At 44.2% G+C, this 143,173-nt stretch overlaps 6 protein-coding genes across 8 annotated transcripts in view; 2 read left to right on the top strand and 4 right to left on the bottom strand.

Moving 5' to 3' along the window:
* Positions 1–13,229: 13,229 nt before the first annotated feature.
* Positions 13,230–41,097, bottom strand: LOC144327934 (cytochrome P450 2J5-like). The gene is made up of 9 exons (XM_077929678.1): positions 40,930–41,097; positions 36,248–36,410; positions 32,681–32,830; positions 32,318–32,478; positions 31,153–31,329; positions 22,526–22,667; positions 21,274–21,461; positions 20,640–20,781; positions 13,230–15,104 (listed from the first exon to the last, which is right to left on the bottom strand). The coding sequence occupies exons 1-9, from the start codon at positions 41,095–41,097 to the stop codon at positions 14,917–14,919; spliced, it is 1,479 nt and encodes a 492-aa protein (XP_077785804.1). The 3' UTR covers positions 13,230–14,916.
* LOC144327933 (syncytin-B-like) lies at positions 15,509–17,529 on the bottom strand. The gene has a single exon (XM_077929677.1). It carries the CDS (start codon positions 17,340–17,342, stop codon positions 15,840–15,842), a length of 1,503 nt encoding a protein of 500 aa, XP_077785803.1. The 5' UTR covers positions 17,343–17,529; the 3' UTR covers positions 15,509–15,839.
* Positions 41,098–63,843: 22,746 nt separating the features above from the next.
* LOC114598072 (cytochrome P450 2J4-like) lies at positions 63,844–79,878 on the bottom strand. 3 transcript variants are annotated; one of them, XM_028731734.2, is made up of 9 exons: positions 79,690–79,878; positions 76,327–76,396; positions 74,817–74,966; positions 73,577–73,737; positions 71,221–71,397; positions 68,842–68,983; positions 66,742–66,929; positions 66,088–66,229; positions 63,844–65,458 (listed from the first exon to the last, which is right to left on the bottom strand). In XM_028731734.2, exons 1-9 carry the CDS (start codon positions 79,861–79,863, stop codon positions 65,268–65,270), a joined length of 1,395 nt encoding a protein of 464 aa, XP_028587567.2. In that variant the 5' UTR covers positions 79,864–79,878; the 3' UTR covers positions 63,844–65,267. The 3 variants fall into 3 exon arrangements, with proteins under 3 accessions (XP_028587567.2, XP_077785806.1, XP_077785805.1); XM_077929680.1 differs by lacking the exon at positions 79,690–79,878 and adding an exon at positions 77,253–77,363; XM_077929679.1 differs by lacking the exon at positions 79,690–79,878 and adding an exon at positions 77,153–77,350.
* A 12,542-nt stretch (positions 79,879–92,420) lies between these two features.
* LOC114598085 (cytochrome P450 2J6-like) lies at positions 92,421–114,632 on the top strand. Its single transcript, XM_028731747.2, has 9 exons — positions 92,421–93,423; positions 100,137–100,299; positions 102,741–102,890; positions 105,468–105,628; positions 106,159–106,332; positions 107,926–108,067; positions 110,292–110,479; positions 110,911–111,052; positions 112,942–114,632. The coding sequence occupies exons 1-9, from the start codon at positions 93,253–93,255 to the stop codon at positions 113,145–113,147; spliced, it is 1,497 nt and encodes a 498-aa protein (XP_028587580.2). The 5' UTR covers positions 92,421–93,252; the 3' UTR covers positions 113,148–114,632.
* Positions 114,633–123,790: 9,158 nt separating this feature from the next.
* Positions 123,791–134,717, top strand: LOC114598076 (cytochrome P450 2J2-like). Its single transcript, XM_028731736.2, has 8 exons — positions 123,791–124,077; positions 125,998–126,147; positions 126,352–126,512; positions 126,900–127,076; positions 128,188–128,329; positions 129,902–130,089; positions 130,638–130,779; positions 133,359–134,717. The coding sequence occupies exons 1-8, from the start codon at positions 123,915–123,917 to the stop codon at positions 133,544–133,546; spliced, it is 1,311 nt and encodes a 436-aa protein (XP_028587569.2). The 5' UTR covers positions 123,791–123,914; the 3' UTR covers positions 133,547–134,717.
* A 4,774-nt stretch (positions 134,718–139,491) lies between these two features.
* The window catches only part of LOC144327935 (cytochrome P450 2J4-like), a 16,372-nt gene continuing 12,690 nt past the window's right edge, over positions 139,492–143,173 (bottom strand). The window contains exon 9 of the mRNA XM_077929681.1: positions 139,492–139,890. Within this exon, the coding sequence (XP_077785807.1) occupies positions 139,703–139,890 (188 nt within the window). The 3' untranslated portion in view covers positions 139,492–139,702. The remainder of the gene's footprint in view (positions 139,891–143,173) is intronic.

Here is a 143,173-nt window from a genome sequence, read left to right on the forward strand (position 1 = left end):
ATTTACTGATTCTGCCTCTCCTGCTGGCCCCTCGTGCTCTATGGGCCTCACTGCCCCTCTGTTCCCTTGGGGCTCCTCTGCCCTTTCCTCCTCCTGGTTTTCTCCCGGGAATCGTCGCCGTATCTGGTCGCAGTGGCGGCGCCAGCATTGCCCCCCATCCGTTAGCACCTCATACGACACGGGGCCAGTGACCCTGGTGACTGTGGCGGGTACCCATGCCGGGCCTGCCCCAAAATTCTTTGCGTACACTGGGTCCTGAGCCTTGAAGGTCCGGGGGTTCTTGCCTTCCCCCACCACTACCTCATCCTGAGCTCTATCGGGGTGAAGGCGGTCCAATCTGATTGCAAGGCGCCGACCCATTAGTAGTTCAGCGGGGCTCCGGCCAGTCGTTGAGCTGGGAGTGCTGTGCTGTGCTAGAAGGAATGTGGCAAGGCGGTACTCCCAATCCCCTTGCGTCATGCGGCGAAGGGTGTCCTTGGTGGTCCGCACCATGCGTTCTGCTTGGCCATTGGTGGCAGGGTGGAATGGCGCTGAACGGATGTGGCGGATGGCGTTCTGCGCTGTGAAGGTTTGGAATTCTCCTGACGTGAATGCAGTCCCGTTGTCTGAGACGAGAGTGTCAGGGAGCCCGTGGGTTGCAAACAGCCTGCGTAGTACCCGGATGGCTGCGGACGTAGAAGTGGACGGTACCAGTGCGACTTCCAGCCATTTGGTGTAGGAGTCCACCACTATGAAGAATGTTTTCCCCTGAAAGGGGCCAGCAAAGTCCACATGCAGGCGTGACCATGGTGCTCGGGCGGACTCCCAGGACTGGACTGGGGCCCTTGGGGGATCTGGGCGGGATTCTTGGCAGGCCTGGCAGTGTTTGACCCAGGCCTCTATCTCTCCGCCGATCCCCGGCCACCACACATAACTCCTGGCAAGGGCCTTCATTCTTACTACCCCTGGGTGTGTCTCGTGTAGGGCTCTGAGGACCCTTTTGCGGAGGGGCTGGGGAACCACGACCCTGCTTCCTCATAATAGGCACCCCTTGTGGGCCGACAGTTCATGTTTGCGGGTTGTGTAGCCGGCGAATTCTGGCCCGGGGCTGCTGCTGGGCCATCCCCTCCACTCCCAGTCCAGGACCCGGGAGATGACCCTATCTTTCTTGGAATGGTGTGCAACTTCTTGTGCCTGAATGGGGCGGTCGGGAAGCAGCTCCAGGCTCATAACCTCTTGTGCAGGTGCTGGGTCGGGGCCTGTTTCCGGTAGTGGTAGCCTGCTGAGGGCGTCCGCATGGCCCATCGCCTTCCCCGGACGGTGAATCAGTGCATACTGGTAGCTGGCAAGGAAAATTGACCACCTGAGGACGCGAGGAGACAGCACTTGGGGGGTCTGCTTTTCAGGGGCAAACAAGCCAAGCAACGGCTTGTGGTCAGTCACCACGGTGAAGGGCCGCCCGTACAAGAAATCATGGAATTTTTTTACTCCCTTCACGATTGCCAGACCCTCCTTGTCGATTTGCGAGTAGTTCCGCTCGGTTGCGTTGAGTGTCTGGGAAAAGTATGCCACTGGTACCTCTCTTCCATCCGGGAGTTGGTGTCCCAGGACAGCGCCAATTCCATAGGGCGAGGCGTCGCATGCTAGCACCACCGGCAGCCTCTCGTCGAAGTGTGCCAAGACCGAGTTTGAGACAAGCAAGTCCTTGACTGCCTGGAATGCGGCCTCCTGGCGCTGGCCCCACACCCAAGGGGCCCGCTTGTCCAGGAGTCTGTGTAGGGGCTCCGCTACCGCCGCCTTGTGGGGAAGGAAGGAATGGTAAAAGTTCAATAGTCCCAAGAAGGCCTGAAGTTCAGTCTTGTTCTTGGGCGCTGGGGCATCACAAATGGCCCGTACCTTGTCCCCAGTTGGGTGGACCCCTTCTGCGTCCACCATAAATCCCAGAAAGTCCACCTGAGGCACTCCTAGTAGACATTTTTCCCGCTTCACCTTGAGACCCGCCGTCTGGAAACGGTGCAGAACGGTGCGGAGGCGGTCCTCAAACTCCTCTGGTGTGGGCCCAGCAATCAACACATCATCGAAGAAGGGGGTGACGCCAGGGATCCCTTTAAGTAGAGAGTCCATCAGATTCTGGAATATGCCTGGTGCCACGCTGACACCGAATTGCAGCCGCTTTACCCTGAATGCTCCTCTGTGCGTCACAATCGTCTGTGCCTCTGCTGTGGCCTCATCTACTGGCAGCTGTTGATATGCTTGGGCCAAGTCCAGCTTGCCAAAAAATTTCGACCCAGCCAGGGTGGCAAGAACATGGCTGACCACTGGCACTGGGTATGCATGGGCCGTGAGGGCCTTGTTTATGGTACATTTGTAGTCTGCGCAGATGCGGACCGAACCATTAGGCTTGACGGGTGTGACGATTGGGGTTTCCCAGGGGGCATTAGGCACTGGCTCCAGCACTCCTTGCTCCACGAGCCGGTCCAATTCCTTGTCTATGCGGGGTTTCAGGGCGAACGGGACCCGGCGGGCCTTGAGCCTGACCGGTCGTACTGCGGGGTCAAGCTGTAGAGCAATGGGGGGGCCCGTATACTGTCCCAATTTCCCATCGAAAACCCCCGGAAATTCCTTGCATATGGCGTCCACGTCCACTTCTAAGCTAGTGTTGTTCACCCCGGTGACGGCTAGCCCCAGTGGTCCAAACCATGCCAATCCCAGTAAGCTAATGTAGGGGCCCTTGACCACCAGCAAGTCCAGTTGCCGCGTCCGCCCTCGGTATTGCACCCTGAAGGTCCCCACCCCCATTGTGGGGACCTTACGTTTCTGGAAGTCCCAGAGGGTGAATGGGGCCGGCCTGAGTTTGGGACCCCCAGTAGGACACAGTTTCCTTAAGGTCCTTGCCGAGATTATGGATAGAGTTGAACCCGTGTCAAGCTCCATGCGGCATGGGGCCCCCTCTATCTGTACCTCTACATAAATTTTCTCTACGTTGGGGTGGGGCAACTGGTATACCTGGAAGTCCGTGAGCTCTGTCGAGTTGCCTTGGTGCGTTGGGGCCTGGGACCTGGGGCTCTTGGATTGGTCATCTGATGCCTGGCGTCGGGTGGGCTGAGCCCGACACACCCGGGCGATGTGCCCCGATTTTCTGCACTGCCTGCACTCTGCGTTGCGGAAACGGCAGGTCCTCCTCTCGTGACTTTCTCCACAGCTTGCGCAGTTCCGTCCTTCTCGTCGAGGCCGCTGTGGTGTGTGGGCTGCTTGAGTGCGCTGCTGTACTCGGTGCACCTCCTCCCTGTTGGATCCTGAGTCGTCGGTGATGTCTTCGTGGTGGACCCTCGGTTGGGATGGCTGGCTCGGCCGTGCCTCTTGCGTGGACCTCTCGGCAGCTTCCGTTGCCAGGGCCTCCTCCAGAGCGACCTGGAACGTTAGGTCCTTCTTAGCGTAGAGGCGTTGTTGAAGCTTCTCATCCTTCAGGCCACCGACGAGGCGGTCACGAAGCATGTTCTCCAGCTCTGAGAAGTTGCAGAACCGGGCGGCTTGGCGGAGAGAGGTCACAAACCCAGTTATGGTGTCCCCAGGGGCTTGCCGCTTTGCGTAGAAGGCATTTCGACGAGCCACCACTGAGGGCTGTGGCGAAAAGTGCCCCTTCAGCTGTTCCATTATTGTTTTGTATGGAACAGTAGCAACGTCTTCAGGCGCAAGGAGAGCCCGGGCGATTGCAAACGTCTCCTCTCCGCAGACGCTGAAGAATATCGCTCTCTTCTTGGCGTCTTCTTCGTCGGTGACCCCTTTGGCTTCTAGGAGGAAGGTGAAACGGGAGGCGTACGCTTCCCAGTCTCCAGATGCTGGGTTGAATGGTGAGAAGCTGTTGTCGGTTGCCATTCTGAGTTCCTTGTGTCCCGGAGCTGAAGCCTGGATACACGGTGCGAGGCAGCGGTGCGGCAGGTGGCGGTGCTGCGGTGCTGTGTGTGGCAGTCAGCTCAGCGGGATCCCATCCTCGTCGCCAGTGAAATATACTCAGAGTCGCAAAGTGATTTCATGCTCTTTATTCAGCTCATAGTGGTGAGGAGGAATGAATGAATGTCCCCTCAGTATCTGCTTTATATACATTATTTACACAATGGGCTGCACATGATTGGCTAATTCCGGAATTCTACTGTAAGCCAATCAGGTTGTGGATTCACTTCTATCTGGAGCATGATTGGGTAGTTCCTGCCAACCAATCATACTGCTGCATTGTTCTAGGACCAATCAGACTGCTGCATTCTGAAGCCTATTGTTCTAGGACCAATCAGACTGCTGCCTTTTGGATCCTATTGTTCTAGGACCAATCAGACTGCTGCAGTTTGGATCCTATTCAACTCAGTACATAACACCCCTCCCCTCTAAGTTCCAGTCCTGCCTGGGAGGTCGCATTCATAGTTCTTGAGGTACGCCGGCGGCCTACGTGTGTGTTGCGGCCTAGGGTGTTCCCTGGTCCGGGGTTCAGGTTCTGGCCCGTGTTCCAAGGATGCTGGCTGTGATGGGGCTGTTTGGTCTGGCGCAACCGGCTCGCTCAGTTGTGGTTCTGGTTCCGGTGTCCTTTCGGCCTCGCAGGTCCTCTCTGTATTTACTGATTCTGCCTCTCCTGCTGGCCCCTCGTGCTCTATGGGCCTCACTGCCCCTCTGTTCCCTTGGGGCTCCTCTGCCCTTTCCTCCTCCTGGTTTTCTCCCGGGAATCGTCGCCGTATCTGGTCGCAGTGGCGGCGCCAGCATTGCCCCCCATCCGTTAGCACCTCATACGACACGGGGCCAGTGACCCTGGTGACTGTGGCGGGTACCCATGCCGGGCCTGCCCCAAAATTCTTTGCGTACACTGGGTCCTGAGCCTTGAAGGTCCGGGGGTTCTTGCCTTCCCCCACCACTACCTCATCCTGAGCTCTATCGGGGTGAAGGCGGTCCAATCTGATTGCAAGGCGCCGACCCATTAGTAGTTCAGCGGGGCTCCGGCCAGTCGTTGAGCTGGGAGTGCTGTGCTGTGCTAGAAGGAATGTGGCAAGGCGGTACTCCCAATCCCCTTGCGTCATGCGGCGAAGGGTGTCCTTGGTGGTCCGCACCATGCGTTCTGCTTGGCCATTGGTGGCAGGGTGGAATGGCGCTGAACGGATGTGGCGGATGGCGTTCTGCGCTGTGAAGGTTTGGAATTCTCCTGACGTGAATGCAGTCCCGTTGTCTGAGACGAGAGTGTCAGGGAGCCCGTGGGTTGCAAACAGCCTGCGTAGTACCCGGATGGCTGCGGACGTAGAAGTGGACGGTACCAGTGCGACTTCCAGCCATTTGGTGTAGGAGTCCACCACTATGAAGAATGTTTTCCCCTGAAAGGGGCCAGCAAAGTCCACATGCAGGCGTGACCATGGTGCTCAGGCGGACTCCCAGGACTGGACTGGGGCCCTTGGGGGATCTGGGCGGGATTCTTGGCAGGCCTGGCAGTGTTTGACCCAGGCCTCTATCTCTCCGTCGATCCCCGGCCAACACACATAACTCCTGGCAAGGGCTTTCATTCTTACTACCCCTGGGTGTGTCTCGTGTAGGGCTGTGAGGACCCTTTTGCGGAGGGGCTGGGGAACAACGACCCTGCTTCCCCATAACAGGCACCCCTTGTGGGCTGACAGTTCATGTTTGCGGGTTGTGTAGCCGGCAAATTCTGGCCCGGGGCTGCTGCTGGGCCATCCCCTCCACACCCAGTCCAGGACCCGGGAGATGACCCTATCTTTCTTGGAATGGTGTGCGACTTCTTGTGCCTGAATGGGGCGGTCAGGAAGCAGCTCCAGGCTCATAACCTCTTGTGCAGGTGCTGGGTCGGGGCCTGTTTATGCTAGTGGTAGCCTATGGTAGTTTGGATCCTATTCAACTCAGTACATAACAGTTTCTAATCTTTCTGGTCATTTTTTGCCATTTTGGCGTAGTCCATCATTTTTATCAACCATTCCTCTCTGGTAAGGACTTTATCTTTTTTCCTTCTCAGAACCAAAAGTATCGGCGCTGCTGTCGTCGCATACATAGTCGTTTCTGCTCCTTTGGTATTTCTGCACCTTAGATTCCTAGTAAAAACGCTTCTGGGTTTTTTCACAAAGGTTATTTTCACAAAGGCATTGTAAACTTCATACAGGGAAGTTCCTTTGGCGAAAAATGGGACTCCACTGCGCCATCTGGTGTCATAGTGTTATAATGCATAGAAAGAGTTTTATCTTTACAAATGTAGCCTAGTCCCAGGAGAAAACTATTACTGTACTTCCCTTAATCTGGACACGATATATCTGCTGATGCAGCCTAGAACAGCATTAGCTTTTTTGTAATTGCATCACACTGCTGACTCATATTAAGCTTGTTGTCCACAGAAGACCTCAAGTGAAGGAGACAGTGTTGTTGCAGAGAGTTTCAGAAAAGCAAACTGTTTTACACCTTTATATTTTTTTCCAGCCCCAAAATTGTGAAACAGGAGACATGAGAATGTCTTGCCAGCTTTCTATACATGATAACGTGTTCAGGAGGAAGTTGCTTTGCAAATGTGCTTTGCAAACTGCAAGCAGCAAGTTTCATTCAGCCCAGGGCAAATTCATTTGCTCCATATCTTCACCGTTCCCTGGTCAAGAATCCAAGGAGTTTTCTTGGAACACCCCCAACCTTGAAATTTCTATCCCAGAGATTGAACAGGTAGTAATCACCAGTGATATGAGCTGAAAGAATAGCATTCTGGTAAAAGTTTAATGATCCACTTTTGCTGGAACACTTATCCAGATTGTGGACTCTTGTTCATTGAAGGCTTTCAGCAGAGATTGTTTGAGGAAGAAATGGGAATTTGCCTTCAATTATTATACTACTACCATTATACTACTACTCCCCGGGAGACATTTGAACTGTAACCGTGTATGTGCAAACAGAAGGGGAAACGACAGGCCGCCAGAGTTCCGGAGTACTGACCCAGAAACTGAATAGCTAGAGGAGGCCAACAACCTACCTCTTGAAAGACTGACTCCCGTGACTAAAGGATTAAAAGAGCAGCAGTTACTGCTCTCCTTGCGAAAAGCACTGAGACACCACTTAGTGTGCTTTGGCATGCAGTTTTTTGACTTCCCATTCTTCAAGAGCAGGGAATGTTTGGCTTACTAACAAAAGGCTTATCAAGTGAAGGTGTTGTAAGTGAAAATTCACAAGCCACATATTCAGAATTTTGAATTGGAAAATATCACCAATGAAAGTCCTTTGGGGGGGGGGAGTAAACATTTAATGAACTGTAAAAAAAAAAAGAGTAAAATTTAATGAACTAAACTTTGAGACTAAGTTGTGCCAGCAAGTTCAACAGACATGGATCAAGGGGTAAATCTGCAAAAAATATCTTTTACTGTGCTGAGTTGCTGGTTTCTGGGATGGACTTCAAAATCTTCTTGCCATTCTCTATCACCACCTGCTGGCCATGACTGAGCCCATAACCTTTGTTAGCTACTTGTGATTTTAACAAATGTCTTACACAAATAGGTGAAGATAAATCTTTACTTGTCAGGCTGGCAACAGTTAAACAACAAGCATTATTTACATATAAATTCATGAGTGCAATATGTTTCTGACATGACAGCTTATACTCTAAATTCCCTCTTCCCTCTGGCCCATCCAACTGAATACCTTCGAAATGGGAGACTGATTCTGAGCAGGGCATGAGGAAAGATGCAAAGAGTCTTTGCCTGCTTAAAATTCCAGGGTGGATTTCTAGCATTTCTGCTTAAAGGGTTGCAGGCCAAGATAGAAATATCTGCCCATCCTTATCCTGGAGAAGAGGAGACTGAGAGGAGATAGGAGAGCCATCTTCAAATATCTCCAGGGCTGTCACTTGGAAGAGGGAGCAAGCTTGATTTCTCCAGCTCTGAAGGACACAACCTGAACCCGTTGTGTTTGCTGTGATTTTCCATCTTGGTTGTGAAAAAAATAGCCCTTCCATTTGCACTTCTTCCATTCTTTTTCCAAGAAAAATTCCAGAGGTTTGATAGCTTTCCTCTCTAAATTCACTCCAAGTTGTGTGCAGAGTCCTTTCTCTCCCAACTCTAACTCTGCCAGCTTAGGATAATAATAATAATAATAATAATAATAATAATAATAATAATAATAATTTATTTATATCCTGCCCTCCCCAGCTGAAGCCAGGCTCAGAGCGGCTAACAACAGTAAAATGAAAAAACATTCTAAATTCATTTCATTATAAAATTAATTCACATTAGATTAATGGCAACAATTGGGCTAGAGTTCTGTGAGGATTGCCAAAGGAGGGAGTCAGGCTGTGCCCTGGCCAAAGGCCTGGTGGAACAGCTCTGTCTTGCAGGCCCTGCGGAAAGATGTCAAGTCCTGCAGGGCCGTAGTCTCTTGTGACAGAGTGTTCCACCAGATCGGAGCCACAGCTGAAAAAGCCCTGGCTCTGGTTGAGGCCAGCCTAACCTCTCTGTGACCTGGGACCTTCAAGATGTTTTTATTTGAAGACCGTAAGTTTCTCTGTGGGACATACCAGGAGAGGCGGTCCCGTAGGTACGAGGGTCCTAGGGCTTTAAAGGTTAAAACCAGCACCTTAAACCTAATCCTGTACTCCACCGGGAGCCAGTGCAGCTGGTATAGCACCGGGTGAATGTGATCTTGCAGCGAGGATCCCATAAGGAGTCTCGCCGCGGCATTCTGCACTCGCTGGAGTTCCTGGGTCAGTCTCAAGGGCAGCCCCACGTAGAGTGAGTTACAATAATCCAGTCTGGAAGTGACCGTCGTGTGGATCACAGTGGCTAGGTCAGGGCGAGAGAGGTAAGGAGCCAACTGCTTAGCTTGGCGGAGATGAAAAAATGCTGCCTTTGTTATAGCTGCAATCTGCGCCTCCATGGAAAGGGAGGTATCGAAGATTACACCCAAACTCTTAACGGACGGTGCTGGCACTAATTGTGTCCCCGAAAGAGATGGTAGTTGCCCCCCAATCCCATAGCGTCCCGACCCAGCCAAAGGACCTCTGTCTTTGAAGGATTTAACTTCAACCAGCTCCCACGTAACCATCCAGCCACAGCTTCCAAACATCTGATCAGTGTGTCTGGGGCCGAGTCAGGATGGCCATCCGTCAACAGATAGAGTTGGGTGTCATCAGCATACTGATGGCAGCCCAACCCAAAACTGGACAAGCTCGGGTGAGGGGGCGCATAAAGATGTTGAAAAGCAGCGGGGAGAGTATCGCACCCTGAGGCACTCCACACACCAAGGAGTGGCACGATGACAATTCCCCCCCAAGCGCCACCCTCTGTCCGACCAGAGAGAAATGAGCGCAGACATTGAAGGACTGTGCCCTGGATCCCCACGTCGGCAAGGCAGTGGTCCAGGAGTTCGTGATCGGCCATGTCAAAGGCTGCTGACAGGTCTAGAAGAATCAGCAGCCCCAACCCACCTCGATCCAGCTGCCTGCGGAGATCATCTGTTAGGGTGACCAGAGCTGCCTCGGTCGCATGACCAGCACGGAAGCCGGATTGGAATGGATCCAGAGCTGATGTATCATCTAGAAACCCATCAAGCTGTTCAGCAACCGCTCTCTCAATCACCTTACCCAGGAACGGAAGATTCGAAACTGGGCGGTAATTGGATAGATCTAGAGAATCTAATGATATTTTCTTTAAGAGCGGGCGCACTCCTGCCTTCTTCAGTTCCCCTTGGGAATGTCCCGGTGCCAAGGGACAAACTGATGATATCCCTAGGGGGGCCTGCACCTCATTTAGACACGCTCTAATCTGCCAGGACTGGCATGGATCAAGAGGACAGGTGGTGGGCTTTCCAGCTCGGAGGAGTCTGTCCACATCGGTTGGGGATATCCGGTCAAAGTGGTCCAATACTGGACCCGAGGACAGTCAAGGAGGCTCCAGTTCCGTTATTGTATCCAAATTGGCAGGGGGGTCACGGCAGAGCAACAGGACCTTCTCCGCAAAAAAGCTCGCAAATGCCTCACAACTGTGTGTCAAATTGTTATTTAAATTTGGCTATCCCTCGAGGGATGTTAAAGACCTAATTATACTAAATAATTGTGCCAGGCGAGAGCTAGCAGATGCAATGGAGGCCAAGAAGTAAGACTTCTTAGCGGCCTTCACTGCCATCTTGTAGGTTTTCATAAAAACCCTATAAGATGTTCTTGAGGCTCCGTCGCGGGCACCCTGCCATACTCGCTCTAGACGCCTAGGTCCCACTTCATTTTTCGGAGCTCCTCGGTAAACCAGGGAGCCCGGTTTCGACAGGGTCGCAGAGGGCGCTTAGGTGCAATCTCATCAATGGCTGCCAGGAGCTGGATATCCCAGCCCTCAACAAGCTCAGTCAATGAGTCGCCAGGGGGAGCAAGGTCCCGCAAGGCTTGGCGGAATCTATCAGGGTCCATCAGCCTCTGCAGGTGAGCCCAGATCAGCTCGCCACCTAAGCAGGGTGGGGGTGGAAAGTCAATCCTGGCTTTCAGAGCGTAGTTATCAGACCATGGCACCTTCATCGAAGGAGACATGATTACATCTATACCTACACCAAAATCAAATCTGGCGTGTGGCCTGCTTGATGTGTGGGGCCCGAAACAAACTGGGAGAGCCCTAGTGTCGCCATGGAAGACACCAGGTCCAGAGCCTATGAGGAGGGAGTGGCATCAGCATGGATGTTGAAGTCCCCCAATACCAATAGGTTAGGGAACTCCATGGCCCAGGCGGCCACTGCCTCCAGTAGGCCTGACAGGTTGGCTGCTAGTGCGCTAGGTGGCCGGTGCACCAGCCAGACAGCCAAGCTCTCCTCGGAGCCCCACACTAAGCCAACACATTCAATGCCGTGGATCGATGGCGATGGTAGAGCCCTGAAAGAACAATCTTCCCGGATTAATAATGCCACCCCTCCCCCCCTGCCCACAGTCCGCGAGTGGTGGAGGATAGAGAAACCTGGGGGCATCATCTCTCGTAAGGTAACTGTTTCCCCTTCGTGCACCCATGTTTCCGATACACAAGAGAGGTCGACCGCCTGCGAGGTAAAGAAATCTCGCAGGGTGGCGGTCTTGTTGCCTATAGACCTGGCATTGCACAGCACCAGTGATGGAGGTGAGTAATCCTTGCTCACCCTACCCTCGTCCCTCGGGATGGGGTGCAGATTGGAAAGGGTACGAGCATATCCGTATCTCGATCCCTTCGCCTATAACATCTGCCCCCACCGCCATACCTCCCTCGCCCCTCCACAGTAGCAATCCCAAGCCTCATACTAGCCTCCAATAGATGGCAATTGATGTTATTCTTTCCCAGCCTAGTTATTCTGTTTATAGTATCAACAACTCAATAACTCTAATTAGTCGAGTAGAACAAACCAGCTAAACATCAGCTACCTCTCTGATTGTATGAAACTATTATATTCTTTGTCAGCCTACTATTCTAATATTAAACAAACCAATTAATTAAATTAAAAAAATAAACCCCAAAACATTCCACAGCTAAACAGAACTGCCATATAACGTACATTAAGGGAAGAAAAAACACCTAAATAGCAGGAGAACAAAAATCAAACATCTAACAGTAAGCAAGCAAAACTTAAATATTATCATGGAACAATGAACTATAAAAAACTAAAACAAATGGCAAAGGAAGGGGGGAGGGGGGAAAGGAAAGAAAAGAAAAGAAAAAAGGTTCTTGTAGGAGACGAAGTTCTTGTAGCATCACGCGCCAGCTCGAGTCTACTCGAATGATCTCTGAATGATCTCTGAATCTGCCAACCTGAACAACCAGGCGACATCAGGGGATGGGCAAAGGAAGGCAGGGCAGGCTCAGTAAATGCCCTGTTTGATGTCAATGCCATGCCCGATGGTCTCAGGGGGCCCTCCTCTTGCTGTTGCGCTGGCACTTGTAGTGGCAGAGAAAGTGTTCCTCTTGGCATCAGGAGTCCTCTGGTTTCCCCCACAGCTGGTGTTCTCAGGGCCACAGGATGATACCTCTCCTCTGCTACAACCAGCTGCCAGCCCTGTGGCTTAAGAGTCTCTGGCGTCTTGAGGGTGGGACCCCCCTCTCTGGCTTCCCTAGGTGTCTTTCAATTGAGTCCTCTGCAGAGGAATATATCTTGACCCAGGCTCCATGCCGAGCACTCAACCAGTCTGTCTCAGTCCAGGAGCACCGCTGGCATGCAGGGCAGCCAGACCCACAGCTGGGAGGACAGAGCAGGCACACAGCACAGTTGGGCCCACAAGCCAAGAGGGCAGAGGCAAGCACAAGCGGAACACTCCTGCAACACAGTTTCACCTCCCTTAGTTCATTTAAAACGCCGAGTCAAAGCCTGAGTCAGAGTCAGTTCGGAAAAAGTTCAGAAGATTAATTAAATTGTTTAGAGTTATGAGTCCTTGAAATAGGCTGGGCGGCGGCTGTTAAGCTGTTCAACTTCGTTAGATCTAATTTACAGTGCCAACTTCACAAGTTGTCAGATATAAAACCCCAGGTTGCCAAACTTTTGATAAGAAGAGGGTTAAAAGATTAAAAAGTTTAAAAAGTTAAAAGGAGTAGGAGCCACCAACATCTAATTGATGTCTCTTCATCTCTTCATCGGTGGCTTCCTTCCACTCCTCCAACATCACAACACTGCCATTTGGCTGTTTCAGTCCTCTAGTCACCTTTTGTGAAGGACTTCTTCATTACACCATCTGTTGCCTCCAGCTCCACCATTTCATCCTTCTGTTCTGGCAATCCTTCATCTATATTGTTCTCCAAAGTCTCTTTGTCCTCTTTAATTCCACTTTCCATTTCATTCTTCTGTTTTCTTAGCTTTTGGGTGGTTGCTTCCGTACCCATCTCTGCTGTTTCTCCTTGTTAAAATGTTATATATACAAACACACATACACATACAAACACACCAATTGCTCAGTGTTCCTCCATCCCTCCATTATTCCTAAAGCCACAGTTATCTCAGTTTTCCACCATCTCCATTTTACTCAAACTTCTGCCATTGAAGGAAAGGCTAGTGGAAGTCAGGGGAACGTCTGTTTCAAACTTCTCCCCCTTCCATTCCTTAACTGTGATAAAGGATGTGAAGCCTTCAAATATTGCATAGTGCCTCCACACAATCTATTTCACTCCTGATACCTTGCGTGGTCTGCGTTCCGGGTTCCGGGTTCAATGTTGTGATTTAGAAGAGATATTTTATTAACACATGTACAGTATCCATCAAAGAAACTTAACATTCTTCAACTAGAGAAGCTGATAGCCTTGCTCTTAGGAGTTTACTCATCTTAAAGATACAATAACATAGCATGGGGGGTGTTAGAAGGGGGCTGTAGAAGAGGGAGAGAGGAGGAGGTGTGGGAATTTGTGTGTAAGGGAGATTTGAGAAAAGGAAGGGGAGGGGGAGGAGAAAAGGGAGCAAGAGTAAGAATGGGGATGCAAAGGAAAGTTGTCAAAAAGGAGGGAGTAAGGAGGCATTATAAGAAATCCAGTGCAAGCTGGATTTAGAAGAGGCAGAGGAACCAGAGACCAAATTGCAAACATGCGCTGGATTATGGAGAAAGCTAGAGAGTTCCAGAAAGACATCTATTTCTGCTTCATTGACTATGCAAAAGCCTTTGACTGTGTCGACCACAGCAAACTATGGCAAGTTCTTAAAGAAATGGGAGTGCCTGATCACCTCATCTGTCTCCTGAGAAATCTCTATGTGGGACAAGAAGCTACAGTCAGAACTGGATATGGAACAACTGACTGGTTCAAAATTGGGAAAGGAGTACGACAAGGCTGTATATTGCCCCCCTGCTTATTTAACTTATATGCAGAATTCATCATGCGAAAGGCTGGGCTGGATGAATCCCAAGCCGGAATTAAGATCGCCGGAAGAAATATCAACAACCTCAGATATGCAGATGACACAACCTTGATGGCAGAAAGTGAGGAGGAATTAAAGAACCTTTTAATGAGGGTGAAAGAGGAGAGCGCAAAATATGGTCTGAAGCTCAACATCAAAAAAACAAAGATCATGGCCACTGGTCCCATCACCTCCTGGCAAATAGAAGGGGAAGAAATGGAGGCAGTGAGAGATTTTATTTTCTTGGGCTCCATGATCACTGCAGATGGTGACAGCAGTCACGAAATTAAAAGACGCCTGCTCCTTGGGAGAAAGGCGATGGCAAATCTAGACAACATCTTAAAAAGTAGAGACATCACCTTACCAACAAAGGTCCATATAGTTAAAGCCATGGTTTTCCCAGTAGTGATGTATGGAAGTGAGAGTTGGACCATAAAGAAGGCTGATCGCTGAAGAATTGATGCTTTTGAATTATGGTGCTGGAGGAGACTCTTGAGAGTCCCATGGACTGCAAGAAGATCAAACGCATCCATTCTTAAGGAAATCAGACCTGAGTGCTCACTGGAAGGACAGATCGTGAAGTTGAGGCTCCAATACTTTGGCCACCTCATGAGAAGAGAAGACTCCCTGGAAAAGACCCTGATGTTGGGAAAGATGGAGGGCACAAGGAGAAGGGGACGACAGAGGATGAGATGGTTGGATAGTGTTCTCGAAGCTACAAACATGCGCCTGACCAAACTACGGGAGGCGGTGGAAGACAGGAGTGCCTGGCGTGCTCTGGTCCATGGGGTCACGAAGAGTCGGACACGACTAAACGACTAAACAACAACAAGGAGGCATTAGGAGAGGGATGAAGTTGAAAGCAGGGGCATGAAAGGACCTGAAGAAAAGGAGGAGATGGGGTGAAGGGGAAAACAGATGCAAAGCAGAGCTGCAGAAAATAAGAGAGAAGTGGCTTCAGAAATGGAGCTGCGAAGGTGAAAAGAGACCTCAGTAGCTGCATGGGATAAGATGGGAAGAGAAGGGGAAATGCTAGGGGGTTCATGTGTCAGGAGTGGCCAAGGGGTCACCGAGTGCAGGAAGCAGGGGTGCAGCCCCTAATATTTTTCTATTTTTTTATGTGTTGCAACGAGGAACAGCACAGAGTTTATATGGATGGGGATGTGCTATAATCCCTATTATAGCCTCTTGATTGAGCTCTTTGACTCCTTCTGGCAGCTGAAAACTGAATGCCCTCAGCAGGCTGGTCAGGAAGATGAATATTTCGATCTTTGCCATCTGCATTCCCAAACATATGCGAGCCCCTGAGGAGGAGACAAAAAGAAGGCAGTAAGTGGGCAGTAATTTACTCTCCCATGTGCATTGCTTTGTAGCTATAAGCATTTTGCATAACACTTTGGCAAAACAGACACAGTTAGGATAGGGAAAACATCAAGGCTGCTGTCACTTTCTAGCCTGGTCAGTGCTAACCTTCCTTTCTTCTTGTTATACTTATGTTTTGTTCTGTAATTTGAAATTCCCAATCTCATATCAAGGAAGATACATTCAGGAAGAGGATGGATTGAAGAAGAAGGGTCCTGTGGGAGGGGCAGGGCAGAGAGCATCTCCCAGGGCTAGAAGCCAGTGTAAGAGGGTCTAGCTCCCAGTGAGAACTGGGAGGGTGTCGAGTGCCAGCTCAACATCTGAAGAAATCAGTCTCACACCATGATGGGTTGAAGAAATATGGCTGCTCTAGGGCTACTGCAGCACAGCCTTTATTGTGTGAAGTCAGAAAGATACAAAATACAAGCAAAGCAATTTGTTCTCAGCCAGCAGATAAGGACCATCGCACTAGACCATGCGAGCATCAGGCCATGCTACGTTAACCAATCATTTGGGACAGCACGAGCTGTTCACGCGCTGTTCATGCTCCAAGGATGCTTCTAGCTATGAAATCACCCTGCAGTAATAAGAACTTTGCTCATGCTCTCATGTACAAGCAATCATTTTCCCACATGCCCTCTTTTCTTGTTTATATTATAAGAGGAAAAGAGGGACCATTAGTCCGAATCGTACACTTCATTGCCTAAGCATCTATACTTTGCAACATAAATTCCTCTTGTAACCCCTGTGGTGGGCCGTGGTCGGTACCACCATGCAGTGCATTGGGAAATCAAAGAGGGTATGCATTGAATACAACAACACACCATAATGAAGCCAGCAATACATGCAATTACGATCAATAATATTTTTCTTAACCATAATCCATTAGGAAACCAAGAAGACAACCACTCCCATGGATCAAAACCTTCAGGCGGATTCAAAGGATTATGGGCTATCATTTGTTCCATATAATCAATAGTAGCAGAGATATTGGTCGATTGATCAGTTATATACATACAACAATGAGAATGAATTAAGGCACAAATTCCACCTTTAGAGGCAAGGATTACATCTAAAGCATAACGATGTTGAAGAACTACATTTCTTATTTCTGACATTTCTTTGTTAATCATTTTTAAAGCCAAGATGGTGGAATTGAACAAATTTTCTGTCCAGTTTGCCAATTTATGCAGATCACGGTAATTCATGGCTACACCTAAAGAAGGCAGAAGAGACCTAGAGATGGCTGTCCCTGTATATTGAGAAATAGGTGATTGTACTTCCCTTCTGTTACGCAAACGGACCGCTGGGAGCTTATCTATTTTATACACCAAGGGTACTACTATACCTAACGTGCAGGTACCAGAAAAGGCAGAGGGGATTTCTTTGTAGGCATGTGTGCCACAAAATAACCATAAATCAGATTGAAGCAAACATGTAGTTCTGCTGCTCTTTCTCATCCAGTCCAACCAAACATAAAAGTCTCTACACACAGCTTGTTGTTCATAGGTCATGTAGGTTGTGACATTATTAATTAAGACCTTTGGCCTGCCACTCATGGTTGTAACATTAAGAAAACAAGAAGATCCATTAATGTACTCATATGTCCAATTACAATATGGATAATGACCTAAAATTTTTTTGCTATTATGATTAAAACGAAAACAATAAGGAGCTAATTCTACAAGCGATAAAAACACAGGAGGTAAACTTATGCGATTGTCCTTCATATTATTGCTAATCTTATATGAAGCATTTACAGGAATACCATGTAATAAAATGCCAGATCTTTTTGATTGAGGAGGAATATGCATACACATCCAACAATCAGAAAGATTAAGCATAGAAGCAAAATGATTAATGTCTCTAACGTAAGTATTGTTAGTCCAAATCTGATGATAAGGTTCAGGCCTCCTGGCCTTCTGCAAAAGAGCAACACGACGAAAGCGGCGTTTCACAAAGTTCACAGAGAGGCTCCACCCGTGCGAAGTAGAATTGTGGGGCCACTCAGGACGATGCCATACTGGTTGCTTGGGGGGGCAATAAGGATGAGAATGGTAAATTATTCCAATAGCTGTTTCCGAGCAACCTGCGTGATATTTCGTGGCTCGATTATTGGCATGTAAAAACCACAATTCAGAAGAAGCCACACAGCCATTTCTGCAGATACAGGAGCCCATTTGCTGTAAATAGGCCTCATGTACTGCTCCGTGCACTGCTGAGCCAAAAATCCAAGCCCAACGAAACGTGGTGACACAGATGGGATGGTCGCTATTGGGGGGCAAAACCCAAGCGATGCCGGTCTGGCGAGGGCATCCTTCAAAGCCAGGTTCATTTCCCAAACAAGAGGCGGCAAAACTGTAATGATAAGTGGTAGACACGGTAGCTTCCCAGGGGGAAGGGGGGCCAATGCGATAGGGTTGAAGATGGCCTTTCAACGTGCCAAGAAACACTAGAACGACTGTGGAAGGTGACTTTATCCAGGGCACATCAATATGGCGATGTCTCCAACTGCAATGCGGGTTGAGGTCAGGTGAGAGGTCATCACCGGCAAACAGCGTAAAATACGGTTTCAAGGCGCTGGTGTCTCCTTGGGTGAAGACGAGGCAACAGAAGAGCGCCAAGGTCGAACGCAAGAAATCAAAGAAGTTGGACCCTTCCACTGTGGATCTGGAAGCAACCTGTAAGACACTAGAGGGCGCTGCAATATTTCTTCCTTCCAGAAATGAAGTTCAGCAGGCGTAAAATTCCTGTTGCCAAATAACCAGGGTGACCAATATGTGATCTAAGATGTGCTTCATAAAATTGACAAGTCCTGGCCTGTATCAAAGATGGTGCACTTTGTGCTGGAGTGACATTGCTGTGCGGTAGATCTGCACTGCGCACGAAAATGATCCACTTCGCCACATCCAAAGCAGGTTTTATCCTTTGCAGGATTCTGGGACACGGTGGAGGACAGAGCCGTGGCTAGCAAGCGAGCTTTATGTATCTCAGTCCCCACCGATTGGCAGGCTTTAAGCATATCTGCAATGGCTATATTGGGAGTTGTCATCAAAGGGCGAAGTGCTTGCTTACAGTCCTCATTCGCATTATCAAACGCAAGCTGGCGTACTATCACTTCCTGGGCTGCTACGTCCAGAACTTGCCGTTTAAGGGTGTTATACAAGCGATCGACAAATTGTCTATAGGGCTCTGTAGGGCCTTGTCTGACGCTACCCCATCGGCCATCGCGCTCAGTTTTGTCATCAGGGACAGAGGCAAAAGCCTCTTGGGCAGCGGCCGTGGTGGCCTCCCAATATTGAGGATTGAGAGTTAGCTGTTGGGCAATAGTAAGAAAATTGCCTCCTCCCGTTAACCCATCGAGGACATCAGCTTGGGTTAGCATGACGGGGGCTGGGGGTGGGGCGGCACCAGCAGCGGCAGCAGCCAAAGCAGCCTGATGATTAGCCAATGCAACATTATTAAGATTATTCCGAATCCCATCAGCACGACGTTGGCAGGCCCAGTGCCAAGCTTGTAGAAACAGAATCATTTGATGAGGCTGCATTACAGTGCGGGCCAACAGCTTAACATCCTCTGGTATCAAATTTTGTTGAAAAATAGTGCCAAATAGGCCCAGGGTGTAAGGAGATTGCAAGCCATTGTCCTTGACAGAGGAATACAGTTCCTTTATGAATCTCAAATCAAACTGTTCGTGCCGGGCTGGGCCTCCCCCTGGCGCGGCAGGAGCAATCACAGGAAAGAGATTAGGAGTTGTACAATCAAAACCCAACAATGGGGCAGCGGCACGGAGAGATTCTTGGAGAGGAGTAGTAACGGGAGGCGCAGGAAGCGAAGAATGTGGAGAATGCAGGGGAGGGACAGGAGGAGCCGAAGGAAAAATGTCCGGCGGTTTAGGAGGTAGATCCGAGGCAGGCAAAGCGAGAGCCGGGAGGGCGGGCAAAGAAGCCGGTGCAGCAGCCAAAAGAATGTTTGAAGGAGTTAAGGACGACATAGCTTTGTAGACGTTACACCAGGCATGCAAAACCTTGACATCAATCTGAGGATGATTTTGAAAAAAGTGCCCAATTTTTTTCCAATCGTTTAACTCCCAATTTCCGTCCTGGGGGAACCAGGGGCAATGAGTGTCCAGGGCTTCTATAAGGGACTGAAGGTCAGCATCCCGAACAGCAAGGTTGTTACTGGCCAAAAGAAATTTAAGGTCATCAAAAAACTTTTTCTGTGGTGCAGAGAGAGACGTTCCCATGATTGCAAGAGCAGGGAGCACTTACCGGAGGGATCCTATAGAGGATGAGGAGGCGCCTTTTGCCCTGTCCGGGCAGAATAAGTGCTGATAAGTCCGTAACGTAGTCCAGAATCTCACACACGGTCCAAAAGAGACTGCCCCACAATGGCAAATGGAGCGGGAGCACTCACCCGGGATCCGAAGTGGATGAAAGACGCGTCTGGAGCCCTTCCCGGGCGGGGTGAGCGCTGAACGATGCGAAGCAACGTGAAATCCGAAGTCAGTCACACGGGGCACCAAATGTCGAGTGCCAGCTCAACATCTGAAGAAATCAGTCTCACACCATGATGGGTTGAAGAAATATGGCTGCTCTAGGGCTACTGCAGCACAGCCTTTATTGTGTGAAGTCAGAAAGATACAAAATACAAGCAAAGCAATTTGTTCTCAGCCAGCAGATAAGGACCATCGCACTAGACCATGCGAGCATCAGGCCATGCTACGTTAACCAATCATTTGGGACAGCACGAGCTGTTCACGCGCTGTTCATGCTCCAAGGATGCTTCTAGCTATGAAATCACCCTGCAGTAATAAGAACTTTGCTCATGCTCTCATGTACAAGCAATCATTTTCCCACAGGAGGGCTCACTTTTCTGTGTGCAGAATAAGGGTGAAGATTTTATTTTGATAGAGGACTCTGTAATTTCCTTTATTTCTTTTCTATTTTTTCTTTCCTAATCTTTTTTCTATTTTCCCTTTTAGATTAGTATGATTTTTATTGTGTCTTATGTATAAAGCTTTTTAATGCAACTTGATTTTAAAAAATGAAAAGAAAACTTTGGTCAACTGCCCAAATTAGCAATACAGAAAGGGGATAAGACCATGGAGCAAACTCTCCTGCCAGGTTTACTTCACCTTGGTAGGAACTAGCATTGCTGCCTGAAGAGACGTTGGGTGGCTTGCAGTGGTGATGTGTGACAGGGAACAGCACTATCCTGGTGCTGGCAGTGCTGCCTCTCTCAGGGACAGGGCAGGGGTGGCAAATGTTGGGAGGTGCAGATGGAGACCACATAAGTGTATGTGCATGTGTGGGTCCCAAGCCACCAACCTAGAGATCCCCTTAACTTGCCAGTGCTTTGCCCCATTCTGCTGACCAGCAGTGCCCACTCCCTCCTGAGCTGCTGCTGATGTCATTTCCTGGAAGCAGACCAGTAAGCACATCTACAGATCACAACGTAGCTTGGTCTGTGTTTACCTGCTCCAAATGGGAGATATTCTTCTCTGTTCACAAATTGTCCATCCTTGTCCAAGAAATGATTTGGGTTGAACTCTGCAGGTGTCTCCCATCGTGTTGGATCAAGAAGAACAGAGCGTAGATCAGGAAAAATAATAGTCCCCTGCAAATAAGAAACAAGTGACTTGGAATGCATTCACATCAATACTTTTTTTTATTGTCCCACACTATCCCAAGACTAATCATTGCAGAGACTGATCTGAATTATTATTATTATTATTATTATTATTATTATTATTATTATTATTATTATTATTATTATTATTATTTTGGTGGTGGCTTTGTAGTCATCACTGCAAAAACTTTCTGTACAGGCAGGAACACAAGAGGGCTTTCCGCCACCTCTTTTAAAATGAAAGCTCACAACCCAGGTGAGACCTCTGGATACTTCAGGCTCCTCCCCTGCCACAATTGCCCCATGGAATGGCACTTGCTGATGGTGAAACATGTCTGCAGATGGAGCTCCTGCTGTTGCCCTTCAGATTTTTGACTAGACAGGAAGTTCCTGTACGGCTGGCTGCATCTCTCAATATGAAGCCTTCTGCTGCTCTTTGCTCTTGGGCTACAGGAGTGCAGCTGTATCACACTGTTATACCTTGGGAATGAGAAAACCACGCAGCTTGAAATCCTTTGTACATTGCCTAGGGAACCCCAAAAAAGTGGCAAATTTAAAGCGCTGCATCTCATGAATCACAGCATTGGTGTAGGGCAGTTTCTTCTTATCTTGATAGCAGATTGAGTGAGCAGAACCTATGACATCTTCTATTTCCTTGTGCATTTTATCTGAAGAGAATGATGGAAACAGAAGTTTTATTGTGAATACTGCATTTTATTTCAGATGGACATTTAATTCCCTTGAACATATTCCATAAATCTCTGTGAAAGAGTCCCAGTTTCTTGCATATTTAGGTCACCTGGTCCTCCAAAGAGCTTGTCTGTGTACATGGTTCTTCCCCACTCTAGATCCCAGGTGTGAAACGGCTGAAAGTGAAGCTCATCGCAGTTGTTTCTGGTTACCAGATCTGGCTGGATTTGCTGAAGGGCTGGGATCAAAGGCTGTAATATATTCATTATCCACGCCCAGCCCTCAATATTTCCTACTTAGTTTCACTAATACTCATTTCCTCACCTGGTCTTTGTCTAGCGTCACTCATATAAAGGAAAAGGTAAAGGACCCCTGTATGGTTAAGTCCAATCAAAGGAGACTATGGGGTGCTTCGCTCATCTCGCTTTCAGGCCTCGGGAGCTGGTGTTTATCCACAGACAGCATTCAGGGTCATGTGGCCAGCATGACTAAACCACTTCTGGCACAACTGGACACTATGATGAGTGCCAGAGCACACAAAAATGCTGATTACCTTCCCACAGCAGCAATACCATGCTTCCCACCGCATGCACTACCATTACACTGGCATGCTTTCAAACTGCTACTTTGGCAGAAGCTGGGACAGAGCAACAGGAGCTCATCTGTCTTATGGATTCAAACTGCCAACCTTCTAATCAGCAATCCCTAGAGGCTCAGTGCTTTAGACCACAGTGCCACCCACATCCCTCATGTAATGGAGCATGGAGAGGCAGGACTGAGGCTCAGTCACTTATCTCACAGCAGGGGCATTCTTCTACATTTGCTGCATAAAGAAACTGCTAGCAGATTTGCATAACAAAACAGGCTGTGGTATGGTATCAAACTGGAGGGGGGAATGTGTTGATTCCTGCATTGCAGGGGGTTGTATTAGAAGACCCTTGGGGTCCCTTCCAACCCTACTATTGTAGGCTTCCTTATGAAACCTTTAAAGAACTATGCTCCACCCTAGTGGTCAAGAGAAGCCCTGGCTCTCCTCTCTCACCTTGGATATCTGGATGACTTGCCAGGAGGAGAAGTGCCCATTTCAGAGAACACGTAGTTGTGTCCGACCCTCCTACAAAGAGGTCCATAATGCACTGGGCCAAGTTTTCTTCATCACAGGTGGACTCTGGGTCATTCCTGCTCTGGTGTTGAAAATGGGGAAAGTGACATGTCATTTACATGCATTACATTCTGTCCTTCAGCACTTTATCTTCCTTCCCCCACTTATTACCATACCAGGGTGGCCACACATGCTTCATGAGAGGTGGGGTGTCCTCTTATAGTGCCTAAGGTGAAATGGGAAGCTGCTGCCACCCCCCTTACTGTTGCTGCCCTCACTCGCTGGATCATCACCATTTTCGTGGTGAGTGGGCTTGCACATTCCTATGACCCTTGTGAGTGAAGCCATTGGGAATCTCGTACTCCCAGCAGGGTCACCCAAGGCAGTAAGGTCAAAGGGGAGGAGCTAGACAAAGAATGACCCAAGAAGTCATCAACGGCAGAACAGGTGGGTGATAACAAGCGGTATGTTACAATAGCTGTAAAGGTGGACGAAGGCTGCAGCAGATAAGAATTTACCGGTTGCCATGACAACTCATGCCATCAGAACAGAGCCTTACTGCGAAGACTGTTCATTGGTCAGTGTGCACTGATCTACAGACATGAAACATATTCACGTACAGGGATCTTCCAAAAAACTTATCCCAAACCCAAACACCCAGAGTTCCATGGTGATCAGCATATGGTAACAGGGGCAGGATTGTGAAATCTGGAAGCCCTTAGTCATGAAACAGCACATGGGCAGTGGATACAGATTCAGTCATTCTGACTTAAGGAACAAGGCAGTTGAGCAGCTCGGCAGCTGTATCCATGACTGAGCAGCCCTTTTTAGGATCTACTCTGCTCACTCCAAAATGGGGGAGGGGCTAGAAAAGGTGCCCTAAACATAGTCTGCCTCTCTTTTTCCCTGACTGGATTACCACGCCCAGTGGGGTCACCACCCAGCGGTGGTAAAAGACAATTGAACTTTGGAACATGGAATATATGGACAGATATAACACAGATAATGAGCATCCTGAACTGCCATCATTGCAAGAGAGATGTGACGTTTTAACATCAATATTGCAGTGCTTCAAGAGACTCAAAGAGCAGGCAAGGGACAACTGAAGGAAGAAAAAGGAGGCTATACATTCTTCTGGAAAGGTATATTGGAACAAGAAGGTCAAATATATGAGGTAGGCTTCGCTATCAAAAACAATCTTGTAAAGCTCCTGTCAGAAGTCCTTACCAGACTTCTGGTAAACTCACCAAAAACCAACAGGCTACTATTACCAACACACTCGTTTGACAGAAAAATAAATTTCAAACTTCATGGAGGCATCCTCAGTTTAGTTTAAGAATATTTTGTTTTGGGTTTTCTGTTTTCTCAGTCCACATTTGAATGTCAGATAAACATCAATCCAAAAAATGCTCCAAAGCAAGACCCCACAATACACTTAAGTTTCCACTCCTTTACACTCACATTTCCTAGACATTTCTATATTTGCTTATGGATGGATGTCAACCCACTTGAGCAACTAAATTGTCTATGAGAAATATTTGGAGGGAACTCAATGCGATTTTCAACTGAGATTCAGAAAAAAAGATACACTCAGTTTTCGAACAGCTTAGTTCCCGAACAACTTGGAACTTGAATGCTGCAAACCTGGAAGTCAATGTTTCAGTTTACGAACTTTGCTTTGGAAGCTGAATGTGCTCCTGAGCTTCCATTTCCATTTGTTTTTGCTATTTTTTTTACGTTTTTGTTTGTGTGGCTTTTTCATTTTTGTGACTGTAGCTTGTTCTTCATTTTATGAATGATTGATTGATTGTGTGACTACGGAAATGGATAAAAACCCACCATCCAAACAATGACTATCATCAGCACAGGTAAGAAAGAATTTTAATTTTAATTGTTATCATCCACAATACTGTTTTATTTATTTTATAGTACAGTACAGTGATTACTGCTTTCATTTTATGGATCAATGGCGTCATTAGATAGAAAAAATCACGTTAAATTGCTGTTTTAGGGGTTGTTTATAAAAGTCTGGAATGGATTAATTCGTTTTCCATTACTTTCTATGGGAAAGCATGCCTCAGTTTTGGAAGACTTTGATTTTGGAACAGACGGACTTCCGGGTTAGCGCCATCGTCTAATGGCGGATTCCCTCTGAGTTCCGGAGGGAATCGGCTCAGTAGGAGACGGGTCCTGCCGTGGCGACGACGCAGGGACCCTCAGAAACCACAGGCGCTGAAGCCTGTGGACCTGGTGACTCGGCGGGCACCATTTGCGGGCCCCCCGACCCACGAAGGAGCCTTTTTAAAGGCTTCGGGACGGGGGACGGGGAGCGGCGTGGTGCTGAGAGTCGACTGCTTCTCCTACGGAGTGAAGCTGCATGCCATGGTTGGAGAGCGCTGACTTCTTCCTTTGAACAATTGGACTAAAAGTAACAACCCGTGAGTAGTACGGAAATCGGATTTACAAACGGATTTTTTTTTTCTTTGAATTAGGTACGATTGGGGAAGGCACAAAGAGGAAGTCCGTCTCCCCGCCTTGTAAACAACTTAAAGCCAGGACTAGATAACTAAGGTTGAGAGAACATCTTCTTCTTTATTGGATAAAAGTTATTAATTTCACGACTTGGCAGTATAAGTAATTGTGCTGGAGGATAAGAGTTAATTTTGAGGCTGAAGCGCCACCACCCCCGGGACCCGGGAGTGATCCGCAAGAGAGCCTGTTGAGGAGATATAGAGATTTTGACAGCTGTCAAACTAGCTGTCAAAGCTGGGGGGGGAAGAGAACTTTGTTTCTGTTGTCTTTGCTGGTTATATTTGTTATAACTTGGTTATAAATTGTTGAAAACATAGAAGAACTGAAACAAGTTAACTTGACTTTTGGATTGGAACTGGAAGGAATACTAAATAACCAGAATCCCTCTAGAGGGGGTTTAGGGACATTACAAGAATGGCTGCAGGTGGAAAAATACAGGCTGAATTGGATAGAGTGTTTTTTCTCTTGGGAAAGTTACAAGGCCAAAGTGAAGTTTTGGCTACAAATGTTACAACTCTGAATTCAACAGTAAACAAACTCACTGAATTTGATAAGGACTTGATTCAAGAAGTCCATGCAGCTGAACAAGAAAAGAAATCTGAGAACTTTGAGAGAGTGGAGAAAGAGACACATGCTATTCCGGAGGAAAGGGAAGGAGGAGCTGCAATGCTACAGATGACAAAGGAGAGCCAGAGGCCTGTTAAAATGGATACAAAGGAAAATAAGAACTGGATGATGAAAATCTGGTTTGAATGGGAGAATGAAGAATGGAGGGATCTCCTTATGTGGAGATCTGAAGACTTATGGATTACAAATTTGATCAAGGTGGCTGGAGCTTTTGGGACATTTGGACTTAAAAGGAGTAAGAAACAGGATTTGGGCCCCACTTTGAAATATGGAGGCTTGGCTGGAAGAAACATGGATCCTACTGGGTCGGAGCTTTTCCGAGATTTGTTGTTTAATATAAAGGACTATCAAAAAAACCGGCAGAGAGGAATGGAGAGAGAATTAAGAGCCTCGGACATGAGGTCTCCAGGCTGACAGCAGATAGACTGATGGACATTCGTTGGGGGATCGAAACCGGGAAAGGGGGGTGGGGTTTGGGAATCCAAAGGGTGTATAATGATATCTTGTTTTTGTTTTTTTGTATTTTGTTTTGTTATTAGTGTAAAAATGGGGAATCCGTGGAAGGGAATTGGGGTCGACCTTAGAAAAAGATTTTAAGAATGAGTATTGATGTATAAAGACTGATGTTTATAAGTTAAAATTGGTTATATAAAATGAACTAAATATAATAATGAACTAAATATAATAAGGTTAAAAATTGGGGACAAGAACTTGCTGAACTAACAATTGGAACTGGAATACAAGAAGGGGAGGTGTGGGGAAGTCAGGGAAATATGTTATTGAAAATAAGGATTGTAAATGCTGAGTGCTTTTAATTTTTTTCTTTTTTCTTTTTTCTTGACTTTTTGAAAATTTCAATAAATATCTTTTTTTTTAAAAAAAAATGATTTTGGAACAGACTTCTGGAATGGATTAAGTTTGAGAACCAAGGTACCACTGTACTGGTTTCCAGGCAAGGGATTAGTATTCACATATAACAGGGAATATAATGATTCCTTGAATGAGCTGCCTACAGTTTTGAAGCAGATACTCATTTGCATTCACATTTGTACATGAAAATATCTATCCTTTCCATTTTAGTAGATGCCTATGGAAAGATGTAGGGACGCGGGTGGCACTGTGGGTAAAACCTCAGCGCCTAGGACTTGCCGATTGCATGGTCGGCAGTTTGAATCCCCGCGGCGGGGTGTGCTCCCGTCGTTCGGTCCCAGCGCCTGCCAACCTAGCAGTTCGAAAGCACCCCCGGGTGCAATTAGATAAATAGGGACCGCTTACCAGCAGGAAGGTAAACGGCATTCCGTGTGCTGTGCTGGCTTGCCAGATGCAGCTTGTCACGCTGGCCACGTGACCCGGAAGTGTCTGCGGACAGCGCTGGCTCCCTGCCTATAGAGTGAGATGAGCACACTGTTATGAAAAAGGAGCAATGCAGCAGCGAGCTGCAGCTGGCTGGAAAGCCAGACAGGATGTTGATGTTTGGGACTGTACCGTGGGAATGAAGGGACAGTCTATTCACTGAACTGAGCACCGGATGTTAGCTCAGAGTGTCATCTGACCTGTACTGGAAGTACAGGGGTGGAGTCTCTCTCTCTGCTGTTGGTGTTAAGAGAGTGCAGACACGTTTCTCTGTACTGCTGGAAAAGACAGAAATAAAGACATGTAAATACATTTCTGTCTGTCTCTTTCCCCTCCCTGGGGATGGCAGGGAGGAGGGCAAGAGTGGTGTGTTCTTCTCACATTAGAGGAGGATCGCCGATAGAGGCCTCGCCTGTATCTTGCCGGGAGTCACTGACGGGGAGGTCAACAAGGAACTCAAGCCGGGTGCCTGGAGAGTGGCCAATTCCTCTGACAAGGCTTGAGATTCCGACAACTGGTAGCATTGCCGGTGGTTTTTAGATCCATGGAAATCTGCATGAGAGGTAGATGGATCATTCTTCATCCTCTGCACCAAGGGAAAGAAGATAACGTCAACGTGCAGCTAGAAGCTGAACAGATGGCTGGGCATCGAGACGAGGTGAATGCCAAGCAACGGAACCCCCAAAGGTATGCTGAATTTCAGGCTAAAAGAGTGAACGCAGATTGATTCATTCTCTGGTTCACGAAAGCTGCGTTTGGAAAAAACCAGCTCTGAAAGAGGAGGCTTGCATACCAGGAATTCTTGTGGTTGACAAAATTTCCTGTTCAAAGAGAGGTATGCACAGTTGCTAAGCAACGACCGTCAGTAAAGTGGAAAGTTACTGACAAAGGGGCTGGACTGTGAGGCTGGGCCTGAGAGAGGCGAAAAAAACAACGGAGTTGTTTTGGCTACAATCTCACGAGCTCTTGGAGGGGACTTTCCATAGCAGTCAGCGTTTAGCTGCCAGGTGCCAAGAGCGTAAACAGCCAGCTATTGGATTTTAGCAGGCTGGAGAGTGAGAGCTGAGGCTTGGATTCATAATGGATGCCAAGAAGGGGGGAGGCTTGCCTTACCCACCTCCCCTAACTAGAGACAGTTATTCATCATGGTCTGGATGGATGACTACCCCAGAAGGGGTGAGCCAAGATGATGCTGGCCAAGTTCCTAAGAGCTCATTGAAAGCTGAGGAGGGCTTTGACCCCAGATGGGGGAGTGAGGGAACTGTTGCTGTTGCTGTTCCTGTACAAGCTGCAATGGATGTTGCAGACAGGGGGAGGGAGGAACAGAGTTCTAATTCCCCCACTGATGTTGCTACTGGAGAGCATGCTGTAGCTTTGAACGTTGTCCGATGTTACAATTGTAGACAGACTGGGCATCTTCAGCGGAACTGTAAGAAGCCTCATCGGCAAAACAGAGCCAAGGAGAGTTCTGCAACGCCTGAAGCATCAGGCAAAAATCGTACCAAGTCTCAGGGGAAACCTGCAAAGGCTTTGATGTCGCTAAAAGCCACACCAGAAGTGGGGAACTCTTTTATTCTGGACACTGGAGCCACGGTCCACATGTCCCCACACAGAGGACTGTTTTCGACGTTTAAGAAGCAAAGCTTCACTGTGCAGCAGGCCAACGGCCAGTAGCTGGAAGCGACCGGGATTGGGACTGTGTATCTTGAGAGTTTGAACTTGACTATAGACAATGTGTACTTGGTTCCTGAGTTGAAGTTCAATCTGCTGAGTGTTTCGCAGATTGCAAAGAAAGGACTGAAATTGTCCTATGATGATGAAAGCTGCGAGATCTTCAAAGATGGAGAGTTGTATCTTTCTGCTAGAGAGAAAGATGGACTGTATTTGTTGACTTTTGATCAAAGTGATTACATGGAATGTAATTCATCTGTGTCTAACATGATCTCTCTTGCAGGTGTGACCAAGAAGGACGCCAGGAAGGTGACCAGGGTCGACAGAGCATTTCAGCGGGTGTATGCTGATGTGATTGGTCCTCTAGAACCATCTAGAGGCAATGCAAGATATTATCTTGTGTGTGTGGATCATTTCTCTCATTATGTCTGGGTTTTTATGATGGAGAAACCACAAGAAACCTTAGAAAGGTTTCAGGAGTTTTGTGACAAGGTTAAAAATATGCATGATGCTAACATTGATTGTCTTTTCGCAGATGAAAAGCCTGTTTTTCTTTTACAGGATTTTCAAGAGTTCCTGCAGAAGAAAGGGATAAGGCACAAGGTTGCTGTTTCAGCGGAAGCGTGGAACAGGGGTGTCTGTGTACGGGTGAACAAAGAATTGCAAAAGGGGATGCAAGCGCAATTGCTTAGTTCACATCTGCCACATGAGTTCTGGGCGGAGTCGATAATGTGTTATTGTTACCATTGGTTGAGAAAGGTTTCAAAAGAGTTGGGAAGTTCTCCTTTTGAGAAGCTGTTCCATAGAAAACCTTCTGTTGCCCATTTTAAGGTTTTTGGGTCTCATGTGAGGACAGAAGCTCCAGGTGGAGTAAAGAATGCCAGAGGCATTTTTGTGGGTTATGAAAAGGGTCTCTACAGAGTAATTTTGTCTGAATCTGGTCAGGTGATTCTCACAAAATTTCTAGAGAGTGCTCCTGAACAGGAGAGAGTAATTGTACACACATTTCCCACAGAGGACAATTCAGATGATGATGATGATTTTACTGATTACAGTGGTACTGATGATGACAGTGATAGCTCAAAGAGCTCAGTTGACACAGTCATTGAGAGGAAGTCTCACACAATGGATAGACCTTCACACGTGGAGGAAGAACCACTGTTTACCATTGGTACTGGTTCTCCTAAGAGTCCAGAGGCTGAACCAGTGAGCAGAGAGGATCAGCACCTCATGCGTAGGTCTGAGAGAGGTACAAAGGGTGTACCATCAAAGAGGTACTCAAAAGAATTTGCTAACTTAGCTGTTGCATGTGTTGCTGTTGTACACAACCGAGGACGGGTTAAAGCTGTGTCTAAGTCAGAGACAAAGACACAACGAAGAGTTGCTAGCCAAGGTAATGCAGATGCACTCATTACTTGGAAGCCAGACAACCAGAGAGGTACACTGTGGAAACCAGTGGCGGGGAGTTCCAAGGGTGGAACTGAAACAACAGGGGAGTGTTATATGTATAACAACTGTTTGTTTTCTTCTCTGGATCAAGCTTTGCTCGCAACACGCATTGATTCTTTTGGGGGAGGATGCCAGCTGCAGCTGGCTGGAAAGCCAGACAGGATGTTGATGTTTGGGACTGTACCGTGGGAACGAAGGGACAGTCTATTCACTGTACTGAGCACCGGATGTTAGCTCAGAGTGTCATCTGACCTGTACTGGAAGTACAGGGGTGGAGTCTCTCTCTCTGCTGTTGGTGTTAAGAGAGTGCAGACACGTTTCTCTGTACTGCTGGAAAAGACAGAAATAAAGGCATGTAAATACATTTCTGTCTGTCTCTTTCCCCTCCCTGGGGATGGCAGGGAGGAGGGCAAGAGTGGTGTGTTCTTCTCACGTTAGAGGAGGATTGCCGATAGAGGCCTCGCCTGTATCTTGCCGGGAGTCGCTGACGGGGAGGTCAACAAGGAACTCAAGCCGGGTGCCTGGAGAGTGGCCAATTCCTCTGACAAGGCTTGAGAACCCTAGAGTCTGGCAAGACTGGCCCGTACCGGCAGGGGTACCTTTACCTTTACCTTATGGAAGGATGTCAACTCACTTTAGCAATTAAAATGACTATGAGGGAATTGGGGGGGGGGGCGGAGAGAGATATTGGTGTCCTGGCAAGAGATTAGTATTCACTTATATTTATTTTTTTATTTTTTATTAAAGATTTCAACAAAACAATTAATCAAAAACATATCATCCTCATTCCCCCCTATTTTCCCCTCCCCAAAAAGAAAACCAGCCCTCCCACCCCCCACCCCCCGACTTCCCTCAGCTCCTCTCTCTGTTCACTCATAACATGGAATATAATGATTCCTTGGATGAGCAGCATTCGGTTTCAAGCAGATACTTACCTTCTCCATCTGAAGTAGATAGAAATCAATGAGATCCTGTGGCTCATACAGAGACTGATTCTCCTTATGCTTCTTTATCTCCTCCTTTGCAAATGAACGCATCATCTCCACGCAGGAGAAAGCCTTCTTGTGGGGCCCTGGGAGATGTTTCATGAGCCATGGGAGCATTTCATAAAGCTAAAGGAAAGATAGCAGAAATGCTGCCATTACCATGAGGAAGCTTGTTCAAACCATTTGTGCTTTGGAATTGCACTTATAAAACATGATCTGCATTATTCTTCAGGGCTAGCATATTAGTTTGAGTCTCACTAAGAAGAAGGAAGGTGTCTATAGCTTCTCTGGAATCCCACAATGATTGGATTCTCTGAATTATCCCTAGCTGAAAATGTGAAAGAAAATTATGGCTCAAAATATTTTTCCAGCTCCCCGGCATAATTTCAAAACTGGGCACAATCTCAGGACCTCTCCTGGAACAAGTTAGTGCCCGTTTGTGGTAGTTGGAGGTGGGTGGAGAATAGGGATGGGGGGGAATTCAAGTATGGTAAGTTTCATGAGTACTTTTTTTAAAAAAAACATATTAGGAATGGATGTAGAAATGTGGAGAACTGAACTTAAATTTGAGGAAAGGGTTTAGTTGATCATACAGAAGGGGGCTGCTTTCCTCAGCCTCCGATAGTGCTTGAGTTGCTGGTCTCTCTTTCATTAAAAAAAAATTCCAGCCAATTGGTGGCTGCAGGGGCCTCACCATGGATGCCACTGCTAGGTGGGTATAGAGTAGACACATTTAGTTTTCCATGATGGCAACAAAACTATGTAATTCCCTTCTTGAGAAGATTATTTTGTTCACCTCTGTTCCCTTTGGTGGGCTCTAGATGACCTGTTCTGAAGGTCATTTTTCCATTTTTATCTCATCTTCCCTCTAAAGAGTCTCCTGTGGTGGACAAAGTCTTCTTTTGTTGTTTTTTATGGGGGGTTTTGGTGTGTTTTTTATCTCAATGATAATCATGAGCAATGGATCAGGCTGTGAGATAGTAAGTGGCCCTTATCTCAGATCAATTTAAACCTGATCTCACTTCTCCAACCCTCTATCAGAATATTGATTAGTGGTATTAAAGCCCTTGGGAGGTATTAAAGCCCTTTGGCAGGAATGGAAATGACTACTCACAGCATAGCCAAAGCTACATATAAATTGTAGGATAAATTCTATGGCTTCTATCAGCTTCTGGAACCGTTCATCTTCAAGAGCAAACCGGTGCCCAAAAGCCACAGAACTTATCATGTTGGAGACTGAAGTAGCAATGGGCATGGAGGGGTCAAGTGGCTGTCCTGCAAAATAAAGTTATACTAATGTTAGCTCAGCTGGTCCAGTTCATACTGAGAGTGGGGTTTCATGGTGGCCAAGAGAAACTGCTGGGATCTCCATTAGGAACCAAGAGAAGCATATCACATTCCTTTCTAAAATGGACAGAGGTAGGACACAAATATATCTCCATATGCCAGCTCAGCACCATCACTGAGCATCACAAACCCTTTGAACGTGCAAAAGCCTCCACGAGGTGATGGGCCTCCTCTGCTACTTGCTGCTCCATGCCTTTCTTTTCCCGCCACAGCTTCCGCAGAGTGACTACAACAAAGCGTCTCTGTTGCCTCCAGGTGTGACCATTTGATAATGCAATACCTATGGAAAATCAGTGAGAAACAACAACAATCATACCTTGGGTTAAAGTCACTTCGGGTTAAATATTTTCAGGTTGCCTCTCACGGCGACCCGGAACTAACAGAACAGGTTACTTCAGGGTTTTGCCGCTCGCACATGCGCAGACGCTCAGAATGACGTCACAGGCATGCTCACTTTACAGTATCAGCAAAAAGTGAGATTTCTCGACAGCTCTACCGTTTTGATTTTTGAAGAGAAAACTGGTATCTGATACAGTGTGATGTCGACAAGTTTAGATCTTTCCATGGAAGGCCATCACGATCAAATTCCACTTCTCTCTATCAAGCTTCTGGTGATGCTATTGGGAAAAGAATAGAAGTGGTGGAAATGGAAGGAGCTTTTTTCTTTCTCTCTTGCTATATTAGGATGGAAAATCACTGCCTACAGGAAATGGGATCACAAGATATAAAACTGGGTGTAAAATAATGAATATACTACAAGTAAATAACTATGGGTTATTTTTTAATATTGTACAGTGGTACCTCAGGTTACATACACTTCAGGTTACATACGCTTCAGGGTACAGACTCCGCTAACCCAAAAATAGTGCTTCAGTTTAAGAACTTTGCTTCAGGATGAGAACAGAAATCATGCTCTGGCGGTGCGGCAGCAGCAGGAGGCCCCATTAGCTAAAGTGGTGCTTGAGGTTAAGAGCAGTTTCAGGTTAAGTACGGACAGGTTAAGAGGCTAATGTTGGGAGTAAATTAGCCTCCCGAATTAAATACTTAACCTGAGGTACCACTGTATATGACTACAGTGCAGAGATTCCTGTTCAAATAGAAATGAAGAATTTGTTTTTTATAAAAAAAAAATGGAGGAATGGTTGGAATTTTGGGGGAAATAAAGTCACCATACTGGAATGGAGGAGGACTATTGGGTACACACTTGAAGGTGATAGCCGGCTGGTGAAAGACCCTGTGTGAGAGGCAGAGAAGGAAAGATCTCCCAGGGTGGGAGACTGGGGGAAGAAAGGGAAGCACCCAGGTGAGAGCTGGGAGGGTCCACTCCATTCTGTGTGAGACAAGAGTTAAGATCTACCTTTGAGACAGGGCTTGGTGTTTCTTTCTCTCTTTTACTTTTTTTGTTTGTTTGCTTAGTTAGTGTTTCTGAAAAGTTTCAATAAAAAGTATGGAAAACCAAACAAACCCAATTCAGCCAATTTTTCGACACTGTTTTTAAGGATATAATGTGTGGTGTCAACCAGTTACTACTTCTACTGGTCCAGCTAGACAGGTTTGGGTTCTTTTACTGAGGGTGAATTCTGCACCATATTTTTGACAAGACGTAATGCATCAATGGTGGATATATTCTGCTTTGTTAATTCTTCTGCAACGCTGCCTGAACACTACTGCATTATTTCTATCTGGAGAAACTATATTGCAACGAAAGTGGGGCAAAAATAAGTTTGTGCATTTGTAGTTTTCAGCAGAAAGTTAAAGGATGTGACAGAATGGAAATGAAACTGTATGATCACCTCAAAATCTTTGCAGGCATAAATAGTATTGACAATGGAGTTGGATATAACCACCTTGAAAGTATTATGAGCACAAATCATTATGAATGTGCAATTAAAAAACGTTTTCTGGAGGAGCCCTTAGCACCAGTAATAAACTGTGGAGTTAGTGAAAGGAATTATTGGGCAGGCCAGCCCCACAGTAATTCACATTGTGTCTTTCAGAGTGAATGTCCCTGTTCTTTGGAACTGCATTCAGAATATGACTCTACACTTTCCCCAAAAAAAGGAAGACATTTTTCCCCCAACAAGCTTTCCCAGTCGTGTACAAAGGTCACTTCAATAGGTATAAACTTTTTATTGTTTTAACCTATATTTAGTTGTTGTTGGTTTTTGTACCATTTTAAAACCTTTTATAATAAATAATAATAATAATTTTTTATTTATACCCCACCCTTCCCAGTTCAGAAAACTGGACTCAGGGCGGCTAACAACAAATATAAAACACTTAATTGATGCAACAAAAAACAGCATAAAATACAGTATAAAACGTGAATAACAATAAATTCAGAATTCAAAAATCAATTTAGGGGGGAAATCCAGCCAATAAACATTAGATGATCACCAGGGCTAGCTGGCTAAATTAGTCCTATTTGGGCCAGAGAGGAGACCAGGGGAGAATTAGCTGTGGGATCCCAGAGCGGGTAGTCTTCATAAAAAGGGGAGGGGAGGGGAGGAAGGGGAATAAAAGACCAGGCTAAATTCAAATTTAGAGAGAAGACACTGGAGAAGAACTGGAGAAGACACTGATGCTGGGAAAGATGGAGGGCACAAGGAGAAGGGGGCGACAGAGGACAAGATGGTTGGATAGTGTTTTCGAGGTTACCAGCATGAGTTTGACCAAACTGCGGGAGGTAGTGGAGGACAGAGGTGCCTGGCGTGCTCTGGTCCATGGGGTCACGAAGAGTCGGACACGACTAAACGACTAAACAACAACAACAACAAATTCAAATTGAAAGCCAGGCAGAATAGCTCTGTCTTACAGGCATTCTTAAGGAAATCAGCCCTGAGTGCTCACTGGAAGGACAGATCGTGAAGCTGAGGCTCCAAGACTTTGGCCACCTTATGAGAAGAGAAGACTCCCTGGAAAAGACCCTGATGTTGGGAAAGATGGAGGGCACAAGGAGAAGGGGACGACAGAGGACGAGATGATTGTACAGTGTTCTTGAAGCTACCAGCATGAGTTTGACCAAACTGCGGGAGGCAGTGGAAGACAGGAGTGCCTGGCGTGCTCTGGTCCATGGGGTCACGAAGAGTTGGACATGACTAAACAACTAAACAACAACAACAACAACAACAACACAGGCCCTGCGGAAGGAAGTTAAATCCTGCAGGGCCCTGGTCTCATGGGACAGAGCATTCCACCAGGTCGGAGCCATCACTGAGAAGGCCCTGGCCCTGGTAGAGGATAATCTGACTTACTTAGGACCCGGGACTTCTAAACTATGATTATTCATAGTTTAAACTGTTTTTATATCTCTGTAAGTTGCCTTGAGACATACATGCAAGAAGCAATTCATAATGTGTAATGATGATAGTAACTACGTGATTGCAAAGTTCACATGTTATATTTGCCACATGAGTCCATGCCCAAAACATGTTGGAAGAGCTTGTTGGGAGAAGCAGTGTGTTGTGTTTCTTAGAGATGTCACAATCAATCAAATCTTCACATGTGCTGAAGCCAGGTTTTCATGGACCCAAACGAATGTGTCATTTGATAGCATTAGAACTAGCCACTCTGAATGACCTCAGCCCCTAGGTGTTGGCTCCTAGGTAATTCATTTCCCGTTGTGTGCAGCAGTAATAGAGAACGTTTGTTCTGTTTTTCTGGACAGCCCTTTAAATTCTTCTTCTTCAATACTTACCCTTCCCTTTTATCAGAGTCCTAAGGAAAGGAGTCTCTGGTCGCTCGTCTAATTCTTCAGAGTGGTCAATGAGCGCTTCTTTCACTGCTTGGAATCCAGACAGTACTACAATGGGTTGATGTCCTAACCACATGGTGTAAATATTTCCATGTTGCTTTCCCAGCTTCCATTTGGGTCAAAAGAGAAGAGAGGAATGATGTGTTCAAAAAACGCAGTTGGATATTTCAACTTAATACGAGAACGTCATCCTCCCTCACCTCTGCAGTTTCTCACTATGTGCAGTTCTCTTGCTAGCATCCTTTCCCCTCCTCCTCCTCCCCCTCCCCTTCCTTCCTTCCTTCCTTCCTTCCTTCCTCCCTCCCTCCCTCCCTCCCTCCCTCCCTCCCTCCCTCCCTCCCATAACTCCAACCCATTTGTTTTACTCCCTCCGAGCCATGTTGCCTCTGCCTAGGATCAGAGCAGCAGAGACACTTCATTGTAACCAGCCCTCCTGTGACAGACAAGAAGATGCACAAATCTTTGCCAGAAAATAATCTTGCCACAGTCTTTGTGTCTGCAGGAATGTGGAACCTGTAGCCCACCAGATGCTTTTGAACTAGAACTCCCAGCATCCCTGACTATTGGCCACAGTGGTTGGGGCAGATGGGCTTTGTAGTCCAAAACATCTGGAGGGTACCAGGTTGGCATAGGCTAGATTAGAGCCCTGGGTCAGCTTTCAGACCCACGGTGGGTTACAGCAGGAGCATCACCACCATGCAAATATATGGCAAGGAATTCAGATGATACATGTCTGGGCTAGAGATTATTACCAAATCCAATGTTTTAAAAGTTAATATGTTCATATCCGATGGTTGAGTAATTTTGTATTTTTTGAAGAGTTTTCGCTGAAAAAAGGCTCATAATTGTATTTACGAAACAAACACATAAACTAAACTATGGTCTGACAAAGAGTTAATGCTTGGGGAGGAGGCAATGGAAAGGTGCCTGTTCTGTTTGTCTCTTGTCTTCTCTGGTTACACGTGAGCTGCTGATGAGAAAGGCTGATGTGCTCCTACTTCATTGCCAGTTGAACTTGTTGCCCTTCCATCTGTTGGAAGGGGAGAAGTACACAGCATTCTAGGCCAGGGATGTCCAACAGGTAGATCGTGATCTACTAGAAGATCGCGGTGTGTCTGTGGTAGATCTTGGGGGGGCCCCGAACCCTCCTGAAAGCTCAAGACCTTTGGCCCCCTAAAAAAGCTCAACAAATTTGGTAGATCACTGCCAGTTTTTTTTTATAGTGGGAGTAGATCTCAGTCTCTTGAAAGTTGGACATACCTGTTCTAGGCCATGTTGCAGCATGCAGTAGAACAAAAGGAAGACAAGATCAAGAAGAGACTGTAATAAGCTGTTATATTAATTCAGCTTCTAGTGTTACACAATGTGTTTTGGAGATAAGTGCCCTTCAACCAGCAGCTATGAACGACACACATTAAAACTAATATAAAGGGCAAGATTCCGATTAATACTGAAAAGCACAAAACCATACAAAGTAGGATAATGGCAGCATGGGTAGCTATGTGAAATCAGGGGAAAACACAAGGCAACATAAAACGTATTTTCTATGGGTCAACTTGTAAGTGGTAGCAAAACTTCATTTCCCAGTGACAGTAGTTTCACAGCTTTCTAAATGACTCTCTGAAGCTGATTTCACAGCCCTGGCCTTGTAATCTTGGAGAGAGTATTACCTGGAGATTAGCACTTACTGTAAGCTTGCCATACATCAGGAAAATTCCTGACATGTCCTGACAGGAATCGGCAAAATGTCAGGAACACTGAGATGTATGGCAACCCAATGGAAAAAGCTCAACAATTTCCTAAAAAATGGCAACCCTAGTTTACCGCTGAGATACTTTAAGAAGATTTTGGTATTTTAGTTTATAATTTGTTTTTTATAAGTGCTTCTGGTTTGAGTGAAAAAGATTGAATAGGGCATGGAGGTTAGTGCCTGTTGAGAGGCTGTTGTGAATGAATGCTGTGGTCTGTCTTTTTTTTGTAATAATATTTTATTCTTTTTTCATATAGAAAGTTACATTTGTTAACCTTGGTAACCTCAAGGTAAGATTACTTGCAATGTGTTATACATAGGGCTGCCTCTGAAGACAGTTTGGAAACTTCAGCTAGTGCAGAATTCAGCAGCTAGGTTGCTCACTGGAACAAGAGCAGATTACATCGCTCCTGGTCTGGCTGCACCAGCTACCAATTAGATTCTGGGCCCAATTCAAAGTGCTGGTTTTGACCTAGGAAGCCTTAAACGACTCAGGACTGCAATACCTCAAGGACCGCCTCTTTCGGTATAATCTTACCCGGACCTGAAATCATCTTCTGAGGCCCTTCCTTGTGTTCCTCCTCCATAAGAGGTCCAGAGACAAGACAACACAAGAATGGGCCTTCTCTGCAGTGACTCCCCGTCTGTGGAATGCTCTCGCCAGGGAAGTTCACCTGGCAAAACCTTCCTTTTTAACTAGGCCTTTGGTTGATTTGATTGACATCCTATGCCCTTTTAAAATCTTATTTTTTTCTGTGGGGGCGTATTATTGGGTGGTTAATAATAACAACAACAACAACAACAACAACAACAACAACAACAATAATAATAATGTTCCAATTAACAAAACAATTGGAATATAGAAATTTTCCATATAGAAAGTTACATTTGTCACTCAACAATTATACAGTGGTACCTCGGGTTACACACACTTCAGGTTACATACGCTTCAGGTTACAGACTCTGCTAACCTAGAAATAGTACCTCGGGTTAAGAACTTTGCTTCAGGATGAGAACAGAAATCATGCTCTGGCGGCGCAGCAGCAGGAGGAGGCCCCATTAGCTAAAGTGGTGCTTCAGGTTAAGAACAGTTTCAGGGTAAGAACGGACAGGTTAAGAGGCTAATGTTGGGAGTAAATTAGCCTCCCGAGTTTTCCCAGGGGATGGGAAAATGCTGCCTCGTCCGCAGTTGCCAATGAACCACCCCCGAGTTCAAAAGAAGAAGGGGGTGGGGGCACTGGACGGAAAGCCCTCGAGTAAGTTTTTGGATCTCCTGGACGCTACTTCTGATTGCGATCCTAGTTGCATTGCTCAAGATAAATAATTGGAGAAGAGTAAATGCACATGTTTCGAGCGAAGGAAAGGGTATACTGATTGCTAATTAAATCGACCACTGAGAAGCTGAGTGACGGGTTGGACTGAACAGAAGACTACATCAAAGAATCACAACTATGTCGGTATGTTGAAACAGATCGGAAAGGGACTTTTCAGTTTCTCAATATGATTTACCTAACAACCCCTCCCCAAGAAGAACCGCCACATGACTGATAGCAAGTGAGATGGGAAAATAAACTGTGTGGAAATAAAATTATCAACTAAAGGCTCTGTTTTGCGGAAGATCTGGAAAGGTAACAAAAGGCTTTTGGATGACGCAGTTCTAATTGGGAACTGCCATTATGAGACAGACTTTGTTGTAAGATTTACAGTCAAAGGGGGAGGGAGCCAGTGTTCTGTTATCATATCTGAATTCTACGTTTGATTTGGCAAGAACTCCCCTGGAAAGGCTGATTTATGGAGCAACTGGTCTGGGAAAGTTAATGAGCAGACGCTTAGACTGTATTTTATGGGAACTGCTGAAATGGCGCCTGCCGTTTGAATCGGACTTTTGGATCAGCGTGAAAATCCACACAGGACTATGATAATGTTTGCTTCAACTCGCTTGTGGAGATAACTCAGAGGTTATTGAGAAGAAAAATGATAACAGCAAGAAGATTGGAAGATGGGATTTGTAAAGGATAACAACAAAGAGATGGAAAGATGGGACTTGTGAACATCAAAGCAGCAGAAATATGAGATGATTGGACCCTTTCTGAACTTGAAGCATGGGAACCCTCCAACAAAAAATTTAAATTCCGCTAAATATTTGGAGTTAATTATGTATTGGTATAATTTGGAATTAATGTGATATGATTGGTTTGTTAACTGGAAATTTAATAAAAATTCTTTTAAAAAAAAGAACCTCCGCAACAAATTAAGTACTTAACCCGAGGTACCACTATATTCCAATTCAACAAAACAAGTGATTTCCTACTCACCCAATATCAATGTTTATAACTTGAATTACATACTATTGCATTTTAAAGTTCCATCTTATCTAATTTGATCCTCTCTAACATGTTTCTTAATATATTCTTCTGTTTTCTTACAGTTTAAGCCGCACTGTGGTCTTTGCATATGGGAAATAACTTTTTATATAGACCGGAAAGGTTTTCTAATCTTCTTTAAAAGATTCTAAATTTGTATCTTTTATCAATTTTTGTCATCTCTACATATTCCAAGATTTTCATAAACCATTCTTTCTTTGAGGGTGTTCTCTCTTCCTTCCTCAGTTTAACAGTATACAATAAATATTTTTGATCTGTAGTTTTGAATGCGTATTTTCAACTTTTATATGGTTTTGTGCTTTGCAATATTAATAATAATACTATTTAAATTATTACTATCATTTGTATTGCTTACAGCTTCTGACAACGGAGGCTTACGCATTTACCATTTTAACCAATGCTATCGTTGAAGCTGAAATATCACAATTGTTGGGGAAAATAGATAAAACAATTGCTGGCATCAGACTGAGTTATTACTAAGCAATAAGTACCTGAATGAGAGTATTTTCATCAATCTTGAATCCAAACCTCCATATGGCTCCAATGAGAGGAAGCTGGAGAAGTCCTGGAGGATAATGCCTGTGTGACCAGAGCTGTTTCAGGTAGTGCAGAATCAGAAGAGCCACCAGCAGAGCAATCAAAACTGCCCATGCCTCCATCCTTCTCTTGCTGTCTCTTTCTCCTTAATTTTTTCTAGGTTGCCTGGTCAGGTTCAGCTCTCTTTCTCTAAGGAGTTTTTGCTTTCATCAAAGACATCAGCAGTATTGTCTGTTTTTATATGCTCAGTTATTAAAAACAAATAAGCAACAATGGGTGCAACACCATTTGTAAGTAGCCTTGGAATGTGATACAATCAAACACTAGTAGAATCAAATGCTATAATCATTTTAATATGTGTCACACAGGTGTGACAAAGTGTGCTTTATATCAGGCAGATTGAACTCCCAAGAGACTGTGATCTACTTCCAGTACCCCGAGAGTCATCTGGTATTTAATCTTTCCCTCTTATGGATTTGCTACTCCTTGTAACCTGTGCCTTGGGAAGGTACCAATCTGATGTAGGCATCAAAGCCTTCAGAAAGAACTCTGAGTTCAAGCTCTTATTAATCCAGCAATGAGGGCCAGGATAGTAAATGCATTACAATTGCGAAAGCCAACAAACTTCTACCTGCAGTTGAATCGAACCACAGTGCAGTACAATTGCTACTTCCACAGAGCACTTGCTAGTTGCAATCCATCAGGGGTGCCACTTGAATAAAATATGAGGAAGGGGGCAAGTGAGCCCCACCTCGCATAATCAATCACATAATGTGGCTCACGTCCACCATTAGAATGGCAATTGCCATGAAATTTGGGGGAACCAGGACCCCTCAAATATTTTAGAGGGGCACTGAAGGGACCTCAGCCCCTAGTTCTTCGCTCCTAGGTAGCCCATTTCCTGTTGAGTGCAACAATAATAGAGAACCTTTGTTCTGGACAACCCTTTAAATGTTTTCTCATAGTCATGAGGAAAGGAGTCTGTGGTCGCTCGTCTAATTCTTCAGATGGCTAGGCAGCACACCCCCAGAGATGCCTCCTGTTGCCATTCCACTGCCCAAGGCAGCTGTCGTGGGTGGACCGGCCCTGTGCTTCATAGCTGGTTATGATAAGAAACCCGCACACACTTTCCTGAATTTACAGTGGTAGCTGCTAGTGCTAGATTTCAGGTTCTGTGAGTTGGCATAGTAACACAATACTGGCATGAAGAGAGGGATCCAATGGAAACTCTGGCAGCAGATATTCAAAATGTGTGCTACGTATTTCACTGCCTAATGGTCACCATCATATAATATTCGAGCTCCTTTTTTCAAATCAGTCCCAAAGCATTCACCACATAATGGTCACAGGGCATTGTAAGCATGCATGAGAATGCCTTGCCCCAATTTGGACTACCTATTATCCTTCCTGTGCCTGTTCATACATATTTTGTGCATCCCAATTGCACACAAAACAGTTAGTAATAAGTAATAAGCATTATAAACATAATTATGTTTCTTCATAAAGACTGTTTCCTCGATTAAGGGTCATTCCTTGGTTTTTCACCAAATCATAGAATCATAGAATAGTAGAGTTGGAAGGGACCCTGAGGGTCATCTAGTCCAACCCCTGCAATGCGGGAATCTCAGCTAAAGCATCCATGACAGAAGGTCATCCATAGAATCGTAGAGTCAGCAGGACACACAAGAACTGGCAGAAAGCAGGACAACTAGGAGGATTGAAGCCCAGGCCATCTCCTGATTGTGTGGCACAGGAAGAATTGCCCATAAAGGCTGCTTGTGATTCAGGCCATGGAGGCTGCAGCTGCAAGCACCGAGGCAGCAGGCAGGCAGAGAGCACCAACCTCAGCCCATCATACTTCACTGGCCTGTGGTCCACCAGCTTATGAAAGCCATTTTGGAATGTTTAAATGCTTCCCCCAAGGGTCTGCTGGCAACCCCACACTGGATCCACACCATCCTGGAACATGGGAAATGTCACACTTCATGGGAACCACTGATCAGCACCAGATCTCAGACTAACTCTCTGCAGAGCCCTCCAGACCCGTCTCTGCCTGCTGCAAGCCGATCCTTCTGCTCCGCTTTTCCAGAACACTCAGGCCAGGCACCTGGCCAGACGGCCACTCCCCTGCCCTTCCCCATGGATGCACCCTGGGCTTATGAGCCATGGCCAGTCCCTCCACTCTGAATGGCCAGCAAGCTCTTGCTGCGGAATGGGCAGCTGGCTGCACATCTGGCGACCAAGCGGGTTCCAGAGAGCTGAGGCTCCCAGGCAGTCTGGCTACTGTGGTCTCTAGCCCTGTAAGGAACACAAAGGGGGGACATTTTTCTCCAAATGCTCATATTGAACACATTTGACTGAGAAACTCCCACACAGTGCAGGCCAAACCTCAACCACAAGGCAGCTCTTCCAAAGAGAGATGTGGCTGCTTTGGCACAGCTCCATTCAGTGTACAAAAGCCTGCTCTGAGTCAGAGCAACACTGAGAAGTCTACTGCTCGGATGCCCCCGGGGGAAGCTTCCCTGTGCCCCTTTGCCTGGTGCAGAACAGCCACACATCCAGGCATCTGCACAAGAGGTGGCCTGATGCCCAGTGCTCTGGCCCCTGGGACAAGTGGGGGGCTGCCAATTCATTGGGGCGGGCAGCAAGCTCTGTCTGCCAGAGCCCCATCAAGAAGTTGCTTGATTAGCCAACAAGGAGAAAAAAACCCGGGAAGTGTGCATCCCCTATCAACACCTTCAGCCTCAATCTGGTTCAGGGGTCAGCAAGGTTTATCTTGCCTGGGCCGGATCAGTCCCACGGAGATCCCTCCGTGGGCCAGATTGTGAGTGTGTGCACCTGTGATTTCCAGCACTGCAGAAGCGAGTCCCCGCACCATGCTGTGCCAGTTTAGCACAGCGCACGAGCAGGCAGCTCGGTTCGGGGGCGGCTTGTGGGCTGGTCAAACGACCTCTGCAGGCCGCATCCAGCCCATGGGCCTTAGGTTGCTGACCCCTGATCTAGTTACTATCAGAAACACATACCATAGAACAGTTGCCATCTTGAAGGCTGCCCTGCCCCACAAAATAAAGCCCTCCTATGTACCAGGCTGTGGATTACAAGCATAATGTGATGTGATGCGAAGTGTACTTGGGAAAAGCGCTGGACAAAAGCCTTGGGGAAAGCTGCAGGAGTCGGAATTGCCAGAGCTGGCAAGCTCATGGATGCTACAGTAAAGGGCAGGGTGGCCAAGGAGGAAGAACCAAAGGGACAGGAGGCAGGTGGCTTCCAGGAGCTACTCTTGTTATTTTCCCTCAGACCAGGAAAGTGGGGGAATTTGGATAAATGCTGCGGGAACATTATGGGCAGAGAACAGAACATGCTGCAGAAAGCAATGTGGTGGAAGAGGGGATCAGAAGGCAGGAATGAAGGGGTGGGCTGTGGGCAGGAATAATGCCAGCAAGTCCACCAGCCCACGAGGGAGACAGCCTGGCCGGAAGACTTGGCCTGGCACTCCATAGGCTGGTTTCACCAAAGCCTCTGGCTAAGGCAGCCTTTCCTGAATTACTCCACAGGTGAGGAGTCAAAGGGCTACTAGTTCCAAACACAGGCAAAGGGCATGAGCCCTCCACAGCAAAAGGGTCACTGATGTCAGACCTTCATAAAATGCCAACTGCAAGAGTCATTCACATATTTTAAAAGGGTGGCATCAGGGCAGTTATGAATAAACAAGTACAGTTTTGTAAAAAAACAAAAACCCTAATAATTTTATTTAAATTATATTCTTCAAATGATATTAAGCATCTCTAAAAATAACAAGTTTTGAAATTAAATCTGAACACGAGCATGTTAATGTCTATAATCACAGAACCATAGAGTTGGATGGGATCCCAAGGGCCATCTAGTCCAACCCCTTGCAGTGCAGGAATCTCAGCTAAAGCACCCATGACAGATGGCCACCTAACCTCTGCTTAAAAACCTCCAAGGAAGAGGAGTCCCCCACCTCCCAAGGGAGACCATTCCACTGCCAAACAGCTCCTACTGTCCCAGTTCTTTCTGGTGTTCACTTGAAATCGCCTTTCTTGTAACTTGAATCCATTGGCTCTGGTCCTCCCCTCCAGAACATTCAAAAATATAATCGTCGCACACCCCTTTTTTGAAAAGAATAATTGGCATAAAAATGTGACAATTATGGTGAAATATGGTACTTAACACTAAACATATTTAACCATTTGTTTGTCATCATGATAAGCATTGTTCAAAGAGGGAAGGATGAAAATATATTTTGGCCTTTCTAGTATGTGAAGATGGATGAGACAGGAATTTGAAGTCATACTCTAGTTTACGAGCATTTGTTTAGGATTTTCTGTTTTTTCAGTCCACATCTGAATGTCGGATGAACATCAATCCAAAATAATTTATGTACAGAAGGAATGCTCCAAAGCAAGACCCCTTAACACACTTAAGTTTCCAGTCCTTTAAGCTCACATTTCCTAGCCATTTCTATAGATGCTTATGGATGGATGTCAACCCACTTTAGCAACTAAATTGACTATGAGAAATATTTGGGGGAAACTCAATGCCATTTTCAACTGAGATTCAGGAAAAAAATATTGGTGTCCTTGGAAAAAGATGCTGGTTTCCAGGCAAGAGATTAGTATTCACTTATAACAGGGAATATAATGATTCCTTGGATGAGCAATATTCAGCTTCAAAGCAGATACTTACTTTCTCCATCTGAAGTCAATAGAAATCAATAAGATCCTGTGGATCATGCAGAGACTGATTCTCCTTATGCTTCTCTATCTCCTCCTTTGCATATGAAAGCATCATCTCCATGCAGGACAAGGCCTTCTTGTGGGGCCCTGGGAGATGTTTCATGAGCCATGGGAGAATTTCACAAAGCTAAATGAAAGATAGCAGAAATGCTGCCATTACCATGAGGAAGCTTGGTCACACTGTTTGTGCTTTGGATTAGCACTTTAAAAACATGATCTGCATTCTTCTTCAGGGCATATCGTGAGCAGTTATTTTCATTTCTCCTAAGCCAAACAGGTCCCCCTGAATACCACAAATCAGGGCCTTAATACCACAAATCAATATTTTGGAATCCATTAGGATAGAGGACAGAGGGTTGAAGAAGTGACATCAGGTTTAAATTGATTTGAGATAAGGGCCACTTACTATCTCTCCGCCTGCTCAATTTCTTATGATTATCATTAAGATAAAATAAAATAAAAAGCATGAGTAAGAAGACTTTGCCCACCACAGAGGACTCTTTGGAGGAACGATGGGATAAAAATGGAACAATGACCTTCAGAACAGGTCATCTAGAGCCCACCAAAGGGGACAGAGATGAGCAAAATAATCTTTTCACTAAGGGAATTACATACTTTTGTTGCCATCGTGAAAAACTAAATGTGTCTACTCTCTACTGACTTAGCAGTGGCAATGATGATGGTGCCTAAAGTGAGGTCTTCTTAATCCTTGTAAATCTGGTTCTTGGGATGGGTTGTGGGTGGAAAGTGCCTCTGACTCCACGTTAGAGTACCATCAGTGGAGAAGGACAAGGACAGTGCTTCTTAGAAACCGACTTAGAGCAGAAATATTAGTACTGTAATCACTCTCTGAAAGCAATGTATGATCCGAATTGCCTACATGCTGTGCTTACCCCAGTGGGTCTCTACATTTGGTTCTAGGTCATGGCATTCCCCCGGGTCCCAGTGAATTGTAGAGTTGGAAGGGACCCTGAGGGCCATCTAGTCCAACTCCCTCCAATGCTAGAATCTCAGCTAAAGACATCCATGACACATGGCCATCCAACTTCTGCTTAAACACCTCCAAGGAGGAGAGTCCACAATCTCCCAAGGGAGACCATTCCACTGTCAAAAAGCTCTTTCTGTCAGTAAGTTTTTCCATATGTTTCTTTCTGAATCTTCTTTTTTGTAACATGAAGCCATTGATTTGAGTCCTACCCTCCAGAGCAGGGCTGGATCTAGACACATCAAAGAAGCGATTCAGTTAAACACATTGTATTTTTAAAATTATTGTTCAATTTTACAATTAACATTCACATTCAAATAAAAGTCATAATCATAAACATATACGATTCTCTGAATCCTTGGACTTCCCTGGGCTGAGATTCCATGGATTCCATTCAACTGCATCATATAATCTTCTCCAGTTTTTCCTAAAATTCCATTCTTACCATAGTTCTTGTTACATTACAAGTGTTGTTACATTGCTGCCAGTGTTTTTAATTGTGTACAGTGTTCTCCAAGGGAACTTACAAATTTCCCCCATTCCTTATTAAAGTTATTCTTCTTGGTTTCTAATCTTTCTGGTCATTTTTTGCCATTTTGGCGTAGTCCATCATTTTTATCAACCATTCCTCTCTGGTAAGGACTTTATCTTTTTTCCTTCTCAGAACCAAAAGTATCGGCGCTGCTGTCGTCGCATACATAGTCGTTTCTGCTCCTTTGGTATTTCTGCACCTTAGATTCCTAGTAAAAACGCTTCTGGGTTTTTTCACAAAGGTTATTTTCACAAAGGCATTGTAAACTTCATACAGGGAAGTTCCTTTGGCGAAAAATGGGACTCCACTGCGCCATCTGGTGTCATAGTGTTATAATGCATAGAAAGAGTTTTATCTTTACAAATGTAGCCTAGTCCCAGGAGAAAACTATTACTTCCCTTAATCTGGACACGATATATCTGCTGATGCAGCCTAGAACAGCATTAGCTTTTTTGTAATTGCATCACACTGCTGACTCATATTAAGCTTGTTGTCCACAGAAGACCTCAAGTGAAGGAGACAGTGTTGTTGCAGAGAGTTTCAGAAAAGCAAACTGTTTTACACCTTTATATTTTTTTTCCAGCCCCAAAATTGTGAAACAGGAGACATGACAATGTCTTGCCAGCTTTCTGTACATGATAACTTGTTCAGGAGGAAGTTGCTTTGCAAATGTGCTTTGCAAACTGCAAGCAGCAAGTTTCATTCAGCCCAGGGCAAATTCATTTGCTCCATATCTTCACCGTTCCCTGGTCAAGAATCCAAGGAGTTTTCTTGGAACACCCCCAACCTTGAAATTTCTATCCCAGAGATTGAACAGGTAGTAATCACCAGTGATACGAGCTGAAAGAATAGCATTCTGGTAAAAGTTAAATGATCCACTTTTGCTGGAACACTTAACCAGATTGTGGACTCTTGTTCATTGAAGGCTTTCAGCAGAGATTGTTTGAGGAAGAAATGGGAATTTGCCTTCAATTATTATACTACTACCATTATACTACTACTCCCCGGGAGACATTTGAACTGTAACCGTGTATGTGCAAACAGAAGGGGAAACGACAGGCCGCCAGAGTTCCGGAGTACTGACCCAGAAACTGAATAGCTAGAGGAGGCCAACAACCTACCTCTTGAAAGACTGACTCCCGTGACTAAAGGATTAAAAGAGCAGCAGTTACTGCTCTCCTTGCGAAAAGCACTGAGACACCACTTAGTGTGCTTTGGCATGCAGTTTTTTGACTTCCCAGTCTTCAAGAGCAGGGAATGTTTGGCTTACTAACAAAAGGCTTATCAAGTGAAGGTGTTGTAAGTGAAAATTCACAAGCCACATATTCAGAATTTTGAATTGGAAAATATCACCAATGAAAGTCCTTTGGGGGGGGGGAGTAAACATTTAATGAACTGTAAAAAAAAGAGTAAAATTTAATGAACTAAACTTTGAGACTAAGTTGTGCCAGGAAGTTCAACAGACATGGATCAAGGGGTAAATCTGCAAAAAATATATTTTACTGTGCTGAGTTGCTGGTTTCTGGGATTGACTTCAAAATCTTCTTGCCATTCTCTATCACCACCTGCTGGCCATGACTGAGCCCATAACATTTTTTAACTATTTGTGATTTTAAAAAATGGCTTACACATATAGGTAAAGATAAATCTTAACTTGTCAGGCTGGCAACTGTTAAACAACAAGCATTATTTACATATAAATTCATGAGTGCAATATGTTTCTGACATGACAGCTTATACTCTAAATTCACTCTTCCCTCTGGCCCATCCAACTGAATACCTTCGAAATGATAGACTGATTCTGAGCAGGGCATGAGGAAAGATGCAAAGAGTCTTTGCATGCTTAAAATTCCAGGGTGGATTTCTAGCATTTCTGCTTAAAGGGTTGCAGGCCAAGATAGAAATATCTGCCCATCCTTATCCTGGAGAAGAGGAGACTGAGAGGAGATATCAGAGCCATCTTCAAATATCTCCAGGGCTGTCACTTGGAAGAGGGAGCAAGCTTGATTTCTGCAGCTCTGAAGGACACAACCTGAACCCGTTGTTTTTGCTGTGATTTTCCTTGTGAAAAAAATAGCCCTTCCATTTGCACTTCTTCCATTCTTTTTCCAAGAAAAATTCCAGAGGTTTGATATCTTTCCTCTCTAAATTCACTCCAAGTTGTGTGCAGACTCCTTTCTCTCCCAACTCTAACTCTGCCAGCTTAGGATAATAATAATAATAATAATAATAATAATAATAATAATAATAATAATAATAAATTTATTTATATCCCGCCCTCCCCAGCCGAAGCCGGGCTCAGAGCGGCTAACAACAGTAAAATGAAAAAACATTCTAAATTCATTTCATTATAAAATTAATTCAAATTAGATTAATGGCAACCATTGGGCTAGAGTTCTGTGAGGATTGCCAAAGGAGGGAGTCAGGCTGTGCCCTGGCCAAAGGCCTGGTGGAACAACTCTGTCTTGCAGGCCCTGCGGAAAGATGTCAAGTCCCGCAGGGCCCTAGTCTCTTGTGACAGAGCGTTCCACCAGATCGGAGCCACAGCCGAAAAAGCCCTGGCTCTGGTTGAAGCCAGCCTAACCTCTCTGTGGCCTGGGACCTTCAAGATGTTTTTGTTTGAAGACCGTAAGTTCTTCTGTGGGACATACCAGGAGAAGCGGTCCCGTAGGTACAAGAGTCCTAGGCCGTATAGGGCTTTGAAGGTTAAAACCAGCACCTTAAACCTAATCCTGTACTCCACCGGGAGCCAGTGCAGCTGGTATAGCACCAGGTGAATGTGATCTCGCAGCGAGGACCCCGTAAGGAGTCTCGCCGCGGCATTCTGCACTCTCTGGAGTTTCTGGGTCAGTCTCAAGGGCAGCCCCACGTAGAGTGATTTACAATAATCCAGTCTGGAGGTGACCGTCGCGTGGATCACAGTGGCTAGGTCAGGGCGAGAGAGATAAGGAGCCAACTGCTTAGCTTGGCGGAGATGAAAAAATGCCGCCTTTGTTATAGCTGCAATCTGCGCCTCCATGGAAAGGGAGGTGTCGAAGATTACACCCAAACTCTTAACGGACGGTGCTGGCACTAATTGTGTCCCCGAAAGAGATGGTAGTTGCCCCCCAATCCCATATCGTCCCGACCCAGCCAAAGGACCTCTGTCTTCGAAGGATTTAACTTCAACCGGCTCCCACGTAACCATCCAGCCACAGTTTCCAGACATCTGGTCAGTGTGTCTGGGGCCGAGTCAGGATGGCCATCCATCAACAGATAGAGTTGGGTGTCATCGGCATACTGATGGCAACCCAGCCCAAAACTCCAGACAAGCTGGGCGAGGGGGCGCATAAAGATGTTAAAAAGCATCAGGGAGAGAATCACACCCTGAGGCACTCCACACACCAAGGAGTGGCGCGATGACAATTCCCCCCAAGCGCCACCCTCTGTCCCCGACCAGAGAGAAACGAGCGCAGCCATTGAAGGACTGTGCCCTGGATCCCCATGTCGGCAAGTCGGTGGTCCAGGAGTTCGTGATCGACCATGTCAAAAGCTGCTGACAGGTCAAGAAGAATCAGCAGCCCCGACCCGCCTCGATCCAGCTGCCTGCGGAGATCATCTGTTAGGGCCACCAGAGCCGTCTTGGTCCCATGACCAGCGCGAAGCCGGACTGGAATGGATCGAGAGCCGATGTTTCATCCAGAAACCTACCAAGCTGTTCAGCAACCGCTCTCTCAATCACCTTACCCAGGAATGGAAGATTCGAAACCGGGCGGTAATTGGATAGGTCTAAGGGATCTAATGATGTTTTCTTTAAGAGCGGGCACACCACTGCCTCCTTCAGTTCCCCTGGGAATATCCCGGTGCCAAGGGACAAATTGATGATATCACCCAGGGGGGCCCGCACCTCATCTGGACACGCTCTAATCAGCCAAGACGGGCACGGGTCAAGAGGACAGGTGGTGGGCTTTCCAGCTCGGAGGAGTCTGTCCACATCGGCTGGGGATATCCGGTCAAAGTGGTCCAATACTGGACCCGAGGACAGTTGAGGGGCCTCCAGTTCCTTTATTGTATCCAAATTGGCAGGGAGGTCATGGCGGAGCAACAGGACCTTCTCCGCAAAAAAAGCTCGCAAATGCCTCACAGCTGTGTGTCAAATTGTTATTTAAATTTGGCTGTCCTTCAAGGGATGTTAACGACCTAATTATATTAAATAATTGCGCCGGGCGAGAGCTAGCGGAGGCAATGGAGGCTGAGAAGTAGGACTTCTTAGCGGCCTTCACTGCCATCTCGTAGGTTTTCATAAAAACCCTATAAGATGTTCTTGAGGCTCCGTCACGGGCACCCTGCCATGCTCGCTCTAGCCGTCTGAGGTCCCGCTTCATTTTCCGAAGCTCCTCGGTAAACCAGGGAGCCCGGTTTCTGTGGGGTCGCAGAGGGCGCCTAGGTGCGATCTCATCAATGGCTGCTAGGAGCTGGATATTCCAGCCCTCAACAAGCTCAGTCAATGAGTCACCAGGGGGAGCAAGGTCCCGCAAGGCCTGACGGAATCTATCAGGGTCCATCAGCCTCTGCGGGCAAGCCCAAATTGGCTCGCCACCTAAGCAGGGTGGGGGTGGAAAATCAACCCTGGCTTTCAGAGCGTAGTGATCAGACCATGGCACCTTCATCGAAGGAGACATGATCACATCTATACCTATGCCAAAGATCAAATCCAGCGTGTGGCCTGCTTGATGTGTGGGGCCCGAAACAAACTGGGAGAGCCCTAGTGTCGCCATGGAAGACACCAGGTCCAGAGCCTATGAGGAGGGAGTGGCTTCAGCATGGATGTTGAAGTCCCCCAATACCAATAGGTTAGGGAACTCCAAGGCCCAGCCGGCCACCACCTCCAACAGGCCTGACAGGTTGGCTGCTGGTGCGCTAGGTGGCCGGTACACCAGCCAGACAGCCAAGCTCACCTCGGAGCCCCACACTAGGCCAACACATTCAATGCCGGGGATCGATGGTGGTAGTAGAGCCCTGAAAGGACAATTTTCCCGGATTAATAATGCCACCCCTCCCCCCCGGCCCACAGTCCGCGACTGGTGGAGGATGGAGAAACCCGGGGGCGCCATCTCTCGTAAGGTAACTGTTGCCCCTTCGCGCACCCAGGTCTCTGTCACACAAGCCAGGTCGACCCCCTGCGAGATAAAGAAATCTCGCAGGGTGGCGGTTTTATTGCCTATAGACCTGGCATTGCACAACACCAGTGACGGAGGTGAGTAATCCTTGCTCACCCTACCTTCGTCCCTCGGGATGGGGCGCAGATTGGAAGGGGTACGAGCGTATCCATATCTCGATCCCCTTTCCTAACAACTTCAAACTGATTATTCCAACTATCTATCTGACTCCACCTAACAATTCCTCTCATTCTCTCACCACACAACTCAACCAACCCACAGACTATTCTCCCTCCTCCTTCTTCAACTCCCAACTCTCAACTGACTTTCACACAACTCCCACTCTAACTCTAACCCCTCCTATCAGTTTCTCTCTGGCCAATCACATCACACTCATTTAACCCTTTCCTTATGACCCACCTAGGAGGCAAACGCCACAGGTGCAAACCTATTACACTCACTTGGCTATTGCTCCTGCTCCAGCAATTCCAGGAACTGTGTTCATCCGGTTATGAGAGTTTATGGTTTCTACTGCAGCCTCGTTGGCATTTTATGGAACCTTTTGCCCCAGAGAATTGATGGCAAGCTGCAAGTCTGATGTCTTTGGCACTGCTTTTTGGAGATGTGATCACCTGTCAGACTCAAAGGGTTCTCTCCTCCCCAGGCAGCATCAAGGATCAAAGAAGAAACAAGATGGTTCGTTTTTTGTGGGAGTTTTATTCAGCAATTGTAGAGCTAGACAAACAGCTCCGTCTTAACTCCATAGTAACGTTGCTCACTCTGAGCCCTCCCCTTCCTTCCCCAGCAACAGCCTGTGGCTCTATAGGAGGCTTCAGGAGTCCATTGTCCTTGGAACCTTAGCTCTTGAATTCTGAGTCAGCGACGAGTGCAAGCTTCTATGCAGTCCAAGGAACTCTCTGTTGGCAGTTCTCCAACTCCACCTCCTTTGCCTAAGACAGGGGTCAGCAAACTTTTTCAGCAAGGGGCCATTCCACTGTCCCTCAGACCTTGTGGGGGACCGGAATATATTTGGGGGGGGGGATGAATGAATTCCTATGCCCCACAAATAATAATAATAATAATAATAATAATAATAATAATAATAATAATAATAATAATTTATTATTTATACCCCGCCCATCTGGCTGGGCTTCCCCAGCCACTCTGGACAGCTTCCAACAAAATATTAAAATACAGTAATGCATCAAACATTAAAAGCTTCCCTAAACAGGGCTGCCTTCAGATGTTTTCTAAAAGTCTGGTAGTTGTTGTTCTCTTTGACATCTGGTGGGAGGGCGTTCCACAGGGCGGGTGCCACTACCAAGAAGGCCCTCTGCATGGTTCCCTGTAACCTCACTTCTCGCAGTGAGGGAACCGCCAGAAGGCCCTCGGTGCTGGACCTCAGTGTCTGGATGATGGGGGTGGAGATGCTCCTTCAGATATACTGGACCGAGGCCCAGAGATGCATTTTAAATAAAAGGACACATTCTACTCATGTAAAAACACGCTGATTCCCGGACCATCTGCGGGCTGGATTTATAAGGTGATTGGACCGGATCCAGCCCCTGGGCCTTAGTTTGCCTACCCACAGCCTAAGATCTCAAAACTTGGCAGCTCAGCATTCTGCTGTAAAACAATCCTGTCTCCCTCTTCTCTGGAAACTACATGGGAAGGGGGGCTGATCCCCCCACTCCCACTCCTCCTCCAAGGGAAGCAGAGGAGAAGGAGGGGCCGGTTCCCAAGCCTCTTCTGCAGTCCAGTCCCTGGCATCAGCCCACAGGGGGGTGCTACTGCTTTGGAGGCAGTCTAAGACCAACCAAAGGGGTTTGGGGGCTACCGTTGAGTTAGCCAGTTTCCCACACCCTGTCTTTATAGAGTGGCAACCATTAAGGGATTAACTCAGCCTGCAGGCAACTTAATTCATGTTTATCAGTCCCCACTTCTGCAGTATCCTTTGCTGTCTCCTGTTACATGTGCAAAGAATGTTGTTGCTGGTCTTTATGCTTTTAGCATTGCTTATTGTGGAGCTTGCATTTATTTTGCCAAAGTTTGTGTCCTTTCTTCTTCTCCTCATTTGGATGGGGCTTCCATGTTCTGAAGGAAGACTTCTTTCTTCTGATAGCTTCTTTGAATCACAGAATCATAGAATTGTAGAGTTGGAAGGGACCCAGGGGTCATTAACCCCCTGCAGTGCAGGAATCTCAGCTAAAGCATACACTTTGGTGTCGCTTGTTAAGCATGCTGGCAACTTCTTTGCCCTGGTGGTACCTTTCCTGATCTCTCGTATACATTCTAGCTGAGTGTCTAATATTGTGGTTTGGGGGGGGGGGACTCCCCAGCATTCTGAACATAGTATTTGGCCTTATGCCAGATCAGACCATTGGTCCAGCCAGCTCAGTTTACATGGACTGGGGGTAGATCTACACTCATGGTTTTTAACACTAAAAAAGAGAGTTGAGGAATGGTTCTGATAACCATATGGCCATATGATGTTCTTTTTGAAACGTTAATAATGCATTATTAACATGTGACACCAGAGGGCACTGCAAGGCAACCCTGTCCAGAAGGTCAGTAGACCTTGTGGAAAGGAAGTGAAAGGAAACCATAGGTTTTATAATAGGTTTTTGAGACTTGTCTGTTTTTTGTTTGTGTTTGTGCTATAACCTGCATTTGGTTGACCAATAAAATCTGACAATGGTAATTATGAGCTTCTGCATGTCATGGAGAAAAAGGATAGAGAATGAAGCCTTATTTACCTAGGGATCCATCAGCCTCGCCATCCCCGGACCTTGGAGGGAACAAAAGTACCAGGAAAGCAAAATCTTCTTTGGAGAAAAAGAGTTTATTGAAATCTGTGCACAGAGATAATCTGTACACAGAGACAACCAGCAGGATAGCTCCTGAAAACTGGCTGTAAATACATGGCATTTGGCAGGCATTCTTATACTGTAGGTACACATTTCTCCACTAATCACCAATTGCCAACCTATAGGTACACCTTCCTTCCACCAATCACCAATTGCCAACCTATAGGTACACCTTCCTTCCACCAATCACCAATTGCCAACCTATAGGTACACCTTCCTTCCACCAATCACCAATTGCCAACCTATAGGTACACCTTAGGAGGATAATCACGTTAAGCACGTTCCTCACCCATTTCCCTGTCTTTTGGGCCTACGTGGCTTCTCTTATTCTTTACTTGACCAGTGTCACAAGCCAAACCTGCTCAAGCAATCTTTATTGGAATCTAAAGCCAAAGCTGCTCAGGCAATCTATATTGCAATCTATATTGCGACAGAGCTAAACCGTCCCTTCCTTCATTCCCTCCTCTTCTTTTGGACAGCCTTCTGGCTCGTCCAAGGCAATAGGCTGGTATTCACGCCTCAAAGCTATCACTCGGGGACCCATCATGCGCGACATTGTTTTGTGCACCATATTTTGCAAGCATTGCACCAAGCAGGGAATACAGAAGCAGAAAAGCAAAAGGATTATAAGTGTACTGTCAATACCATAATATGCCTGATTCAACCACCATCGGGGAGCCAATAATATAACCAATTCCATGGATCATGGATCACCTTCTGTAATTTTTAGCGGGTTTTCAGCTATCATTGTTTCCATGTGGTCAATTGTGGCCGAAATGCTGATATTTTACTCAATAACCTAGTCTCCATCTGACCATGTTCACCAGGTGCAGCACCTTCCTTGTCTCCTGCAACTAGGAGAACGAGGAACACTAGGAGGATCATCAAGGGGATAGAAGGATCGGGCCGTCGTCTCCCGCAGAGCCTATGACGCTCATGCCAGCAGAAAAAGAGACACATCCATGTGGCAAGGGCAGTTGAAATAACTCCCATCCACCAACCCCAATCACTCCATGGTTCCTCCCAGCAATATTCAGGGGGTGTGCTCATTGTTGAAGAGCCCACTGATATTTGTGCCCGATTACCTGTTGAGCCTCAAGGATGAGAGCCCACCGGTGAGCTGATGCTCCCACTATGTGGGTCAACTTTTCTACTAACCCTGTTGGGTGGATTGAACTCTCGTGCTGCCTCCCTACTGACCAGGGCATATGGAGGCTGAAATCCTGGGGTGGCAATTCTTATTTTGGGAGGCTCGAGCCACCACGATTGTCAGAGGTGGTGCTGCAGAATTTACTGGCACTTGTTCAGCAATTTCAATGCACACCTGGTTAAGGCTCCCACTCCTGTAATACTTGCATTAAGATAGGTTCTGTCCCATCTATTGCCTGGATTAAGAGTAGGACCTGGTCTATCAAATGAGGTTGGTACAGTGCTCTACCCCCCGAATGACAGTTGGTTACTTCCCCCAACAGCAAGAGCAGTCCAGAACTTGATAGAATTCGACCGTCTCTGCAACTTCCCGTAGGAGCACTACCCACGCGTGCTGGATAGTGGTGTGGAAGAGGAGCCACAACGGGGAAGCGGGATGTTTCAATATGGTAACCTCATCAAACCCCTGTTTCCAATAGCCAATGAGCACGCCATCTCTTACCACCGGCAAGACGAACCAGTCATAGCAGAGGTCAGCAGGCCAGTAAGGGCGGTATGGCTCGGTGGGGTCAGGGCTGTGGGACATAGAGCAAATCAATACAGAATATAACAGAAAAAAAGAAAAGAGAAAGTCCTTATGAAAGTAGAACCTGGTGGACTTCCTGGATTAGTCCCGGCACGGGTTTTCACGTAGGGGACGCTGCCCGCGGGCGCCCCTCCCATCCAATTCTTCAGCTGTGCGTTGAGATATCAGCTTCCGGTGTGATATCAGCAGAGCGGTCGTCTGCCAGGCATCTGGAGATAGTCAGCCGAAGGGAGTTCTCTGGATCTGGTGTAACTGTCCAGTCTGAAATGGCTTTCTTCACTGAGTATGGTGGACCCAAGGGGTAATGCCGGCAACTTTCACGGCCGTGGGTGTGGAGAGCAGGACGGTATAAGGTCCCTTCCAGCACGGTTGTAGCGGCGTCCGTGCCCAATCTTTTACCCACACTTCATCACCTGGCTCGAACTGATGCAGCCAACACACAGGGGTTGCGAGCCTGGGTCCACCTGTTGAGACAGAAAACTCGGAAGAATATCTGGACTTAATTATTCAATTGCATATCTTGGCTAGCATATGGAGTTAACATTCTAACATATGGGACTGGTCTCCCAAACACCTTAATGGGAGACTATGGACCCTGAGTAATGCCAGGGGTAACATTGTCACCCAATTAGACCCAGTTTCCTGTGTCAGCTTGGATGGCTGATTCTAGGGTCTGTATGCTGTATGCAACTTTCAGTTATAGTGCCTTAGCCAACTCCTGCAACACTGAGTGAACAAAGGCTGGTCCATTGTCAGCTTCTGCCCCTTTGCCAGGTTTAGGGCTCTGGTGAGCGCTGTTATTTCTGCCAATTGTGCTGATGTTCCAGGTGGGAGTGGCTTTGCCTCGATCACCTGGTCTTCCAGGGCTACCACTGCGTAACCTGCCTTCCGGTGTCCAGCCTCAACAAAGCTGCTTCCATCCACAAACCGTGACGGCCACTGGGGGTCTGCTTCATCTTTAAGGTCAGGTCTGCTAGAGTACACCTCATCCATTACTTCAATGCAGTCATGCGTGGGCTCCTCACCTTCTCCTACCGGTAATAGGGCAGCTGGGTTGAGGGCTGTGGTGACTTGGAATTTCTAACGCGGATGTAGTAGTAGCATCTGACATTTCCTCATTTTAGCCTAGGAGAGGAAATACGTGCCGTTCGGCAGATGGCACGCTGACTCTTTCCTAAGCGGCCTCGCCCTCCTCCCCGGGCGGTTTCTCCCAACGGTGGACCTCCCGTCTTCAGGGCCATCAACTTCTCTGCCTGGTACTTCTCCCTTTTTTTTTTTTCTGGGCCTCTTCCTCCCTCTGATTATAAGTGGTCTGGGCTAGTTCCAGCATCCATTCAAGGGTGTGGCCCATAAAAACCTTCAAATTTTTTTTTAAATTTTATCGGGCGCTGCCTGGGCTACAAAGGCCACTTTGAGAATTGGGGCGTTGGCAGCCTCATCTGGGTCCACAGGGGTATACTGGCGGTAGGCTTCCTTCAGCCTCTTTAAGTAGGCTCCAGGGGCCTCCTCTGTCCCTTGCACTCTCATGTGTGCTCGGGCTTCAGCATGAATTCGCCTATCCTCCTCTGTAGCTAGCAGGGCATCCATCAAATATTGCACATCATAAAAAGTGGGGTTGTATGTTTAAAAAATTCCCTCAAACAGCTTAATGATTTTGGCAGGGTTTTCTTCAAATGAAGGGTTTTGGTTCTTCCAATTACAAACATCTGCACTAGAGAAGGGGACATGTTGAACTGTATAAGTTCTATTGGGCACCACCCCATCAGGTCCCGCGGGGGCCGGAGGGTCATATACTCTATGGAGAGGCATCACTCTGGCCGCGCCCTTTTCCTGTGCTTCATGTGCCCTATGGAGGGTCACTCTTTTCACTGCCTTCCCCACTCTTTCTGCCACATTCTTCTCTGTTCCCCTATGCATCCTGCTGCTTTTAACAAATGGGGACTGACGTCCACTTCTTCTGCATAAGGTTCCACATACTTTCTCAAACGTTCTGCCTGTTCCTCTGTTCATATCTTTCCATCACTTGTCAACTTAATCAATCTTCCTACAAATGCCTCATCCTCATCATCCTCTTCTCTTTCCTCCCTTTCTCCATCTTCGCCCAGGTTTAACAATGCATTGTCCACAGGATTGGGGCTGGGCCATCTGCTCCCTGTGGCGGGGGTGGTGCCAGGGCTGTTGCCGGGGCATAAGGCAATGGGGCATTAAAACTTTATCTTCTTCCCTCTCTAAATCCTGGAGGACTGGGGGGTTGTCCTCCTGTCTTCCTGACTGAGCAGATACGGCTGCCTGAGACTTTTTGGCAGCATGACTTCAGCCAGGGGGGGGGGGGGTTCTGTTCCACATTGGTCTTCCATGTGGAAATGTAGGGGATTTGATCAGAATGGACATTCAAAATGTTCTGATCTAATAGATTAATGAGTTGCAAATCAAGGGTCCTGGTGGACGGCCAATTTATTCTTTTGGGTGGGCCAATCTAATTCACACAATGTCCTCATCCTCCCCTCATCAGCTTGAATCCCCAAAAGCCTTCCAAAGGGGTGCTTTTACTTTGGCCAGAACCCATTTCTTCCAGATACCCCGCTCCTATTCACAGTAAAAATTCTCTCACACTTCACACACAACAGACCTGCCAGAAAATGCACAACCCTGCAATCGCCCAAGGGGAACGCTAAGCCCTGACCTTCACACATCAAGACAAACACTGGAGTATCCGGTACACACACCACACAGAATACACCAAAAATCACAATATATATATATCCCTCCCTCTTCTGTTCCAAACTTTTGCTGGTGGCACTCTAATGCACAACCCTGCAATCGCCCAGCCAAGGGGCACTAATACCCCGGCCCACACTTGACAATTCAATCACCGGAGTATCTGACATGCAACATACAACATACAAATCACAGCAATATAATTTCTCCTCTGTTTCCCTTTTATTTAACCTTACTGGCACACTTCTACCACGGCCAGTTCCCTTTTCCTGGCGGCACCTTTATTGCCACGGCCAGGTGAGGCTGATCAGGCCTCGCCCTTTCCCTTGGGCTTACCTTGCTTCCGCTGCGGACCTGTCCCCTCGGCGCCATCCTCTTGTTCTCCCTCAACTAGATGTCTCCACTCCAGAACAGTGTGGCTGGCTCCCCCCCACGAAACAGGTGGGGTGCGCACGGGAGCCTGCAAAACGCTGCTGAGCTGTTCACCTTGGTTGAGCCTGGCCCTCCGGTCCGTATTTGGGGGGGGGAGGCTTATCCCGGACGAGCCCCCAAAGAAATGAAGCCTTATTTACCTAGGGATCCATCAGCCTCGCCATCCCCGGACCTTGGAGGGAACAAAAGTACCAGGAAAGCAAAATCTTCTTTGGAGAAAAAGAGTTTATTGAAATCTGTGCACAGAGATAATCTGTACACAGAGACAACCAGCAGGATAGCTCCTGAAAACTGGCTGTAAATACATGGCATTTGGCAGGCATTCTTATACTGTAGGTACACATTTCTCCACTAATCACCAATTGCCAACCTATAGGTACACCTTCCTTCCACCAATCACCAATTGCCAACCTATAGGTACACCTTCCTTCCACCAATCACCAATTGCCAACCTATAGGTACACCTTCCTTCCACCAATCACCAATTGCCAACCTATAGGTACACCTTAGGAGGATAATCACGTTAAGCACGTTCCTCACCCATTTCCCTGTCTTTTGGGCCTACGTGGCTTCTCTTATTCTTTACTTGACCAGTGTCACAAGCCAAACCTGCTCAAGCAATCTTTATTGGAATCTAAAGCCAAAGCTGCTCAGGCAATCTATATTGCAATCTATATTGCGACAGAGCTAAACCGTCCCTTCCTTCAAGAATTTGCCTTTTTCACAGCTGCAGCACACTGGGTCAACATCTTCACTGAGCTATCTACTGAGACCCTAAGGTCTTGACCCTGATCAGCCATCACCATTTCAAACCCCATGAGTGTATGTGTGTACTGGGCAAGAGATGTTGGTCATAATATAGAAATGGAAGCATGGGAATGATTATGGAATACGGATATAAAATTTACAGCATGTTATGGTTTAAAAGAAAAGTATATGAAAATGCTATATAGACGGTACCTAACACCTAGTAGGTTGGCAAAAAAAATGTATAAATCAAAGTCAAATAAGTGTTGGAAATGTAAAGAGAAAGAAGGCACCTTTTTCACATGTGATGGTATTGTAATAAGTTTAAAGCTTACTGGGAAATGATATACAGTTGTAGACTGGTTCTCGAATGTAATCCATTCTGGAAGTCATTTGACTTCTGAAAACATTCAAAAACCAAGGCGTGGCCTCCGATTGGCTGCAGGAGCTTCCTGCACTCAAGCAGAAGCCAAATTGGACATTCAGCTTCCAAAAAAAGTTCGAAAACTAGAACACTTACTTCCATTTTTTTTGTGTGTGTTCAGGAGCCAAAATGTACGAGTACCAAGGTGTTTGAGAACCAAGGAACGACTGTATAATTAATTCAAAAAGATGTTTAAGTTAACATTCATAAAGAAACAACAACAACAAAAAGAAGCTTTTCTCTTTGGAATTAGAGGATTAGAACTACCCAAGCAGTATAGAAATTGATTTATGCATGCGACTACAGTTGCAAGAATGTTATTTGCTCCAAAGCAGAAGGATGAAGAGGTCCCGATGAAAGAAAATTTGATACAGAAAAGAATGGCGCATACAGAAATCGTGAAACTTACAGGAAGAATAAGAAATCAAGACAACAATTTTTTTAGAAAGGAATGGTAGTTGTTTATTGAATATTTATAAACAAACTGTAAACAGATCAAGACATTGACAGGACTATTTTAAAAACCTGCAGCTTTTAAAATATATATGAGATATATACTAGAATAGACATATAAAAGAATAAGTTAAGACAATTTGGTGCATGCAGGAAAGGACCGAAATAAATGAAAGGAACCGCAGAAAGAGGGGGGAGGGAGTTGAAATTGAAAATGTTTAAACTTGGCAAAATAATTGTTGTGATGTATATAAATGAAAATTATAAACTTCTTAGCATCATACATTCACCCCAAAGGCACACTCCTTCAAGCTGCAGTGGCACAAGGGAAAGAATGAGCAAGGCCTTTGGGGTAATGCAGCTTGCATCTTGGCTTGAACATGTAGGAAACTCATCTTGGGCATGCCAAAGGTGGGGACAGGGTAAACTGCTTAGATGCAGAACTGGGAGTGTGCAGGAGGAGAAAGAGGAAGGCCTGAAGAGTTCTAATAGGCAGGAAACTTGATTGAAGTCTGGGTGAGCCCCAGCTGGCAACCCAGTTAGACTAAAATACCAGTTTGGTGTAGTGATCAGATGAAGCATTTAAGAGCGCGTTTCCATTATGAAAGCACCACTGGCAGAGTTTAAAGCCCCGACCCATGTCTAGAAAGCACAGGGCAAAAGCTAAGTGTGGATGAGCCCTCAACCATGAAAGATCACTGGGTGACTTTAGAGCAGACACTCTCAGCATAACCTATTTTGTAAAATAGCGGTCAATTGCAAAGGTGATTTGGATATTTAAGCTGGCACTTCCTACCTGAGAACCCCTTGCTATTCTATCGTATGCAACAAATAATTTTTAGGAGACGTGATCGTGGTTTATTGTATCTGCAGTGCCTGACGTTTTTATGGTTTATATTGCTTTTTTATTTGTTCCCTTTGTGAACGATGCCATGGCCTTTGGCTAGGGCAATAAAGTTGATGATGATGATAACCTATTTTGCAAGGTTGTTGCGAGAGTAGGGTTGGAGGAGAAATTTAGTCTGCTGTCACGTGCTAGTTGCTGATGAGCAACTTCAGCTCCCTGCCCTCAGTTCCTCAGGTTATCTTTATCTGTTTAGGGAAGTTGTTAATGTTTTATTGTATTTTTAATATTTTGTTGGGAGCCGCCCTCAAAGTGGCTGGGGAAACCCAGCCAGATGGGCGGGGTATAAATAATAAGTTATTGTTGTTGTTGTTGTTAACTGGATTTGGTTTGGAGAGCCCTTCAGAGGACTGTAAAGTAAGGGCATATGTCCACCCTGCGCTTGCTTCTTTTGCAGTTTCTGTATAAGCATGAACTTTTATCCAATTCAAAGAAAAATCCATTTTTGTGCTTTAAAAAAATATATCATTTATTTATTTATTTATTTAGCCTTTGCTAAATAACCATGTCTACTTATCATATAGCAGAAGGTAGGGGATAATACATTTTCTATGATAATTTTTCCTCCCTAGAGAGATTGAAATTTAGTTTTGTAGGGAAGTTTATCTAAGCAAGAAACAATGAGCAGGGGAGGCATTAGTCGCCAAAGAAGAAGGTTAAATGTCCAGGCTACTATTAAGTTCCCTCAGCTGGCGACAGTGACAATTTTGGTGAGAGAAGAAATGTAACATCCTAGTCACTGAGATCCAAAACGTAGATAAAACAGGCGTCTACAGCCCATTCTGTTGCGAGGACTAATAATAATCTCTCTACTCATGGAGATCTAGAACATAGATAAAATGGGTGTGAACAAGTCATTTTATTGCTGTGACTACTAACACCTCCTCAGATGTATCAGTTGGAAGCGGAGCAAGAAAAATGATGCAACACTGGAGCATTAACGAAACGTAGGTTTCACTCTCACATCACCCAGACACATTTGCTAACTAAAGCAAAATAGGAAGATAAGAAGAGCCCCACTGGATCAGACCAACCAGATGTCTAGGGGGCGCCCACAAGCAGGACATGAGCACAACTGCACTCTTCACACTTGGGATACGTAAGCTTGGGTCGCCATTATTCCGTCCTGAGACTTCTCTCTCAATCTGGATAGTATTCAGCAAAAGTCCACAAAGCTCTCATTCATAGATTTATTGAAGAGAATCAAGGCACAAATAGAAATATTAATCATATTCCAATAGGATGAAGTTCTCTTTGGAGTTCATGGGGTTATGTAAGAACAAATGAGTTCACCCTTCTTTCTAGGTATGCAAGCAGTAGACCAGGGGTGTCCAAACTTTTTTCAAAGGGGGCCAGATTTGATGAAGTGAACATGCATGAGGGCTGACCAAAGTTGCTGAGCTTTTTTTAGGATTGAAGAGATATTTCTTAGGATTTTACACCAAAGTTCTTGAACTTTTTTAGGATTGAAGTTGTTGACCTTCTTTTACGACATCCCCCCCAGGAAATTAACTGCCACAGGGGCTGGATTAAACCGACCAGCGGGCTGGATTAAGCCACCAGGCCAGACTTTGGACATGCCTGCACTAGACTGAAACAAAGGAAGAAGGGAGGCATTTTACTGCTCTGAGAGGCAGACCCAATAGGAACTAGGATATTGCTATGCCTACATTTCTCAACCTGCCTTGAGGTTTAAAAAGTGGGGAAAGGCACTATCTTTTCTAAAAGGGGCAGTGTTGTTATTCCTTCTACCTAATACTAATACACAGATTAATATCTGACCCTTGTGGGGGGCAGAACAGGCATAATGTTGCTGTTGTGACAGATCTGATGAACTGTGCAGTGCACCATATTACCCAGTTTCATGGAAATGGTTTTAGCTTTAATGGCCCGAGGATGTGGACAAGACTCTTGCAGCAGTTCAGCCAACTCCATGCTCTGTTGACCCTTGCCCATCATGGCTTATTCTGGCTAGCCAACAGGGGTTGGCTGGGTGGCTGATAATGTGGTTAATGCATCATTAGACAAGAAAGGTAATGGTGTGACTACTCCTTAAAAAGGGGGTCTACAAGAACTACTGCCTAGTCACTACTACCCCTTTTGGAAGCAACGTGCTCGATTCTGATGCCAAACCATTCACATCGATAATCAACAAAGTTGTGTCCTGTTTGATCCCGATATATACTTATTGTCCCGTCCAGTTATTTGTTGCTACTGCAACAATGGGGTCACAGGGCTTTGGCCTGCAAACTCTACTACTGATATCTTTTAGGATGTAATTCATCACCTAAGAGAGCATATGCAATCTCCTACGAGCTGATAAAATAAACCATAGCAGCAATTCTATTCAATAAATAAGCATTCCTTATGTTCTTTGAAAAGCACAAACTGATAAACATCTAGTTTTAAACATCACAAGAAATCTGTACTGAGTACTTGTGTATGAACAGCAAACAAAGAAGAACTGTATTCAGCAACAGAAATTGATTTAGCAATATATTATATCGTAGGTCTAATGCAACTTTTGATAGAAGTTCCACCTCAGAGCAGAACAGAGAAATTTATGGTAATAAATAGGCTGCTCAAACTGTGTTGATAGTTTATGATGCCCTGCTGCGAGGAATTGCAACGAGTTTATAAGAATGGGGATAGGTTGTCAGTCCCACTTTGTGCTGTTCACTGGATTTTTTCACACCACTTGGCAGCTGGAAGATGAACGCCCCCAACAAATTGCTGAAGAAAATGAAGAGCTCAATTCTTGCAAGCTGCTCATCCAAGCACACAGAATCCACTGTGGAAGAAAGAAAGGAAAGGCAAGAAATGAGTATTACCTATGGAGCCTTATTCTCCAGGTACATCTACCATAGACAACAACTAGTTTTGACTCTGGGTAGGCAACACAGGTTGGGAGGTGAAGCTCCTTTGCCACTACCCAAAGTGTTACATCAGCAGCTCCTCCTTTTTCAACTTTGGGCTGCCATGGGGGGGGGGAGGCTTGCTTTGGCCCACAAACTCATAGAATCATAGAGTTGGAAGGGACCACAAGGATCGTCTAATCCAACCTTCATGCAATGCAGGAATCTTTTGCCCAACACGTGGCTCAAACAAATGACCCTAAGATTAAGAATCTCATGATCTACAGACTGAGCTATCCACCAGTAACTAACGAACCCCTAGTGTATAGAAATGTGAAAGCAAATCTATATTGATAAGCTGGTAGACTTGAGGCCTGAAAGTACTATGAGTAAAGACTCATAAGAGTAATTCAGTGCCCAACGATCATGAGCAGCATGACCCCAACGCTATGAGCAGCAAATAATCATGTATTCTTTGGAAATAAAAACCTTACAGAAGCATCTGCCTCTCTGAAACAACCCAGCAACTATAAAAATAATAATAATAAATCACTGCTACATTTACCTGAACCAAATAGCAGAAATTCTCCCCTGGCTACAAAATTCCCATCCTTGTCCAAAAAATGATTTGGGTTGAATTCTTCAGGCGTCTTCCATTGCTTATTATCAAGAACAGCAGAGTTCAGATCTGGGTTAATAAAAGTTCCCTGAAATGAATGAAAATTGACTTAGAATGCATCCAGGCCAGCACTATTCAGGTTGTCCCTCTGTCCCAGTACAAATCTTTGGGCGCTTCTTATATGCATGGTAATAAAAAGCACATTCAGGGAGATTGCCAAAAAGCTAGGGAAGAAGAGTCCTGTTGTGAAACCACTATGGAAAATATTTCAGCAAGAATAAACTGAAAACACATTATTCACTGTTCTGTTTCAAATCCTCATTCTTGAATCTGGCACAGATGCTATGGCCATCAGTGGAACCAAATGAAGAGAGTTCGGTGTTAAGGCACTGTTCATGCAGTTATTCTTTTGAAGAATATGGGGCAGGGCAGGGGGAGAGTTATTTTAAAAAGAATATTAACCCTGGGTCACTTCAATACCTTTTTCAGGGGGGGGGGGGATATTGAATTGCTTGCCCTTCAGTCCTTGCGCTACACAGAAGCTTCTGCATTGCTCCTTACTCATGGAATATGGAGTACAACCGTATCAATTTTCCTTACCCTGGGCATGAGAAATCCAAAGATGTTCACATCCTTTGCACATTGCCTGATGATCTTGAATAAGGAGGCATATTTTAAGCGTTGGATCTCATGAATCACAGCACTGGTGAATGGCATTTTCTTCCAATCTTGATAGCAGACTGACCGAGAGGAACCCAAAACACCTTCCACCTCCTTGTGGACTTTCTCTGATGAAAATAGTGGGAATGGAAGCTTTATTCTGGACGCTTTGCTAATATTGCCTGAAATTGTGCTCTCTTTTTTGTATTGCTTCTAACAATTACGTTAAAGAAAGCTGAAAGGCAATTGAGCTACGGGGTGAAGTGGAAAATCCAGGCATCTTAAAGGAAACTCAGCAGTGCTGAAATACGCTTCAAAATATAGTTGTGTTCCTATGGACATCAGTTCCCTGTAGATGCAGTTGGATTCCACTTTGACAGAACTGACTATAGATAAAACAGGGGGGTTTTTTTACATACAGTCCAAAGCTAGGAGAAATTGGAAACTTCTCATTTTCACAATACCTTTAGTCAGAAATAGGAACGGAAGTTGGAAACTAGAGGGAGATTCTGCTACAGGGTGTGGGGCTGAAGGGGGAGAGAGAGAGCTTGAGTCAGAAAAATAGAAGAGTGGATCTTAGTTTACCTATCCTGAGTAAAGTGGAGAGAATTTTTTTTCCCATTATCCCAAATCAATGGACATAGGAGCAGGTCTGTCTGTGTTATCTACTAAGCTTGGATCCTAGAACAATAGGCAAGTAGGATCCTAGAATGCAACAACTGATTGGCCTGCAGGAGAAGACCAATCAGGCTCCAGGAGGGAAGCAGAATCAGCCAATCAGACGGGACTCATTGTGTAAATAATGTACAGTGGTGCCCCGCAAGACAGAAAACCCGCTAGACGAAAGGGTTTTCCGTTTTGGAGGCGCTTCGCAAAACGAATTTCCCTATGGGCTTGCTTCGCAAGACGACAGCCCATAGGGAAATCTCCGGGACAGCGGGGAAGCGCAGCGCGTCTTCCCCACTGTCCTCGGACCTCCTCCGAAGCCTGGCGGCGGGGCGGGGACACCTCCTCCCGCCGCCGCCGGGCTTCGGAAGGCTCCTCCGAAGCCGGGCGGGAACGCCTCCCCCCGCCGCTCGGCTTCGGAACGATGCTCCGAAGCGGGGCGGCGGGGCGGGAACGCCTCCCCCCGCCGCCCGGCTTCGGAACGATGCTCCGAAGCGGGGCGGCGGGGCGGGAACGCCTGGGCGCCCTGATCTCAGCGCGCGCAGGCTTTGGCATGCTGGCAACTCTCCGCAAGCAGCTGGAGCACTCCCGCTGCTTGCGGAGAGGTCCGCCAAGCCTGTCCAGGACAGCTTTTGAAGGCAGGCGGGGGGGGAGCAAAGATTTTCGCCCCCCGCCCGCCTTCAGAAGAGGTCCTGGACCTCTTCTGAAGGCAGGCGGGGGGCAAAAGTCTTTGTCCCCCCTGCCTGCCTTCCCAGGGGCTTTTAAATCGCCCCGGACAGCGGAGAAGTCCTCCGCTGTCCCGGGGTTTTTTAAAATGCTGGGGGTGGGAAGAAAAGCCCTTGTCCCGTCCCCCCCAGCCTTCAGAAGAGGTCGGGGGACAGACTGTCCCCGGACCTGGTCTGAAGGTGGTTTCCATAGGTACGCATTAATTGATTTTCAATGCATTCCTATGGGAAACCGTGCATCGCAAGACGAAAAACTCGCAAGACGAAGAGACTTGCGGAACGAATTAATTTCGTCTTGCAAGGCACCACTGTATATAAAAGCCTGAGGTTTGGGGGGAAACTCGGTCACTGTTTTACAAGCTGCAATAAAGAGCATGAAATCACTGCAGGACTCTGAATATATTTCAGTCTGGAAACTCCAGAACCAGGGCAAATTGCAGGGGACCTGGCAAAAAGGAAATCTGAGCTATCCCTCTTGTTTGTACATTAAACATGGCCTGTTGGTTCACTGTTAAGATTCTTAACTCAGCTGTTTCTCCATACGGACGGTTGAAAGTAGATAGAATCTTGTCATTTTTCTTCATATTTCATAAGGCCTCACACCCTTAACCAAAACATTGCTGCATGAAAGGCATCGCACAGGACTCACCTTGGATATCTGGATGAGTTGCCATGAGGAGCAGTGCCCACTGCAGAGTAGTAGCGGTTGTCTCTGTCCCTGCTATAAAGAGGTCAAGTATACACTGGGCCAGGTTCTCCGCATTATAGACAGAGTTGGGGTCACCCTGGCTCTGTTGATGGCAATAGAAAGATGAAAGATTATTTGTAACAAATTGCATCCTGGCCATCCCAGCATGACAGGTGAGCATGAAGAAATCCTTGCATGCAGTTCTGTACCTTAATTCTTTGGTAGCGTATTAGGTCTTTATACTCTTTTTTTAGGGCACGGACGGCAAGATAGGCTTGGTGTCTGACAGAATTTTTGGCTGTCAGGGCAGTTTGGTAAGCATTTTGCAGGGCTTTCTTTGCCTCAAAGCAGTTGTGATCAAACCAGGGTTTGTTTGATGTTATTGGTTTTGTTGGCCTTTTCTCTGTGGTATTAAAAAGATGGGGTTTTAATTGTTGGAGCAGGCTCTCATACTTGGAAACTGGGTCCTCAGGCCTAGGATTATTTCCAAAGCCAGTTAAAATTGTACAGAGTTTTTTAGAGGATAGAATCTTCTTCAGTTTGGAGTCAAGTGCAGGGGTCCATTTGACTCGGCAACCAGGTCGCTCTAATGCGGTGATCTCTACAGGGTATACTGTTCTCAGGAAGGGTGACTCGTTTAATGGAGACACCTGGAGGTGCAAAGGGAAATGGTCCCCCTCTATGAATGGGAGCACTTTTAAATTCACTATTTTTGTTAGCAATTCACTGTCTGCCAACATATCATCAATTGTGCGGGATCTTACCCCAGACATGAATGTATATTCCCCGGGGATGTCGCCCCTGGTGCGACCATTTAGGATATGAAGACTTAGCTGCCTAGAGAATTTGAGGAGGCAGGCTCCAGCAAAATTTGGGTGCTGATCCTTTGACTGCCTTGGTACTTGTAAAACCTCCGGGCCAAAGTCGTCAAGGTACCCTATTTTTTGCCTGTATTTAGTTTCTAAACTGGGGTCATCAGGACCTAACCTTGCGTTTAGGTCACCTACCAGCAGGACCTGTACCTTAATTAGTAATCCCACACTGACATTGAAGGGGTGGGTGGGTTTAAAAAAGGACATCTCAGGCATCCTTCTAAAACAGCAGACAGTAAAGCAGCAATTCTTCCCAAACATTTTGAGATTATGAGGAAGTAAGTGTGGAGTAGATTCATGCATATCAAATCTGGGTTGCTGAGGATCTTTATGCACAAACCCCCCCGCCCCAATGTGCTGGGGAAACAGGGTCTTCTTTTTGCAGAGCCATGGAACAGAATGGAAGCAGGAAAAATGAAATTTCTTGTGTTTTAGATTAGTTCCTTGTGAGGTTAAGACATCAGTGTTTTATTCTCAAAGCCTTTTCTCTGGTTTTGCCTGAACTAACTTTCGATTTGGATCCCCCTGGACCCTATAAAGTGGATTCTGGGATCCATCTTTCTCAACTTCCCCACTGAGCCCACAGAAACCTGTCCCTATGGAGCTCTGCTTAAAGATCCTTCCTCCCTTTAAATTTTTTAGAACTGGTGGGAGTTCTAAGTGGAATTTGAGTTAAATAATAGTTAAATTTGCCACCCATTCTCATTTTCTCAACCTTAAGTTTGGTTCTCCACATTTCCTGACTAGTTTGCAAATTTCTTTTTTTAAAAAAAGTTCACATGAAATTCCATCAGCATCTTAGTGCTAATTTCTCTTAATAAATAAGTCATTTTGCCTAATGTGCACTTTTCTGACATTTCCCCCCCACTAATATATACATTTATATGCTCACTGTCCTAGTATATGCGTTTTTGTACACATTACTTTGCTGAAGAACTGCACTGTAAGATTCAGAGAAGTGTTGATTTTGAAGTAGGCTGCATTTCAGTTCGCTTAAACCAAGCGTAAACCAAGCCATGCTTTTAATGCAAACGGAATCAAATTTCACCCCCATCCCTAAAGGGAAAGTCAAAATTGTAAAAAATAAATTCACATAATCAGGGTGAATAAAAACATTATCTTTTCTGCAATCTCAGAGCATGTTTTAATTTGGAAAGGAGACTAATCTTTAGTCATTTAAATATCATAATTACACAAAGAATGTATTTGAATGCCCTTGACCATTCAAGCATATTTGCCATCAAACATACAAAAATATTTATTTTCCTATTATTTTCAATGCATGCACATGTGGGGTTTGTAATCCACTTTACTAGCTAACAATAATCTCTGGGAAGTGCCATTGAGGGGGGACTGAATGCAAATATTATCAGCAACCCAGAAAATCCTGGTGGTTGCCTTACAATCCTTGCAGGGAATGTAATGGCTCTTTGAATTAACCATGTTCACATACAAAACAGATACTTACTTTCTCCATTTGAAGTAGATAGAAATCAGTGAAATCCTGTGGCTCACGTAGGAGATGATGTTCTTTATGCTTCTTCATCTCCTCCTTTGCAAATAAAAGCACAAACTCCCTAGAGGACAGAGCCTTCTTGTGTGGCCCTGGAAGACGCTTCAGGACCCAAGGGAACATTTCACGGAGCTTTGAAAAATATAAAAACAAAAACCAGTAATTACCATGAAGAAGCCCAGTAACATGTTCCATGACCCAAATTCTTTTGGACGCCTGTTTGGTATCATGGTTGAAATCAGCCTTTCCTAACCTGCTGGCATCCCGGTATCTTGGAGCTCAGTGAGTGAAACACCTTTTTCTGATTCCCATATCCACTAGTTTACTCTAGTAGAAGTTGTAAATGAAAATTTGACATCGGAACAAATCACCCTCACCCATATTTCTGGTACAATAGTAGTTGTGGGAACACTGGTATTTGTGGCTTTCCCAAAACATGCAAATTATATTTATTAATAATATATAAGAACAGGATTTTATTCTACAGGATTCCCATTGCATTTGGGCAGTACCAGCACTAACCCATAATATCTTTATGGCTGTCTAACGAACATACAGAGAACCTAATCCATTTACTCTGGATTAATTCAGGATTATGAAGATGTAGGGCTGCCTAATATGGAAGGTATCACAGCTTCCCTCCCTACCAGCAGTCTTCCTGCCCATCTTCCACCTCCAAGGGAAAAGATTTCCTAATCTCCATTTCCTAATCTCTGGGTGAGGAACACACAGCAGAATGTGATGTTATCCTTCTCCTTTTATCACTTTCCCAGAAGTTCACCTGCAGTATTGCAAAGCAATAAACTTGGTTTAGCAGATGGAGGAGGATGACATTACTTTTGAGGATGTCTCCTCGGCACTAGAGACAGGCGAGGCCTCTGGATGCACTATGGCATTTCTTGTCTCTGAGCTCCTCCCATCAGTCATTCCTCCTCTGGTCACTGCTGTGGATACATGACCTGACGGTCTCCAAGCACTGTGGTCATCTGCAAGGAATTCCTACAAAGGGTGTGTGTGAGAGTGATGTTGCTTGCCTTCATGTCTGATGTTTGCAGATATCTTTGTAGCACAGAGTTGGTCTGCCAGATGGCCTGGTGCCTGAAGCCAGCTCCCCACAGAGCACATCCCTAGGGATTCTGCCATCTACGTACATGACCAAGCCAGTGTAGATAGACGTCGCAAGACAGGAGTGCAAGCATGCTGGGAATGTGGGCTTCAGATGCAGAGTATGTGTTGTTGTTGTTTAGTCGTTTAGTCGTATCCAACTCTTCATGATCCCATGGACCAAAGCACGCCAGGCACTCCTGTCTTCCACTGTCTCCCAGAGTTTGGTCAAACTCATGTTTGTAGCTTCGAGAACACTGTCCAACCATCTCGTCCTCTGTCGTCCCCTTCTCCTTGTGCCCTCCATCTTTCCCAACATCAGGGTCTTTTCCAGGGAGTCTTCTCTTCTCATGAGGTGGCCAAAGTATTGGAGCCTCAGCTTCAGGATCTGTCCTTCCAGTGAGCACTATTCAATATTTATTAAATACTTAATATTAAATATGTATTTAAAATATTTATTATATATTTATATTAAAATATTTATTAATCAATATTTATTCTTGCCGTCTCATTTTTGACCACATCCAGCTTACCAAGGTTCATGGTTCTTACATTACAGGTTCCTATGCAATATTTTTCTTTACAGCATTGGACTTTCCTTTCGCTTCCAGGCATATCCACAACTGAGCGTCTGTTCAGCTTTGGCCCAGCTGTTTCATCAGCTCTGAATCTACTTGTACTTGTCCTCTGCTCTTCCTCAGTAGCATGTTGGACGCCTTCTGACCTGAGGGGCTCATCTTCCAGCGTCATAACTTTTATATGCCTGTTGTCTTTGTCCAGGGAGTTTTCTTGGCAGGGATACTGGAGTGGCTTGCCGGTTCCTACTACAACTTTCCACTATGACCTGTCCATCTTGGGTGGCCCTGCACAGCATAGCTCATAGCTTCTCTGAGTTGTTCAAGCCCCTTCGCCACGGCAAGGCAGTGATCCATGAAGAAGAAACTGGAATGCGTACGTAGCCTAAGAATGATCATTAGTTAAAATTAACCCCATCTTTCCTTGAAAGAACCTAGTGTATGGCTCTCCACTTTTTTCATAATATCTCTGTGAAATGGGTTAGACTGATGAATAGTGTTTGTCCCAAGGGGCATTTCAGGTCAGGTTCCCTTCATCTGTGACCAACCACAGTGTCTCTCTGAATGCTAGCAGGAGGCTAGGGCTCTGGGGACACCTGTGTGACTCAGCTGGAAAGAAAAAGTCTACTTACAGCATAAATGAAGCTACCTCCACATTTTAAGGCAAGATCAATAGCTTCAGTAAGCTTCTGGAAATTTTCGTCTTCAGCAGAATACCGATGTCCAAAAGCCATAGCGCATACCACATTGCACACTGAATTAGTGATGGGTAACAAAGGGTCAAATGGCTGCCCTGCAAGTGAAGATTTTTGCAGCTATATGAAGTGAAGACATCAATCCTGTTCTCATGATAATACTAAGAGTAAAAATTTCATAGTGGGACTAAAGAAGCAATTTTCTTAACATATTAAAAAGCAACTAAAATGCATCAAATTCTGCTCCAAAATATGCATAGATTGCAAAGGAAACAAAGCAAAACCTGGAGACTAAGATATCTGCCAGCATAATCATTTTTATGATTATTATAATCATGCTAGTCATTTTAATGGTGGTTTTAATGGTTTTATATTGCTGTACACTGCCCTGACACTTTTTGCGAGGGTGGTGTTAATATAAATACAGTGGTACCTCGCAAGACGAATGCCTCGCAAGACAGAAAACTCGCTAGACGAAAGGGTTTTTTGTTTTTTGAGCTGCTTCGCAAGACAATTTTCCCTATGGGCTTGCTTCGCAAGACGGAAACGTCTTGCAAGTTTGTTTCCTTTTTCTTAGCACTGTTAATACAGTTGCGACTTGACTTCGAGGAGCAACTCATAGCACGCGGTGTGGTAGCCTTTTTTGAGGTTTTTGAAGACTTTGGTGATTTTTGAAGCTTTTCCAAAACTTTCCCGACACCGTGCTTTGCAAGACGAAAAAAATCGCAAGACGACAAAACTCGCGGAACGAATTCATTTCGTCTTGCGAGGCACCACTGTAAAATGGACGGGAATGGGCGAATTCAGTTCGGATGACCTCACATCTACTACTGTGGGCAAGAAACCCGTAAAAGAAATGGAGTGGCCCTCATAGTCAACAAAAGAGTGGCAAAAGCTGTACTGGGATGCAATCTCAAAAATGATAGAATGATCTCAATACGAATCCAAGGCAGACCTTTTAACATCACAGTAATCCAAGTTTATGCACCAACTACTGGTGCTGAAGAAACTGAAATTGACCAATTCTATGAAGACTTACAAGACCTTATAGAAGTGACACCAAAGAAGGATGTTCTTCTCATTATAGGGGATTGGAATGCTAAAGTAGGGAATCAAGAGATAAAAGGAACAACTGTACTCATATGAACAAATAAAATCATCTAGTAGTATCACATACCTTTTACACGGGCAAAGGTACCCACAAGCTGATGGGCCTCCTCTTGTATATAGTGCTCCAACCCTTGCTTCCTCATCGCCAGCTTCTTCATAACAGACTGCCCAATCTGTCTCTGCTGCTTCCAGATGCGTTCATTGGAAAATACAAGATCTGAGACCATTAAAAGCATTGTATGAAATGCCTCTTAGAGATACAATATTCAAGCCAACTATTCACGGAATACAAAGACCCAAAACTCTCTGCCATTTGTGGAGACGATGGTTAGCAAAGTTTATGGCATAAGGACTAGCTGTTCTAAACAAAGTAGATACAGTCCTCAGCTGCACCTTGATTTCTGCTGTCAATGTCTACCACCAAGGCTGTAACATTCACCTGTGTGGATTCACCTGGCTTTCGTTTTGAAATTATAATTTGGAAAGCATACATCTGGTGTATACATCACTACATACATCACTTGCAGGATTCTCACCCTAGCTGCACTTGACTTGCAAGTTACGAAAGTAACTATTGGACCTTGTCTCGTCACTGGAAACCCAAGGATCTCAGGGGGCACAGTGTCTTCCCCCAGCCCTGGTTTGTTTGGCAGCTATAGATGTTCCTCAAACAAGACTAGCCATAGAAATGCATGCTCTGATAACCTCCTGTTTGGATCACTGCAGTGAGATCTGCTTGGAAATTGCAGCTAGTGAAATAGGCAGCTTGGCTAGGAGTCACTATATTAATAATTTTTTATAAATTATAATAAACTAGTCAGAGCCATGTTACATCTGTTGTGAAAGAATTGCATTGGCTACCAAAACATATCTGATCCAAAAGCCAGGTGTTATGAATAATCTAGAAAGCATTGAATAATCTAGAGACCTTTCTCTGTATAGTCCTGCCCTTGAATTAAGACCTCCTGGGGAGCCATCCTCAGCATTCCAACCAAAGGTACGATACCTTTGGAAATAAGGCATGGGTGGGCTTTCTGTGTGTTGGCGCTCGAGATCCTCAGCTCCCTAGCCCATGAAATTCAACTCCCTTTTGTGTTGCTCTCACTCAGATGCCAGTAGAAAACATGGCTTTTTGTGAAGGTTTTTGGTAACTAATATTCAGCTAAGAAATGTTCACGATTTTGGGCTGGGTGTTATTATTTTTGTTGTTTAATTGATATTGTAGCTGATTGTGACCTGCCCTGAGATCTTCTGATTATGGGTGGAATATAAACAAAAAAAACCCCTTCAGTTGTTAGGGATTCTATCACAGGACTGGCTTAAGGAAGCATTTCCCAACTTGTAGGTCATGACCCACTTTTGTATTTGGGTCATGCCCTTTATAAATGAACCCCAAATAATTACTTTTAATATTTAGCAGGTATGATGACTACTACTTATACCTTGCAATTAAACCTCTTACAACCTTCAACAGAACATCAGGAAGGCTCAGGTCTTACATTTTAACACTTGGGAACTCCTCTCTTAAGATGTCTCTGGAGAGAAGACCAGTAGACTTCTTCCTTGGAACAACTTACCCTTTTCATTTGCTACAGCTCTAAGGAAAGGCATCACAGGTCGCTCCGTGTTTCCATTTTGTTTTGTCCGCTGCCATTTGGATAAAAAGAGAGGAGAGACATTAGTCACACAGTTCTTTCAGGTTAATTTGTGAACTTCAGGTTCTCTCACCTAGTCTTTGTCTTCTGGTTATATCCAGTTCTCTTTATTCATGGCACCAAAGTAGGATACATAATGGTAATCTGATTTTTGATACAGTGCATATCCATGCATGCTTGTAGGCCTGTTCCATCATACGCTTGCAAGGTTATTGTCAGTTTCTGCATGGCTTTATTCAAAAAGCAAAGGCTCTTCCATGGACAACTGCCCCAAGTTTTCATATCCTTATTGTGTCTGCTAACCTGCTGGTCTGTTAATGTGGGCTGGGTGTTTTTAACTGGAAGGCAGAATAAGATGAAACGGTGGAAAAATTCATGTTTGGTGGTGGTTGTTTTTAACAAATTCAGATCATACCTTTCTAAAGCAGATTTGCCGCAAAGGCCAAAATATATGGCAACCATTTGTATTTGTTTAATTCGCACAAGTAGGCAAATAGTAGATTGGGAAGTGGAAATCAAATCGAATCAAACTGTGATCCAATCTAAATCTGGCACACTCCTATTAGTTATAACAACAACAACAACAACAACAACACACTGATGATCCCAGTTCTGGATGTCCTGCCATCTCAGCCAATGGAAATGGAAATAAAACCAGAAGGAAGAATGATTGCAGCAACATTCTGTTGGAAAACTTGCCCCCTCGGGAGAGGCTGGCCCCTCTCCCCGGCTCCCGGGGCTTGTTTACCGGTGATCTACCCTGGCTGGCTTCCCCGCAGTCCAGGAAGATCTTGATAGGCGACATCTCCCTGCGTGGAAGATGCACACCCCCTTTGCTCCTTGCATACCAGCAGGAGAAAGAAGAAAGTCTGTTTCATCTACGGTTTATTTCTGACTGTACAATTGTACAAAACATGTCCGATCAGTTCAGTCTCCTCCGAGCAACTGCGAGAGACTTCCTTCACAAAGCAACAGGAAGGTCTCATATTACACAAAGAACAAATCCCTGTGAACCGCCCTGTGAACTGCCTGGTACATCCTTTCCCAGGGCTAGCCACATCATGTGATGTAAACATCGAGCTGCTTGTTTGCAGTTGCGTAGTACTCCTATTCCAAGACATTCAGGGTTACAGCAAATTACAAGTTGTTCCAGTTGGAGCTGCTCGCAAAGAATGTAGTTGCTCCCATAGCATTAAAAGACACAGCAAAATGAAGGAATATACCAGTAATCAATTCGCTTCAGTTGTGCCCGGGCTTGAAATCTAACTTGGAATATGAGCATTGTCTCACTTGGCATGGAGTATCACCTCCAACTTCTCAGTTCAGCTTCAGTCTGTTTGACCTCATCCCTTCACCCAGGGCTTCCAGAGATTGTTTGAGAACGAGGCAGCCACACCTAAGTGCTTCAAATCTGGAGGCGACGTAGACAGCCACTCTTCTTTTTGCCTGGCCCCACTGGCCCCACTTTTGCCTGATCCATCCAGCCACTCCTATCACTACCTGTATACCTGGACTGCTAGTAAGTCGTGAAGTTGTCTGGCTGCTCTTTAAATAATTTGAATTTCCCCTCCATCCCTAATTATCACATTCCCCTACTTTTGCTAACAAGACATTCCTCTGTGGGCTGCTGGCCATTTCCCCACATTTCCCCCTTCAAACCACTGTTTTGTACAAGCCTGGTACATCAGAAAACTATCTCGGGGGGGGGGGGGACTGTCTGTGTACACACAGGTGAACAAATCCATGTGTACATGCCCACAATGGACCTCAGGTTTCCAGAACTGAAGGAGGGTGGGCTACTGGTGGGGCCAAGCGAGACACACACTGCTTTTTAGCATACTGTTTTGCACAAGTCTGATATATCAGAAAACTTGCATCTCCTGCCCCCCCCCCCTTCATAAAAAAGGTCTGTGCACAGGTAATCAGCTACCTGCATACATGCCTAAAAGGGACCTCAGGTTTCTAGAATTCAGGGAGGTTGGGGAAGTACTAACTGAGGGGAAGGAACAACAACATAGTGTGAATATATTCATTAAGAAGAGCTCGTGAGCTGTGCCAGAGGATCTGCTGAAAGGAGAAGTATGAAGACTTGGTTTGATGGCATAGCAGCATCTAGGGTATACTTTATCATGCATAAAGTGATGTTGCAAACAGATGGGACAGCACCCAGAGATGCCTCTGCTCTTTGTTTTATGCCGCCTACTTTGGTAACACATTTGATGTTTCAGCCAGCTGTGTGGTAGGTTTCTAATGGGTGTGCCTGGTAACATCACTAACTGGTAATCCATCTCCCTTTGGGGCCAACTGCTAGCAGCTGCTTGAGTAATGCTGGTGCAGCAACATTTTGAAACAGATAAATGCATCAGCACATGTGTTTATGACCTTATATGCCTCCTAGCTGGAAGTTAAAGGGAACACATCGCTGTGGCTCCACTGGATATGCTTCTGAGTTGAAACAAACACACTGATCACTAGCTCCTGATAAATTGCTTAGCTTTTTTCTTCCCTCTTCTGAGTTTTCTGAGCCACTCTCATTGTACAACCTCATGTTTCAATCCTAGCATGCCTACATAGCTAACCTTTCCTGACCCTTTAACTTTTTTGAGCAAGAGGGGGTTTGCCCATTTGGCATTGGTCATTCATACTGTGAATCGGATTTTAAAGTACCGGTATTTGCGCATTTCACTTTTTATCTGGGCAGCTGAAAAAAGAAGAAGCCTATTTATTCTCCAGTCTGAACTAAGCTATCAGATTTTCTGTCCCTGAATCTACCCACAAGTGTGTGAGAGTGCACTGGCCTCTGAGGACACTTCAGAGGTCTTTCTGTAACTCAAAGATGCTAACAAGAAGTCAGTTCTTGAGTGTGCCAGACACTTTCAAAATGCCTTTCAGGTTAAATTCGTTAGAGTACCCAGCCCTGGCGAGATGCTTTTCTTTGATGACTTTCCAATGGGCAGAGTGTTGGATTGGGGAGAAGCAGATAGAAAGTACAATTCTGCCCCAGAGCTCACTGAGTGACCTTGGGCTAGTCTCTAGCTCTCAGCCCAACTGCAGGGTTAGTGTGAAAATAACATGAGTGCTTAAACTAACTGCCTTTGAACATCCGCCACGTCCTGGAAGACTGCACCCTTAGTCTCCTAGATATCACATACTGATTTCCCATGTACAATTCATGCCAGAAGATTTCACAAAGACCATAGTTAACCACAGTTACTATGAGAAGAAAATAATTCATGCTTCGCTTCATGAATTCTCCTTCTCAGCCAATTATTTAGAAAGAAGTACCTTAGCGAATGTCTCTTGATAGAGCCTGATCGCAGTCCGCCACATGCTTCCAATGGCAGGAAGTGGAAGGGGCCCTGGAGGGAAGCGTCTGCATGACCACCAGAGCTGTTTCAGGAAGTACAGAATCAAAAGACCCACCAGCAGAGCAATCAAAAATAACCGTATGCCAAACATTTCCCTGCCTTCTCTCTCTCACTCTGTCACTTGTCTCCGTCTAGCACTTCTGGCTGTGTAGGATGCTCCTTCTCTGTTGGCTTTTAATTTACATAGACATATACTTGCAACACCCTTTTATACAGGACAATAAGGCTAATGGTCTGAGACCATATAATAATAGTGTTGGAATTAAGCCTTCCAGGAATTAATTCAATGTGAACCATTTATTTTTATTGCACCACCAGTATGGTTAATTATAGTATGTGGAACTGTAATAATTGAAGGGAAGAGAATAACATGGAAGGCTGTCATCAGCCAACTGTGGTCTATCACGGGGCCAAATTTGTGCAGGAATATTCTGAATTTTTTATTATGTTTATAAAGTATATATGATGTTTCTATAAAGTATATATGAGGTCTTTGCATTCAACGTTATAAACTATATTCCAACTCACAGGTGTAAATTTCAGGGGGGGCTGCAAATCCACCCTTGAATTTCCCTCAGGGAGCTCAGCCCCACCCCCAGGCAGCAGCTACTAAGAAGCATACTACTAAGTGTGCATGAAAGCTCATACCAATAACAAACTTAGTTGGTTTCTAAGGTGCTACTGGAAGGAATTTTTTAATTTTGTTAAGAAGCATATTGTTAGACTCGCATAATGAACTTGGTTAGAACAGCAGCTGCAGCAGCACAGTACTACCCCATCTCTCTGTTGTGTCATACTACAATTTCCATGGTCATCCAGCGGCACTGATCCTGCTTTCCAGTATTTGTTTATCTGCTTGTTTATTAAGAATTTATACTCTGCCTCACAAGATGGCTTGACCCTTAAACTTGGCTCCAGGCCTGGCCCACCAATGAGGCAGAGTGGTGACACCGTCTTGGGCGTCGGAAGTCCCAGAGGCAAGGCAGTGCCCCCCTGCCCACCCTGCCGCCTCAATCGCTGGTGAAGTGGCGGCAGCATCGGTGCTGATTTCTGGTGAGATCTCACGAGATTTTGTCAAGATGTCGCTGGAAATCTGCACCAATGCTGGCACTGCTTCTTCACCAGCAGTGGAGGCAAGTCGGGTGGTAAAGTGGTGGCAGGGTGGGGCAGCTCGATCCGTTATGCCTCAAGCGGCAAAACCGGATGTGCCAGCTCTGCCTGACTCCATCCCCTGAGACTGCAAGGCCTCAGTAGGGCCCAACAGACTGAAAACTGAAAAGCAGTCTGAACTAGGTAAGTCAAGAGCCTCCACAATATTATAGAATTGTAGAATCTTAGAATTGGAATTGGACCCAAGGGCCACCCAGTCCAATCCCCTGTAATGCAGGAATGTCAACTACAGCATCCATGACAGATGGCCACCCAACCTCTGCTTAACAACCTCCAAGGAAGGAGAGTCCACCACCTCCCAAGGGAGTCTCTTCCACTGTCGAACAACTCTTACTATCAGAAACTTCTTCCTGATGTTTAGTCAGAATCTCCTTTCTTGTAACTTGAATCCATTAGTTTGAGCCCTACCCTCCAGAGCAGGAGAGAAAAAAGCTTGTTCCCTCTTCCATGTGACAGCCCTCAAGATATTTGAAGATAGCTATCATATCTGTTCTCACATTTTAAATATAAACAAAATATTTAACTTATTTCACAGGGACGATAACAATTTTATTACAGTTGAGGGGTTGGGTGTGTCTCAATCACCATGGAAAAAAGCAGACACTATGTGATTTTAATGACTGTTTATATTACTGTAAGCTTTTGTAGATCAGAGCCTACCTCCAGAGAGAGAGAGAGGGAGAGAGTTCCAAAAGATGACAACAGATTTCTCAATAAAAAGAAACAGACCATCATAAACAAACTATTTTTGGAACAAAAAAAAATATTCCTTCCAGTAGCACCTTAGAGACCAACTAAGTTTGTTATTGGTATGAGCTTTCATGTGCATGCACACTTCTTCAGATACACTGAAACAGAAGTCACCAGACCCTTATATATAGTGTGAGGGTGGGGAGGGGTATTACTCAGAAGGGTGGTGGGAATGGGTGATTAGCTGATAGGTGTGGCAAACCTGTTGACCACTGTTAACGACTGCAATTTGGTCTTACAAGAAAAAGCAAGGGGTGAGATGGCTAAAAATAGCTTTATTGTGTATAATGAGATAAGAATCCAATGTCACTATTCAGACCAGGTCTCTCCATGGTTTTAAGTTTGGTAATACAGTAAGCTGCAATTCAGCAACTTCTCTTTCCAGTCTATTTCTATTTTTGGGTTATTCTTTTTAGTCATACGCCATGTTGAAGCTAAGCTCTTTTGAGTTTGTTCTTAGTGGCTTTAAGCTCTGTAATTGAAATCTACCCAGCCTGATTCATCACTCATGCATCTGAGGAAGTACCGGTAGGTTCTGGCTTACGAAAACTTTAACTTTAAAAAAGAAAAAAAGAATAAATACAGTTTGCCTTTAGAAGTGCCACAGATCCCTTGTTTGTTTGTTTTCCTGATACCATGGACTAGGAATAAGATTTGTTAGACTGATGCTTTCACTAGTGAAAGTACACCCACAACATCCTGCAGTAGAGACTTGAATGCAGACCTGAATGCAGCGCCAGGAGAAATCCACTCACCTTAGCTGGTAGGCAGTGTCATGGCCCAAGCATGGGCCCAGCGGTGATCCGGCGAATGGCAAGGGTTGCATGGCCTGCCTGCTTGCGACTGGACAGTGCCAGCAGGTTTTGGGTGAGCTATCCCAGGGGTGGGCCCAGGCAGCCAATCAGCACCATCTGGGGGGTTAAATTGCAGCCAAGCCTGGCTCTCCTCACTCTGCCTTCTTTCACCAGATCTCCCACCCTTTGATTTTGCTTCAGTTTACACTTTGACCTTGCTATGGACCACATCAGCTGCCATATTCAGGGCCAGGCAGGAATTTTTCCACTTGGCAAATTGGCACTGGCCATTTGGTTTTCGCCTACCTCATAGCAATCATCACAACTTTGTGAGGTTAGGTATTGGGTAAGCCTTGGTCTTGGGTGGAGGGGAGATTGTAACCTCTGCCTGCCCCTCCATGGTTAAAGGTATCCTCTTAAAGGGATCTGTGGGCAGGAGCTTCTATTTGATGTCCAGGTGGGGGCTAGGGCCATACCATTCCTTCAGTGGGGACCCTTTGGGGGGTACCTCTATTTAATGTAGGTCATAGGGGGCCCCTGTGGTGGTTTACTCTTATATGTGTGGGATGTAAAACTTATAGCAGTCAAGTACAACATTCCTGCAGTGGACATGTTAGGGGATGCTTTGTACCTCTCAGGAGAAAACTTCCTGTTTCCTCCTGAGCTGGGACAGACTTCCACTACATATGACTTGAAGAGGGAGTGGTCTGTTGTACTAGCATGGAGGAGCACACAGCCTCCATGTTCTGATCAGTGTGTGTTCTCCATTTTGTATGTTGCTGTGTGTTTGGAGAAGTGACTGCTTAGCCGCAGTCACTTGGGACTAACTTCTTTATGGAATAGTTCTACTTGTTATGTAACCTAAGCCTGCCTTCAGGGATATGTCTGTGAACCTGAATGAATCTGTGAGTAAGCTACTTTTATATTAACGTTAATCAGATTCTTGTGTTTGTTCTTTTGAAGAGGGATTAGAAAGCGTTTTACCAGGAAGGAATCTTTAATAGTAAGCCTAAGATGAGTCAGCAACAAGCTGATCGCTGCGTAATTTTAAAAGGGGGATGTTTGGATCTCTGCTAGAATATGGAACTTGCTAGCACAAGTTAGGAAAGATATCATTAAATAATATATCCTTTCCTGCCTCCCTAATTATCCCCACAAGATGCGGTGAAATCCCCACAAGCAGATGTGGTGAAATAATTTGGCTTCACCCAATGCCTATGCCAAACCACATCTGTAACCAATAAAAGTTGTGGCCTATTCAAACCCATAAACCTATAGTTCATGCTGCGTGTCTTGTGTAATTATTCACTCCATAGGGAACTGCTGGGTCATGGGTTCTTGGCATGCAAATCTCTACTACTTATTCCATGGCAGGAAACTTAGCAAAGGGAGAGGGGGAGTCTTCAAAAACTATGGCTCCTGATGTGAAGGGAAAACCAGGACAACAGTACCAAGATATTTGTGGGAACAAAAAAAAATTCCTTCCAGTAGCACCTTAAAGACCAACTAAGTTAGTTCTTGGTATGAGCTTTCGTGTGCATGCACACTTCTTCAGATACACTTATCTGAATATATTTGTGGGGAAAGCTATAAGTGGATCTTTAGTAATTTGGTAACAAAGCATACTGTGACATCTTTTGGTCTGCAGCAAATAGCATGAATGTTCATCTTCAAAACACATAAAGAGACAAGGATGCATGCAAAAAAATTGTTCAAAATAGACATAAACAGATCTCTCAGGAAATTGATCTTAATGAGCCAATCACTAGTACAAAAAGAGTTTTAGAACTGATTGAGATATTTGGTCAAGTTGCAGGATTTAAGCTGAACAAACAAAAAACTAAAGTCTTGGAAAAAAACCTAACAAATGAAGAAAAAGAGACATTCCAGAATGAAACAGGTTTGGAGATAGCAAAAAAAGTGAAGTACCTGGGGGTGAATTTGACATCGAAAAATGTGAATCTTTTTAAAGACAATTATGATAAATGTTGGACAGAAGTTAAGAAAGATTTAGACATATGGTCAAGGCTGAAACTTTCCTTGTTAGGCAGAATTGCTGTTATTAAAATGAATGTATTGCCTAGAATGTTATTTCTGTTTCAGACATTACAAATAATAGACAAGATGGACTGTTTCAAGAGGTGGCAGAAAGACATATCGAAATTTGTCTGGCAGGGCAAAAAGCCAAGAATAAAATTTAAGACATTAACAGATGTGAAAGATAGAGGGGGTTTTGCCCTGCCGGACTTAAGACTTTACTATGAATCAGCAGCGTTTTGCTGGTTGAAAGATTGGCTGCTCCTCGAGAATACAGACATTTTGGATCTTGAAGGATTTGACAACAGATTCGGTTGGCATGCATATATATGGTATGACAAGGTAAAATTGCATAAAGGTTTTAAGAACCATATGGTGAGGAAAGCTCTGTATAATGTTTGGATTAAATATAAAGACCTGTTTGAAAGTAGAACCCCCAGGTGGTTGTCACCAATGGAAGCAAAAGAGGTGAAAAAATTGAATATGGGTTCTAATTGGCCTAAATATTGTGAAATTATAGAACAAGATGGTGAAAATGTAAAATTGCAGAGTTTTGAGAAACTGAAGTTTAAGGTGAGAGATTGGTTGCATTATCGACAGATAAATGAAGTATTTAAACAGGACAGAAAGAAAGGCTTCCAAGTGGAGAAGTCAAAATTAGAAACAGAACTGTTAGAACCCAATACTAAAAATTCGTCAAGAATGTACAACTTGCTGTTGAAATGGAATACTCAAGATGAAATGGTGAAATCTAATATGATTAAATGGGCACAGGATATTGGGCATGACATTGAACTTGCTGACTGGGAGCAGTTATGGACCACTGGTGTTAAATTTACGGCATGCAATGCCTTAAAAGAAAACATTATGAAAATGATCTACAGGTGGTACATGACTCCTGCTAAGTTAGCAAAGATCTATCATTTGCCCAACAACAAGTGTTGGAAGTGTAGTGAAACGGAGGGAACCTTCTATCACCTTTGGTGGACCTGCCCGAAGATTAAGGCTTTCTGGGAAATGATCTATAATGAAATAAAAAAAGTTCTGAAGAGAACGTTTGTTAAAAAACCAGAGGCCTTTCTCTTGGGTATGGTGGGCCAAATGGTGCCAAAGAAGGATAGGACATTTTTTATGTATGCCACTACAGCAGCAAGAATTCTTCTAGCAAAGTATTGGAAGACGCAAGATTTACCCACGTTGGAAGAATGGCAGACGAAGGTGATCGACTATATGGGACTGGCAGAGATGACTGGCAGAATTCGAGACCGGGGGAAAGAGGCGGTGGATGAAGATTGGAACAAATTTAAAGTTTATCTTAAAAACTGTTGTAATTTGGAAAATTAGGGGCTCAGAGTTATAAGAGATAAAGAACTACAGTTGTATTAATAACTAACTGAAGTTAAATACATGAAACATATTTAAGTTATGTTCAGAGGGTTGCTGAAAAATCTTGAAACAAGAATGCAGAAAAGGGGTGGTATGGGGAAGTCGTGTTTTTGTTTGTTTATGTTTATGTTTTTGTTTTGTCTTTTCTTTATTCATGGAAAACTAATAAAAATTTATTACAAAAAAAAAAAAAGGAAATTGATCTTAATGTTATAGCTGATGACCTTATTGAGAGAGCACCAATGAGAAAAAAAAAATCATTCAATGCAGAATAAGTCTGCATTTACAGAATAATATCTGTAAATTGGAAACGTACAGTGGTACCTCGGGTTAAGTACTTAATTCGTTTCGGGGGTCCGTTCTTAACCTGAAACTGTTCTTAACCTGAAGCACCACTTTAGCTAATGGGGCCTTCTGCCGCCACACCGCCGGAGCACGTTCTCATCCTGAAGCAAAGTTCTTAACCCAAGGTACTATTTCTGGGTTAGCGGAGTCTGTAACCTGAAGCGTATGTAACCTGAAGCGTATGTAACCCGAGGTACCACTGTACTGGGTTTTGCAAACCCTGTGTAGCTTGTTTGGATTGTTACATTATACAGCGATCATGCATAAAACAAGGTGAGTCAACGTAGTGAAATTACAGGTTTTCCACTAATCATGCAAATGAATTTTGCCTCTGGTGGGGGCGAAGTTAAGGGAAATGGGAAGGGATATTGGGGGGGGCGGGGCAGATACAGATTTTTTTCTGGATATGAGCGAGGAGGTGCTTGCAGGAGGAGAGGAAGGGGGATGATGGGATTATTTGACAGTTTTTTGAGAATTTTCAAAAAAATCGTTAGTGTTAATTAAAAGGGAAAGGTGGTATTTCAGCTGTCTGTGTATCATTCATTAAAGCCAAATGTGTTCTACAAGTTGAACCTACACAGCAGAAACAAACACCACTGAGTTTGATTGTATTTACTTCCAGGTAAACATAATTGCCCATTCATGGTTGGGGAGCCCTAAGCACAGAAGCAAAACATGTCTCTCCCCAAGCTCCTGGTATACTCCAGAGTTTAGGGCAAGGAAACAAACTGGGAGACAGCTTGAACACAAGTAGAGGAAAGATCCAAATGGATGCAACCAAACACTGACAAGGGCTCATTATCGAGCCTACCTAGTGGCAGTGAAGGCAGCAAAAAAGCCATACTTTGCTGCCTTCATTGCATCCTTATTATGCCATTTGGCAGAGCATTTACAGGTTGTATTGGGCCTTTTACAGCCTAGCCCAAAGGAGGTGATAGAACCAACAGTAGCTCACTGTGACTTGTTTGCAAAGCATTTTTAAGATAAAATCGCTTGCATCCACCAAGACGGTGACTCTGCTGTTATAGCAGATGAATCTCATGGGATGTCCATGTGGGGTGTAATGCACTGGGAGCAGTCAAATTCAACATTCCTTTTTTATGCTTTATTGAACTCAACAGAAAGTAACATAGTTATATAACTATGTTATAGTTATATATAATAATATAACTAAAGTAACATAGTTATATAAAAAACAAAGTTATTTCTCTATAACACAATATTATAAAAATTTGTTACATTTTGTCACCATCTTCGTAAGGTTCCATTGACTTCCTGTCAACTCCATAAATCTTCAAGTACTTATTTGCTTAATGCACTGTTTATCTAAGTTATTGCTATTAAACATTAAGAGATTTATATTTTCTTACATATATCTATTGTAATGCTGAAGTTATTCAAAGGCTGCCACAGCTGTTATACTACTACAGTAGGGTTTAAGATAGTTTTTTTGTCTAAAGATAGTTTTTAGACATACCCCATTTTTCAATAAACCTTTGATCTCTATATTCTCTAATTTTCCCTGTTAATTTAGCCAATTCTGCATATTCAATTAATTGTTTGTTGCCATTCCAACTTAGATGGTACTTTCCCTCCTTTCCAGTTTGAGGCTATCAGGATTCTTGATGCCACAATGGTGTATAAAAATATTTCCCTTGCATTCTTGGGTATGTCAGAACCTGAGATTCCCAGAAGAAAGGTCTCTGGGTTTTTTAAGAACGAAACTTCAAACATTCTTCTAAGTTCTGTATAGACTACGTTCCAGAACTCACTAATTTTTTTGCATGTCCACCGCATATGCAATGTTGTTCCTACTGCTTCTCCACATCTCCAACATTTATTTGTAACATAGGGTTTTTTGTTATTTTGTTATTTTTAAAATTTATTTTTATATATTTTTTTATTTTTAATAGAGAGAGACAGAGAGAGAGAGAGAGAGACTGTGTCAGACCAACACGGCTACCTACCTGAATTTAGGAGATGATACATTTTAGAAAGAGTTTTCACATTTGAGTTTATCAGATCTGTTTCTACTCTGGAGGGTTCTGCCACAAATCCCTTTTTTCAATCTGCTTTGAAGATGGTGGTATTGAAGCCAATCTGACAAATACTCTCTTATTTCATCAATTTTTTAAAGTTTCAATTGGTTCTCTTCCTCCTTTAATAATAGTTTATATGCTGGCCAATTTTCTCTCATGTTCTTTCTTTTTTACGGCCATCGCTTCTAGAGGTGATATCCACCACAATTTTGGGTTCCAACAGTTCTTTATATTTCGCCCAGACCGTATAAAGTGATTTTCTTATGATATGCTTTAAGAAGTTCTTGTGAATCTTGACTTTGTAGTATCCTAAGTACGCATGCCAACAGTATCAGTTGTCATGGCCTTCTAAATCTCAAAGGTCTGGGTCTTGTAATACACACCACTCCCTAATCCAAGTAAAACAGGTCATCTCATAATATAATATTATATGTGGCAGGGAACCCTCCCCCTTTCCTTAATGTCAACCAATAATTTATGTTTAATTCTTGGTCTTTTTCCCTGCCAGATGAATTTGGAAATATCTCTTTGCCATTTTTGGAGGCAGTCTGCCTTTACCTTACATGCTTTTTCCCTTAGAGTTATTTCTTTTATGTTTTTATCTTCTCTTATTTTTTTGTTCAACACCTCCATAACCAAAATAAATATCAGTGGGGATAGTGGACATCCTTGTCTTGTTCCTTTTCTTATTACGCATTCTTCTGTGATGTTACCATTGATAATTATTTTTGCACGTTGGTCTGAATAAATAGCCTCAATTCCTTTACAAAAATGTTTGCCAAATTCCATTTGTTGTAACATTTTTTTCATAAATTTCCAGGGTATGTTATCAAATGCTTTTTCTGCATCCACTAGCATTAATACTGCTGGCTTATCAATTCTGGTTTCCAGGTATTCCAAACTTTGATAACATTTCTAATGTTATTTTGCATCTGGCGTCCCGGGAAGAAGCCAGCCTGGTCCTTAAAAATCTTTTTCAGCCTTTCTGCGATTATGTCCACAAATATTTTGTAGTCATTGTTTAGAATCTTTTCCTTCTCCTCCTGCAATGAGGCTACATTTTAATATTTTAATGTTCCATTATTTTAATGTTGTATTTTATTTTTGTTTTTAAGTTGTAATCATTCCTCTTGTTTTTATTATTGCTTGTAAGCCGCTCTGAGCCCGGCCTTGGCTGGGGAGGGCGGGGTATAAATAAAAAATTATTATTATAAGAGCAATTGGCCTATAATTAGACATATTTGTCAGGTCAGTTCCCTGTTTAGGGATTAAGGTTATGAAGCTCTCTGACCATGATTTTGTGAGCTTTCCATTTTTTTAGTATATCATTCATTGTATCCTTCAGCGATTGGAATAAAGATTCTTCAAGTTTTTTGTAATAGCTTGCTGGAAGGCTGTCCAGGCCCAGCGTCTTCCCTATTTTTGTTCTTTTAATGGCTTGTTCTACTTCCATTGCTGTGATTGATGAGTTTAAGGAAATAATTTTCTCCTTTGGTATTTTTGGGAGTTTGTTTTGTTTCTGATCCTTCTTTATATAATTTCCTGTAGAAGTTCACAAAATTTCTATTTATTTCCTTTGGGTCATCAATTATGTTATCTTCAATTTTAATTTTATTTATGATTCTTTCATTTTGTTTCTTTTTAAGTTGTCAGGCTAATAATTTTCCATGTTTGTTGGCAAACTCAAAACTCGTGTGCCTTAGCCACTTAATTGTCCATTTGATTTCTTGATTAATGGTCATCGAAAATTGTGTCTGTAATAGTTTTATGTTTTATTTAATTTGTTCATTGTCCGGCTTGCTAAATAGTTCTTTTTCATTTCTTCCAATTTCTTCCCATATCTCAATTTTTTCTCTTTAATTTTCTTTTGATGAGTGTTCTGTTGTATGAAGAATCCTCTTAGCACAGCCTTGCTTGCGTCCCATACAGTTTTAATGTCTGTTCCTTGGTTCAAGTTATATTCAAAAAATTATTTTAATGCTACCCTTGCTTTTTGAAGGACAATTTCATCATTTAGCAAACTCTCATTTAGTCTCCATCTGCTCACTCTTTTCTCCGCTCCTTTCATCCATACCCATATCGGGTTATGGTCTGAGATTGTTCTTGGCTGGATTTCCACCTTATTTACATTTATTAATAGCTATTTCAAGGTCAAAATGGTGTCTATTTGTCCCACTGAATTATTAGGTTCATAGAAATGTGTGAATTCCTTTCTAGTAGGGTATTTAAATCTTCATATATCATTCATATATCTTTACAAGAGGGGGTGGTCCCTGCCTGTTTGAAGGAGGCAGTGGTAAAACCACTCCTTAAGAAACTTTCCCTGGATTCAGAAAACCTAACCAACTACTGGCCAGTTGCTAATCTCCCTTTCCTGAGCAAGGTTCTGGAGCAAGTGGTTGCAGACCAGATCCAGGTGCTTTTGGAAGAAACTGATTTTCTGGATCCATTTCAATCGGGGTTTAGGCCTAGTTTTGGCACAGAAACTGCTTTGGTTGCCCTGTATGATGACCTCTATTGAGAGAGAGAAGGGAAACATGTCCTTGTTAATTCTTCTCAATCTCTCAGCGGGTTTTGAAACCATCAATCATGGTATACTTCTGGACTGACTCTCTGAACTAGGGGTGGGTGGCACTGCTTTGCTGTGGTTCCAGTCCTACTTGGTTGGTCATTCCCAGAGGGTGTTACTTGGGGAATGCTTTTTAGTCCCATGGGACCTTCAGTGTGGGGTTCTGCAGGGCTCAAACCTACCCCCCATGTTGTTTAACATCTACATGAAACTGCTGGGTGGAGTTAACCTGAGGTTTGGAGTACATTGTCAGCAGTATGCTGATGACACTCAGCTCTGTTTCTCCTTTACATATGTAGATGAGGCAGTGGAAGTGATGGACAAGGCTCAGGTGGCCTCAGTGGCCCAGAGTGCTTTCCATCAGCTTCGGCTAGTGGCCCAGCTACACCCCTATCTGGACAAGAATAGCCTAACTACTGTTGCCTATGCTCTTGTAACCTCAAGGTTAGATTTCTGCAATGTGTTATACATAGGGCTGCATCTGAAGACAGTACGGAAACTTCAGCTAGTGCAGAATTCAGCAGCCTGGTTGCTCACTGGAGCAAGACAGTTTGAGCATATTACACCGATCCTGGTCCGACTGCACTGGCTACAAATTAGTTTCTGGGCCCAATTTTGACCCATAAAGCCTTAAACGGCTCAGGACCGCAATACCTCAAGGACCTCCTTTTTCCATATGACTCTACCCGGACCCTCAGATCATCTTTTTGAGGCCCTTCTTCGTGTGCCCCCTCCTCAAGAGGTCTGGAAGGTGGCAACACGAGAATGGGTCTTTTCTGCAGTGGCTCCCCATCTGTGGAATGCTCTCCCCAGGGAAATTCACCTGGCGCCTTCATTATACAGGTTTAGGCGCCAAACGAAAACGTTCCTTTTTATCCAGGCCTTTGGTTGATTTGATTGACATCCTATGCCGTTTTAAAATGTGGTTCTTTTTTCTTTTTCTTTTTTTGAGGGGGGTGTTATTGGGTGGTTTTTTTATTTTGATTATATATATTTTGGTTTTATATTTTGATTTTGTTCCGTGAACCGCCGAGACCTCCAGGTATAGGGCAGTATATAAATTCAATAAATTAATAATAATTATAATTATAATTATAATTATTATTATTATTTTAAAAAAAGGAATAATTTTCTGGTGCTAAGAGCTGTTTGAGAGAGCTGTTTCTGAGGAAAAGTCTTCCTCAGAAGGTGGTAGACTCTGCTTCCTTGGAGAAGTTAGATGGCCATCTGTCACGGATGCTTTGTTTAAGATTCTGCATTACAGGGGCTTGTACTCAAAGGCCCTCGGGGTCCTTTCCAGCTCTACAGTTCTATGATTCTATTGCTCTCACTCTGCCTGCTTCTAGCCCAGCTCACATAACTCAGCTGTGGCTTTCATCTTTCTTACTACCAGCCATGTGAGGGAGGGGCCCATTCATTTGCCCTCTGGCTCAGAGCAGCGTCCTTTGTCAGACTAACAACCACACTTAGGTGGTAACTATGACCATTCTCTCACAAAGGAACTTGCTTCAATAATGGAATCCTCCAAATAGATTTTAACCTTTGCTGGATCCAGGACCACAGGGATTAGAAGGGACTCAGGCATTATGCAGACTAAACCCCACAAACTGACAACGACAGTTATAGTCAATGTGCATATAAGGCTCAGATGAATTTCCTGTTTGTCAAAACACGAACTTATCCAGACATGTAAGCCTATTCAGACCTGTAAAAGCTGACATGAGTTTTTACTTCTTTTTAACTCAATGTTGAAGAGGCAACAACAAAGCTGCTGGGCTGCCCTTGAGTCCCTGGAGCAAATGAAACAGAGTCGGGAGGATCCCAATCTAGGGTGAGGTTTGTCTCAGAAGCGGTGTTGGGAAAGCCCCAAACTGTGGTGGTGAGGAGTTCCTGGAATGGGAGGTGCTGTGGGACTATTGTGTATGGGGTGGGACAGGGAGATATTCCAGACAGGGGAGCCTTGATGCCAGTGCACTGGTTCTCTCCATGTCTGAGTGCAAATGAGGGTGTCATTGCTACAAGGAGGCACTGAAAGCTGCTCCCCCCGCCTTGTAGTTCTGGGCTGGGTAAGGGTAGGGCATTGGCTTGGCATATTTATGCCTGCTGGGTAACTGGTGTGCAGGATTACTTTGACCAAACAGGCTTTTCAACTATTTGCTTAAAATGTTATCAGGCTTAACTATCTTGATAGCAAACTATCACTAATTGAAGATGCTGCAATGAAATCTTGTCGCTTGCATCTTTGGCTGGGGAGTATATAACATGCTGTTGATGGAGAAACAGCCGCATTTGGCAGCCATCTCAAAAAGAAGCAACAAACCACAGGAGAAATCACAGTTAACTGACAGCTGTACAAGGAGGATACAAAGACAGAAAGAAGAAGCAAAGAAATGGCAGGGATCTGGGAACTTTTTATTGTTCTGTCCGTGAGTCTTCTGATTCTGCACTTCCTGAAACATGTCTGGTCACGAAGACACTACCCTCCTGGTCCTCTTTCACTTCCTATCATTGGTGGTCTCTGGCGGATCGGGATCATGGCTACTCAAGAAACGCTCATTCAGGTACCTTTTCCTAATAATTAATCAGCCGGGTAAGAAGCTTAGCAAGAAGAACTGCAAATTATTTTCTTCCTCAGGTAACTGGGGATAAAAGTGTTTTGTTGGAAAAACCTTGTGTCTACATTAATCAATCCAGGGATTTTGGCTTGCTAACGATTCCACCCAATATTCTCTCCTTCTTGTTGACTTCTCCACCAAAAGTAATTTCAAAACCAAATCCTTTGAGGGATGGTTGAAAGAATTGGGAAAGTTTAGCCCGGAGAAGAGAAGATTAAGGGTGTGACATGACAAAAGTCTTCAAATAACTGAATGGCTATTATCCAGAAGATAGAGCAGACTTGTTCTCTGTTGCTCAAGAGGGAAGGACTAGAACGGAAGAATAGAAATGGCAAGAAAGTAGATTGTGACAAAAGGCTTAAGAGAAACTTCAGAATTGTAAGAGCTGTTGAGTAATAGAACTGACTTCCTAGGAGGTAGCGAGCTTTATGGTCTTATGCTAGGGATACTGTAGTAGTCAGTGCTATTTTTCTAGAAAAAGAGGAGCACTCCATGAGCTTCTCCTGTGTTCTTTTAGAATGGCAATGGTGCCCACCTTAGAGGTGTCAGAGCTCAGCTCCTGTGAACTGGTGTGTGGGAAGCCCTGGTAGTAGTTGTAGCCTGCATTGCAGATCCTGTGCTGAGCAAATGTTAGAGCAGATCAGACATGTAAAACCAGTCGACTGCAATTAATAGGCAGACCACCGGGTAGTTCCATATCAATCACGGTCGATCTGCGTCCCCCGCCCCTGTCAGTATTTTCCTCCGTCTCTGGCTGAAATCCCAAGGAATGCCTCCTGTCTTAGTGTTTCATTATGCATCATGATGTAGCCCCCTAAAAAAAGCAACTTTGGGCAATTCTACCCCCACCCCACCCCCTGCTTCCAGTTAGCCACCACCTTCCACCCACCCACCCCATACATGCTCCTCCTCCCTCCAATAAGAATGGGTAGATCACGGCCAGTTTTTTTTTATACTGGGAGTAGTCTCTTGGGAGTTGGACGTGCCTGGAGTGGATTATCTTCAAGGCTCTCGCATGCCCTTCTGGCTTGCACTCTTTATAAATACTTGAGGAATGAGATTACCACCCCTCTTTTATTGTCCATTCCGGGTCACCCAACCACTGCCACTGTGTCCTTTCTTTTGGCAGATCAAGATGAGCAGGTGACAGCAAAGGTTGCAAGGTTTTTAGCTGGGGCAATCAGAATAAGATCCACTATTTGATTATTGATTCAAAACCCTAAAATGTATTTTTATATAATTACTTTTTATTTCTCTCTGTCAGATGCTGTGTGGTGGTTGCTCATGAGTAACCAGGCAGGACTCCGACCTGTCTTTTGCAGGTTTTATCGTGCAAACTATTTACAGTACAGATACACAAAGTTCATGTCCGTTCTGCATATGGTTACTTTTTGCCAACTGCTTTGAGGGTTTTTGACGATCAAGCTGTGTATACATTTTATGAAACTAAATGACTGTAAGAAAAAAACCTCAAAGCAGTTTACAAAAATATAAAACAGAAAAATGAAGAATCATTCACAACCCTGCTTTAAAGCATACAAAAATTAAAAGATAAAAAAAAAAAATCTTTGAGTTGGGGCATTGTTTAGCTGGTTTTGGTTTTGCTAGTATGGCTCCAATTGTCTAAAATGATTTAGCTGTTTTTAACTGTATTTAACTGTTCTTAACTTGTATGTTTTTTAATTTGGTGGTTTTGTGGGATGTGCCTGGGAAGAGAGGGTTGTCCCAGCATGTCACCAGCCCAACACACCTGGCAGGTTATACTCTGGACCTTGTTTTCTCAACTGGGCAGGAAGGGGGTGATCTGAAAGTGGGAAATATTGAAATCAGCCCCTTGTCATAGTCAGATCACCTCCTGCTGAGATTTAGGCTTTCAGCACCTTTTCCCATGTGTGAAGGCAGGGGACCTACGTGGGGCTGATGCATCCAATGGGTTTCTAGACAGCTTTGGGGGAATTTCTGTCTGATTTGACTGGCGCTCCTGACAAAGCCCTGGTCAGCCTCTGGAACATCCAAGTGGCTCAGGCCATTGACACAATCGCTCCCTCTGAAGGAACAGGCTTAGGGCTACTTCTGGGTCCTTTGCTGTCACTTGAGGCTCAGGTGGCCTCAGTGGCACAGAGTGCCTTTCATCAACTTTGACTGGCAGCCCAGCTGCACCCCTATCTGGAACACAAAGTTATAAACGCAAACCAAAAAAGCAGTTGGTCCCTGGCGGGTTCCCCAGCCAGTTTAGCCTTCTGAGGCTCAGGGCAAATATACCCAGCTGCCTCCCTTCCTCTGCATGGGTCTGGACTGAAGTGGACAGTTTTCTGAAGTGCCAAACCAAGATCCGAACAGTTTTGTGGTCAGTGCACACCTCTACTAGTACACACACACACACACACACAAGGGTTTCAACTGCAAAATGATGTTGAAAACGAAATATCCAATGGAGATCTAACTTGCAATCTTCCCAGTTAATGACCAGTTAATGACCTGTTCCCCATAACTTCTGGTAGTGCTGATTTGGCATTTGGTTGCTGATTTGGCATTTTCCACGTAATCTAACAGATTACTCAAAAAGTTGTCTCAGAGGACCTTCTCAGTAGTGGCACCCACCCTGTGGAACACCTTCCTGTCAGATGTCAGACAAATAAACAACTATTTGACTTTTAAAAGACATCTGAAGGCAGCTCTGTTCAGTGAAGTTTTTAATGGCTGATGTTTTGTTATATTTTTAATATTTTGTTGGGAGCCGCCTAGAGTGGCTGTAGTGACTCAGTCAGATAGGTGGCATATGAATAATACATTGTTGTTGTTGTTGTTGTTGTTGTTGCTACTGTAAACCTGGATTCTCATTAAGGAAGAAACTATATTGAAAACAATACGGCTTACCAAATGTTGTGGCCATTTACTTATGAAACACAATTCCACGCACAACTGCATTCTAATTGTAAGATGGAGATGTTGAAAGCAAAAGATCCATTTCACAATCCACAAGATGGCTAAACATGTCCAAGGAAACATGTCTGGGGCTGTGTTATGCCAGAGGCGGAGCTAGCTGCTCTGGGACCCGGAGCAGCTCACGGGGGCGGGGCTAGCCGCCCACGGGGGTGCACCGATGCCGGCGTGCATCCTGGTGGTGGGAGTGTCCCGGGTGGTGCCGCCCGTGGCGATGTCACCCCCCTAGGGACGGCACCGCCCCCACCTTTCTCTGCTACTGTGTTATGCTCACTCCACTTCTCCCAACAATGAGGATTCCCAGGGGTACACTACTTATCAGGATCCAGTTTCTTTACGCCAGAGACTTATGTCATTTTGTAATATATGCATAGGTGTAAACAGTCAAATCCACTGATCCCATGCCAGATTTCCATCTAAATGTTGTTAGCTTACAGAGTGCAATGTCTGCTCTCTTCCTGTGCCTTTGGTCACACCCACACTAAATAATCCTTCCTCCCAAAGAATCCTGGGAACTTTTGAGGGTGCTGGAAATTATAGCTGTGGTTGACGCCCGCAGGAAGAAGACAGGTGTTAGCTTTGGGCATTGACGTTAACGTTTGTATGAATGGGATTGCAGGATCATGAATGAACCATTGTGGAATAATTTTTGTGTTTTGTGTGATTTTGTGAACAGTTTCCATAGCATAGTAGACCCAGTAAGTGATAATGTGGTGGTGTTTTAGCACAGACCAACCGATACAGTTGCACTTACACTGACAGTACCAGGAACATTTTCATAACCTTAACAGTACGTAACACTACATTTATACAGAAAGATACGCTTATAGAAGAAACATATATTTATAGACTGAAACAAAACATACTTATAGGAGAAACTTTTGTATTGAAACAATACATTTGATACATTTTCAAAGAAGATTACATAGAATCAGTATTGAGAAGTAGTATTGAGATATGTGTTTTTCTGAAATATCACAATGGTGTGCAGCTTTATTAATACAATAAATCATTTCTCATAACAAGAGCTATGTGGAGAGTTCCTGGGATTCTTTATTTTTTTTTAATAATATTTTATTAGAGTTTCGAATAATACAAAAAACAAAAATACAAAAAAGGGGGGGAAAGATTCATCCTTTACAATCCCATTTTCAATAACTTTTTTCCACGACTTCCCCTCGCCTCCCCTTCTTGTATTCCATGTCCAAATATTTATCCAACAAGTTCTTATCCCTAGTTTTTTAACCTTAATTTGTTATTATATTTATTTATATTATATTTTTAACCTTAATTTGTTATTATATTTAGTTCAATATTATAAATCAACTTTTAACTTATATACCTCAATCATTTATATTTGAAAACTTTTTCTAAGGTCGACCCTGTTTCCCTTCCACAAATTCCCCATTCTTATACTAATAACAACACAAAATTAAAAACAGAGTAGAAAAAATCAAACACCCTTTGGATTTCCAAACCCCACCCTCCCTTCCCCGGTTTCGATCCCGGAACCATAGTCCATTAGTCCATCTACTATCAGCCTGGCAGCCTCACGTCCGAAGCCCTTAAATCTCTCTCAGTCCCTCTCTGCCGGTTTCTTTGAAAGTCCCTTATATTTAACACCAAGTCTCGGAGGGGCACTCTCTCTATAATATCCATGTTCCTTCCAGCCAGACCTCCTTGTTTAAAGGTGGAGCTCAAATCTTGTTTCTTAATCCTTTTAAGTCCAAATGTCCCAAGAGCTCCAGCTTCCACCTTGATCAAATTTATAGTCCATAGATCTTCAGATCCCCACAAAAGAAGATCTTTCCATTCCTCATTTCTAAGTTCAAACCAAGTTTTCCTTTTCCAATCCTTATTTTCTTTTATATCCATCTTGACAGGCCTCCGGCTCTCATTTGCCTTCTGCAGCATTGCAGCCCCTCCTTTCTGCTCCTCCTGTTCAGCGTATATCTCTTCCTCCTCTTCCTCAGTTTTCTCTAGTTTCTTTTCTTGTCCAGCTGCCTGGGTTTTGTACATCAAGTCCTTTTCCAACTCAGTAGATACATTTGCTATTGACTTCAAATTTATGGCACTTGTAGACAAAACATGACCTTGCTCATACATCTTTCGCAACTTTCCCATGAGAAAAGCAACCTCGTCCAGGTCAGCCAGTATTTTCCAACCTATTTCCATTCTTGTAATGTCCCTGAACCCCCTCTAGAGGGATTCTGGTTATTTAGTATTCCTTTCACTTCCAATCCAAAAGTCAAGTTAATTTGTTTCAGTCCTTTATTTTCAACAACTTGTAACTATATTGTATCTAATATAACCGGCAAAACCATCAAAAATAAAGCTTTCTATTTTTTCCGACTTTGACAGCTAGTTTGACAGCTGTCAAAATCTTCTGTGTCTCCTCAGCAGGCTCCTCTCGCGGATCACTCCCGGTCCCGGGAGGGATGGCACTTTAATCAGAAAGTAAGCTCTTATCCTCCAGCACAGTAACTTATACTTTAAATCCGTGGAATTAATAACTTTTATCCAAAAAAGAAAAAGACTCTTCTCTTGACCTTAGTTGTCAAATCCTTGCTTTAAAATGTTTACAATGGGGGGAAGACAGACTTCCTCTTTGCACCTCCCCCGCTCGTGCCGAATCCAAAAAAGAAAATTTTTTAATCCAATTTCCAAATTACTCACGGGTTGTTGTTCTTGGTTAGTCCAAATTTTCAGAAGAAGAAGTCAGCGCTCTCCGACGAATGGCATGCGGCTTCGCTCGGCAGGGGAAGCAGTAGACTCACAGCACAGCGCCACTCCCCGTTCCCCGCTCCGTAGCCTTTAAAAAGGCTCATTCGCGGGTCGGGAGGGCGCAAACGGTGCCCGCGAGTCTCCAGGTCCGCGGGCATCCGCGCCCATGGTTTTTGAGGGTCCCCGCGTCGCCGGCGCGGCAGAACCCGACCCCTGTCGAGCAGATTCCCTCCAGAGCTCGGAGGGAATCCGCCATTCGGCGATGGCGCCAACCTGGAAGTCCTTCCTGGGATTCTTTAAATGTAGGGGGTGGGGGGTGACCTAGAAAATACAGTCTACTATTCTACACTCCCAATATCTTACCCCTTTTCCACAGGCTAGTGGATGGTAATCAGGACAAGACATTTTCCCCAATAATCTCATAGCTTTCTTAAACTATTAACTTACTGTCTTTACTCAAGCCTAATGCACCATCGAATCTAAGGTGCACCTTATTTTTTGCAGTGGTAATTTGGCCAAAAAGGGTGAGCATTAGATTCGAGTAAATACGGTAGTTTCCCAAACAAAGGGTGTGTGGGGCAGCTCTGCCTATCAAGGAACATTTGCGATCATTCTGGTCCCATTAACCATCTCCTAGCTAAACTCCCAATTTCACTAATGGACTGTTTGTCACTTAATGCATTGTTTTTCTGGTTGTGAAGAACCTTGTCAGTATCCCCACGCCTGTACTGTTCTAATTCTATGCAAGAGCAAGGCAGTCAGGGACAGGAAGGGGGTGTTTGCTTCAAATGGGTGTTTGGAAGATGGAATGACCCAGAAGAACGAAGGGAAGGTGATAAGGCAAGCAATAGGAATCTGACAGGAAGAGAAAACTAGAGGAAAGCTGCACACAGCCAGAAGCTGGAGCAGTGAGGAAGGCTGTAGTCAATGCATTAACTTGAATTGATCTGCTTGGTTTGAATGCGATATTTCTCTTTTGATCCAAATGGCAGATAGCAAAGCAATATGGAAATGTGTACTGTATATGGGGAGCATATGTACCAGCAGTAGTACTATCTGGATACCAAGCAGTGAAAGAAGGCCTTACAAACCATTTCGATGACCTGTTCGACCGACCAGTAACCCCATTCCTGAAAACTGCACTTAAAAAGAAGGGTAAGTTTTTGTGAAGAGTGATGGGTTTGAAAGACCTTTTCTCCAGAGAAACCACCAAGCAAAAGAGAATAATGCTCTGAATGTTTCCATCATCTGGAGTTTTCTCCAGCACATGAGCTCTTGAAAGTAGCCATTGCACCACATTTGTCAGCGATGTCTTTAGGCACTGAGATTACCACATCATCCTTAGTTTATATAGTCTGTTACATAAAAGCCAGAAGTCTACAAAAGTGATGCAAATGTGGAAGACACAGATTATCAGGAGGTGCTCAAAGAGGAAGTTTTGCTTGCTTGGAAGGAAGGAAGAAGTGACTGATAAGGAGCAGAGTAACTGAATGTACACGAATCTGGGGGGAAATCTAAAAGAATCCAGAGTAGGTGGTTGTAAGGAGGATAAACGAAGGTAGTGTGGGACTTGTAACTTAAGTTATCCTTTGGGAAATGCCTATGGAACACTGAGTTCTTGAACCTGGCAAAGCCCTGCAGTAAAATCTGCATACATCCTGAACAGTGTTGATCTGCCTGTTGGCCAACTTGGCAAGCCATCAAAGAAAACTGATGACGTTTGGGCCAAGTTGCCTCAAAATGTCAGCCAAAAGGTGCAGCTAGGAGTCTTGAGCTGAGTGACATCCATGTGCGCCTAAAACATGTGGCTCCTGGTACTTTTGGATAGAATCTATGGATGATAGCTCAAGTCCAGCTTGAAAACATGTTGATGGAGAAACACCTGTTGCCTTCAGTGGCCATGGCATGGGCTGCTAATTTAGAACAGAGGCACAAGATGTGCACAGGTCATCCCACTGAGGGCTCTCTCTCTCTCTCTCTCTCTCTGGAACATATAAGGTTGTAGTCAATATTAGGCATACTCAGAGCAGACCCACTGAAATAAATGGGTGTGATGAATCATAGAATCATAGAGTTGGAATAGACCACAAGGGCCATCGAGTCCAACCCCCTGCCAAGCAGGAAACACCATCAGAGCACTCCTGACATATGGTTGTCAAGCCTCTGCTTAAAGACCTCCAAAGAAGGAGACTCCACCACACTCCTTGGCAGCAAATTCCACTGTCGAACAGCTCTTACTGTCAGGAAGTTCTTCCTAATGTTTAGGTGGAATCTTCTTTCTTGTAGTTTGGATCCATTGCTCCGTGTCCGCTTCTCTGGAGCAGCAGAAAACAACCTTTCTCCCTCCTCTATATGACATCCTTTTGTATATTTGAACTTGGCTATCATATCACCCCTTAAACTCCTCTTCTCCAGGCTAAACATGCCCAGCTCCCTTAGCCGTTCCTCATAAGGCATGGTTTCCAGGCCTTTGACCATTTTGGTTGCCCTCCTCTGGACACGTTCCAGTTTGTCAGTGTCCTTCTTGAACTGTGGTGCCCAGAACTGGACACAGTACTCCAGGTGAGGTCTGACCAGAGCAGAATACAGTGGCACTATTACTTCCCTTGATCTAGATGCTATACTCCTATTGATGCAGCCCAGAATTGCATTGGCTTTTTTAGCTGCCGCGTCACACTGTTGGCTCATGTCAAGTTTGTGGTCAACCAAGACTCCTAGATCCTTTTCATAGACTTGGGTCTATTAATTTGAATGGGTCTGCTCTGAGAAACTGGATACAGCCAGTGTTTTTTTCCCCCTAGAAAATTGCCAAGGTTCCAGGTTCGATCCTGCATGGGACAGCTGCATATTCCTGCATTGCAAGGGGTTGGACTAGACGATCCTCAGGATCCCTTCCAACTCTACAACTCTATGATTCTGTGATGTCCATGAACAAGTGAAGGCAGTGGCCCAAGCAAACTGGAGTTAGTAGGCCCAGGGTCTTGGATGGCAGGCCAAGAGAACCAAGGTGCAGATGCAGGGGCATGTTAATAATAATAATAATAATAATAATAATAATAATAATAATAATTCTACCCCGCCCATCTGGGCGGCTTCCAGCAAAAGATTAAAAATAGATTAATACATAAAATACATGTAGACTATACAAATTGCTTCAGAGAAGCCTTTGAGCAACTGGTAGAGCTTTCTTGTCAAGATGGGTGCCCCACCCACTGAGTGCTGCATCTGGACAGCTGTAAGGCTGCACCTCAGCATTAATAATAATAATAATAATAATAATGCATTTATTATTAATTATTATTAATACCCCGGGCATCTTGTTGCAGTCCCAGCCCACATAAAGCATGTTTAGTTCCTGGCCTCACCATAGTGTTGCTGGACCTGTCCCCAATGAGCATACATCAGGGGTAGGTCAGATGTCAATTACATATGTAGCAGTCCTTGTCAGTACAAACAGGAGGCTCAGAGTTCTGCTCAGCCCTGTCAGTGAGCAGCCCTCCAGTTCCGTTAGGGGGACATGAGAGAGCAATGCCAGATAAAACACTTCTTTGTAACACTGTAAGTAATATTTTCTCATTGATTCTTGATTGTCTTAGGCATGGTATTTTCAAATGGTCACATCTGGAAGCAGCACAGACGTTTCGGCGTGATTACTATGCGGAAGCTGGGGCTGGGGAAGAAAGGCATGGAGCACCAAATAGAAGAGGAGGCCATTGAGCTTGTGAAGATCTTTGCGCAGGCAAAGGGTATGTGATACTGGATAATGACACTGGATAATGGTGATGGATTTTGTAAGAATCAAGCTTGATACCAAGCTCTGCATGTTTATGAATGTTTGCAAGGTGATCAGCAATATTTAGCAGTACAGAATTTTTTTGCAGCAGACAAAAAATAGCAAACCAAATGACAAATTTTCAAACATCCATTAATTCTACAACTCAGCTCCTTGTCAGCTCTGAATTGTTTTATTGAGGTGCTAATGGTGGCCATTAACATTCAGTGGAATTATTGGGGGGTTGGTAGGTTCCCCATTTTCTTTTCTTTTTTTATATAATTTTTATTGGGTTTTCAAATTTTATACAGACAACACACACATAAAAAGACAAAGACAAAACACGTATAATTTCATACCCTTACTTTCTTATCCCTCTTTCCCTGACTTCCCCCCACCCCCCCTCATACATCCCAATTTCCAAAGTTAGTTCAGCAAGTTTTTGTCCCTTCCTTTAACCTAATCTGTTGTTTTTAAACTTGATTCTTTTTACTAAGTCAAATTTTACTTATCCCATTCTCATATTAACATCAAATCCTTTTTTCTAAGGTCGACCTAATTTCTCATCCACAAATTTCCCCTTTTTAATATTAAAATATGAGTCAAAATAACCAAACACAAAAGTCATAAATTTTCCAACTTCTGCTCTCCCCCTCCCTCCCTACCCCGGTTTCCGTCCCTTCCCAAATAATTATCCACCCATACAGTTCCTAGCCCGGATTCCTCACATCCGAGGCCTTTAAATCTCTGTCAGTCTCTCTCTGTCGGTTTTGTTGGTAGTCCTTTTTGTTGGACCTCAGGTCTCGAGGGTAATCTGTCACAGCCACATCTCCTTCTCTTGCACCCAAGATGGTTGAAAGAACTTGCTGCCAAAGATCTACCATAGATCTCCCGTACTCAAACTCAGAAAAGAAGAGGAAGTCCCAGTCATATTTCTTTGCTCTTTTTCCAAAAAATCCAGAGACTTCCTCCTTTGCTTTTCTCATCCTTCTCATCTTTCCCAAATTTGTAATCCAAAAATCTTCTGCTTCATTTTCTGACAACATAGGCTTCTGCTTGGTATTTTCTGCCAATACTTTCTCCCCTCCTTCTTCCTTTTCCACCAATTCCACAGATGTCGCTTCTGATTCAGCTGCAGATTTTTTCCCAGTCAAGTCCTTTGTTCCATCAGCAGGGTTGTTTGTTTTAGAAATCAAGGTCGTGAGTTCTTTGTTCATAGCCATACTCTGCTCTTGCAAAATTCCCACGAGAAAAAAAGCTATTTCAATTTCTGCCAGTAATTTTCCCTCTGCAGCCAATGTCACTAGTTCCCCCTAGGGGGATTCCAGTTACTCAATAGTTCCTTTCCTTTCCAACAGTCCGTTACTTTGTTTTTTATTATTACTTTGTTTCCAACCACTTCTAGTAAAATGTAACACCTTCAGTCCAGAGAGATATGAAGTAATGCAATTCTTAATTTTATCCACCCGTTTGACAGCTCCTTTGACAGCTGTCAAACTTCTTGTTCTTTTTCGTAGGACTCACACACAGGACGCTCCCGGGTTCGGGGGGGGGGGGTTACACAAATTTTTCTAACGCTCCTCTCTTCTCTCCAGCACAAAAAACTTCTTCTGTCAAATTCGTGGAATATCTTTTATCATACACCAAAAACACACTGTTCTCTCAACCTTAGTTCTCCGATCCTTGCTTTAGATCGTTTGTAGATAGGGGGGTGCGGACTTCCCTTTAGCACATCCCCCCGGTCGTACCAAATTAAAGGTAGAAATTTTTAAAGTCCGAATTCCTTGTACTCACGGGTATTTGTTTCCAGTCCAAATTTCGGGGGAAAAAGTTAACGCTCTCCGGCCATGGCTCGCGGCTTCGCTCCACTGAAGTAGCGGTCTACTCCCAGCACCACGCCACTCTCCGTACCCTCTCCGTAGCCTTTAAAAAGGCTCTTCGTGGGTCAGGGAGGGCGCTTAAGGTGCCCGCTGAGTCACCAAGTCCACAGGCATCCGCACCTGTGGTTTCTATGGGTCCCCGTGTCGCCGGCACGGTAAGACCCGTCTTCAGCAGAGCCGATTCCCTCCGGAGCTCGGAGGGAATCCGCCATTAGCCGATCGCGTCAACCCGGAAGTCCTCAGGTTCCCCATTTTCTTTCAGTAGCTGCTATCAGCTGGAAGGGAGAGAACAATAGATGGGAAGTTGAGGTGATGTAGGGGGAAAATTAAGTCTAAGCAGAACTGGTGTGTGCTATCACTAGTGGGGAGTGGAACAAGATGTGGGAGAATCAAGATGTGGGAGAATTACTCAAAAGTAAATTCAGTTAGCCTTATTTCCAGATAAATTTGCACACTATTGCACCCTAAGCACATTCTGGATAAGAGGCTAGCTGTTTCTTTGCAATATATATATATATATATATATATATTCAAAATGCAAGAGCAAGCTGAGTTAATTAGCATTTTACAAGCTTCGTACAAAATGAGTTCATGCAAGGGCATTTCAAGAAAAAGAAAACGTATGAATTAATGCAAGCCTCAACAATATCTGTAAATAACTTCATTTTCAGGACAGCCACTTGATCCATCACTGCCCATCACAAATGCAGTTTCCAATTTAATATGTGTTTTGGCTTTTGGGTACCGATTTTCCCTCGAAGACGAAAAGTTCCAAAAAATGATGGAAGGTGTTGATTTTTGCTTAAAACATGGAGGTTCCATAATTCATTGTGTGAGTAATGTTGTTGTTTTTCTGATGGGTGTCAGAGAGGCCTTCACTGCCATAAGTATTCACAGAACTATTCTGGTACTACTCTTAGAGTAGTATGTCATGAAGGTATTCAAAGCAGACTTGCTAAGCACTGGACTAATAACCTCAACTCACACACTAGAAAAAACACTCCTAAATAAGGATAGTAGTGAGTATTAAGGGAGGTAGAAGTTAGCAGGTGCAGAAGCCTACTAAATAAGATTAACCTATTGATATGTTTGCCTTGGACTTCATCAGATTTTGGAATGTGGACCTAGGTAGGCAGAAAAAAAATTTCCCCAGCCCATTTTGGAGAGTTTGGCTTAGGACAATGGGGTGTTTTATTCTGTGCTCACTATCACACAAGTGTACCTACTTCTCAGGGTTGTTTTGAAAATAAAGTGGGCGAGGGAGATATATCACACTGAACCCCTTGGAGAAAATGTGAGATTAAAACATATTGCTAGACCAAATCATGAGAGTGACAGGTTTTGTTTTCTTCTTCCCTGCAGCTGTATGAACTCTTCCCATGGTTGATGAAACATCTCCCAGGACCTCACAATAAGGCATTTTCTTCCATAGCGCTAGTACATTCATTTGCAAAGGAAGAGGTAGAAAGGCATAGAAAGCAGCAAAAGGATGAGCCTCAGGATTTCATTGATTTCTATTTACTTCAAATTGAGAAAGTAAGTATCCAATAATAGCTCAAGACACTTTAGTGCATGAAACGAAGCAAACTCTGTTGGATTTAGCAGAAGTCCAACACCTAGAACCATCTTGCTGCACCATATAGACACACATTCCTGGTCTCATCTATGAATTCTGAAGGCAGAATCAGAATTCAAAATGACCTTAACAGATTGAAAAACTAGGCCCAAATTAACAAAATGAATTTTAATAGGGACAAAAGTGAGGTTCTGTGTGCTATGTGATCATGATTATGAAGCCCAGCTGCCATACTTCTGAAGATTAGTGGCTATTCCACACATGATTTTGTCCTGTAACAATGGAAAAAGATCTGTTACATGCCACCACAATCTCCACAGCAGTGTGAGAGTCCAGGGGTCTGGGACTTTACCCAGGGTCTGTGCATCCTTTGGAAATGTGGCACAGTGGAAACGGTGGTATCTTTATGATGTATGGTTTACACATATATACAGCCTGAGGCTGCCTTGGAGAGGTTCAGAGCATTCACACCCTAAGAAGGCCTTGCTTCTCCCATAGATACAGTTCTGGATTCAAACAGAAATCAAACATGCTCCAAAACATCGCTCTGGCCCCCTCTATAGCTTGCTGACTACCCAAGATTTTCCTCCCTCACATATCAGGCAAACTGCAGTCCTAAAAACTACCAGAAGTCTTTTGTCTTACTAACTAAAACCAGGGCCTAGGGAGGGGCTTTACCCATTTGAATTTCTGGCAGTGATTCTCCTAATGATCTCTCTACTTTTTCTTCACAACTCAGTTTACCGGGCTTTGTTCCCCTAATGACCCACTGTCACAAGGCAGGGGTTCAATGCATAGCACAGTTTAACCCCCAAATTGTGATTAATTCTAACTTTTATTGGACCCAGGAATTTAGGATGTCTCGCACCGCACAAACTGATATCAGATCTATCTATCTATCATCTATCTATATCTATCTATCATCTATCTATCTATCTATCTATCTATATCTATCTATCTATCTATCTATCTATCTATCATCTATCTATCATTTATATGCTGCCATGTAACATTATGTTCTTGGGGAAGAACTTAAAAGCAAGTCCTATCAAAATGAAAGATCCCCCCCATCCCCACCCTTCACCCCATCACCTCTCATGCTGTGGGTGCTTCTCCAATCAGTTTGATTCCATTTTGGGGGTAGGAGAAGACTAGCTGATGAATGGTTTTTGGACAACTGAGCTGCAGAGCTATTCAGAAGTTTAGAAAGTCCCAGATCTGCTTTGAGAAACGTTGTTAGTGGGGTGATTTGATTTGAAAACTTTTCCCAGATCACCCCAGTTCACCTTGTAATTCTGTGTTTTCTTTTTATTACCTCTTATGGTACATGTCTTCAGAAGAAAAGATCATTTCCTGTACCCTTTACACTGTAATGCTGTTTTAGATTACTACTCCAATCCATGACTCTGTACAGATATCTCCCACTACACTCACCTGCAAAACATATTATTAGGTGTTGCAATAGGAAGACACCCCCCCACCCCAAGGTCAGATAGATTTTGTGTGGCCTGTAATTAATTCCAACATTTCACCTTTTCCATTATTGTCAATAGAGCAAGGATGACCCCAACTCTACCTTTGATGAAAGCAACCTGGCAGAGTGTGTTCTTGACCTCTTTATCGCAGGGACAGAGACGACTGCTGCTACTCTGCAATGGGGACTGCTCCTCATGGTGTCTTATCCAGATGTTCAAGGTGAGGGAGAACTTTGCAATGGAAGCAAGCACCTCTCTGGATCCCTGTAGGGAAGAGCTTAGATTTGTCTGCTTTTTTAGTAGCAGGTTTCATAATGGGTGGATTCTTCCAAGGTTTCATAATGGGTGGATGACAAATATTCATTCTGGCAATCAACTAAAATGTATATATATGTATTTTTAAACCCACACAAAACACTTCAGGCCTAATAACCTATCTTTGAAGTCTAAAAGTGGGACATGTTCCAAGGAAAATTTTTGTGGCTGTTTTGGAAAGGCTCAGTGAACTGAACTGAAAATATTTGATCTATATCTGATATGCAAATGTAGTTTCTCCTACACTTGGCCGTACATTAGAAGCGATCATCAAAGGCATTCTCAACTGCAACAGCTTGGTACATTAAAATCAAATAGATAGAAGTTCAGTCTCCCCCTGGGCATCTAGCACTTTGATGGTATTTCTGCCTACTCCTCATATATTTATTTATTTTATAACCCATCACTGACTGAACCAGTCCATACTTCACCTGTCATACCAATTTCCACTGAATGAATCAATTTGGGAAGCCTGAGTGGGAAAAGGTGAGCCAGATGGATTTGGCAAAAATGGTGCTTGTTGTGTGTCAAGTAAGCTATGTGGGTGTATAATATGTATATTTAGCTGTCTGCAGATTAATACTACTTATTAGAATATATGGGAACAGAGATTCTGTGCTGACTTGTCAACTGTACTAGATTAGTCTGCTGGGATAATGTTATTGCTTCTATGCAGAATGCTCAAAAAGGTGCTAAAATGCGTCACCACTTGGATAATGAACATCTCTCAGAGGAAATATACAGAGAAGGGCTTCAGGTGGCAAACTTAGAGCATAAGTAGGTTTTATGGAGAAAGGCAGCCCCCAATGTACTGGGGTCCTGAGCCAAAGAAGTCTTGGTCTGTGTTCTAATGTCAGCTATTGTCATCAACAACGTAATTTTGTCAGTATCCCCTGCGCTTCATTGGAGGCTCACAGCTGCCACATTCTTGAGCCTCATAAGGGAAAAGGAGGGGAGTTCTATGATCAGGATGGGGAAAGCACAGAGCTCTCACCACTACCATTTTACCTTTTTACAAGGAAAAAGGAGGGATAGCTGCTAAGGATAGGCCTCAGTCCTGCTGTTAGGCTGTTAGCCATCCTTTCCCCCTTTCCTGTCCTGTCTATCTGAGGCACTGAGAGGAAAAGGCAGGCCAGAGTTACCAGGCCGCTGCTGGTAAAATTCCTGAGGTAAAAAAAAAATGAGGAGAGGCCCCAGTGGACTCTGTGGGGCACCTTCACTCCTCCTTTAGTATCTGTGGGCTCTAGTTGTAGCCAAATGCCATTTTCCTGCTTCTGCTTCTGCTTCTGCTGCAAGCTGCTTCACCCCTGCTGCTCCTGACACCTCCTTGGCGTTCTTTACATGGCGTCCCAAGATGGCAGCCACAGGAGGGTTGGTTGGCCCTCAATATGACTGAGGAGCGAGTGCCATCACCAACTCTCCTCCTCTGCAACGCACTTGTGCCTGCTTTGCAGATTTCACCACAGAAGCATTCGCTGCAGCAGAAGGCCTTGGGGCATGGCTGAGCAGGGCACGGTGTGGGTCGCCACAGTGGCCAAGCAACCACTTTGCCCTACTCCTGGCCAGGAAGAAGACAGGGGGAAATGGGCAGCCATATAATTGTGCCAACTAGCCCCTTTTGTTTCCATGCCCTGGCTGCAATCCTGACTGACAGCAGCTCTCCAGGGTTTCAGAGAAGGAACACTCCCAGCCATTGACGTAGCCAGGATTTTTGTTAGTGGGGGCAGGCCTTTTGTTAGGAGGGGGCAGAACCTCAATTAGCTATTTGTTTATTTTTATTTTTATTGCTATAGGGGGGGGCATCTGCCCCTACCTGGTCCCCCTCCCTGGCCCCCCTTGGCTATGCCCATGCTTCCATCCCTGACTGGAGATACTGGGAATTGAAGCTGGCACCTTCTGCATACAAAGCAGATGTTCTACCACAGAGCAATATACCTTTTCCACATGCACCTGCATTTACTTAATTGTTAACTTCTTATTTTCAGGATGCAGCCAGCATATATCAATGAGCTTCACTTAGTATATCAGGGTCTTTTCATCCCACCCTACACAGCTAGATTGTCAGAAATTTCTCAGATTTAAACCAGGGTATTTTAAAATAAAGCTTCATTCCCCTCTTTTTCCTGCAGATAAAGTCTACAAGGAGATGGAAGATGTTTTTGGTTCCTCCCTTCCCATATGTTATGAAGATCGAAAGAAACTGCCTTACACCAATGCGGTGATGCATGAAATTTTGCGTGCAAAATATCCCTTATTAGTTGGGATTCCCAGACGAAGTGCAAAGGATATGAAGATGCGTGGTTTTCACATTCCAAAGGTAGGAAACATCTGTATATTTTGAGAGAAAAGAGCATCTGATGGTGACACTTTGAATTAAGCATCCACGTGTGTAATGCAGAATCTGAGGAACTAGGAGGAAAACCCCTGAAGGTTAATAAACTGTTACGATATTTATAAGCCAGAGTCTGATTGTGTAAGCAATGTGGGATGAAGCCCAGATACTTAAGACATAAGCAACTTTATCAAGATTAATAACTTCCCTTCACTATATGATGACTTCAGAATCCAGTTTAATTATCTTTTTCAACCGAGTCCTGGTTGATATTACTGTGTTGCCTGGGGACAATGACGATACAGTCTTCCCATAAATCTACTGCGTGTGCCAGCCTGCCAGCTCCTAGTTTTTCAAATCCATTCTGAAGTGTGCTGGTCCGGATGCATTCTGAGCCAACTGTTTCTTCTTTTTAGGGGACATTTGTTATTACAGATCTGAATTCTGTTCTTGTTGATCCCACACGATGGGAAACACCTGAAGAGTTCAACCCACACCACTTTTTGGACAAGGATGGAAATTTCAGGTCTAGAGAAGAATATCTCCCATTTGGAGCAGGTATGCACAGAAATAATTTACAGTTATATTTAGTAGCTTGCTTCAAAGAAACTGATGGTCAAATGTGTGTGAACAAATAAAAATTTGCAGGCACCATTCTAACTAGCTGCTTTGTGGGTAATGAATCTGCTCCCACTTTTCACTGTTTTTAGCTAAAGACTACTAGAGGGCCAGTTGTACCTGAAGGTGCATCTCCATCCCCATCATTTAGCCAGGACACTGAGATCCAGCGCCCAGGGCCTTCTGGTGGTTCCCTCACTGCAAGAAGTGAGGTTACAGGGAACCAGGCAGAGGGCCTTCTCGGTAGTGGCACCCGCCCTATGGAACGCCCTCCCATCGGATGTCAAGGAAATAAACAACTATCTGACTTTTAGCAGACATCTGAAGGCAGCTCTGTATTGGGAAATTTTTAATGTTTGATGTTTTATTCTGTTTTTAGTGTTCTGTTGGGAGCTGCCCAGAGTGGCAGCCAGAAACCCAGACAGATGTGCAGTGTATAAATAATAAATAAATTAATAATAATAATAATAATAATAATAATTTAGACAAACACACACAGAGTGGGATAGGCACCAGACAAAAACATTCCTCTTTACCCAGGCCTTTGGCCACTATAATCTATGGCCTGTTAAATGTGGATAAGGGGAACTGACGCTATGATTATTTTATCATTATGCTGTATATTATTATATTGTGTGTTGCGGTTTTTTATTATGCTGCATAAATTATGTTCTTAATGTTATACACCAGTTTGGGATCTTAGGATAAAAGGTGGTATATAAATTGAATGTTGTTGTTGTTGTTGTTTGATTAAACAGTGAGAGGGCCATGGAAGGATCACATGTGGTTTAAAAATCAGGCTGGGGTCATAGTGCTGAGAGTGTGGAAATTTAACACTTTTCTTCCATGTCACTTTTCCAATGTGAATTCCCCTTCAAAACACTTTTTATGCCTTAGAGCAGGGATAGCCCTCCAGATGTTGGACTACAGTGCCCATCATCCATGACTCTTGGCTATGCTGCCTAGGGCTGGATAGTTCAAGAACCAGATGGAACCACATTGACTATCCCTCCCATGGATCAACTGTCATCTCTTGAAGAGAAATTCAGTTTGGGGGAAATGGTTTAGAAGTAAAGGGGTTAAATCCTCAGCTCCACCAGCCACACAGCTGCAGTAAGATTTGGGGCATTTGGTTCCTGTGCTTGGTTTTTTGTGGTTTTTTTATTTATTGGTAAAACAATATAGAAAAAAGAATGGATCAGTTAGAAACCGTAGCTCTGCTGTAAATTGCATGCACTTCCATGTACAGAATATTTTTCTCTGCATGGCTACTGCAGGAGCTGAGCCCAGAACAGACAGCTGCTCCAGCCTCTTTCTCTCTTTCCATCTCTTCATTTCTTCTTTTTGTTGTAGCTTCTGTTACCTCCATCACTGTTGGACTTGGTAGCTGCCACTATTGGCCACCAGGTGTCAGCTCTGAGATTCACACACAGGCAATGTGTGATTAAATGCACTTTGATTTATTCCTTCTCTTATGCCCTTCTGGCAGTAGTTAGACCTGCTTTCCCAAAGTACTACATATAGTGATGCAACCATGACCTGTATGCTCCATATCCAAATGCTCATGCTGCTTTCAAGCTTAGTCTTCCTTTGGGAACTGCAGCCACTCAAGGTCAGCTTCCAGTATTTCCTGGAGCAAAGCCAGGACCCTCAGGATGTCAACCCAGAGGATTCAAGGGAGATACTTTGGGAGTAGCTGTTTTCCAGCTTTTTGTTGTTGTTGTTGTTGTTGTTGTGGCTAAAACTACTAGCTGAGCAAACCAGATGAACTGGAGAATAGATGGAGTTGGTTATGTCTCACTTGCTGCTTCCCCTTCTTTCTTCTGCAGGGGCTCGAGCCTGTGTGGGAGAGCAGATGGCCAAGATGGAGATATTCATCTTCCTAACCACCCTGTTGAGGGCATTCCGTTTCCAGCTGCCAGAAGGAGTAAAGGAACTCAATAAAAGGCCTGTTTTGGGGCTGACATTGCACCCCCACCCTCACAAACTCTGTGCTATTCCTCGCTGCAGTGCATCAGGAAGCCTGTCAAAATAATTACCATGGTTTGTTTATTTATTGCCATAAATTTCTCCATTATTATTATTTTCCACTTTGACTAACATTCTATCCTTGGTTTACTCAGTTCTACTATCTTTGGACCAATTAAAATATCCCTCATTTGCAGCAGGGGCAGAAATTGGTAATCTTTGATAATATGGCACTCTGAGCTAGGCCAAAATTTGGCACCCCCAAACAGATCTTCTCAATTATGTGTCTTCTCAATTTTGTGCCCCCTAGGCTCAGCGCCCTGTGGAGGGGAACCTCCCACATTATTTTTATTTATAATAATAAACCCCCTCCTACAAGCTCATTTAAAAGGTCATAGAATGTTTAATCAGCCAAAGGCCTGGATATAGAGAATTTTTTTTCACCTGGTGCCTAAAGGTGTATAATGAATGTGCCAGCCAAACCTTCCTGGGGAAAACATTCCACAAACAGGGAGCCACTGCAGAAAAGGCCTGTTCTCATGCTGCTGCACTCTGGACTTCTCATGGAGGAGGCACAGAAAGAAGGGCCTCAGATAATTACTCAGGGTCCAGGCTTCCGGTTTCTGGTTGCCTTAATGGCACAGCTCCCACAACAATGGGAGATTGTTGGCGAAGCGATAAATAAAGATGATAGAGGGTAATTATCTTTGTAAACTCCCCCCAGGGTTGGGGGCGGAAGAGCTTCACTTGCAGATCGTCTCAGGACCTGGCTTTTGCTCCGACATGGATGTAGGAGGCAGGGAGACGCTGAGTGCAAAAGCACTTCACCTCTCGGTAACCCTTCAATGCCGCCATTAAGAGCAGCAGTTCTTCTGTTCATTAATGGACTAATTAGGATTAATGCACAGACGCGTGCTGGTAATGATGGGACAAGATTAAGGACAGCCAAATCGAAACAGCTACAAGGTCGTACAAATTCAAATTGGAAAGATGACTTCATTCGAGCTAAAAGTTGGTATGTGTTTGGGGGGAGCCAGTTGCTTCATTATAAATCCTTTGTTACATAAATGACTCAGCAACACCCCCAAGAATGCAAAAAAAATAATAATTGTTCTTTACAGCAAGCGAATAAAAAAGGAGATGGGAGTATAGATATGGATTATAATGACAAACAGGACTTTGTGAGGAAAATATTAAAGTTTGGAATAATTATAAAAAGGACTTGGAACCTCTGCGGAGTTAATTCTTACTTTGGCCACCTCCTGAGAAGAGAAGACTCCCTGGAAAAGACCCTGATGTTGGAAAAGATGGAGGGCACAAGGAGAAGGGGATGACAAAGGACGAGATGGTGGGACAGTGTTCTCGAAGAGACGAACATGAGTTTGACCAAACTGCGGGAGGCAGTGGAAGACAGGAGTGCCTGGCGTGCTCTGGTCCATGGGGTCACGAAGAGTCGGACACGACTAAACGACTAAACAACAACAACATTGATATAATATGGTGTATATTGACTTTTGTAATTGAAAATTAAAAAAAAATTATTTAACAATTATCTCAGTGTCTGGGTCAGTTCATATGGAGAGAGACAGTCCTTCAGCTATTGCGGTCCTGAGTCAATTATAGGTATAGCCAGCATTTTGAATTGGGCCCAGAAACTAATCTGCAGCCAGTACAGTTGGGCCAGGATTGGCATTACAGTGGTACCTTTGGATACGAATGGGATCCGTTCCGGAGCCCTGTTCGCATCCCAAAGTAAACGCAACCCGCGTCTGCGCATATGGCGATTCGCCGCTTCCGCACATATGCGTGACGTCAATTTGACTGTCTGTACACGCCTGAGCGGCAAAACCTGGAAGTAACGCATTTCGCTACTTCTGGTTCGCTACGGAGCACAACCCGAAAGTGCTCAACCTGAAGCAACTTCAATTCAAGGTATGACTGTATATGCTTGAACTGTCTTGCCCCGGTGTGCAACCTGGCTGCTGAATTCTGCACCAGCTAAAGTTTCTGAACAGTCTTCAGAGGCAGCTCCACTTATAACACATTGCAACCCTAACCCTAACCCTAACCTACAGGTTACCAAAGCATAGATGACGGAAGTTAGGCTATCCTTGTCTTGATAGGTGTGCAGGTGGGCCACCAGCCAAAACTGGTGGAAGGCCCTGTGTGGCACTGAAGCCACCTGATCCTCAAGCAACAGCAATAGATCCAGAATTACCCTATTAACTTGTGTAGGAATTTTTTTAGGCGGATTGTTTATACTTCTAGGATGTAAGAGTACAAATATATTGCCACAATAAATGCTGAGCCTTATAATTACTATCATTTAATTTGTTCTAACAGTTAACCTCCCATCCTTTATTCTTCACTTTCAACTGAGCCAAAGGTTATACAACCATAATAATATCAAAGCAATTATAAGAAAATATAGGTTAACTGTTAGAACAAATTAAATGATAATAATTATAAGGCTCAGCATTTATTGTGGCAATATATTTGTACTCTTACATCCTAGAAGTATAAACAATCCACCAAAAAAAATTCCTACACGAGTTAATAGCCCCAGACCAGACTGGCTTTGTCCCTGGTCGCAATATAATCAGGAAACTACTGAACCTGATTGAACACAGCAAGGCAACCAAACTCCCACTGACAATTATGTCCCTAGACATCCTCAAAGCTTTTGATTGCTTAGAGTGGAAATACATATTAGCAGTACTAACTAACATGAAGTTTGGCCCCAACTTCCTACAAATCCTCAAACAAATATACTCCCAAGAACTCATAACCCACCTACTCTCAGCAACCAGAAACATCATAGCCAGACACTGGAGAGACCTGTCAAGAGTAAGCATGGACCAATGGTACCAAATAGTATGAGAAACAGCCCTACTAGAAAATTTAACCAATAAACTGAAACTGACACGGGGACAAATAGAAGACGATACCTTCACCCCGGTATGGCTCCCCTTCATCACATACACAGCCCAACAAGACAACGACAAGAATCCACCAACAGCATATGAATCAATATGGCTAACCTGATTCAAAAACACACACTCACCCCACTCACACACGAAAACAAAGTTCAACACAGCCAATCACAAACAAGCAACCACACCCTAGGCCAACCACAATTTTTCTCACCACCAAAGGAACACAAGCGAATAGCAAAGAGAACCTGCACAAATGACCCTGACACAAAAACCCCACACATACATTAAGCAAAATAGAAATATCGCCTCCCGACCCCACCCCCACTCACCATGGCCACCTCTTCTCCCCTTTTTTCTTCCTAATGTAACCCTAATGTCTCAACAAATGAAACTGATCTATGGAAAATGTCACTTGAAAAAAGAGACATTGCGCATACCTTTGTAAACAAAGAAAACTTTAATAAAGTATTATTTTTTTAAAAGGAGGTGGTAGTATAAACAATGCAAACAATTAAGGGCACTAAAGCCAGAGAAAGTTAGTTGTGCTTAAATTACATTAAAATCAATGGGACATGTCTTAACATAATTATTTCGAAACATACAATTCACATTTGTCATGATAATACCCAAATGTGTTACTTTTTTCCTCAAATTGAAACCCTGTTTTCTCCTTCAAAAGCTTTTGATCTTCTATTGTCATATTCTTTATTATCATTATCATTTTCTGGTGATTAATCTTAAAACCGGCTAATGTACAAAAATAATTTAATTTATTCATAAGAGTCTCTGCTCTCTGTAGTGGATTTTCCAAAACTATCATCCAATCATCAGCAAAGGCATGAAACTTGTAAGTTTCTTTTTTTAAATCTTTACCGCCAGAATTATTTCATCTTGTCTAATGTCTCTAAGCAAACCTTCTAAGACCAAAATAAAAAGCAACAGGGACAATGGACATCCTCCTCAGCAACAGATTGTTGACAATGTGTCACATCAGTTAAGGGTATTCAAGGACAGTACTGTAATGAACTTTGCAGTAAGAGGAGTGGTTTTAAAGGCCGAAATGCAAGGCACCTGAAGTTAAATCCAGATCAGTATGGAACACCCTTTGGTTTATGGCTCATTTGCCTGGGTTAGCAACATTCACCTTGTTTATTCCAGGACGCCTCCTTGACCTGCTGTGCCTTTAACAATTTTATACTGGTGCACTAGTTGCAATCCTAGTTTGGCCTGCGTGATTCATGCCTGGGAAACAGATGAATGCAATTCATAGTGCTTCCTTTGAAGATTTGGTACCGGCTCTCAGTAGTTTTCCGGGCCCAATTTAAACTATAAAGTGTTACCTGATAGAACGCTTTCTCATATATTAAGATCCTTTACAGCTAAGCTTTCAAAACTGACATTGTCCCCCTGTTCACTTACATCAGGCAAACTGCAGTCCTAAACAGAAACTACTAATCTTTTGTCTTACTGGCTATCTTCCAACCAGTATCTGACACAGCCTTAGCTTCACTGATGGCCAATCTTAATAGGTTATTACTGCCTCCAGGCAATTCCCTGGCCAGGAAAACAAGTTTAGCCTGTATTTTTACACTGCCACATTAAATGACTGGCTCCTTTTCTTAAGTATTGGTTAAATTCTAACATTTGCTAAATCTAGGGAGTACCTTGCACCCACAAACTCTGGCACCCAAAACCTATAACAGTGATTTTCTTACCTGGTTACCTAGTTTCTTCTGAACAGCCTCAGGCACTCTCTGTTATTTTAATATTGCATTTTACTTGTTTCATAAGCCACACAGGAAACAGCTGTTTATGGTTGACCATAAATTCAGGAGTTCGGCCTACACTCGAGTAGGACCCTGGCAGAGACACAGGCCCGACTGGCATGTTCCCTCCCTCCTGGTCGATCGTTCGGGAGCTTCATAAGCTTTCTTCTGCCCGAACATCACAGCGACCGATGCCAACCAACACCTTAGGGATCCGCAGAGTTTGCACATCATGCGTGACAGACCTCAGCAACTCAGCATTTTGGCTAATCTACTTTATTTACATATAAACATACACATTGAGCACTGCAACATGGCTCCCTCTCTCTCTCTAGCATCAGACAGCAAAGAGAAAAAGCAAAACAAAGGACAATACTCCCACTTCACAAAACACAGTAACACAAACATCCTGTCTTCGTCACTTTCCACTCTGTGGAGTCAAAACATAATACCATCATGTGAAAGACAACCATACCATGACTGCAATCAGAGATCAGGAATTTTAACATAAATATGGTAATAAAATAATAAGATGGTTTAAACAGCAATTAGTCCAAAAGACAGCTGTAAGGTTGTTAACCAGGACTTGGCACTGATGCCCTATTATCCCAGCATTTTGATAACTGCTCTGGCGTCATGTCTTCTTTTGGACTCAATTCAAAATGCAGGTTTGACCTCTCATTCTCCTGGCTTGAGACCAAGGACTTTTAGACAGACTTATTCCTTTGTCACAGCACAGGTGGATACATAATGCAGAGATGCAATTTTCCTGGCCTCTCACTACAGAGACAGCCTGAATCTGTGGATGTGAAGTTCCATGTTATTCTAGGGTTGCCATTTTTTCAAAAAGTAAAAACCAGGACACCCCTAAGCTTTTCTTTGATTGATCCAGGATGAATTCCCCTCCCCCCCTCCAGATATCAATTCCCCCTTCAAAATCCCAGTAATATCGGGAAAATCTGGACGTATGGCAGCCCTATGTTATTCAGAAGACCAGGGAATACTATCTGACTCCTCACATCCATGAACCAGCCCCAAAGCAGACTGCAGATGTTCTGACTATTTCCTGCCTCCCTCTCAAATATTTTATTGGGGGGAAGGCGGCGGCGGCAGGACCTTAGTCCCTAGGTGTTGGCTCCTATGTTGTAGAGGAAGAATATGCTCTTCACAGCTTAGGGCAGCCTTTTTCAACCTTTGGTCCCCAAATGTTGGACTACAACTCCAGTCATCCCCAGCCAGCAGAACCTGTGTTCAGGGAAGATGGGACTTGTAGTCCAACAGCATCCTGGGACGAAAGGCTGATTTAGGGATAACCTGGATTTCTTGAGTGACAGGTTATCTTTTGCTTCTCGCCCTTTGGCTTATGCCTCTAGGTGGTTGCTCCCAACTAAATACCTGACAGGTAAGAAGGACAAACAAAAGCTCAGGATAATCCTCCTAGACTGATGTGTAAATTATCCTTCTGATTTCACACTTCTTTAACTTTGCATTGTTGTTTTCAGCTCAAAAATAAACTGATATAAGTATTCTGAAATGTATTTAAGAATAAAGTAACTTTAGAAATGTCACCCCTTGCTTTTTCCTGTAATTCCAATTGCAGTCGTTAACAGTCGTCAACAGGTTTACCACACCTATCAGCCAATCACCCATTCCCACCACCCTTTTGAGTAATACCCCTCTCCACCCTCTCACTATATATAAGGGTCTGGTGACTTCTGATTCCGCGTATCTGAAGAAGTGTGCATGCACACGAAAGCTCATGCCAAGAACAAACTTAGTTGGTCTCTAAGGTGCTACTGGAAGGAATTTTTTATTTTAGAAATGTGAACATTGAGAGGAAAATATGTTCAAATACATGCATTTTAACAATATGAATTTCCGCTCAGACTTCCTTTTTTTAAAAAATGTAGTGGGACAGAAGACTTATCCTGAGCACATATGAAAAGAAGTGATATAGACAGAAAGTAGATTGACCCATTCACCAAGCAAGGCATAAAAATGGAATCTACACTATGAAACAACAATCAGTGTTATACATACATTTGCAAACTGAAGGTTTCAATATGGATGCCATGTGCAAAAACACACATCAGTTTTTGTGGTGTTTTCAGTGAGGAAATCAAGTACCCATTCATAGAAGTTAGTTGGCAAAGCCAGAATATCCAACATACTTTCTGGAATTTTCATCATCACAGAGACTGTGGGGAGGCAAAGCCAAAGATTGTGTAAAAATAAAAGGACAGCTTTTCTGTACATATATTTAATGAAGAGTTGTTAAGTTTGTATTCAGAATAAATGTGGTCACCACCATTATCTATATCACCTGGTTGGCTTGGATTATATTAGACTTTGATATGGAAATCTCTTTCCAACAGAAGCAACTAAGAACATTTCCAGATTGTCGCTTATTTGTGAGAGAAATCCGCTTCATTTTTTCTTTCTTTTTCACTTTTTCTTTTTGCAGTAATAACAGTGACAGGAAAAGGCACTAAAAAGCGTGGGAGACCAGTTCTTTCCTATGTTATATTATAACCTCCCCACAAACTTTGCACAAACAAATCAAGGTGACTACAGTAATTAATAAATAGGTCTAGAAGTAACCACACGTGCTGAAATAATACATGCCTATCTGATCCCATTCTGAAACTTATTAGATGTGCAAGAGGCCTTGCTGCTTACTAATATGTTAATTATAGTATTTAAAAGGCAGTGAGAAGAGAAACGAAGACAGAATGCAACATCTCTGAGAGAGCCAAAAAGCCACAGGAGAAAAGAGCATTCACCTCTCACGGGTGTGCTGGACAGATACAAAGATACAGAAAGAAAAGGCAGGAGGGTGTTGGAAACAATGATAGACTGGATTAAGAAGATTCCATTCCCAGTTCTGAGCTATCTAAGACAGCTCTGGTCACTTAGACGCTACCCTCCAGGGCCTCTTCCACTTCCTCTCATTGGAAGCCTGTGGCGGTTTGGGATCAGACTTTCTTCAGATGCTTTCATTGAGGTACATCTTTCTAATTAATTGATCTGCTTAATTAATTAATAAAACCCACAATGAGAATTGTGAATTGTTTTCTTCCACTGGTACCTGGAAGGAATTATCCAATGATAAATCATTTCAAGGTGTGAAATCTAAAATAAGTAGGAATGTAATGCAACAATTGCCAGATGGGGAGCTATGTTAGCCCACTTGCAGCTAAAATAACACAGAGATTTCCGGAGCCTTTAAACACTAACAACTTTATTAAGCTTATGCTGAGGGCCTCCTTGGTAGTTGCACCTGCCCTGTGGAACACCCTCCCACCAGATGTCAAGAACATAAAAACTATCTGACTTTTAGAAGACATCTGAAGGCAGCCCTGTTTAGGGAAGCTTTTCATGTGTGACGTTTTACTGTGGTTTAATACTTTGCTGGAATAATCATATAAATAGACTATTATTATTATTAATGTGTTGACGGTTTAAGATGTCAAAAGACTCTTGGCTATAAGATTGTATGCTTTGGAGGAAAAAAACTTAGTGACTTGTTTAGTCTACTGTTCAATAAAAGTACTGATAGTTTTTATTGATTTTATGTATCTTATAGTAAACTTATATGCACAATTATTATCGGTCAGTTTTCATATGATTTACTCAATAAACAAAAAATCTTCTGCTTGCCTATAACTCCAACAGTGATGATTATTTTTATTTTACAATCATAAAATGACTAGCTCAGCTCCAGTTTGCCTGTGAGCATAGTAGCAAAGGAAACCCTTAATTTTACACAGAGCCAGCCCTGGAAGGCGGGGTTTTCTGTATGACAGAGGTTTGAAAACTGGATGGTAAGTACCAATAAGGCATCAACCCATATCAGTTTATCAGTCTCTAATACTGAAACTGCTTCAACTACAAAATTCTCCAAAATCTCCAGCAAGTTGACCTAAAATCCCCAGTCAATGAACAATATGCCACTGAACCAGCATTTCCAAAGCAGTCATCAAGGAGCACAACAAGCAGTGACTTTGAGCCATGTACAAAGTGCAAAGTAATGGCAACCTTCTTTTCACTTCAGACTCAACCAAGTATCTTGTTATGAGCTGGGCGGCAGGGAGTAGGCTTTATGCAAGAGACCCTTCTAATCCCTGGATCAAGGAAGTATTAAAATATAAGGATTAAAATTCCTGGTGAGGTGATAGCCATTAAAAGGAAGTGGCTCCACACCAGTGGGAAATGTGTGAGCCTCCCTCACTGACTCTGACTGGTAGTTAGAAAGACAAAGGTGAGAGTGGGGTGATGTGAGCTAGAAGCTAGAAGCAGCAGGCTGGGAAGCCAGAGAGACAGAGTGATGCTTGATTTCTGTTTGAATACAAGACTGTGATTATGGGGGGAAGCAAGGCCCTCTTGGGGTGATAATGCTGTGAGCCCCTCCATCGTTGGCTCAAGTTGTATATATGTGTAAATAAACTATATATCCTAAAGCAGTGGGGTCAAAGAGGGCCAGATTTGATGAAGTGAAGGGCTGTGTGGGCCGACCAAAGTTGTTGACCTTATTTTAGGATTGAAGTTCTAGAGGTTTTTTTATGATTTTACCCCAAGAAATAAACTGCCACAGGGGCTGGATTAAACTGACCGGAGGGCCGGATAAAGCGCCCAAAACGGACTTTGGACATGCCTGTCCTAAAGACTCCATACATTAGGGGTCTCTAAGGGACAGGGAGATTCTGGTCATTTCTACTCAGTATGGAGGGATTTTATTTCATGTATTATAGTTTCAGATTTACAAGTATCTATCCCCTATCTATGGGACGCAGGTGGCGCTGTGGGTTACACCACAGAGCCTAGGACTTGCCGATCAGAAGGTTGGTGGTTCGAATCCCTGTGACGGGGTGAGCTCCCGTTGCTCGGTCCCTGCTCCTGCCAACCTAGCAGTTCAAAAGCACGTCAAAGTGCAGGAAGGTAAATGGCGTTTCCGTGTGCTGCTCTGGTTCGCCAGAAGCGGCTTAGTCATGCTGGCCACATGACCTGGAAGCTGTATGCCAGCTCCCTCGGCCAATAAAGCGAGATGAGCGCCGCAACCCCAGAGTTGGCCACGACTGGACCTAATGGTCAGGGGTCCCTTTAGCTTTTTATCCCCTATCTAGAGAAATATGGATGTTTTGATCTTAGATTGGGTGGTATCATTTAATATGTTTAGGCTTTGTATGCCCTGCATTTAGCTGGATACAGTATAATTTTTGTTTTGTTTTGTTACTGTTCATCTGTCTTTGTGGTTCTAAAGTAATTTGAAAACCAATTAAAAAACCTTTTAAAAAACCCCAAACAGTTCTATGTTGCTTTGGGGGGCAAAGCCCACCCACAGCAGCACACATGAAAAAAGGCTACAATTATACAAAGTACCGTAATTTTTTTAAAAAAAAAAATCCAAAATAATATATTCTACCCCAGCTCCAGTCCAGCAAACAGGACACAAACTAGTCAAGGGAAGGCTAGATAAAACAAATGGGTGTTTAATAGCCCTCCCAAACTCATAGAATCATAGAATCATAGAGTTGGAATAGACCACAAGGGCCATCGAGTCCAACCCCCTGCCAAGCAGGAAACACCATCAGAGCACTCCTGACATATGGTTGTCAAGCCTCTGCTTAAAGACCTCCAAAGAAGGAGACTCCACCACACTCCTTGGCAGCAAATTCCACTGTCGAACAGCTCTTACTGTGGACTTAAACTGTGGACTTAAGAGCTGTAACCCTCTTTCCATATTATATCTCTCTTATCTTGCAATATGCTTTCAGTGCTGCAGCACCATAAATCCAGTCAACTCACTTCTCCTTCCAGCAGTACTCTTAACTTGTCCTTCACTTTCTCAGAGGATCCCCGCCCCCTGTAACAGAGACTTCCCTTTTTTCCATGGCATGGTAAGGCATTAGTAAGATACAGGTGCTATTGTTAAGAAAGTTGTGTATGCTTAGTTATTACATGATTATTAAATGAAGAAATGTAAGTGGTTACTTTAAAATAGTAGCTTATGTTTAAAAGGGAGTGGAGAGCTCCACCCTGCCAGAAGCTGAAGAAGGGTGTAGGTCACATACTAACTTGAAATCGCCTCCTCCATATGATTGCTTCTCGCCTCCACTTTGATCCCAATGGCAGATGGCAAAGCAATATGGAAACGTTTACACTATACGGATAGGACTTCTACCTGTCGTAGTACTGTCTGGCTTCCAAGCCGTGAAAGAAGCCCTGATCAACCATGAGGAAGATTTTGTTGACCGACCGGTGACCCCTTTCCTTAGAACAACATTAAAAGGAAGGGGTAAGTTGTGGATAATAAGATGTTTTACTTGTCTTCCCCCCAGGGAACTTATAAGAGTTGGAAGATTGAGGGCAGACAAACAAAAGTACTTCACACAGTGCAAAAATTAAACTATTGAATTGAACTATTGAAGGCAAGTTGGAGAGCTGTGGAAGATGCTTAGATATGGTTGCCATATTTCACAAAGTAAAAACCAGGACACCCTGAAAGATCCCCCAAATTAGGAAGACCCCAAAATTGTTGAGCTTCGGGGGGGGGGGGGTTGGGTTTTTTTTTTATAAAAACACAAATCTTCAGTTAACTTACCAAAGATCCAGGACTAACCACCGCCTTTCCCCCTGGATGTCACTTCCACCTTTGAAATCCCAGTATGGCAGCCCTAGCTTAGACAGCTTTCAGGGAGGATAAAGCTATTCATGGCCACTAGCCACTATGGCGAAGCTCTTTCCCCACAATCAGAGGCAGTATGCATCTGAATTCCAATTGCTGGAAACAAGAGGAGGAGAACGTAGTGTTGAACTCAGGTCCTGCTTGTGAGCTTCCAGCGAGCATCTTGTTGGCCACTATGACAGGAGGATAAGCCAGCAGGCTCTTGTTACTGTAGAATGCAACCATTATGGAGCTAAATTTAGAACCTGTTATCATCAGGAGCTGCAGCATTAGACTTTTTTGCCCCCTCCAGTCCTTTTATATTCTAGCATTAAACACTTTAACTGAGCATTAGTATTAAAAATAAAGTGGGAAATGGTGTATAAAGTCAAACACTTAACAACATTTAAGTAATATTAAAAAATGTTTGAATTTAAGGGAGCTGGTACAATGAGCATGGAGGTACCCCATGTTAAGAAGTCACAATTCTAATAAATACCGGTAATCAACAAAACCCAATCTTCTATGGATTTATCTGTAACCCTTCTATAATGAATAATTACCAGTTACTTAAAAATAATAACAAAGAGCATCAACTGCTACAGCTGGACACCTTGGGTGATGACTAAGTGCCTCTTACACACCAGACAGAAGAGTACTTGAAATTAGTTCTGATACGGTGTCCTCTTTCTCTGTATGCCCAGTCAAATGAGATGCTATAATACATGGGTAGGCAAACTAAGGCCTGGGGGCTGAATCTGGCCAAATTGCCATCTAAATCCGGCCTGTGGACGGTCCAGGAATCAGCGTGTTTTTACATTAGAATATGTCCTTTTATTTAAAATGCATCTCTGGGTTATTTGTGGGGCATAGGAATTCGTTCATTATTTTTTCCCAAAATATAGTCCAATCCCCCACAAGGTCTGAGGGACAGTGGACCGCCCCCCTGCTGAAAAAGTTTGCTGACCCTTGCTATAATAGTTCCTAGTTTTACTAGACATAAGGGCAAGGAGGTAATTATAAGGCATCTTGTCTAGTTTCACTGTGGTTCTGCACCAGCCTTGCATTTCTTGCATGCATAAGCACTTAATTTGGCCTCTTCTAAGCTGGCAACCAGGGACGCAGGTGGCGCTGTGGATTAAACCACAGAGCCTAGGACTTGCCGATCAGAAGGTCGGTGGTTCAAATCACCATGACAGGGTGAGCTCCCGTTGCTCGGTCCCTGCTCCTGCCAACCTAGCAGTTCGAAAGCACATCAAAGTGCAGGTAGATAAATAGGTACCACTCCAGCGGGAAGGTAAACGGTGTTTCCGTGCGCTGCTCTGGTTCGCCAGAAGTGGCTTAGTTATGCTGGCCACATGACCTGGAAGCTGTACGCCAGCTCCCTCGGCCAATAAAGCGAGATGAGCACCGCAACCCCAGAGTCGGTCACGACTGGACCTAACGGTCAGGGGTCCCTTTACCTTTACCTTTTAAGCTGGCAACCAACCCAACAATCTTTTGGGGATGAGTATTTGTGACCAATAATTTGTCGTTTCTTGATGGCTTCAGGAATTGTATTTTCAAATGGTCACACGTGGAGGCAGCAGAGGCGGTTTGGTATAGCTACTATGCGGAAGCTGGGGCTGGGGAAGAAAGGCATGGAGCACCAAATAGAAGAGGCAGCCCATCGTCTTGTGGAGGTCTTTGCAAATTCAAAGGGTATGTGATACAAGGGTGATAATGCTGGCACATTCCAGTCTGCCGAAACCTTTATTTGATCTATCCATGTTGGGGTGGAATGTCATGCATTTTGCTTGTTTTCTTCTGGAACAAATTACTGCTGGAGATTCCAGCATCCTTCCAACCCTAATGTGAAATTTATCAGCTTGACAGTAATATGACAGTAAATGACTTCTTTTGCAGGACAGCCATTTGATCCATCAGTACCAATCACTAAGTCAATCTCCAGTGTAATATGTGCTTTGACATTTGGAAACCAGTTATCTACAGATGATGAAAACTTTAAGAGACTGCTGGAGATACTTGAAATGAGCTTACAATTTGGAGGCAGCTTTTTCCATGCTGTAAGTTCTTCCCCCCCCCCCTTCCTTATTGAGCCAGACAGATCTCCCCAACACCCTAACCCATGGCCAGTAGCACTCAGAAAATCATTTTGGTCGTGGATAGAGTGTTGGGCATAGATGGAGAAGGCCTGGCTTTAATGCCTGTTCAGTCACTCTTTCTCAGCCTAACCTTCCTCACAAGGGTTGTTGTAAGGGTTAAAGATGGGGAGTGGGTGGGAATATTCTTCCGTTTTGCAAGGTCCTCAGATCTTTTGTGACATTTCTTTTCTCTTCCCCAGTATTTTGCATAAGTTGTTCTTTTTGCAGTCATGGACAGATAGTACCGCTGATATTTAGTACTATTCTTTTCAAGTTACAAATAATCATTTGGATTTTGCTTCCCTTTAGCTTTATGAAATGTTCCCATGGCTCATGCAATATCTCCCAGGAACTCATAAAAAGATATTTTCTGCCTATGATGAGGCAATTTCCATTGTACAGAAGGAGATAGAGAAACATAGGGAGCAACATTCCCTGACTGAGCCACAGGACTACATTGATTTCTATCTACTTCAGCTTGAGAAAGTAGGTACAATATCCTCATTGTATGTGAATTCAGCTCATTGCGTGCTGAGGTCCCCCAAAACACCCCTACCCCAATAACTCACACATCACTCATAAATTTTTGTTTAAGGTTTTTGGCATAATTTTGGCCACAACTTTATTAAACATACAAATTGTGAGTGGTTGCTTAGGCATTGGTTATGACTATCTGTCCCCCCCCCCCCCGCCTTGGGGGACAGCATTGACTCCCGGATTCCAGCGAAATCCAGTGTGGAGGAACAAGATCAGGGATAACTGGAGCTGCGGCACAGACCCTCAGCTTCTCCCCGCATGCTCCCAGGGGCTTACGCTGCCCAAACCTGATTCCAGGGGTTTGGAGAATGGTAAGCCCCTGAATTCCTTTAACGGAATTCCCGTGCAGCAGCAGCATTGGAGGGGCAGGCACAGCCAATCCATACCCCTCCACCAACCAATTTAAACCAATGCCTAACCACCAACCTTACAAGTTGTGACGATTTGCTACGCAGTAGGCAAAAATCAAATGGCACACACTAATCAGCCAAATGGAAAAATTCCTACCAGGCCCCCGCACCAAGGCGGACGACCCCATGACAGGCATAGCAAGGTCAAAGCGCAAGCCCAAACAAGGGAGGGCGGGCGGGTGATCCGGTGCCCACAGCGAAAGAGAAAGCAGCTTGCTGTGAACCTTGTTTAAATAACCTCTGTTCCCACCCCCAAATTGGCAACATCAAATTTACCCCAGCAACACCAACCACCAATCCAAGCCAGGCCCCTTCAATCTATCCTGCCTGGCAACTACGGGGTGCTTTGCCTGGCCCCATCCGCAACACGTGCTCTCCTTTAGTGAGAACACGCTTTACAAAAATGCATACCCTTAGCTAAAGTAGGCAAATATGTGCAAATCTTAGTTAAAACAACACACAAAATTGCTTTATATTAGAAGAAATTGCTTCCAAGCTGTGTATACTGGGTTAGGCAAAATTGAATACAAAAATATGTACATTAAGAGAAAATTGCACAAAAATACTGAAGAATTTTCATGAACACCAAAAAGTGAAATGCTTTAAGTCTGTTGTAAAATAAATTTAATGTTTATTATTATCCTTAACAGACCCAGAATGATCCTTATACTACATATGATGAAGATAATCTGGTTGAGTGTATTCTGGATTTTTTTGGTGCAGGGACAGAGACAACTGCTTCTACTCTGAAATGGGCAATGCTCCTTATTGCAATTCATCCAGAAGTCCAAGGTAAGAGCAATGCCGGATTGAGGGCAGTGCGGGCAGTTCCCCGCACAGGGTGCCAAGGCAAGGGTGGAGAAACTGTGACACAGAGCACTTGACAACATGCACAGGACAGAAAGCAAGAGGGAAGCGGGCACCGGAATTTGTCCTTGTTTAGGGCGCCATATTACCAAAGTCTGAGCCTGGTAAGAGATCAGCAACAGCCCAAGAACTTGTCAAGAATGTATAATTTGCTGCTGAAATGGAATACACAAGATGAAACAGTAAAATCAGCTATGATCAAATGGGCACAAGACATAGGTCATGACATTATGTTTGATGATTGGGAACAGTTATGGAACACAGGTGTTAAGTTTACGGCTTGTAATGCTTTGAGAGAAAACATAATGAAAATGATCTATAGGTGGTACATGACCCCAGTCAAACTTGCAAAAATTTATCATTTGCCCAATAATAAATGTTGGAAATGTAATGAGACTGAAGGTACCTTCTATCACCTTTGGTGGACCTGCCCGAGGATTAAAGCCTACTGGGAAATGATCTATAATGAAATTAAAAAGGTCCTCAAATGGACATTCCCTAAAAAACCAGAGGCTTTTCTCCTGGGCATGGTGGGCCAATTGGTGCCAAGGAAGGACAGAACTTTTTTCATGTATGCTACTACAGCGGCAAGAATTCTTCTGGCAAAGTATTGGAAGACGCAGCAGCTACCCACTCTGGAAGAATGGCAAGCGAAGGTGATTGACTATATGGGAATGGCAGAGATGACCGGCAGAATCCGTGACCAGGGGAGTGAGACAGTGGAAGAAGATTGGAAGAAATTTAAAATATATCTCAAAAACTGTTGTAAAATCGAGGAGTGCTGAGATGTTATGGTGTTAAGAAACAGAGAATTGCAGCTGTAAATCATAAGTTTAAGAAAATTATAACGAAAATGAGTTAATTAATTAAATAGAGGGTTGCTGAGAAAGGGTAAACACAAGGATGCAGAAAAAGGGAGGTATGGGGAAGTCCGGGAAGTAAGGTGAAGGAAAATAAGTTTAAGAAATTATATATGTTTATTTGTTTGTATGTTCTGTTTTGTTTTATTGTTTGTTTTTATTACATGTTTGGAAAATTAATAAAAATTATTTTAAAAAAAAAAAGAGAGAGATCAGCAACAGCCCATCCTCATCCAGGAATGAAATGGTCTGTATTCCATCCTGAGACTTCTCTCTCAATCTGGAAAATACTTCCCTTCTATTGGCTCTGCTCAGAGCAGGAAGAAACCTCCCTTCCTCCTTTGCAATCTAGTTTCAGTCTAATTCTTCGAGCCTAGAAAGAAGGGTGAACTCACTCGTTCTTACTATTCCATCCTGAGACTTCTCTCTCAATCTGGATATTATTCAACAAAACTCCACAAAGCTCTCATACATAGATTTATTGAAGAGAATCAAAGCACATGTAGAAATATTACTCACATTCCAATAGTCTGTTGTTTAGCTCTGAATGAAGATGGTTAGAAAGCTTTATATGAAGTTCTCTTTGGAGTTTGTGGAGTTATGTAAGAACAAGTAAGTAAATATTCTTTTCCCTCAGATAAAGTCTACAAGGAGATGGAAGATGTTTTTGGTTCCTCTCACTCAATCTCCTATCAAGATCGTAAGAAACTACCTTATACCAATGCAGTGATTCATGAGATCCAGCGTGCTAAATATATATTGCTTTTTGGGCCACCTAGGCAGAGTGTGAAGGATGTAAACATACTTGGTTATCCCATTCCCAAGGTACAGACTCTGCTTTCTCTGTTTCATAGCCATTTGGGTCCACTGTGCACATTCTCTCCACATCTCTTCTCTATATATTATGTGGACTGAAGATAACATGAGCCTGGTGAAGTTGATTTATATATTAAGAGATGTATTGTTTATTTATTAAATTTATACACCATCCTCCATCCAAGGATCACAGCAGTTTACAGTGTAAAAACACAAAAATAAAATAACGTAATAGCAAACAAAACAATAACACAGCCATGCCTCCAGGTGCAATTCTGTTAAATCAGAATTGTGCAAAAATATTTTTTTAAAGAGAAAAATGAACAAGAAAACTGAGGTTTAATTTTGTAAGCTACTTGGGGATGGGGGAGGGAGGGAGAAAAATACATAGCGTGGATATTTTATGCCAGCCTCCATCCAGTGGTGTAGGCAGCAAGCAGCAGAATAGCAATGAGCCTGTGCCAACTGAGTATGCAGAAAAATTGAGTCCCAACAACCCGTTTGCGAGATAATGCCCTGCCTGGATATAGGTTGAGTCATTTGTTTCTTCCTTGCAGGGAACCTTTGTTATTCCAGATCTGCGCTCTGTTCTTTACGATCCGAAACAATGGGAGAATCCTAGAGAGTTCAATCCAAATAATTTTTTGGACAAGGATGGAAATTTTGTGGCTAGAGAAGAATTTCTGGCATTCGGAGCAGGTAAATGATTAAGTGATTCATAGCCATGTTTACCGGGTTGCTTCAATGAGGTCAAGCTTTGATCAGGAAGGTGTGATAAGGTACAAAATATAGGTGGCATTGCGGTACCAGGCACACAGCCAACAGAAATGAACTTTCATTTCATAGAATGGATGCTATGAAGCAAACACTACAAGCAGCAGTTAAAACAATTGCTCTGTGAGATACGATCCTACTCCCACATTGCAGTGCTTTTAGCCAATGAGTGAATGTGGTTGGGTATTGGAAAGAGCAGAGATCTCAGGGCAGGCAGAAAGAATAAATAACTGCTGTGTGACAGGCAGATATTCAATAGGTTCATCTTTTTCTAGTATATATTTACAAATATGGGAAAGCTTCACTTGCTGGCATTTGTCTTTTATTATCTGTGTGTGACTCATTCCTTATTACTGAGTCCTCTGTCCACCCCACCTGCAGAAGAGAATACAACTTTTCATATGGAATAAAGTGTATGCATACTTAATCCAAATTTGTGTCTTCTTCTGCAAGTACGTGGGTTGCGGGTGGCGCTGTGGTCTAAACCACAGAGCCTAGGGTTTGCCGATCAGAAGGTTGGCGGTTCAAATCCCCGTGACAGAGTGAGCTCCCATTGCTCAGTCCCAGATCCTGCCAACCTAGCAGTTAGAAAGCACATCAAAGTGCAAGTAGATAAATAGGTACCGCTCTGGCGGTAAGGTAAACAGCGTTTCTGTGTGCTGCTCTGGTTCACCAGAAGCAGCTTAGTCATGCTGGCCACATGACCCAGAAGCTGTCTGTGGACACACGCAATCTCCCTTGGCCAGTAAAGCGAGATGAGCGCCGCAACCGCAGAGTCGGTCACGACTGGACCTAACGGTCAGGGGTCCCTTTACCTGCAAGTACGTAGAGACTCTGAAACAGGTCACAGTAGCCTTCTCAACCCAAGGGAAAACATGGGGGGAAGGGTTGAGTCACATACTTCTAAGCAACCTCTGTTGCCAGTTAACTGGCAAGCTATCTATAAATTAAGGGTAACTCTAGACAGCATGTTTTGAAACCTACTGAAAACAGTAAGATGCTCAAAGACCGCCTTGAAACTTGAGAACAGTGGCAAGCCATGTAAAGAAAAGTCATAGAGCATGGCTTCAAATAAATTGTTTAGCATACATGACACTTTCAAAGCATTACTGTCAGCTGTCAAAACTCTGGGGAGAATGCAAATAATTAGCTGCTGAATCTAGGCTGTAATCCAAGAAGACTGTTAATTCTATTCTTCAGCAGCCGGAAAGAGATGAACAGGTGTCTGCCTCTTCTCCCTGCATATATCTGAGACAGGTGATTTCGTCGTCTTCTTTTTCCTGGTTAGTGAGTCAATTGATGGAGTGTGTCACACTGAGCTATCAGACTTTCATCATCAACCTCCCAGCAAAGCCTGAGAATAGTCACAGGACCTCAAACTCCAGCTCTGGTAGAAGATGGGAGGTTTCTGAAGAGGCTGTCAGCACTTTCCCATTCAATTTAAGCAAACAGCCGAAAGAGCAGTCCCCATCTATAGCTTATGCCTGCTCCATAGAGATGCTTGGTGCACAGCTTAAAGGTCTTATCTTAAAGGTGTTTCTCGATGCAAAGGTCTACAGGATGGCTCTTCTGCCAGGGGATCTCTTAGGACAAAAAAACTGGTTTGACCAGTATTTTTGACATTGCTATATTCAGCGTCTGGAAGCTTCTCTTAACACTCCAAGTATTGATTAAATTCTAACATTTACTAAACCTAGAAATTACGAGGAGGATCAGGCCCTCCATGAGGCAGAGCTTACTACAATGATCCAAAGTTTAGGGGATCCTTCTGCCCCCAAACTTAGAGCTCAGTTGATTAGAGTGTGGTGCTGATAACACCAAGGTTGCAGGTTTGGTCCCTGTATGGGTCAGCTGCATATTTCTGCATTGCAGGGGGTTGGACGAGAGGATCCTCAGGGTCCCTTCCAACTCTAGAATTCAATGATTCTATGATTTTATATATTTGAGCGAGAACAGACCAAGAAAAAGATCAACAGTGGAGAGCCTATGTATTTTTTAATAATAATAATTTAAAAGGAAACTGTACCAATTCCAGGAGGCAGAACTTACTACAATGATCCCATTTTTAATGCCATCTTTCCCAAACCAAGTTCTTCTATGACAGAGTATCCCTATACCTTACTTGGTTGTCTCTAAGGAAGAATACCTGAAGTTGAATTAGCCTCATTAGAAATAGGGGGGAATCTTATGCTCTTCCAAAATATTATGTATAGTATTACTGAATTTGTTTTCAGGATGCAGAATGTGTGGCTAGCTATACTTTTGCAACTATCTACATTTGGTGAAAGTTATTGGTGGCACTTGAATCATATGACAGTTAAAATTAGAGTTACTGCTGAAATTGGGTTTATAGCAGTGGGGTTTTCCATGAGACCACTTTTGGTGGTAGGTAGGAAACTTGGCCCACCCAGATTCCTTACTGAGATTTTAAACTAGTTGCTGAGAGTTGGATTTGGTGGAAAATGTTTTGCTCACTTCCCACTTTCTCCTTATTTCCTCTTCAGGAGCCCGTGCATGTATTGGGGAGCAGATGGCGAGAATTGAGCTGTTCATCTTTTTCACCAGCCTGCTGAGGGCATTCAGCTTCCACATACCAGAAGTGAAGAAACTCAACAAAGAGCCTGTAACAGCGTTGACAATGCATCCCCGTCCTTATAAACTCTGTGCTGTTCCCCGCAGCAGTTCATCGTAAAGCATATATTGTAAAAAATGTATATACTTCCAGCGTCTTATATCTTGCTGTAAATTTCTACATTGTTCTTGTTCTCTTCATCCAACATGCATTACAGGAAGCTGGAGTAGATCCCGTTCAACTCTGCAGTTCTCGAATTCTGTGGCTTTCCCTTGGTTAGTTGCTCAGGTGCTACTTTAATTGTGTGGTTTGTAGCTACACCTGAGTATTTAAAATACTCTTTGGGCAAGATATGGAAGGGATGCTACGAACAAATCAGCTGTTGTGCAGAGGATCAGGACAATGAAGGTATTCTTTGGAATTTAAACAACGTGAAAGGACAATGCCTGCTGTTGACTGGAATTAAGTGGAGTGGGGCAGATTCTTTTATGCTTTATTACTCTGGATAATTTGCTATGATGTGCTTGAGAACAGGGGCTCAATACTGCACAATCTAAAAAACTAGTTATAAGCTCTTTTTATTATTATCATATATGCACTAAGGGATTTCATGGGGAAGAAGCCTCCAGTTTGAGGAACTACTGAGTGAGATCCCATGGTCAGAAATACTCAAAGAGACAGGAGTCCAAGATGGATGGGAGTTTCCTAAAGGTGAAATACTGAAGGCCCAAATGCAGACAATTCCATCAAAAAAGAAAAGTGGGAGGCATCTAAAGAAACTGGTTTGGCTGCATAAGGAGCTTACAGATCAGCTGAAATTTAAGAAGGGCATGTACAGGCAACCCTCGATTTGCACAGGAGTTGTGTTCTGGGTCATCATGTGCAACAGTGGAATGCGTGTAAGCCCTGCTAAGTATAATAATTTAATTGACACTGAAATGGGGAAATTCCACTTGAGTGTACTAAGCTAGAAACAGCTCTCTCTGAGCGCCTAGATAAGTTTATCATTAACTATTGTTCTTGTCCTCTGCTACCTAACGCATGAGTGTTTAACCTTAGATCACATAAGAGGCATTGAATTACAACTTCGCCACCTTGGAAAGGTGGTGGCTGAGTCGGTTCTTATGCTCTGTGAGAGTAAGATGCACAGCCTCAGGCAAACTGGAAGCTGTAGGAAGAGAGAGGCCTCAGCTTCTAGGTCTGTTTGGAATTATCTTTTATTTCTAAGATGCTGAGCCTGTGCTGGACAGCACAATATATTATATGGAATTATTTGGTTGAATCATTTACTGCTTTTTGTTCCACAGTTAAAGTTTTGAATCAAACAGATTGGTCTAGACAGTTTTTATACATCCAGTCAATTCAAGCTGTGCAATATTAAAATCTGAAATAAGCCCACCCCATTACACCCACCCCACCCCCTTTTACTGCTACTTCCAGGTTGTGGTAAAGCACATGTGCAATGATCATTGCCTATATAAGAAATGGAAAAAATGGGAAACCACAAAGGAGGAGCATAAACAGGTAGCTAACATGCAGGGTGAATGTCAGGCAAGCTAATGCTCAGAATGAGTTGAGGTTAAAAATAATTTTAAAAGCTGTCTTCAGCTATGTTCAAAGCAGAAGAACAGGTGAGGTTCCTACAGACTGGAGGTGAGCAAAAAGGAATACCCAGGTAACTACCAACCAGTGAGCTTGACATTGATACCAGAGAAGGTCCTAGAACAGATAATTCAACAGTTGGTCTGTGAGCACTTAGAAAAGAATGCTATGATTACTAAGACCCAGCATGGGTTTCTCAAAAGTAAGTCATGTCAGATGAATCTCCTTTCTTTTTGATGGAGTTATAAGCTTGGTGGGTCAGGTGAATGATGTGAATATTGTGTATTTTTATTTCAGTAAGGCTTTTGACAAAGACCCCCATGATATTCTCGCAAGGAAGCTGGTAAAATGTTGGTTGAACTAGGTAATTGTTAGGTGGATTTGTAGCTGGTTGACTGATGGAACCCAAAGAGTAGTCATTAATGGTTCCTCATAATCCTGGGAAAAAGTGACAAGTGGGGTGCTGCACAGTTCTGTCCTGGGCCCATTGTTGTTTTAAAATGACTTGAATGAAGCAATTGATGAGATGCTCATCAAATCTGCAGATGACACCAAACAGGGAGGGCTGGGAGAAGACAGAATCAGAATTCAAAATGACCGTAACAGATTGGAGAACCGGGCACAAGCTAACAAAATGAATTTCAATAGGGACAAATGTAAGGTTCTGCACTTAAGCAGGAAGAACCAGATGCATAAATATAGGATGGGGGACACCTTGTGGGAAATAGCAGATCTTCAGCCAGAAGTTTATGGAAGCACACCTTAGCTTCCACTCTGACCAACGCAATCTCCAGTCATAACATGGCATCTGATATACTTCTAGGGACTTGTACCACCATTCTTAGGAATAATGAATGAACTTGCTCTAAACAGAAGAAAAGGGAAGGTGGTGGTCCTAAAATGGTACCATATAACAGTTGGGCCAAAACTTTAGCCTGGTATAGTTTTGGAGCTGCATGAGTGTAGTGGCCACCCCTAGTCTGGAGAAATTTGAGGATGTTATGCACAGATTTATTTATTTATTACCATTGTTGGTTACTTGAATGTTATGGGCTTTCCTTGAGCCAGAGGCCTGGAAAATTACACCTAGATATTAAAGGTCAGCACATCTTCAATTTTATGGCCTCCAATGGCAGGGGCGTAGGAAGGGAGGCAGTGGGGGCACTCCGCCCCGGGTGCCATCCTTGAGGAGGGTGGCAAAAAGGCTTGAGCTGCCAACGCCACAGCACACAACGGCTCGCCCCAGCACCGCAGCGCGCAGCGGATCACACCACCCCCTGGGCAGCTCGCCCCAATGCTGATGCCTCAGAGCACAGCGGATCGCACTGGCCACCCCCCTGCACAGTTCGCCCCACCATTACCCCACACTCCTGGCTGGAGAAGGCAGGCAGGGGAGAGGATGGGAAGGAGGAAGGCAAGCAAACAATGGAGGGGTGGGAATGGGCGCCCCCCATCCTGTCCATCCCTATGGGTGCCGCTCGCCCCATCCCATTCATCCCTATGGGCGGTTCGTCCAGCCCCAGGTACCCGAGAGGCTTCCTCCGCCACTGTCCAGTGGTCCATGTTCTAATCTTGTTTACCAAATGCCTTTATCTTTGGGGTTTTTTCTGGTGATTTATTGTAAGGGAATCTTCATTACAATATTGTTCTAGGGCTGGAATCCTTGATAAAATTGCACCAGCATCTGCATACAGCAGAACTGAAATCCAATGATGGTGTAGCTTGGAAGAGTGGAGCTTTTGTCTGCTTAGGCTTTTAACCAGGTCGATAAAAGCCTTCAATCAATGTTTGTGGCCTCTAACTTGTGCCAGAGATTAGATCTAGAGATGGAATCAAAGGCCCCCTTTAGATCAATAAAGGCGATGTATAGTGATACCACGCTCCATGATGAGTATTTCTCCTTGAGATGTTGGAGCATCATATAGTGGTCTATCTTACTCTTGCCTTCTCCAAATCCCACCTGTTGAGATATACTCAAATGAAAATCAGCTACTCTGCACTCCAATTTAACTGCAGGTTCTTATAATATGAAAATCACAAAGGCACACTCCAACAACAACAACAACACTGACCCCTGCAGGTAATTGCTGCCACTTGGAATGAAAGCATGTTTGTGCTCAACTTTCTTGCAGCAAGAAAAAATAAGTTTCCTCAGGAAATCAACCTTTAAGCTCATGAATAAAAAGACTGGGGTGTAATGCTGGTTTCTTTCTTTACACCTGATGTTACTGTCTAGGATGAGGCTTCATTTACACCTGAAGCCTGATCCATTACCTCCTGTAGCTGGCACCCTGAAATGGGTTTTAGTTACACAGCCAGCACTATCCAAATATTATCTTCTCCTTTAGCGTCTATCTCTGGCAAGAGTAAAATAGAAGGATTCCCTCGATGCCTAGATCCAGGTTTGGGGCAAGTACTCTTTAATGAGAGAGCCCCAGTAGAGATTAAAAATTACAAAACATGCAGCAAAGTGTGGAAATATAGGCAGTTAAAGCTTTAAAATGTCCCTTTCGAAGTTCCTTCCAAAATCATGCAAGACTCTTGGTGTAATTTGAAAAAAATGGGTGAAATTGGCCCATGTCTTGAGCAGCCCATCCTCTGTGTCTGGATTCTGTTTAGAGCTAGCATGCCAGCTGCACTGGGTGGCTTAGAACCCATCGACCATCGGCAACCATCGGACATAACCATCATACGTAACCATCCTCTGCTACCATTTGTTGGGAAAATGCCCGGGAAGGCCGCCACCTTCCCAAGACACCGAGGTGTCTCTCCGGTGGTCAGCCTCTGGCTGTAAATTGCCCTCAGTCCAGAGAGACCGGTAATAAGCGACCCCTCCCTCCTGAGAGGAGCACACTCGTCTTCTGGCATCCCACTGCAGAAGAAAGAGACAGTCAGTAGCTACACACTACTTTATTTACAGACTCATCCACCCTCCCTTTCTTTAAGGGATGTATATATGTACAGAGGCAGCTATAAGGCCAAGACTGCATTCAGCAGCATTGGCAGGAGTGTGAAGTAGCCACTGAGAAGAGGTTTTGCTCAGTGCAAGGTTATCAGCAGAGAAGCTGAAGATTACATGCTGTAAGGTTCAGTATAGCATGGTGAGCTAGCATGGTAAAGTGCTAGTGGATCTCTCTGTACACTTGTATCATTGCAAGGTTTACCGTACTTTTAAGTAAACAGACACTGTCTTTATTGTATTTTTGGCACCTGTTGAAGAATTTCCTCTTCAAACATGCCTTCTAAGTGATTACTTTTATCGCAGTCAGTATCTGAATTTAGCTGAAATTGTTTTTATATATCCAATGGTATTAACTCTTTTCACAAATGCAGTTGTTTTGCATATGGCTTTTACTGTACTGTGAAATCACTTTGAGATGCTTAATCAGAAGCATTTAGTAAAAGAAATAAATAAACATGGTTCCTATCCCCAACACTGCACAAACACACGTTTGTGGCAGGGAAGAAACCATTCACAGCTGAAAATGGAAGGTTCACCATGATTGTGTGGGTGCATTGTGTGAATGTTTTTTAGAGGGCACCCACACAATGCCAGCACCCAATCATGGTGAACTTTATTTCCCCCTCAGTTCTTCCATCTTCTCAGACGTCATAAACTACCCCTACTTCTGTAGCACAACCTGCACAGTTGTTGATGCCTTTAGCACTATTATTCTGCCTTTTGAAAAGGTGGGGTTTTGTTGTGGGCAGAGACAGCAACATAGAAGGCTACCTTACCATTCATCTATTCAACTCAGTATTGTCAGCACCAACTGCCAGCATGTCTCCAGCTTTCAAAGAGGGAATCTTTCCTAGCCCTACCTAGAGTTATCCTACAGTGCGTCCATTTGAAAACAGATATAGACTATCCCAGCAATGGTGTCACAGGAAGTATCTACACCTGACCAATGGCATTGTGGGTTGGGTGTATAGCATGATCACAACCACCATTTCCTTCTTGATTCATCTGGGGCATGCGCACGGTGGAAAAGGCGTAGAAAACATAATAATGAGGAGGGTTTTTACATATCAAGTAGCCATCCCTAGGCTTGTAGATGGCAGGTTCTAGAATCAGTCTACAATGAAAGCAGTATGTTGAGGACAAGAATGAATGATTCTGGATCCAAAAATGCTACATTTTTGTGCTACAAATAGGTTAGTATGTCAACACAGCACAAAACTCCACCACTGACCCATCTCAGCATGCAATTCTCCCTTTTAAATGTCCAATTCAGCACTTAACAAAGAAAATACAATGACTCCATAAGCTGAAAAAGAGCAGACTCAACAAATGAGCCTCCTTTTCACCTTTGAATGGAATAGGGTAAAAATACCTAAGTTCAGATATAGAATTCAGTCCTGAGCAAAGAAACTGCAAAGGGCATGGGAGGTTCCCCTCCACAGGGCACTGAGCCGAGGGGGCAAAAAATTGGGAAGGCACATAATTGAGAATATATGTTTGGGGGTGCCAAATTTTGGCCTAGCTCAGAGTGCCATATTATCAAAGATTACCAACTCTGCCCCTGCTGCAAATGAGGGATATTTTAATTGGTCCAATGATAGTAGAACTGAGAAAGCCAAGGACAGAATGTCAGTCAAAGTGAAAAATAATAATAATGGAGAAATTTATGGCAATAAATAAATAAACCACGGTAATTATTTTTATATGCTTCCTCATGCACTGCAGCGGGGAATAGCACAGAGTTTGTGAGGGTGGGGGTGCAATGTCAGCCCCAAAACAGGCTTGTTATTGAGTTCTTTCACTCCTTCTGGCAGCTGGAAGCGGAATGCCCTCAACAGGGTGGTTAGGAAGAGGAATATCTCCATCTTGGCCATCTGCTCTCCCACACAGGCTCGAGCCCCTGCAGAGGAAAGAAGGGGAAGCAGCAAGTGAGTCATAACCAACTCCATCTATTCTCCACTTCATCTGGTTTGCTCAGCCAGTAGTTTTAGCCATAACAACAGCAACAAAAAGCTGGAAAACAACTACTCCCAAAGTACCTCCCTTTAATCCTCTGTGTTGACATCCTGAGGGTCCTGGCTTTGCTCCAGGAAATACTGGAAGCTAATCTTGAGTGGCTGCAGTTCCCAAAGGAAGACTAAGCTTGAAAGCAGCATGAGCATTTGGATATGGAGCATACAGGTCATGGTTGTATCACTATATGTAGTACTTTGGGAAAGCAGGTCTACTGCCAGAAGAGCTTAATGCAGGGGTCAGCAATGTGTGGCCCATGGGCCAGATGCAGCCCACGAAGACCATTTTACCATCCCACGAGCCGCCCCTGAACCAAGCCGCCCACTCAACGAGTCCCCTGCGCACTGCACTAAACTGCCGCAGCGTGGTCCGGGGACTTGCCGAGAGGCATCGGAAATTGTGTCCGTGCACGTACAGATACTGGAAATCGCATCTGCGCATGTCCAGATGCTGAAAATTGCTTCTTCTTTTTTTTTTTCCCCAATAAATTTTTATTGAGTTTTCAAATTTTTAAAAAGCAGACAAACTTATAAAAACAAAACAAAAACATACATAATTGCATAACATTGACTTCCCCGCACCCTCCTTCCCACATTCCAGTTTCATTAATTATCTCAGCAAATTATTTGCTCTCCTCCCTTAAGTGTCTCATCCTTTCTTAAAATTTGTCACTTATGCTTGACCCAATTTGAACTTATCCAGTTTTACACAATAAGTCTTTTCTCTAAGGACGGCCTAAATTCTTCTCCCATGAATTCCTTCCTTCACCTATTGCATCAAAAAATCATAATATAGCAGTTCTAAATCTCAGATTTTAACTATTCTCCTCTCCCCTCCTGCCCTGCCCCGGTTTCTGTCCCTTCCCAAACCAATGTCCCAATAGATTGGCTGCTTTAGCCCGGGTTTCTCACATCAGAGGCTCTTAAGCCCCAGTTAGTCTCTCTCCACCAATTTTGTTGGTAATCCATTTTGTTGGACCTCTCTTCTTGAAGAGGTTCTGTCACCAGCCTCTCATTTTTTCCTCCTTCCAATTCAATAAATTTCAGTTTCTGCTCAGGACCACTCAGTCTCTCATACTCCTGCTTGATGAAAAAGCCCCAATCATACTTGTTTACTCTTATATAGTCCAATATTCCAGTTATTCTGGGGACTTCTTCCTTTGTCTTTCTCTCCTTTTGCAGATTTGTAATCCACTTGTCGTTTTCTTTGTTTCCTTTGTTCCCAGAGGTTGCAGGCTTTTGGTTGGTTTTTTCCACCTGAAGTTCCTCTCCTTCTTCTTCTTCTTTTTCCCCCCGCTCCAAAGTTATCTCCTTCTCTGCAGCTGCAGAATTTCTTTCCATCAACTTTGTATCATTGGCAGAGTTGCTCAGTTCCAAACCGAAAGTCTCCAGTTGTTTACTTATTGTGGTACTTTGCTCTTGTAAAGTTCCCACGAGAAAAAACATCCTTTCAATCTCTGCCCATAGTTTCCCTTCTGCAGCCATTGCAATGTCTTTAGTTCCCTCCAGGGGGATTTCCATCATGATTCTATTCCAACAATCAGTTTCTTTGTAGCTCCCAGCCACTTTATTATTCCCAGTCACTTTGTTTCAAAAAGATCAATTTTAATGTAGCTTTTTTAGTCCGAAAAAGTACCAATAACACAGCCCCAAGTCTTTGCCTCCCGTTTGACAGCTCTTTTGACAGCTGTCAAACTCTTTATTCTTTTTCCTCGGGCTCTCACACAGGGCGCTCCCGGGTCCAAGGGGGGGGATTACCAGGAGAAAAGGAAACTTTCAAAATTCTCTCTTTTCCACTCCAGCACAATAACTTTGTCATCCAATTCGTGAGAGTTATCTTTTTAAAGCCAAAGTCTTTCCGCCTTAGTACTCCTCTCTTCGCTTTGAATCTTTCTGTGGGGGGGGGGGGTGCGGACTTCCTTTTAACACACCCCCGATCGTACTCAATTTTAGGTATAAAAACTTTTAATGCCAAAATTCCCTTCTACTCACGGGTTATTTGTTTCAGTCCAAATTTCAGGAAGAAAGATAGCGCTCTCCGGTCATGGCTCGCGGCTTCGCTCCGCCAAGGCAGCGATCGACTCTCAGCACCACGCCACTCTCCGGTCCACTCCGTAGCCTTTAAAAAGGCTCTTCGCGGGTCAGGGAGGGCGATTAAGGTGCCCACCGAGTCACCATGTCCGCAGGCTTCCGCGCCTGCGGTTTCTAAGGGTCCCCGTGTCGCCGGCACGGCAAGACCCGTCCTTAGCGGAGCCGATTCCCTCCGGAGCTCGGAGGGAATCCGCCATTACCCGTTCGCGCTATCCCGGAAGTCCCCAGATGCTGAAAATTGCTTCTGCGCAGGTGTGATTTTGGGCATCTCGGCATGCGCAGACGCGATTTCCGGTGTTGCGCTGCACCAGTCCGGCCCACAGATGATCTCCGTGGGAGTGATCCGGCTCATGGCTGGTAAACCTTGCTGACCCCTGGCTTAAGGGAAGGAATAATCAAAGTGCACACATTGCCTGTGTGTGATTCCCCAGCATCTCAGAGGAGACACCTGGTGGCCAATAGAGGCAGCTGCCACAGTGATGGAGATCCAGTCAAAAGCAACTATGGGGTGCGATGCTCCTTACAACAAAAAGAAGAAATAGAGAGAAAGATAGAAAGAGAGAGAGAAGAGGCTGGAGCAGCTGGTTGTTCTGGGCTCACCTTCTGCAGTAGCCATAGAGGGAAAAATATTTTGTACATGGAAGTGGATGCAATTTACAACAGAGTTACAGTTTATAACTAATTCATCATTTTATGTTAATAATTTTTGGAATTTTATGAAACTTTCAGTATATAATTTTGTAAATAAAAAAGGAAGAAAACTGCAATAGATAAATGCATATGTATATGTATGTATAGAGAGAGAGAGAGAGAGAGTCACTGGAACCCCCAATTCTGATTGGGGCTTTAATTCTAGGAGAGTGAAGATTTTAACCCTTCCCCTCTTAAACCCTAAACTAAATTGCTTTTCCAGAGAAGCTGTTTGCTCCAAAGCAGTGATAGCCAATGTGTTACCCTCCAAGTGCCGCTACAACTCCTATCAGCTCCAGCCAGCATGGGCAAGTGTCATGGATGATGGACGTTGTAGCCCAACAACATCTGGAGAGATACCCCTACTCTATGGAGGGAGAATTCAGATTG

This window comes from Podarcis muralis, chromosome 6, assembly GCF_964188315.1.
Source record: "Podarcis muralis chromosome 6, rPodMur119.hap1.1, whole genome shotgun sequence".
Taxonomy (NCBI): Eukaryota; Metazoa; Chordata; class Lepidosauria; order Squamata; family Lacertidae; genus Podarcis; species Podarcis muralis.

What these genes read in the sequence shown, in the direction of transcription:
- LOC144327934 (XM_077929678.1), bottom strand. Translation starts at nt 41,097, where the DNA reads ATGGAGGCATGGGCAGTTTTGATTGCTCTGCTGGTGGCTCTTCTGATT. An exon ending in GGCTTTTGCACGTTCAAAGG is followed by an intron (nt 32,479 to 32,680) that starts GTTTGTGATGCT and finishes TTTATTTTGCAG; the next exon opens with GACAGCCACTTGACCCCTCC. An exon ending in AAGTCATCCAGATATCCAAG is followed by an intron (nt 21,462 to 22,525) that starts GTGAGAGAGGAG and finishes CATTCTCTTCAG; the next exon opens with ATAAAATGCACAAGGAAATA.
- LOC114598085 (XM_028731747.2), top strand. Translation starts at nt 93,253, where the DNA reads ATGGCAGGGATCTGGGAACTTTTTATTGTTCTGTCCGTGAGTCTTCTG. An exon ending in ATTTACTTCAAATTGAGAAA is followed by an intron (nt 106,333 to 107,925) that starts GTAAGTATCCAA and finishes TATTGTCAATAG; the next exon opens with AGCAAGGATGACCCCAACTC. An exon ending in GTGGTTTTCACATTCCAAAG is followed by an intron (nt 110,480 to 110,910) that starts GTAGGAAACATC and finishes TCTTCTTTTTAG; the next exon opens with GGGACATTTGTTATTACAGA.
- LOC114598076 (XM_028731736.2), top strand. Translation starts at nt 123,915, where the DNA reads ATGGCAAAGCAATATGGAAACGTTTACACTATACGGATAGGACTTCTA. An exon ending in AACAACATTAAAAGGAAGGG is followed by an intron (nt 124,078 to 125,997) that starts GTAAGTTGTGGA and finishes TGATGGCTTCAG; the next exon opens with GAATTGTATTTTCAAATGGT. An exon ending in GGTCTTTGCAAATTCAAAGG is followed by an intron (nt 126,148 to 126,351) that starts GTATGTGATACA and finishes CTTCTTTTGCAG; the next exon opens with GACAGCCATTTGATCCATCA.
- LOC144327933 (XM_077929677.1), bottom strand. Translation starts at nt 17,342, where the DNA reads ATGGGCTCCTGTATCTGCAGAAATGGCTGTGTGGCTTCTTCTGAATTG.
- LOC114598072 (XM_028731734.2), bottom strand. Translation starts at nt 79,863, where the DNA reads ATGTTTGGCATACGGTTATTTTTGATTGCTCTGCTGGTGGGTCTTTTG. An exon ending in GAGGTAGCTTCATTTATGCT is followed by an intron (nt 71,398 to 73,576) that starts GTAAGTAGACTT and finishes TATTTTTCAAAG; the next exon opens with CTCCGTGAAATGTTCCCTTG. An exon ending in ATTTCTGCTATTTGGTTCAG is followed by an intron (nt 65,459 to 66,087) that starts GTAAATGTAGCA and finishes TTTCTTCCACAG; the next exon opens with TGGATTCTGTGTGCTTGGAT.